General features: G+C 41.4%; 2 protein-coding genes across 7 annotated transcripts; one reads left to right on the top strand and one right to left on the bottom strand.

The window, feature by feature from the left end:
• Positions 1–1536: 1536 nt before the first annotated feature.
• On the top strand, positions 1537–41236 carry LOC117528107 (oxysterol-binding protein-related protein 7-like). Of its 4 annotated transcripts, none has more exons than XM_034190662.1 (23): positions 1537–1693; positions 4426–4572; positions 8502–8645; positions 8791–8844; positions 10773–10886; positions 15994–16158; positions 16621–16762; positions 18568–18686; positions 18897–18986; positions 19124–19280; positions 19874–20007; positions 22220–22312; positions 24111–24285; positions 25353–25427; positions 30338–30552; positions 31010–31147; positions 31273–31336; positions 31411–31489; positions 33140–33284; positions 34182–34332; positions 34419–34545; positions 34633–34755; positions 40232–41236. In XM_034190662.1, exons 2-23 carry the CDS (start codon positions 4435–4437, stop codon positions 40338–40340), a joined length of 2751 nt encoding a protein of 916 aa, XP_034046553.1. In that variant the 5' UTR covers positions 1537–1693; positions 4426–4434; the 3' UTR covers positions 40341–41236. The 4 variants fall into 4 exon arrangements, with proteins under 4 accessions (XP_034046553.1, XP_034046554.1, XP_034046556.1 ...); XM_034190663.1 differs by having other exon boundaries at positions 24114–24285; XM_034190665.1 differs by having other exon boundaries at positions 19223–19280.
• Positions 41237–44650: 3414 nt separating this feature from the next.
• Positions 44651–102893, bottom strand: LOC117528168 (TANK-binding kinase 1-binding protein 1-like). 3 transcript variants are annotated; one of them, XM_034190749.1, is made up of 14 exons: positions 102879–102893; positions 87513–87684; positions 86879–87119; positions 83717–83848; positions 71052–71156; positions 70754–70904; positions 70450–70643; positions 69607–69674; positions 67541–67647; positions 66154–66347; positions 62147–62428; positions 49972–50052; positions 49221–49451; positions 44653–45255 (listed from the first exon to the last, which is right to left on the bottom strand). In XM_034190749.1, exons 3-14 carry the CDS (start codon positions 87110–87112, stop codon positions 45127–45129), a joined length of 1908 nt encoding a protein of 635 aa, XP_034046640.1. In that variant the 5' UTR covers positions 87113–87119; positions 87513–87684; positions 102879–102893; the 3' UTR covers positions 44653–45126. The 3 variants fall into 3 exon arrangements, with proteins under 3 accessions (XP_034046641.1, XP_034046640.1, XP_034046643.1); XM_034190750.1 differs by lacking the exon at positions 102879–102893 and having other exon boundaries at positions 44651–45255; positions 70450–70640; positions 87513–87797; XM_034190752.1 differs by lacking the exon at positions 102879–102893 and having other exon boundaries at positions 44674–45255; positions 86885–87119; positions 87513–87797.
• Between the last annotated feature and the right edge of the window lie 41286 nt (positions 102894–144179).

Here is a 144179-nt window from a genome sequence, read left to right on the forward strand (position 1 = left end):
ATAGTAAAGGATGTACTCTGAGTGCTGCTGCTGTTGTTGTTATGATGATGATAATAAAGGATGCACTCTGAGTGCTGTTGTTGTTATGATGATGATAATAAAGGATCCACTCTGAGTGCTGCTGTTGTTGTTATGATGATGATAATAAAGGATGCACTCTGAGTGCTGTTGTTGTTGTTATGATGATGATAATAAAGGATGCACTCTGAGTGCTGTTGTTGTTGTTATGATGATGATAATAAAGGATGCACTCTGAGTGCTGTTGTTGTTATGATGATGATAATAAAGGATGCACTCTGAGTGCTGTTGTTGTTGTTATGATGATGATAATAAAGGATCCACTCTGAGTGCTGCTGCTGTTGTTATGATGATGATAATAAAGGATGTACTCTGAGTGCTGCTGCTGTTGTTGTTATAATGATGATAATAAAGGATGCACTCTGAGTGCTGCTGTTGTTGTTATGATGATGATAATAAAGGATGCACTCTGAGTGCTGCTGTTGTTGTTATGATGATGATAATAAAGGATGCACTCTGAGTGCTGTTGTTGTTATGATGATGATAATAAAGGATGCACTCTGAGTGCTGCTGTTGTTGTTATGATGATGATAATAAAGGATGCACTCTGAGTGCTGTTGTTGTTATGATGATGATAATAAAGGATCCACTCTGAGTGCTGCTGTTGTTGTTATGATGATGATAATAAAGGATGCACTCTGAGTGCTGTTGTTGTTGTTATGATGATGATAATAAAGGATGCACTCTGAGTGCTGTTGTTGTTGTTATGATGATGATAATAAAGGATGCACTCTGAGTGCTGTTGTTGTTATGATGATGATAATAAAGGATGCACTCTGAGTGCTGTTGTTGTTGTTATGATGATGATAATAAAGGATCCACTCTGAGTGCTGCTGCTGTTGTTGTTATGATGATGATAATAAAGGATGCACTCTGAGTGCTGTTGTTGTTGTTATGATGATGATAATAAAGGATGCACTCTGAGTGCTGTTGTTGTTGTTATGATGATGATAATAAAGGATGCACTCTGAGTGCTGTTGTTGTTGTTATGATGATGATAATAAAGGATGCACTCTGAGTGCTGTTGTTGTTATGATGATGATAATAAAGGATGCACTCTGAGTGCTGTTGTTGTTGTTATGATGATGATAATAAAGGATGCACTCTGAGTGCTGTTGTTGTTATGATGATGATAATAAAGGATGCACTCTGAGTGCTGTTGTTGTTATGATGATGATAATAAAGGATGCACTCTGAGTGCTGCTGCTGTTGTTGTATGGCTGATTACATTTTTTGTTATTCGGAGAGCTTCAAATAAACAAATACCCGCTTCTTTGTTTTTTAGAATAAAATGTCCAACTTGCTGTGATCATGTTTTGTTGTGGTGTCCCTGTGATTGTGGCACGCCTCACACTCACACACACGCACAAAGCAGGCCGGCCTGTTTGGTGACTCGTAGCCCCGCCCACAGATACTTGCTCTTTGATTTCACCTGTCTGACGAGCTCCACGTCTCTTTCGCAGCAGCTTCGTGTTCATACTACAATCTTTGTTTGTGCTGTTGCACTTCATTTTTCTGGGGGGGGATTTTTTTTAGGTGAATTTCGTAAAAACAGGATTTTTTTTTTTTTTTTTTTTTTCCCCCTCTGGACTTCAGAAGGAGTTCGTCAGAATAGGTGAGTTTCATTAGAACCACACAGCACAATTATCCACAGTAAGTAATGAACACTTCTCTCTTTTGAATTGTTAAAAATGGAGTTAAAGTTGTTATTATTATTATTATTATCATTATTATTTATTTGCTGGTTGTGAGAAAATGGGTCGTTTTAATCCTAATTACGACCAATCAGAGTCACTGACTTCAGCTGGTGATCAATCAACTGACAGACAGGAGAAAAAGAATTACTTTGTAACTGTTTAAAAAAAAATAACCATTACTTGGAAAAACACCAGTTTTGGAGGATTACTTGGTTATCAACTGGTTTTAACTTCAAGATTTTCCAAATGAAAGCTTTTAAAAGGCTCCAAAACCACTTAATTATAAACAAATTTATACTAGTATTAAACTGAAGTTTAAAACATGTTAGTAGTTTAAAACTGAATTGCTTTTAAAGATGCTTTCAAAGCAATTTTAAACCTGTTATTTTTGGCATTAAAGGCTTTAAAGCAGCAGTAAGGGCTGTTAATTTGACTTTTAATCTGTTATTAGATGTAATCTGGATTAAAGTGCTGTCATAATTTAAGGATGACTGGTTTGAAATGTGATACTGTGTCTCTGTTTAAAACTGTATTCAGTGGTTTTAATCTCCCCTGTATTAGTCCTGTGTTTCCGTGTGAATAAAATTGATCAAATGTCTGATTATAGTGGATTTAAAGAGGACAGATGTTGGGGTTAAACTGCTGTATTTCATTTGAAATGGGTCTAAATTACTTTGAACTGGAGTCAGTAATTAAATTCACAAAATGGGTTTGTGTTAAATTGCTGCATAAGATGATTTAGTGCAATTTAAACAGTTAATTGGTTTCAACCTAAACTAGATTATTTTGTTCCAGTAGATTTTGGATTTAAAAGGTTACAAAAAAAAAAAAAAATCGAGCTGTTTTTCACTGTGGTTACATTGGAGATAAGATTCTGTCAAGAGCAGTCTTATATTTTATTTAAGTGCTTTTAAGCAAATTTAAATGGTGTTTTAAGTGAGTTTGACAAAGTTGTTCTGTCTGGTTTTTAAAAAGCAACTGAACATCTTTTAAATTTGAAGATTGTGCTGAATTCATTCTGGGTTTTTTTTTTTTTTTCAGATGTTTAGTATAACAATGGAAAGTGCACCAGATTTTAAGTTTTTGTGCTTCTGAAACTGTCTGCTGCTTCTGGAAGGTCCCTGCATAGGCTCCATAATCAGATGTTTCGCTTTTGTGGCAACGTCACAAAATGCATTCATAAGTGATGTTCTGTCTAATATTTCTGAAATGCGTAAATGTCACAAAATTTGAAATACACTTCAGATATGGTCCAGCTTCTGAAATCACATGCAACCACTTCCAGATTTGCACAACATCTTTGTGCACTTGTAGAAATTTTGCACAGAATCACAATTGTGATACTTTACAGAACAGCTGCAACCTTGTCTCACTGTAGTTCATGAGACTGGGTTATGAATAATATGTTAATCTACAGACGCCTTTACGGTGTCAAATCTCACGCGTAATCACGTTCTCGCTGGGGAGGCCGAGACTTCGTTGTCAGTGTAAACAAGCGTTTGCGTGTGGTCGAATGGACAAGCAACAACCAACTTGTTTGCAACATTGCGTCGTTATGGAGGTGAGTTCAACCAAGATATGTATTTAGGTGTTTAATTAAGATAATCATGACTTTTTAATGTGAGTTTTATTTAAAAAAAAAAAAAGCGTGTTGGTGTTAGCGTTGTGTGTCAGGAACGGGTTCCTTTCGGGTATCATTAAGAAATGATTCCATCCATCGACATTAATAGCCTTTTTGCTTCATGATTCCCTTATCGGTCCTTCAGAGTGCCCGTTGTTTTTGGCGGGTGTTTGTCAGGAAAATGATCATTTCTCTACATTGATTACAGACCCTGCAGTGGGTCTGTATAATCAACCGTTTCTGCGTGACTTTGATTTGAACCTTGAACCAATGAAGCAGTGTTTTGATGTGCTGCATCATTGGTTCTTTGTTTATTTCACTTTATCTTAATTTTTCCCAACTAAAACCCTAAGGAGCATATGTCTGTGAGTATTATTTACCATTTTTATGTTAAACTTACCTGTTATGGTCTTCTGAAACAGGTGATATGTATTTTATATTTTAAAAACAGGACTGATGCTAATGTGTTAGCATGTCTATGGCATTTTCAATGTTAAAGTTAGCATTAAGCTGAGCCATTATGAAGCCTCCCTTCCCAGCATGCAAAGGATTTCTGGGAAACCGTGAATGGGTTTGTGGCAGGGTGTCTGGGGGGGGGGGGGGGGGGGGGGGGGGGGGGGTAGGGTTTGTGAAAGGTAGACACTCACGCTATGGGGGGTTAGAGTTAGGAGTAGGGGAATAGCAAAATTTAAAAACCGTGTCACAAAGATGGGGCACTTTTTGTGATGGGGCAAAATAAATTTAAATAACGTGCAACTTCTGAACAAATCGTGCTGTAACTTGTAAACACGACACACCCACTTTGAGTGTCTGAACTGCAATAATTTTCTCCCTAATTAAAAGCAGGTGCAGTAAGTGGTGTTTGAATTAAGACAGGAAAAATTAAATTTACAAAGTGCGTGCTCTTTAATGTTTTCCTGAAAATGTTTAGCAGCAAATGTGTTTTCCAGACTTCTCTGTATTTTGTTAGCCTCAGAGACGCACATCCCGTCCTGATTGTCCCCTAATTTGTCTAATTTTTCTCATCAGTGCACCATCATGGACCCTCAGGTGTGCCCACCTCCTCTGAACAGCAGCCAATCAGTGATCAGCTTTCTTGACAAATCCCCGATCAGCACATTCAAACCAGGTCACTCACGGAACAACAGCACCGGTTCACCCAAACCATCGAAACAGGTGATGACACCAAAACATCGAAAACCAAAACCTTCATCTGCGAGATTCTGCCGTAACGGAAACGGTCTAAACACTTTTAAAGCCTATTAAATGAATGGCCCTGTGGGCCTCGCACTTTGTCCCCCCCAGTTTCTAGTTCTAAATTGCGCCCTTGTTTACAAAGGTCAGCAGGTTTTGGTTCCAGCATCAGCATTTCATTTGAACTCTGAGGGATGAAACCTGCAGTGTGTCAGGTGTTCATGGTGTGCATTTTTAGTTTGTGTTCTCTAAAAATCCCCAGAATGAAATGAAAACAAATTATCTATAATTATCTATCATCAATACCAAAGACAAATCTATATTTGAGAATGAATTGATTCTGTGATATATATAAATATAAAGATGGAACTTGGTAATTCTGAAAGTAACTGAGACAAAATGAAAAAAATAAGCTTACAGACTGGACATAGGACCCCGGAACACACTGTGTAATGTTGTTTTGAGAATGAAGATATGTTTCCAAGTATTGATACTAAAATTGCTGACTAAATGAAGATTAAAAGTACAATAATAATCTAAGGTCTAATGATGAAAGGGGGTCACCCAGGCAACATGTAAAATTACCTGAAGATGTGCAATAAGAATTAAAGCAAAGGCACGGGTTTGACACTGGGGGGGTGGGGGCCATGGTCTCAGTGGGGAGGGGTGTTGCCCCGCTCTCACTTGGGTGGTCTCCCGATTATGTGCTTTGGTGTGGGGGGTGGGGTGGATTGGGGGCTGGGGGAGGAGTTTTGAGGGGTCCTGCTGGCTGTGCTAGGGGATTCTTGGGTGTTACGGGAGCCTCGTGTACTTCCTGGCCCGTGGGGGTGTGTCCCGCCTCTTGTCTGGGTGCTGGACCCCACCCTCACTTGGCTTGGTGGTCCCTGCCCGCACTTTGGGTTCGACTGCAATGGCTCCTTGCCCCCCCCCCCCCCGTCTCCACCACTGGTCGCTCCGCCCTTTGGGGACCGTGGCCCGTGTGGTGTGGCTCTGGGGCCTCCCTTTTGTGGGCCCATGCCGGTGCCCTATGTGCTTTCCTTGGGTATGGGGTTGCTTCCTGCGCCTCCGTGGGGCAAGGGTGCGTTCCGGCACCGCCGGGCCGTTCCCCTGGTGGTTCATCATGCTGCCCTGGTGGCTCTGGTGGCTGCCCTTCCTGGCCCCATGCCCTTCCACTGCCCTGTTTCTCCTGGGGCCCTGTGTCCTGGACCCATTTCCATTGTTGTGTGCACCCGGCTGTATGACCTCTGACATGCCAGAGTGGTCCACGTTATATTTTAAGGTTCTGTAGTTTTGTCTTGGCCCAACACACCAGCCACAGTAGTGATCAAATATTTAGCTGCGATCTGGGTCTCTGTGTGTGGACGGTTGTGTGTTTGTGGCTGTCACCACAGTTCAGTTTTGGGTGCTCTCAAGGGCCTCAAAACTCTGGTGTCCTAGATAAGGGTATGATGCTCACTAATTAGGCAATAGACTGTTGCTGTCACTATTTGTTCATGTGTGGTTGTTTGTCCTGGTAAGTTGTATGGTTGAGGCCCCGTGTCCTTGATGTCTCGCTTCTCATTGCTTCAGTTATTGGCTTCATCACTTGTCTTTCATTCTTGTCTGTCTTTGTATTGTTTTGGTGGTCGGCCCTTCTTGTTAGAAGTTGTCGGTTGGCTTTGAATAGGATGGTGTAGGCTGATTGGGAAGTGCGATGGGGTCACACACGCACACCACGTTCACTCACACACTACACATCTTCTGTCTTGCAAGAATAAATTGCATATATGTGTATTAATGTACATAAATGGTTCTGCCAGTGTGGCATTTACCATTACTATATATGCAGACAAGGGGAAAAAAAGAATTAAAGCAAAGTTGTAACTTTGTGTGTGTGTTAAGATGGTGCTTATATTGCAAAATTTTGAAATTTAATACAGACCCCCTGAATTTGATAAGAAAACATGCCGTGTAAAAAAATAAATGAATTAATTAATTAATTAAATAAAAAAAATAAATTAATTAAATAAAAAAAGTTTGTATAAACTCAATTTTTAGAGGTAGAGCAAAAGCATTGAAATGTAGACATTTTCATTCTGTATAACACTATACTAACTAAAGCTTGAAAGTCACCTGTAGAGCCTGTATTGAATTTCTAATACCCCTGTAACACTTTAATTTAGCCAATTTAGACAATTTAGCCAGCATATGCCAATTGTATTCAAAATGCTGGTGCATGTCTAAAATGTTATGGGTAAGTTAAGAGCTCGCTGATATATATGGTAATATGCGGAGTACATCAAACTTTGGGATTGCACAAAATTTTCAATGTATGCCAGCGTATATGTTCCACATATGTGGGACATAAGTTGTAGGTAAGTTGTGATTGTTGACACATTTCTTGTAAGTTACTCATAAGTCGAAATATGTCCATTAATGCTGTCCATTGACTGGCTGAAAGCTGCAGTCCTCATGCAAACAGACTGTATTTCAAATATTAAAACCATTCACACATGGAGTAAATATAAAGTCTTAATCTTACCTGTTTAAGTAGGATTCATCATCACAGCCTGATGAACATGTATCTAAATAGTGTCCTGATTTTAGAAAACGACATCTGAAAATTCTGTAATTCCTTCTCGTGGCTGAAGAAACAAGTCCCTGTTTTTTTTGTTTGTTTTTTCTCTGTTCTGGATGCATCTCAGCCTGAACCAGAGGAAGACTGCACTTTGTGCCACAAGAAGATAATCAAGTTGAAAAAGTCACAGCGCCTCATTCATTAACATCTGTGTTTATCACAAGCATCAGTCGATTCTGTCTGCACGTGATGAAAATGAATTCCATGATCCATCAAGACAAAAATAAAATGACGTTAAATTCTATTTTGCCTCCGTGTGGAAAAGAGACACCGCAACACCGTACATGCGCTTGATGACATGCTCGTCAATATTTAAGTGTTCCATCTGCCAAACAAAAGGGTTTTGCCAGCAGTGGAAATGCAAACCAAGCCAAACGTAACTGTTCTGACACGTATAACACCGCTCAGTACCGACCTGAACCATTCGGTGGAAACGGGGCTGTCAGTACACGCTGGCAAAATCGTCAAGGTGTAACAGCACCATTAATTTATTAGACGTACGCCTACATATGTCAGCGTTATTAATGTGGTCGGCATACACTGGCTAAATCATTAAGGTGTGACAGGGCCCTCAGTGAGCACCAGGAGGATTCATCAGGACTGTTGATGTGTTGGTGCACCATGAAGCTTTAGTTTGTACAGCGTTCTATAGAAGAAAATAGCAAACTTTTAATGCCTTTGAGCTGCCTCTAAAAAAAAAAAAATTAGCATTTTTTTTTTTTTTTTTTTTCCCCAATTGGAACCTATTCAAGGGGTCAGAATATTAAATGCCAGAACTTTGGAAAATAAGGACCACCCCATGAGATCCCATGACCACCTTGTTGTGAGGGAACAGTGCTAACCACTAAACCGCCACGGCGGCCGCGCTGCTTTATTTCAATTATTCCGTGCTAAAGATTAAGCTCAGCTGTCTTTGTGATGGATATGTGACTGGCCTAAATCTCAAATTTTTCTTCAAACTACACAAAGTGGACGCAGAACCACCTGAATCTCGGCCAATGAAATCTCAACTCATTTTACCAGATCAGATATCACAATTTAGATTTTTGGGTTTTATTTTTATTTTCCTGCTGTGAAGAGAAAAATGTTTTTCTTCACAGCAGTTTAATAAATTCAAAGTTTAGTTAACTTTGAAAGTATTAAAGCAGTTTAAATTGATTTATGTTTGCGGTCTTTAAATGAATGTAAAACAGATAAAATACTATTGTGTGCATCAATTAACAAACTCATTTTTGAAACTGTACTTTTCAGGGGCCAGCTATGCACTTTATTTATTTATTTATTTTGTAATCAGTCTCGTCACTGGGAGGTGCTGGATGACCTGCAGCAGGCAGACTGTGGTCCAGCCGTCGGCTCATCTTCGGACCTCAGCATCCCTGGAATTTGTGAAGGCTACCTGATGAAAAGGAGGAAATATCCACTCAAAGGCTGGCACAAGGTGAGCCAATCAAATGCCCCATCACTGATCATTTATCATGCTTTCTTTTTTCATTGTATTTCATTAATTGTATGTATACGTACAACGACAAATGCTTCATTCATTTATTCATTTTTTAATGCTTGACTCTGATTGGTCCTTTCAGAGATACTTTATGTTGGACAAAGGAATCCTCAGGTACTCAAAGACGCAGCAAGACGTAAGTTTAAATACAGCTTTATCCACTGTTGATCTGCTTGTGTGTGACCTTTTTGAGACAGAAATGTTTTATTGGTGACTTTTTAGTGTCTGTCAATCACTGATCAATGAGGCAAAATATTCAATGTATTAAAATTTTTAATTAGTTTTGAGTCCATGAAAGTTCACATTGTTGGCAGTGATCAAACTGGGATGTGACTTGTACACATTTACCCTGAAAAATAGTTTGTGTAGAGTATAGTATAACACCAATCCTCCATCATAAAAACTATCAGTTTGAATGTGATGATCAGCTACAAAAACAATGTTGTATGTATTACACCACTTGTTTATCATGGTCTGTACTTTAATTACCACAGTTGTTTTTTTTTTTAACTGATTAGTACATAAAAGAACAGTAGCCCAACTTATAGAAAAAGAGAAATTACATATGACGGCAAAACCTTAAAGTTGTCTTGTGCTTTGAAAAGAACAAACAACTCAAGCTGGACTTGTACTTGAGATTAAAAATGAGCAAACAACATAATGGAAATTGCTTTATGTGTTAATGTATCTTGTGATATTTTAATGGAACAGCAAAAAGGAACAAGCATTATGCTCAAGAAACCAGAGTAAAACAAAATTTCAAAACTATTCATAGGACAAATATTAAGGGCGATATGGACGAAAACACTGGTTTCTAGAGACCTGGAACCATGCGACCACAAACCGAAACTTATGAAAAATCTCTTTTTTTAATGACTTGAACTTTAAGTTTTACCAGAATAAAACATACAAATTATACCATGTCGCACCTTAAGCCAGTTATGTATGCGAAAAATCTCATTTTTAACATCTAACACTGAACGAGATGTACTCTTGAACCAGTCATAAAGTCCGCTGCAGAAAACGCGCTGCACTTTGTAGCGGTTCCGACAATGTAGTGGCTCAGAGATTGGATGTGGTTCTGAGATCGACTCCCTACTGCTGGTTCAGAGATCGTGTGGTTCCGAGGTCTCTAAGTTAAAGGTAAAGTAAAGGTCAAACAATGTCAACGTCCATTGGATTCTGTGACATGTTACTCCGTAATATGATCCTTTTTTAAAACCCTATTAACTCAACCAATAATTTGCATCTTTTTTTCTAAAATTAGAGCAACTTTAACTTTTGACATCTTGCAAACTGAAATTGGTCTTTGTCTCCATTCTTTTTGATTTTTACTCTATAACTCCATAACATTCAGTCACAGTCCAGAATATATCTTTTTGGAATCTTTGCGACCAGTCAAATATGGTGTAGTTTTCAATATGAATGGAACATCTTTTAATTTTGACCCCAGTTTTTTCAAATGAGTAATGTTTAAGGAGTGTTTGTGCTGAATTTGGTGCTTCTTTCACCATTTGCAGGATTCCTCTGTAAATATTCTGTTATCTGCTGCACTATTTCACTTCATGCTTGGTTTGTGCTCTGACATGCACTGTCAGCTGTGGCACCTTATATGTAGACAGGTGTGTGTCTTTCCATATCATGTCCAATCTACTGAATTTACCCCAGGTGGGCTCCAATTCAACTGTAGAAACATCTCAAGGATGATCAGTGGAAACAGGATGCACCTGAGCTCAATTTTGTGCTTCATGGGAAAGGCTGTGAATACTGCTGTACATGTGATTTCTTAGTTCTTATTTTTAATAAATTTACAAAAATCAAATTTTTTTTCTCATTATTATGGGGTATTGTGTGTAAAATTGAGGAAAAAATTTCATCCATTTTGGAATAAGGTTTTAACAGAAGAAAATGTGGATAAAGTGAAGCGCTGTGAATACTTTCTGGATGTACGGTAACCTGGAAAATACTGTAACTGCTACCTTCACCCGAGCTAACTTGCCTAGCTCAGAAACTAGACTAGTTCACAAATCCTTAGCTAGCTACATCATTATTTTGCCATTTTAGATTCAGAGAGGGAAGCTCCACGGTACTATGGACGTAAGCCTGGCTGTCATGTCCATCAACAAGAAGTCCAAACGAATCGACCTGGATGGCGGTGACAACCTCTACCATCTCAAGGTACCTTAGAGTCTTTAGCTGGTCCACACAATAGTATTGACACCAATCGAAAAATGTTATAGAATCGAGATCTGTTCGGGTCTGTGTTCATTGAAAACGGATGAAGTCTGTGTATAAACAGAGGGGTCAAATCCTGCAATGGGACAGCTGTGCAGTCTTGGTCAGATTGGTAAAATACTCTCTCAGTAGACTGACCTGATCCCCCCCCCCCCCCCCCCCCAAAAAAAAAGAAAAACGAAAAATTTCCAAACATCCTTGAGTATTTTTCTTTGATACTTTCTGTGAGAACCAGCTGTTGTGTTCCATTCTTAATTGTAAGCCCCCAAATTGGCATGTAGTCCAAACTGGAAGTTCTTGCATTTGTAAAATTGACAGTGACTTTTGGAAGGGCGCCTCACCTATGTAGTGATCTTGCAGGTCACTGTCTCAAATGGTTGAATTTAGGGTTTAATTTCTCTGAATCTTAATTTGAACAATATTCTGGCAACTTGTGCAGACACTTCCATATTTGGACAGTGGCTTTGTGCACTCCTGGATGTCATGCACAGTGTCAGAACTCTGATTTATGCAATGGCCAAATAAGTGGACCAGCTCCATTATTGTATGGAATATATCCACAGATCCTGTGAAATATGACGCCACCTTCAGGTTCAACATTTTCCAAGATTTATTAGTCTGCTGAGTCTCAAATAGTCCAAGAGAATCACATCAAGAATGATCAAATACGGGACATTTTTCCAAACAAGTGCAAATTGTCATGATGAATCCAGATAAATATATCTTTGCTTCTGGAAAGGTTGGGAACCTTTTAAGTGTCTAGAAATGTTTTATGGCATGGTTATGTAGATGTTGTAGATATAAATGTGAGATGTGCAGTAAAACTTAAATGAAGTCACACAAGCCATTAAATCAACAATTTTAGTTGAATTTTCCACTTGCATATAATTTCCTCAGAGGATGTCTTCTTTGCTTCAGATTTGTGTGTGTGTGTGTGTGTGTATGTGTGTGTGTGTGTGTGTGTGTGTGTGTATACAGTAAAACTCACATATAATGGATTCAGGTGGGCCAGTGAATTTTGACTTATCGAAATCCACTATACGAGGTCTGTCAATAAAGTTACGGTCCTTTTTATTTTTTTCAAAAACTATATGGATTTCATTCATATGTTTTTACGTCAGACATGCTTGAACCCTCGTGCGCATGCGTGAGTTTTTCCACGCCTGTCGGTGACGTCATTCGCCTGTGAGCACTCCTTGTGGGAGGAGTCGTCCAGCCCCTCGTCGGAATTCCTTTGTCTGAGAAGTTGCTGAGAGACTGGCGCGTTGTTTGATCAAAATTTTTTCTAAACCTGTGAGACACATCGAAGTGGACACGGTTCGAAAAATTAAGCTGGTTTTCAGTGAAAATTTTAACGGCTGATGAGAGATTTTGAGGTGATACTGTCGCTTTAAGGACTTTTCACGGTGCGAGACGTCGCGCTGCGCTCTCAGGTGGCGTCATCAGCCTGTTCAAGCTGAAAACCTCCACATTTCAGGCTCTATTGATCCAGGACGTCGTGAGAGAACAGAGAAGTTTCAGAAGAAGTCGGTTTCAGCATTTTATCCGGATATTCCACTGTTAAAGGAGATTTTTTTAATGAAAGACGTGCGGACGGGTCCGCGCGTCGGGACGCAGCCGCCGCGGCGCTCCGCCACAGGAAAAACACCTCTGTTGAAAGCCTTAAGGACAAGTTGGAACATGTCCTGCCTGTTAAACAATTTCTCATATACTCACTCCACTGAAAGCCATCAAAAGCCGCCTGGATTTTACAAATGGTTATCAACACAGAGGTGTTTTTCCTGTGCCGCCGCACCGCGTCGGCTGCGTCCCGACGCGCGGATCCGTCCGCACGTCTTTCATTAAAAAAATCTCCTTTAACAGTGGAATATCCGGATAAAATGCTGAAACCGACTTCTTCTGAAACTTCTCTGTTCTCTCACGACGTCCTGGATCAACAGAGCCTGAAATGTGGAGGTTTTCAGCTTGAACAGGCTGATGACGCCGCCTGAGAGCGCTGAGTGACGTCTCGCACCGTGAAAAGTCCTTAAAGCGACAGAATCACCTCAAAATCTCTCATCAGCTGTTAAAATTTTCACTGAAAACCAGCTTAATTTTTCGAACCATGTCCACTTCGATGTGTCTCACAGGTTTAGAAAAAATTTTGATCAAACAACGCGCCAGTCTCTCAGCAACTTCTCAGACAAAGGAATTCCGACAAGGGTCTGGACGACTCCTCCCACAAGGAGTGCTCACAGGCGAATGACGTCACCGACAGGCGTGGAAAAACTCACGCATGCGCACGAGGGTTCAAGCATGTCTGACGTAAAAACATATGAATGAAATCCATATAGTTTTTGAAAAAAATAAAAAGGACTGTTACTTTATTGACAGCCCTCGTATGTATAAAATGGACAAAAGCTATATGTAAAATGGACAAAAGCCGTTATGTGTGAAAGATTTGTTAGTCAGGAGGTGCCGAATGATCTACGGGGAATTCCCAGTACCAAGTAGGCTTACATATTTCCTTGATTAAATGCCTGACCTTGAATAGGGGCCTGCCTCATTTAATTTAAAAAAAAAATAAACGCTTCCCAGAAATAAGCACTGGACATTATGTGGATTAAAAGGATTACATTTGGGCGAGTCACTCCCCCCCCCCCCCCCCCCAAGTCCACTGCAGAGTGGTACCTTAAAATCCTAAAGCCTGATTTATCCTTCTCCAACTCTCTAATTCTGGCCATGCAATGACGTTGACATGCGCATGACCCTTTTTAAAGTTCTTCATTGCATTGGTGGATTTTCTGGATTAATTTGTTCTTTAACAAGCTCCACTTCTTGATACAATCATCAACCTCCAAACCAAAGATACGTGTAATTTCTCTCCATGAATTGTGGGTCATTTGAGCATCTTTTTCTAACTGTGTTGTGAAGTTGCTCATATTTGCGGAGTTTAACGTATCTGATCCATGATCGAAATGTAATCAGCAGGCACACTGCAAAAACTATTAAAATATGATGGGAGAGGAAGGAGTGAAAATGGAAAAGTGACAAATCACAGCCCTTTGTGGTCCCTGTCATTTAGCAGGTGCATGGGTTCACAGCCATGCAAAGGGCTCTGATCTAAAGTGGTCTGGTTCGTCACACCAAGGGAAATGTGAAACTTAACACCATAATACCAAATGTGAACCTTAACACCAGTGCAGGTAGCAAGCAGCATTTTTTTTTAATCACCAGCCTTGAATAAAGGCCTGCGTCATTTAGGTGTTGGCACAGTTTGAAAAAAATAAATGCCTGGGCTCGTATCCTTGATTCATCTCAAAGAGCTCCTAACTTTGCCTAAAATATCCTGGCAAGGACTCCCAGCCTCAGAGAGACCCAAGAGGTGTCCGAGAGCAACTGTCGGCAAGGAGTTGACAAAAACTCCTATCTTAGTGAGGAGGCGGGGGTTGACCCTGCTGCAAGGTATGATGTGGTCCTGTAAGAGCTGTGATGGGCCGTCACAGAAAGGGAAGGGGAAATAAAAAAAAATAAATGTGCTCTGCAGTCCTACATAGGAATGAACAGTAGAATCAACCAATCATGTAACCTGAACTGCATTAAGAAAAGCGTAATTGTGAAAATAATTTAATGTCATGATGATGATACGCAGCAAAATTAAATTGGAGCGATCGTCGGGCTGGTTGCTAAACCTGTAAATTGTTGTGCTGCAATGCATTATGGGAGTTCTGGGTTTTGGGGTTTTAAATGCTGTTGTGGTTCATGTTAGTGTTATTGATTTGTTTTTGTAGTTCAGTTGGTTTAGTGAGTTAAGTGTCACTATAAGTGCAAAAAGTGTATCATGTTTGATGCCGTCTGTGTTTTATCTGAAGAAATGAGGGCGCCTCCTAGCGGTAGAGTGCCAAAAAGACAAAAGCTCTCGCTTGTCTTTCATTATTTCATGCAGTTCACCACAAAAGGAATTGTTACACACCTTGAAGATGTTTGACCATATCTCATTCACGTATCGTGCCGATTGTCTACATATTAAAAGTGTGCATGAGTTTATTAATAAGTTCAATGTAAGTACATATTGTAAATACATTAAAATTACATACATGACACACATGCAAGGGGCATTTTAATGGAAATGCATTGCGATCAGATGGGGTGTGTGTGTGTCTATGCACACTTTGTAGAGTTAATGAGAATAGATGGTTTATAGAAAGTCCTTTGGGGTTTTCTTCATCCTGCCCATGAGTAAATGCTTTGGCCTGTAGTAATGATTATGCATATGGTGACGTAAGTATATCCATAAGAAGGTCTGTGGTATCTGGCTCTAACATGTTGAAATTTAAAATGGTTAAGAAATGATGGCCATTTTGGACACCATCTTGCCACAACAGTGAACTTTAGTGTGCGATTCTCCACATATTAATGGATCTATCCTGAAATTGACTGACATGCTACTGCTCCTGATGTGCCTGTTCAGAACGTGCATCATTTCGTTAAGCAGAGCAGCTTGCTAAATGTTTGCCTGCATTGATTTAACTAAAACAGTGAAATGTATAAATCCAGAGTTTTCTTAAGAAATATGAGCTAATATGGGGAGAAAAGTGAGCCAGCTTATAAACTATGGACATAGTAGCTTCTTTCGACCTGTCTGAGCTTTTTTCTTTTCTTATTTTTTGGTGCGGTCTGAGGCAGCCTGTTGTCTTTCTCCACTCGCTGTTTGTGAAAAGTTTCTGCAGCTGTGTGAATGGAACCATTTTATGTAAAGACGAGGTGGGGCTGGTTCATTGAGGAATGTTTCCAACACCAAGTGTGATTGTAAGTTTAGTACTAAGTTTAGTACTGTCACATTATAAATGTATTAGGGATCCTTAGAATTATTCTCCCCTTTTGGGCGCCCCTGGTCGTAAGATCCTTAATCATCCTTTGATTCAGTTGAATGAAACTTGATGGGTAAGCGATCTTAAACTGTCTGTAAAATCTCCAGAAGTCTTACTCTTTTTTTTTTCCTTGTTCTCTTTTCCAGTAACTTGTTTGTCCTCTTTTTTTTTTTTTTTTTTTTTCTTGTCTTCCTCTTTAGGCAAAGAGCCACGAGATGTTTTACATCTGGTTGACGAAGCTTTGCGCCCATCGTGTGTTCAGGAAGAATGAGGCCATGAGCATCCATCGTGGCGTTCTACACGCGCTGTCTTTGGGCCAAAATACGAACGCCATGGGTACATTCAGCCAAACCAGCAGAGTGATGGTTGGTACTTTTTTTATTATTATTAAAAAAAAATCCTAATTTTTATAGAATAAATGAATGTGTTGTTGAAATGACATGTTATTTTATTGATGGAGAAACATGGGGTGACATTTAAATTCATGATCAAAGGATCGTACTGTTTGCGGAGAGACAGGGTTGATCACATGACCTCTGTCCTCTCTGTCGATAGGACGGTTCATAGCTTTGACTGAGCGCGTGTCCTAGTTTAGGTTGAAGCGCACAAACGTGCATGTCATTTGAAGTTTAAAGTATTGATCAGTCTATGTAGTGTGTTATATGTAAATCCGTTGTTTTCCACCACTCACATAGATTGCTTTAAATCTGTCAGAAATATTTGTTCTGCACACTCAAACTGATTCTTATTGCTGGAAGTAAAAACTGGCACTTATAAAGTGACCATAGGTTAATGTGAGAAATTTAACTGATGTTGTGACCTTTCAGCCATCGCACTATGCCAGCACGGCATCTATGTACCAGCCAGAGATGGGAAGCCCCGCCCAGGAACACTCCTCCCACCCAGGGGTGACCAGTAAGGTGTCGGCGTGGCTTCAACAGACTCATGACATCGATGCCACCTCAAACGGTGAGACATCACAATCCTGATATTCAGAGAGAAGCCCAGCTTGTATTTCACAAACTGAAGCACACTGTACTCTTGATGTGCTGCAAAATGCCCCATTTCTCAATCTGCATCATTTTCCCTGTGGTTTTGTTTTTATTACACTGAACACATGAATCTCATCTTCTAAGATTACAGCTGCAAAGTGCCACCCCCACATCTCTGAAGTCCCCTAGACCTTCTCCAATTACTGGGGTCCCCAACACTCAGCATCTGCTTGCTGGATCATGCACAGAGTAATACACCACATGGCCAAAATGTCAAAGCTGACTGTGCAAGTGATCTTAGTCTAGTAAGTGCTCATTTGACAGTCATTCCAGCAATACCCAAGGATCACCCAAAAAAACGACTCACCACCTTAGGTCACTGATTAGCATCCGAGCTTTGGAACCATAGAGTAAGATGGGTAGCACCAGGACCCTAAAGACTTGGACCGTTATTCTCTTGCAAAGATGTCTACATCACCAAACACCTCATGATTGTAAGCTTTTTCCAGGTGCCTCTCAATTTCAAAGGCTAAGGACCCAGAGACATGCATGTGACTGTCTTTAAATTCAACACTTTCACCACATACAGATACACTTCTGATAGTTGAGTCCAGGAAGTCATTGAAAGCCCTAAATCTTTGTCTTGATCTTGGACAACTGCAAACCCAAACACTGATTCCTCATTCAGCTTCTCAAATGCTGTGGTCACAGTAGCCTTTGATTGCACAAAGATCACAGCATCTGCCATCTTGAGGACTGTAAACCTTTTCTTGTCAACAAAGGCACCAAAGTTTCTGATTTCCACAACCCTACCAAACACCCAGTCCAGCAAGCATTGAAAAGTGTAGGAGACAAAACACATCCCTGAAGAACACCAGTTTACACTTCTGGACTCAAATGATCTGTGTATAGCCTGGTTATAACATTTAGTAATTTCTTGGCAATCCCATGAATTCTTAGATGTCTGAGAGAGCAGTTTGATCAGCAATTAAATGCTCTGGGAAAATCAACATAGGCTGAAAAGAAACATTGCCAGTATTTATGCTTGCATTCTAGAAGTACTCGCAGGGCTAGAAATGTGGTCAATAGTTGACTTCATGGGTGTGGTTACTTTGTTGACTGTTCTGGTTATAAGCAGCAAGTAGCTGGAACAGAATCCTATTAAGAATTCTTGCAAGCACCTTCCTCAGCACAGAGTAGTTGTTACAATCTATAGCAGGGGTGGCCAAGTTCGGTGAAAGGCTCATTAAAAGTCTAACGAGTCTTTCATTGGATTCAGGTGTGTTGGAGCAGGGAGACACCTAAGAGTGTCAGGAAGGTGGTTCTCGAGGACTGAACTTGGCCACCCCTGAGCTATAGGACTGCCCTTTCCAGAATGAGACAGGTCCTTTCTTCCAATCTGTAGGGGTAATACTAGTCTGACTGAAACAAGATGGGTTGCACTGCCAGAAGAACAGCATCTCTGTCCACCTGGAGGAGCTCCGCTCCAATGCCATAGATCCCTGGAGCTTTCCCTGCCCTTGGCTGTTTCACAGCCTTTGTGATATCACTATGATTTGTTGGTCTGTAATTGACTGGAGGATCAGCCACAAGAACCCTGGTGCCAGAGATGTCTATCATCCCAGCAGGAGGATAAGCCTTATATACACCTGCTGAAAGTAGCCAGCCTAACATGACCGCAGTCATCAGTCAGAAGAGCAGATGTCTTTAATTAAAAAAAAATAAATAAATAAACCCATACTAAATGATCTGCATTGCTTTGTCTCCAACCCTGTGTGACAGACTTGGCTCGCTGTCAGGCTGAACTGACAGAACTTGCCCAACTTATTCAGAGACTCCACTGGCTAGAAGGAGGATTGCCCATCACAAACACAGACCTGGAGATGAGAATCAGCATGCAGGTGAGCCTGTTTATACAAAGAGGATGCTGAATCTGGTTCCATTTGGGTTTTGTGGAACGCTCAGGTCTACCCATTTGGACTGGAATCACTGCAAGGTGTTTTTTGTCAATTTTAAGAATCTGGTTTTTATATTTTGTTTGCGACCATATTTATTTGTGGTTGAAACACTCTTCAGACAACCTATTTTAACACAGATTGTTTTTGTTACAGAATCTCTCTCTGGAAAAACCCAAGAAGAAAGTTGGGAAGGTCTTTGGCCACTCGAGGACTTTGTCCCGTGTTGAAGCTATGGGCAATATGGTAGGAGTGAATTCCATGTGTTTGCTGATGTCATATTGTCAATATGTTGAAAAGCAAAGTGTAATTAATTTGTCTGTTTGACTGATATTCAAGATTTATTTTAAAGGCTCTTCTTAGTTCCTTTTTTTTTTATAAAGTATCCCACCAGCCACCTGAGTACCAACTGTGGTTCTGGTTTAGCGGCATCTGTTCAGTCCATCCCCGACTACGTTTACTCTCAGCTGTCAAACCCTCAGGTCACGTCACCTGAAGCAAAGAAGCTCCATCAGGACATCTGCACGGGTTCTCAGAGGGGTACGACCCCACACACTGACTAGCTCTATCTGAATTTATTCGGTTTTAGATGGTGCTCCTTCAGTCATTAGCGTGGACAGGAACTATGGATGAACTTTCAGATTAGTCCAGTTTTAAATTAATGTATTTATACCTTTTTGTATTCCGTTAATGTTTTAAACAGGTTTACTGTTAAGATTTCAAACAATATTTTAATTCTGTAGCTTTAAATATCTTGAACTGTTTTAAACAAGGTGCTTAAATGTAGTGAATACTTTTGAAACTTGAGCTAGCTAGAAGTTAACTAGCCACATTAAGTTGAGTCAGTGTAAGAATGGGTCATAACTGACAACTAGCTTAGCTGGAACTTTACATTAAGTGGGCTTTTTGTTGGTCTTAGAGACTCTACCATTTACCTAAAACGGGACTAAAATGCTTGCCATCTCCTGACTAGATGACTGAGAAGCGCCACCAGTTAGCTTAGTTTTAGTACAGAACACTTCAGTAGCTTCAAAGGCCAATGCAGTCAGAACAGTCTGGATTTTAAAAGTTTCCATGTGTACCTTCTTGAACATGATTTTGAGTTTTTATGATGTGTATTTGTCTTGTTTCAGTTTATACTTCTCTAAAGTCCATTCATGACGTTCTTACCTTGGAGAGAGAGCGGCTCAGGCAGGCCTGGACTGGACCGGACCTGAGACAGAACACTTCACATCAGCTCGCTACTCTGTGCACGACACTATCGGAGGTAAAATATTGAAGACTGGTCTGTTACCAAACTCAGGATCTGACCGTCTCCTGCATAGCAGTCATGATTTTTAATATCACGTTCGCTGACTTCACAATGACTGAGCCAAAAACACTAACTAGCACCAATTACGGGCATAAAACTGCGACCAAGCCCTTGCCGTCTGTGTGAGCGAAACTGTCGAGCAGGTTTGGGCTGTTTTCAGAATGAGTTAAAACGGCAGCATTTTTCCAGTCACCTGGAACACGCCTTGCTCTTTTCTTTTCACACAAGCTGTTCAAATTGTCGTCGTCATCATAGTGTAGCGTCAGTCGAAGAGGTAGTTAGTGTTGCTACATCCAAAGGACGGCACTCAGCATATGGACTGTCCGCACTAACCGTGACCAGCGCACACATCACTGTGCCGCAAAATAATACCAAGTATTTGTCTAATTTCTAGTTTAAAATGTCTAAATTATTTGCAAGTTGCCTCTACTTTTGTTTAAAAACAATCTGCCATTGGAAGAGGTGGAAAATTCACTTATGATTTCTTGATACAATCTTGAAGTTGAGAGAGAACTTATTTGGGCTTTAATTTACTGGTGTTAAGTGTGACAGCAACTTAAATCTTGTGGAAAGACGAATCTTATTTCTTCTCAGATGAGTCAAACAAGATGTCAAGGGTTGTATTGCTAAATTTAAAACATTAATCTAAAGTTCCTTCATCTTACTGAAATTTGACTTGTGATTGTTACATTAAGTTTAATTGGGTATTTTAATTAGAATGTAGACTAAAGTACTTTTTGTTTTTCTCTGTCTGTGATTTGTCACCTCTGCTCTTCTGGTGGAATTTCCCAATAGAAGAATGCCTTTTGAGGACTTTTCTACAAAGGTCCTCAGAACCTGAAGTAACTGACTGCAGTGATATTCCTCAGTGCACCTGTAGGTGGCGTGGATGTCTGTCTGTTTCAGTTTTCTGACAGCAACTGAATCTGCACCACACCAGTCTGAGATGGTTGTGAATGCATAAACTGAATGAGACGGGCTGATCTGTTGGAGTAGTCATTAGATGAGGGTGTTCCTCAAAGGTATCTCAGAAGTGGTAAAGATGGTGGAGTAAATACTGCGTGTTTGGAAAGACGAATAACATTTCCAGGTCATTGTGAGAAAACATGACACAACTGACATGACTCACCTTAAAGTCACCTGTTGGATATGTTTCAAAATCGTCTGACACAAAGATCCTAAAAGCTGCAACAAATTGAGACGTTAGTCTAAGTCTAGTACCAAGTTGTGTTTGGTGTGTTAAAATTTTCAAAAACGAGGCAGTCGTACTCCTGAACATGAAGACACAAATGGTCACCTGGGCAGTTCCAGAACCACTGCAGTTTTCTTTTTGTGTGAGAATCTCAATAGTTGACCTGGACTGTTGCTGTAGCAAGTTGAAGTCCAGGGTTGACCTTCATCCAAATAGTCAGGTTTGGTGCTAATTGGCCAATTGACATGGGAGGAACAAACACTGCTCAAAGTATAGCCTGTGGATGAACAGAGATGAGAAGCAAATGATGATGATTAACATTTAATGGTTATGTGTCTGGTAATTGTCCTGCGTCGTATGTGCATCAGAATGTTGTGGTCACAGGTCATTCTGTATGAAACATTCACTTCATCGATAATGACAAATCTGAAAGTACAGAAGGATTTGAGCAACAGTCATCAGGCTTAGTTAAAGCTTTTATTTATTCTTTTTAACTGCTAATACACATGCAGATTTATTGACTTCACAATCCAAACAAAATGGGAGCTGATGAGTTACTAAACTGCGGATCAATAACTGAGCAGGAATATAACAGTTAAACATCCCTATGGACTTTGCTCATGGGCACCTCAGAAACAAAAGGTGCTTTTATTAATTATATATATATATATATATATATATATATATATATATATATATATATATATATATATATATATATATATATATATATATATATATATATATATATATATGAGACTCAAATTTATTCAGCAGTTCTGAGCTTGTAAATATTATGCACATTGAAGTTTCTCTTCCATTAATGAGAAAACCCTCTAATTGATCTGTTAGCGGTTCGGTCCACAGCTGATGAAGCTGCATGCATGGCCTGTTTTTGAGATGTTTAAGTTTGGGTTTGTTTTTTTTTTTTTCTGTTTTTCTCTTGCATGCCTCTTCTGTGGCTCGTGGGTTCAGCTTGACATTCAGTCTCACCTGACCAAAGTCCATTCGCTTTCGCTGTCCTCTGATTCTACTGAGGAATCCTTCTGCACCGTCTGCCAGGACCAGGTGTGTACTCACTCCACCTTCTGTTTGTGTGCTAAACAAATGGTGCTTCAGGTGTTGCTGTCAATCATCCACACACACATTCTTTACCGGCCTCTAATCTTCGGGGGGGTGGTGGTTCCCACTTTTGGTCTCTGGCACTATACATGCATCTTCAACCTTTAACAAGCAGTGTTTTTTGAAGAACCACCAAATACAGTGGCTTGCAAAAGTATTCAGCCCATCGGTATTTCACGCATTTTAATTTGTTTATGGCATTTCAAATCCAAAAAATAAATCAGGCTTTTCAGTATAAAAATTTCTAAAATTATCTTCCTCAGACTCGAACTGAAAGTAAATCTCTACAACTTGTTATAAATGAATTTAAAAAATATAAAAGCCAAGATGATGGGTTGCATAAGTAATCAGCCCCTTTGGTATAATACCTGTAAATCAGTTTAATTGCCAGTTTTCTTCAGACAAGTCAGGGGATGGATACATGAACATTTCCAAGTGACTGAATGTCTTGAACTTTATTTACATCAGTTATGAAGAAATACAAACAATATGGCACTCTATGGTAAATCTGTATGGAGTAGACACTGAGTGACTGTGCAAGAAGAAGAGTGAGGAAAGCCACCAAGACACCCACACAACCCAGAAGTTACAGGCTTCTGTGGCTGTGATTGCAGAAATTGTGCATAGTGCATATTTTGCATTTTGTATCTCCAGTTATACAGCTTCATGATGAAGTGGCACAGAGGAGGATTTTATTAAAAAGAAGACCTGAAAGTTGAGCTACAAATTACCAGAAGGTGCATCTGAGATGCAAGCCTAGATTTAATGTTTTGGTGAAAGAAAACCCTCCTCAACCCATCATCTTGGCTTTTATATTTTTAATTAAGTTATATCAAGTTGTAGATATTTACTTCCAGTTTGATTCTAAGGAAGATAATATTTTATTTTTATTGAGAAGCTTGATTTACTTTTTGTATTTGAAATGCCATAAACAAATTAAAATGTGTGGAATACCAAGGGGCTGAATACATTTGCAAATCACTGTAAGCATAAATAAAAATGTTAAGCTTTGTTATATAGACCTAATGTATTTTCTGGAGTATCAGTTGCAGGGTTTTGTTCCCCCCCCCTGCGATTTACTAGATAAAGCATAAAAATCCCAAATTAATTGATATATCTATCTCATATGGCCTCTGATTTTTGTTGTAACATTTCCAACACTGTGGGTCAGCAAACCACGTTCATCTGCATCACATAACATCTAGCACGTTGTCCACTGCATATTTAGTTGTCTCTTGCTTATTTATTGATGTGGTTATTTATTTTTTGTAATTTAAGAGCTTATGTTGAGTGTAACTGCAGGGCAGGGATGGTGGCCAAGCGTTTAACTGCACTTGTTTCCTGGTTCAAGGCCACCCCTGTCCATTCTCCATGTTATGTGGCGCTGTCAGGAAGGGCACTTGTGCCAAATAAACATGCAGATCCACCTCTGATCTGCTGTGGTAACCCCGAGTGAAACGAGAGAAGCCAAAAGGACTGCTAAATGTAACGGCACATGCTGTGGTGTGAACAAGTGCTACGCTGAGCTCCTTTAGACTCAGTCCCAGGGAAATGATATCAAAAAGTTCTACATACAGGACAAACTATTTTTCCTTTTTCAATGCAATTTTTTTTCACCGGAGCAACTTGTACTCTAGAAAATACGGTACTTATCGATGTTCACATTAGAATCTGATCTTTAGTCTGTATCTTGGAGATGATGTTTAAATGTCTTGTGTTGGCTGTGATATTCTCTCCATCCTAGAAGACGCCATCTGAAGGCCATCATCGTTCGCCCTCTGTGGCAGAGTCCGTGGCTGAATATTTTGATGCGAGTGAGGTGATTGTGTGCGAGACCTCGTCGGAGGCGGAGGCATCTGATGAATCAGGTTTGAGTGACATCACCACCACCAGCACTTCTGAGCCTGAGGAAGGACACGGTCAGTGTTCAGTCATGTGACTTAATCTGATGTGATGTTCCAATGATTGGGTGTTTTTAAGACTTTATGGAAAAATGAATTTAATTTGTTTTAAACTGAATATCTTCAGGTTTTGGAGCAAAATGAGTTGATTGGATGAATAAAGTGTAAATTTGTCTCTGACACCCCCACCCCTGCTTTAAATAAGTGACATTATAGAGCACGGTGTCAAATTCGATCAGACTGATAAAGTAAGACTGGTTATTGATCTGTGCTTTTTATAGTAGAATTACATTGTAACATTATCAAAAGCAGCAGTTCTTAAATTAATATACAGAACAGTTTAAGATTCAGGTAGTTTGTGCAACTCCTACATCTAGATTCAGTGTTTTCATTATCCAAAAAATTATCCCTAAATACTGCTTTATTCTTCAAAAATACTCTGGTGGGGGGATCTACATTTAACCAAGGCAAATAGTCTACAAGTTACACTCAACTACAAATTTGAGGTACTTGTCCTTTGACTGTTTCTATTTTCTGATATTTCATACTTTTCCTCCACTACATTTATCTGACAGCCTTTGTAACTGGTTACTTTGTTGATTGATATTGAAAATATAAATTACAATTTTTTTTTCTTTCAAACAGGGTCACCATCAGTTTGTATGTAAAATTTTACATCAAATGGCCAAATGAAAACCTGAGTAATTTAATTCAATAATCTATTATTGTGAAATGAACCATTCTGCACTATGAGTGCTTTAAGTGTATTTTGATGCTTTGGCATTTGTTTTTCTAACAGTGTTACCACTTAAGTAAAAGCTCTGAGCACTTTTTCTGCTCTTGCTTTATTCTGTTTTTTTTTTTTTTTTTTTTTTTTTTTGCTTTTTTTAATAAAGGTTCCAAATTCTCAAATTATCATTCTGCATGTCAGAAAACTGTGGATTTGTTACCCAATATGCACATCACTGTGACATCATCACAAATCATGTCCACAATCTGCTTGCAGATAGAAACAGTGGATCAAAAGCATAATGCTTCTTCTTAGTAACTGATGTGTCTGACTGATGTTACTTTGTCATCCTCAGCTGTCAGCACAATGAACTACAGGACCAGCGTGTCCAGCACTTCGGAGCAACACAGCTTGGTGCCCGCTGATACTGGTAACAAAGTCTACTCAGTTATTGTTCAAATGATGGTGACTCCTGTGTGTGTGTGTGTGTGTGTGTGTGTGTGTGTGTGTGTGTGTGTGTGTGTGTGTGTGTGTGTGTGTGTACCAGTGATGCTAGTAACGCGTTACTCTAATCTAACCACTTTTTTTTAGTAACGAGTAATCTAACGCGTTAATCTTTCCAAATGAGTAATCAGGTTAAAGTTACTTCTCCAAGTCACTGTGTGTTACTATTATTTTTGCATTGTGGGTCGATAGCAGCATTAAACTTGGTCCGTGGGCAGGAGGTTGGGGTTTGACTGAACTGCCCACTTTAAGCGAGCTGTGAGCTTTTCATCAGCTACGACTCGTCCTCACCTTTTAAAGCAAAACAGCACACCTGCACTTACAAAGTCATTTTTATGCTTTATTTTCCTCCTTTATTTTGAATTCTGAGCTGAGCCTCTCCGTATCATCTCGTTAAAAACAGCTGATCCTCCGCGACGCGTCAACAACTAACACTATTTTCCACTCAAATGCACCTAAACTCTCTTTCTGAGGACCACATGATGTGAAAACACAATAAAACTTTCTTACCTGTAAATCTGGTCATGTTTTCTGCATAAATAAATGCTGTTCATTCTTTGTGCTCAAATGCCAAAGCAGGGACGAATCCAGATGGAATGGGGGCGTAGGGCAGGGATGTGCCCCCACAACACCCCTAGATTAAAGGTCCAGTTTTGAAGCCGTTTTTTTTTTTTACTACAACTACTAATACTACTTAAAATAATAATAATTTTGACAAGTAAAATGTTTATAGAGAATTTAAATGTTAGAAAAATGTTAGAATTTAATAGTTACATTTATAAACAATGTAGGTTAGAAATTGCAAGTTTTACTGTTACAGTGCTGTCAACAGTTAAATATGAGGTCAAGAAAGATTATTTTACTTTTTATAAAACAAGTATTTATTTTTATTGAAGTCAAGAAAGGGTGACTATAAAGTGAGTTTTGGCAAAAATCATTGTCATGTTGAGGTGGCAGAGGGTTGTTGTCGGCAGCTGGGGAAAGTAACTAGTAATCTAACTTAGTTACTTTTACAATTGAGTAATCAGTAAAGTAACTAAGTTACTTTTTCAAGGAGTAATCAGTAATTGGATTACTTTATCAAAGTAACTGTGGCAACACTGGTATATACACACAGTACCAGGCAAATGTTTGGACACACTTTTGACTGGTATAGTGTGTGTGTTGATGGAAAGGTTATGGGACATTGACACTCGGGAGCTCTTGACACTCTGAAATGATGCATTCGCAATGGAGGCAGGGTGGACCAATTTTTTTGAGGTGGACCGTTCAGTCTGTGGCACCGAAAGCACACTAACCATTTGGTCAGCAGCCCTGCACTTCAAAAACTAGACTTGTTAAAAATTTTACTTTACCAACTGAACCTTAAAAGAGTGAAAATAAAAACACTGACCTGAACATTGTTGAGGTCTTTATCTCACATACATCCTGAGCCAAGGCGTTGTATCCAGAAATGTGACCATTCTATTTGCTTCCAACCTTGATGAAAATTTACCACATCCGTTGCTCCTTTTAAGGATTTACTGCATTATTTTTTGCAAAACAGTTGATTGCATTGGAGAATTCTAGAGCAAGTGACAAGATTTATGATGCATCTTTGTCACAAAACTATAACTTTTTTTTTTTTTTTTTTTTTTTTAACTAGTTTGAGAGGTTATACCTCTACTACGCCCATTAGGATCTCCGGGCTCTAGATTGGGTAGTGTTTAAAAACTAAGTTGCTGACATTTTTTTCAAGGGTGGTAATAAATTATGCAAAGTTTGTATAATGAGTTGGAATGGCATGTACACAGTTATTTTCTTTATTTTTATTTTATTATTACTTCTATTTTCTCATTTGATTTTTAAATGGCATGTACACCGTTATTTTCTTTATTTTTATTATTACTTCTATTTTCTCATTTGATTTTTAAATGGACCACAAGGGAAATGTTTTCACTTCATCATCCAGTATTTTAATATATTTACAACTATATTAAGTAGTTACATTGAACTTAATAAATGAAATCATGCACACTTTTCAATACTTAGCTGATTCACTGCCTTCTACTGGAATGATGTGAGTCCAGAATGTAATTATCAATGTCCATTGTTCAGTGTTAGCTAATATCCATAGTTTCTCCAAAAATATTAGACCTATCAATGTTGCGTTTTGGCTGTTAATCAATGACCCAAAATACATAAGCATACCAAACGGCAAACGGCAGCTCTCCACAGTCTGTCCATGATCGAAGTTATACGCACACATACATGTACGAAAACTAGCTTTTTGTCTTTTGAGTTTTGCCGCAAGCAGGAGTTTTATTTTTACACACCCACAGACAGACATGGTGGATAAATACGTCAAACACAGTACACTTAGCTCACTCATGGTAACGGCAACATGACACTTAATTAAACTAAATAAACCAATTGAACTACAAAAATACAAATCAATAACACTAACACTGTTAATAACACCAATGCTGTTAAACTAGCATGAACCACAATAACAGTTAAAACCCCAAACACCCATGGTGCACTGCAACACAACGTCAATTGTTCAGTGTTAGCTGATGTCGTTTATTTTTCCAAAAATATTAGTCCCATCAGCTTCCTGTTTTTCACAGCCTTCATCCTTGATCCAAAATACATAAGCATACTAAATGGCAAATGTCAACTCTCTCTAGTTTCTCAGTGATCGAAGCCATACATGCATACACACGGGCCACTTGGCTATTATAATATAGATACTGAAAAATTGTGATTATTATTAATATTTTATATAAAACTCTTCCAGGAATCAATGCACTAAACAAGCAATCAGAGATGTCTGACGTCTGCCAATCCAGATCTGAATCACTTCCAAAATTTAATGGGCTCTTCCATGGCCTAATACGAGTATCTATCTGTGGTGAAAATTTCGTCAAAATTTGTGAAGTAGTTTTGACGTAATCCTACTAACAGACAAATAGGCGAACATGATTAACACAAATTACAAAAATGCATGACAAAAAAACCCAAATTAAAAAACTGATTAAAAAAAGTAAGTCCTTTCACATGTTCCCATTTGGTTGCCACAGCAGATCTGAGGTGGATCTGTATGTTGAATTGACAGGAGTTTTATGCGGGATGCCTTTCCTGATGCAACTCCACATTACATGGAGATATATGGCAGGGGTGGGGTTTGAACCAGGAACCTTCTGCAATGAAACCACTCACACTAACACTTCACCACCCCTCAAAGAGCTGATGTAAAACCAAAAACAACAAAAAAGAAAAGTCAGTGTACTCACATGGTTATTGTTGTTTCCAATGCTGTGGCTCAGCAATTCATGTCCATCTGCATCAAATAACATCAAATATGCCTCACCAAAGCATGTAAATTAGTTATTTTTGTAATTGAACAAGTCCTTTAAGTAACAGCACATGTTGTGGTGTGTGCATGTGCTACAGAGTTGTTGTTCATTGTTAAACTCACTTTCAGGGAAATGCTGTTGAAAATCAAGTTCCAGGAAGAAACATGCAATTTATACTTGATACAGCCTTAATCCAAAATGGAGTAAATTAATTCCCCCCCCTCAAAATTTTGCTTGCAATGCCCTATAATGACGACATGAATTTTTTTTTTCTCTTTATTAACAATTAAAGGGGAAAAAAAAATCATGTGTACATTAGTATTCACATGCACCTTTGGCATCAATTACAGCCTGAAGTCTTCTTGAATATGATGCCACAAGCTTGGTGCATCTATCTTTGGCCAGTTTTGTTCATTCATCTTTGCAGCACCTCTCAAGCTCCATCAGGCTGGATGGGGAGCGTCGGTGCACAGACATTTTCAGGTCTCTGCTCTGGCTGGGCCACTCAAGAACATTCAGAGTTGTCCTGAAGTCACTCCACTGATATCTTGGCTGTGAGCTTAGGGGCATTGTCCTGCTGAAAGATGAACCATCACCTCAGTCTGAGGTCAAGAGTGCTCTGGAGCAGGTTTTCATCCAGGATGTCTCTGTACATTGCTGCATTCAGCTTTCCCTCAATCCTGACTAGTCTCCCTGTTCCTGCTGCTGAAAAACAGCCCCACAGCATGATGCTGCCACCACCATGCTTCACTGTACAGACGGTGCCTGATTTCCTCCAAACATGCCTGACATTCACGCCAAAGAGTTCATTCTTTGCCTCATAGACCAAAGAATTTTCTCATGATCTGAGAGTCCTTCCAGGTGGGCTGCCATGTGCCTTTTACTAAGGAATGGCTTCCATCTGGCCACTCTACCATACAGGCCTGACTGGTGGATTGCTGCAGAGATGGTTGTCCTTCTTGAAGGTTCTCCTCTCTCCACAGAGGAATACTGGCTCTCTGACAGTGACCATCAGGTTCTTGGTCACCTCCCCTGACTAAGGCCCTTCTCCCCAATCACTCAGTTTAGACGGGTGGCCAGCTCTAGGGAGCGTCCTGGTGGATCTGAATCTAATCCATTTACAGATGATGGAGGCCCCTGTGCTCATTGGGACCTTCAAAGCAGGAGAAATGTTTCTGTACCATCCCTAGATTTGTGCCTTGAGACAATCCTGTCTGAGGTCTACAGACAATTCCTTTGACTTCATGCTTGGCTTGTGCTCTGACAGGCACTGTCAACTGTGGGACCTTATATGTAGACAGGTGTGTGTCTTTCCAAATCATGACCAATCAACTGAATTTATCCCAGGTGGACTCCATTTAAGCTGTAGAAACATCTCATGGATGATCAGTGGAAACGGGATGCATAACAAAATGTGGGAAAAGTGAGGTGATGTGAATACTTTCTGGATGCACTGTATAGTGTAAATGTCTTTATTTCTGGTGTTGTTGTGACACAGGTCGTCGAACCAGCCTCCCCGCTAAGTGTACCGACAACAGCCACATCGGCATCATGACCATCCTGTACAACAACATCGGCAAGGACCTGTCCCGTGTTTCCATGCCAGTTGCTCTTAATGAGCCACTGAGTCTCCTGCAGAGACTCAGTGAAGAACTTGAGTACACAGATCTGCTGGACATTGCCAACCACATAGATGACCCATATGAGAGAATGGTGAGCAGGCACAATCTGAATTATTGACTCAACCACCTGGTTTTCCCCAGTTAAGAAACCAGTAGGACGCATTAATGTAGTTCTCCAAATCTAGTGCTGACGTGGTTTTGCCTCAGGCGCCATTGGGTTTCCACACATTTTCCAGAAACCATTCAGCTTTAGTTTATTTCAATGTCAAACCCCTTTTTTTGTCGATATGTTATAGGAAGGCTAAGTTCAATTAGCTTAAGCTAGTCTTTCCTATCTTCTGGTGGGTTACCAAAAGCATTCTGTGACTGATTGGAATCCCTAAAATAAGTCTAAGATAAGATGAACTTTATCCCGAAGGCAGTAATTTTAGTCTGATAGTCCAACTATAGACAAATCAGTCTTGACTGCAAAAGTAGCACCTAAACATCTCTAAATGTTATTAAACTGAAGTATCTGATTGCAAATGTGACCTTTTTGTGTTTTCTAGGTTTACGTTGCTGCATTCTCCATCTCTGGTTACGCCTGGGCCTCTTGGAGGTATCGCTACAAGCCCTTCAACCCTGTTCTTGGAGAAACATATGAGAGTTACAGAGAAGACAGAGGCTTCCGCTATGTCAGTGAGCAGGTAACCTGAATTTGGACATCTGAGTCCTTAACCATTTAAGATGAGGGTGTAGAGCATAAATATGTTGGATACATGTGACATTTAAAGAAACAAAGATGTGCTTGAAAATGTTGCCATATTTTCAGGTGAGCCATCACCCCCCTTTGTCTGCCTGTCATGCAGACTCTGAAAACTTCACTTTCTGGCAAGGTAAGAGCCGTCTGCTGACTGGTCATTATTGATCAGATTACTGCTGTTGAGCCTAAATGTTTTTGTTTTTTCAGATCAGAGATGGAAGAACAAGTTCTGGGGGAAGTCTGTGGAGATCATTTCTTCAGGTCTAGTCAATGTCACTCTGCCACGGTGAGTCACAGCCTTCACTCCATGTCTTCCATCAGTGTGTTATACGCATAACATGGTCCAGATGCTGAGTTAAACACTTTCCACAAGACACCTAAAGAGTGTCACTTGAAGGATTTCAGTGGTTGGGATTTTATTCATTTATTTCTTTTTATGTCCCACCCAAAGACGTTGGACGGCATTACGTTTTTATTACGTCCATCTGTAAGCTTTTTGTTCCTACACAATAACAAAGAACACCTCATCTGATTGAAACCATTTCTTGGTGACTTGTTGGGAGAGATTATAAGAAGGTTTGTTTAAAAAAAATGGCGGTCATCTGTTATCCAATATGGCCGCTACTAGAGGTGGGACAAAGTCACTGTCAAGTCATTTTCCGGTCATGAATCTCAAGTCAGCTTCCAAACAGTTGGTGGTAATTATGATTTGTGACTTGCCAACTCATGACTTGAGTGACTTGCTGGTGACTTTGTCCCACCTCTGGCCACTACAGATGCAATCTTAGGGTTTGGTTTTGCTCAATAACTAAAGAACACATCATGTCATTGAAGACATTTCTTGGTGATGTATTTAGGGGTTAGTACGACGGAGTTTTAGGGCCACATTGCATTACTCTTTTTTTGGGGGGGGGACTTCAAGAAAAGTCGTAATATTATGAGAAAAAAGTGGTAGTATTACGACTTTATTCTCGAAGTCTAAATAAATAAATAAATAAATAAATATTCTATGTGGCCCTAAAACACCGTCGTAGGTTAGAGACGGGTTCCTCTTCAAAATGGGCCATCAAATACACAACATACCGCGGGTAAAGCGTCAGTTTTTTCGCTATACAAATAGAACATATGCAAACCATAAAAGCACAATTTTTTTTCACTATGGAAAATTCTATTCTATTATAAAACCATACACCAATTTAACACGTGGGGGCACCTGAATGTTTGACAAGATGACATCAACAATCTGAGTACATTATATGCCTCAGATTTATGCCTCAGAGTGGGACTGAATATTTACTGAAAAGGCAACAGTGGCCACCAGGATTAGAAACGAAGCTTCATATGCAGCTTGATGCATGTTCAAAGATGTTGATAGGTTCACTGGTACTCTGCTGGGTGCATCAGAACCCAAAAGTTAATGCAGCCGGTTTAACATGTAAAATTTGTAGACCCACTCACCCACACGGTCTCCATTAATCCTGCGCACATGCTTCTAACTGCTGGGAAAAATTACACTAAGGGAATAGTCAGCCAACACTGGCCTCAGAACCACTCAGTTGGTTATTTAATGATGTCTGTATGTAGTGACATCACCAAGCGTCCAGTCCTGCCCGCTGCACCTCACCGCATGGAGAAAATTCAGGTTGATTTTTGCACAAACTGAAGTTCATAACATTTATGGTTCTCCAGCCTGCGTGACTGTTTCTCTGGTTTAAACTTTCAGTTTTGTCTCAGCAGACGTCACTCTGTTGGTGTCCTGGAGTTAGAACTTTTTATGATCTGAATAAATGTTTCAGACTCCCAGTGTTTCAATGAAACAGACATGACTAGAGCTGAATTAATTTAAAATGACTCTGAGAAGAATCTTTATTGTTTTGACACGATTTTGAATAGAAAAGCCATTATGACGGGTTTCAAACCGCTTCATTCGCTGCAGGTACGGCGATCACTACGAGTGGAATAAGGCGGTGACGTGTATCCACAACGTGCTGAGTCAGCAACGCTGGTTGGAACACTATGGCGAGGTGGTGATCAGGAACACGGAGAGCGACGTCTGTACCTGCAAGATCACCTTCGTCAAGGTGAGAACTTTAAAACTGCACATTCTCTCAAGTTTGGCACAAAAATGAAACTAAAATTGTTTAATGTGGACTGTGAACTTTTTTTTTTTTTATGTTCACTGTGCAGACGCAGTGCAGTGTCCAACGATCTACCGTGACCATGTTTCAGATTTGGACATTGCCCTGCAGTGGGGCAACCAATCATAATAATATACATGAGCGCTTTAATAACCAACATTATTAAGGTTCAGAAAAATGTGGGTTTGTGATCCAACATTAGTCAAGAACTTGAAGGAGATAGATAGATATAAAATGCTACACGTGCGCCAATTGGCTGATTTCTGGTCTATTTTCCCATATCAGACCGTTACCATGACAGTCGGTCCAGATTGTGTATCAGATTTGTGACTTTGACATTTTCCCTTGTTGAATTGGAGGAATTAACAGCTAACGAGCTTGAAGTGGACATGCAAAACGAAGACCAACAAGATGAAAACACACTTGCTAACAGTTGAGAACCCAATGAAAACTTTGTTACAAACCAGAAAAAACTATAAACACTATTAGAAAAGCCAAGGATATGATTCCTTCATGTTCTCTAATGCCATATACCAACACAGGGCAGAGTAGCTACCTAAACTCTGTGTGAGATAGATTCTCATCAATAGTTTTATATCCTCATTGAGGACAATTTGGATGCTATGTGTGTGTATATATATATATATATATATATATATATATATATATATATATATATATATATATATATATATATATATATATATATATATATATATGTGTGTATGTGTTCCAGTAATGACAATTACTGTGTTGTAGTAGTTTCCTGCAGACGAGGAGGTGTACCGGGCTCAGGGTTATTGGTTTGATCCTGTTTGACCTCCTATCTTGTTCTTACAGTCTCGATACTGGAGCTCGGATAACAGTAAAAATGAAGTCCAGGGTGTGGTTCTGAACCAGGCTGGAGAGGTAGTTCATCGTTTCGGAGGTCTCTGGCATGAAGGCATCTTCTGCGACACTCTGCCTGTCCCAAAGTGCATCTGGAAGCCCAGTGAGTAAGATCCAGTCCAAATCCCGCTCTGGTGTCTTTGACAGGGATTCGGAACAGCATATTGAACTGTTCGTGTTCTTTTTCAGACGTGCAGCCTGATGACCACTTTGAGTTCTATGGTTTCTCCCGTTACGCTCGGGAGCTAAATGAACTGACGCCTGAACTGAAGGCCGTCCTTCCGCCAACGGACACGCGCTTCAGACCAGACCAGCGGTATGTGCAGACGGTCTCTGAGCACAAACATTTCATCTGTGACTGAGTTAGTTATAATGTCACAGTTTGGTTCTTCTGGCTCTGCAGGCTCCTGGAGGAGGGGCTGGTGGCAGAGGCAGATAAAAAGAAGGATGAGGTGGAGCAGAAGCAGAGGGAGCGGAGGAAGGAGATGGCCAAGAATGGAGAGGAGCACGTGCCCCGGTTTTTCAGGTGAGCAGTTTTTTGTTGTTGTTTTTTCTTTTTTTAATCAAACAAGATGTACCTCAACATCTGAACTAAACCAGCTACAAGTAAATGTTTGTTCAGATAAAAACATTTTTTTTAAAATATTTTAATTAATAAATACAATTTTTACTGGATTTAAATCCATCTGGAGTAATAAAATGCATTGATCCCCTCAGAAGCATGACAACACATTACTGACATCAAACTGACCTTTGACTTCTCCAAATTGATTTTATTTCAGGCTACAAATCTTATTTATTTTAAAGCTTTAAGAACAGCAGTGTAACATATAAATGCAGAACAACACCACCAGGTGCTAACAAATCAATAAGGAAGAAGAAAAAGAGGGGGGAGGTGGGGGTTAGGAAGCTGGGCTACATACTTGAGAGAATTCTGTCTCAAAGTACAAAAGAAATGGCTGCCAGGTCATATTGTATTTCTGAATAGAGCCATCACAGCATATTTCAGATGCTCACGCTAGCTTCAAATGGGACATGGCATCTTCTATCCACTGCTTATGAGACGGAGGAGCAGCTTGTTACCAGTTGAATAGTATTAACCATCTTGCAAGTAATGTAACGAATGCTACTACGTTGGCCTGGTATGTCTTTATTGGTGTAGCAGGAGGAGTGACCCCAAATAGAGCAGTTACAAAACTTGGTTCAATATTCCTCTTACATAGAAATGAAATTGTCTTCAAGATTGACTCCCAGAAGGTGTTAAGTCTGGGGCAAAGCCAAAACATATGACTAAGATCTGCAGGACCACGTTTACACCTGACACAGGATGGGTCTGCACCACCGTACATTTTTGCTAATTTATTTGGAGATAAGTGCAATCTGTGCAGCACCTTAAACTGTAGTAGGTCATGTCTAATGCAAATTGAGGAATGAATTCTTGCAATTGCAGCCTGCCAGACTGCATCTGTAAAGGGCTCCCCTATTTGTTGTTCCCATAGGTTTTTCAGATGACTAAGTGATGGGGACGCAGCATTCTGAATTCTGCCGTGTATATAGCTGACAAAATGCCCTTATCGTTTGGATTCATGTCCAAACATTCATCAATCTACATCATTTGAGGCAATGTTAGAGAAAAATTTTTTTTTTTGCATAACTAGGCACTTGGAGATACCTGAGAGTCAGTTTGGGGGACACCAAAGTTCTTTTCAGCTGTTTCAAAGAAATGAATTTGCCTCTTTAAAAAGGTCCCTTGCAGAAGTTATTCCTCTCCTGTGCCACTCCTGAAAAGAAGGATCTACCAAAAACGGAGAGAATTGAACATTGCATTGTATAGGAGATGCATTTAAAGTGAGTCCTAAATTGAAACCAAATCTTTCAAGAGCCTTGAATAATTGAATTGTTTGTCCAATGACATTTGCTCAATGATAAATGGCTACATATCAAAGAGCTAAGCAAAGCTGGATTGCTGCTGTGTTGTTCCAGGTGGACCCAAACTGGAGATTCAGCATCCTACAGGTCTGGAAACCAATACAACAACTTATGGATAATGGTTGCCCAGTAATTGTAAAGGAAGTTGGGTAAAGATAGCCCACCATCCTCTTTCTGACTCTCTAAACACTCATTTCTAATTCTAGGGTTGTTTTTATTTCAGATGAACATAGATATATATTTGTTTAATTCTTTAAAAAAAAAACTTCCTAGAAATAAGACTGGTATAGTTTGAAACAAATATAAAAATCTAGGCGTAATTGTCAACTTGACTGCGTTAATTCTTCCTACAAGAGAGGGAGAGTTTCATCCCCACTTTTCCATATCTGATTTTAGCCTGGTCCAGTGCCTTAGTGAAACAAACAGTTGCAATCATATTACACAAACACCTAAATAATTAAGATTGTCTTTACTGACTGTAAAGGGCAGAGTATGAAACGTCATTTGACGTGCTTTCTCATTGATTAGGAATAGAACAGATTTGGTCAAATTTATACAACCCCTGGCAAAAATTATGGAATCACCGGCCTCGGAGGATGTTCATTCAGTTGTTTAATTTTGTAGAAAAAAAGCAGATCATAGACATGACACAAAACTAAAGTCATTTCAAATGGCAACTTTCTGGCTTTAAGAAACACTATAAGAAATCAAGAAAAAAAATTGGCAGTCAGTAACGGTTACTTTTTTAGACCAAGCAGAGGGAAAAAAATATGGACTCACTCAATTCTGAGGAATAAATTATGGAATCACCCTGTAAATTTTCATCCCAAAAACTAACACCTGCATCAAATCAGATCTGCTCGTTAGTCTGCATCTAAAAAGGAGTGATCACACCTTGGAGAGCTGTTGCACCAAGTGGACTGACATGAATCATGGCTCCAACATGAGAGATGTCAACTGAAACAAAGGAGAGGATTATCAAACTCTTAAAAGAGGGTAAATCATCACGCAATGTTGCAAAAGATGTTGGCTGTTCACAGTCAGCTGTGTCTAAACTCTGGACCAAATACAAACAACATGGGAAGGTTGTTAAAGGCAAACATACTGGTAGACCAAGGAAGACATCAAAGCGTCAAGACAGAAAACTTAAAGCTATATGTCTCAAAAATCGAAAATGCACAACAAAACAAATGAGGAACGAATGGGAGGAAACTGGAGTCAACGTCTGTGACCGAACTGTAAGAAACCGCCTAAAGGAAATGGGATTTACATACAGAAAAGCTAAACAAAAGCCATCATTAACACCTAAACAGAAAAAAATAAGGTTACAATGGGCTAAGGAAAAGCAATCGTGGACTGTGGATGACTGGATGAGTCATATTCAGTGATGAATCTCAAATCTGCATTGGGCAAGGTGATGATGCTGGAACTTTTGTTTGGTGCCGTTCCAATGAGATTTATAAAGATGACTGCCTGAAGAGAACATGTAAATTTCCACAGTCATTGATGATATGGGGCTGCATGTCAGGTAAAGGCACTGGGGAGATGGCTGTCATTACATCATCAATAAATGCACAAGTTTACGTTGATATTTTGGATGCTTTTCTTATCCCATCAATTGAAAGGATGTTTGGGGATGATATCATTTTTCAAGATAATGCATCTTGCCATAGAGCAAAAACTGTGAAAACATTCCTTGCAAAAAGACATATAGGGTCAATGTCATGGCCTGATTTTAATCCAACTGAAAATCTTTGGTGGAAGTTGAAGAAAATGGTCCATGACAAGGCTCCAACCTGCAAAGCTGATCTGGCAACAGCAATCAGAGAAAGTTGGAGCCAGACTGATGAAGAGTACTGTTTGTCACTCATTAAGTCCATGCCTCAGAGACTGCAAGCTTTTATAAAAGCCAGAGGTGGTGCAACAAAATACTAGTGATGTGTTGGAGCGTTCTTTTGTTTTTCATGATTCCATAATTTTTTCCTCAGAATTGAGTGATTCCATAGTTTTTTCCCTCTGTTTGGTCTAAAAAAGTAACTGTTACTGACTACCACAATTTTTTTTTTCCTGATTTCTTATAGTGTTTCTTAAAGCCAGGAAGTTGCCATTTGAAATGACTTTAGTTTTGTGTCATGTCTGTGATCTGCTTTTTTTTTTCTACAAAATTAAACAACTGAATGCACATCCTCCGAGGCTGGTGATTCCATAATTTTTGCCAGGGGTTGTACCATACCTACCCAAACTTTTGAATGAGATTTAAAACAATAGGTATTGTGGTACTGGGTTTAGAGAGAAAAAGGTCATCGGCGTAAAGGGACAATTTGTTTACTTACCCACCTCTTTGCACACCAATTAAATGAGCTTTCCTAATCATGATTGCCAAAGGTTCAATAACGATATCAAATAAAAGGGGACTAAGAGGACACCCTTGCCGAGTACCACACGAAAGAGGAAAGAAGCTAAATGTGATCCTATTTGTTCCTACTGATGCATGTGGGGCTGCATACAGGATAGTGATCCAAGAAGACTCGGCCAAATCTAAACTTTTGCATTGTAGTAAACAATTCTGTCAAACGCTTTTTGTGCATCAAGAGAAATCACTACTTCAGGTTCGACATTATTGTGTTGATATATTAAAAAGACGTAAATTACTGGATATGTTTGCCTGCAATGAAGCCTGTCTGGTATGGGTGAATAAATTTGGGAAGGACACCTTCGAGCCTGCCAGTGAGGACCTTTGCCAAAAATCTCATAAGCACAAGCACAGCAAGCCAATTGGGCGGTATGACTCGCAAAGCAAGGGGTCTTTAGATTTTTTGAGTACCAGTGAAATAGCCATGTGTGTTATAGTTGCAGGTGGGGCTTTTTTGTCTACCTCCCTGAAGACTTCTAACAGCAAAGGGACTAATTTAGGTGCAAATGTAAAAACAAATGAAACTCTATGGGAAACCCATCTGGGCCACGCGCTTTATCAGATTTCATTTTCTTGATAGCTTCATTTATTTCTGAGAGTAATATTGTTATTTAGCATAGATTTATCTGAGTCATCTAGTATGGGCATAGCCAAATTAATAATAATAATAATAAAAAAATCTTCCACTAAGGCAGCATCACCAGCTTCAGAAGTGTGGTTGTGTTTTTATCTGTATTGTTTTTCTCTTTTCTTGTAAGGCACCTAGCATGAGTCCAAGACAAATTTCCCTGAGGGGACAATAAAGTGTATCGTATCGTACCAAGTTCTCATAGAAAGACTTTTGTTGTAATAAAACCTGCAGTGGTTCACTATCTAATTTGATTGGACAACATTTTGCTGGCGCGGTCACCACCTTCATAATAGGTGAGACGTGACCTCAAGTGCATGTCTGACTTTGACATTAGCAACTGAATCAAACTCTGTTTGAAGTAGGATTATTTCTCCGTATAAATCATCTGAGGGTGAGGTCAAATGTATAAGATACAGAAAGCTTGTTAAACCTTGATAGGAGATAATGTGGCGATGTTGGATATTTAAAAAAGCACAAAGGCAATATTTGGCAGGAATTGCTGATCCATTGCTGTGACTGTTCTTGTGAGAAACTCGGCAGAATGACGCTTATCCCGAGGACAAAGCTGTCGTCGCGTTCCATCAGTTAATGGAAGTTTCTTTTTGCTGTAGAGTTTTGATATTGTGAAAATGTTGCTCAACTTCTATAAAAATCAGCTTGATGATTTGGCTTTTCTACACAATATGAAAATGCATAGCTGACCTTAAACAGTTGTAACTGATCCGCTATTTGAGTTGGTGTCCTTTACAACTCAACATTGACCTGACACAAAAGGTCATATTTGAAGAAAAACTTGACTCCTAATGGTGTTAAAGCATTGGCAAAACTGATCCCCAGGTGAGTTTGACACATCAATGAAATTGGAGATTTCATACAAGTTGATGGTCAAGTTGGCCATAACAATGGACGATGCCTTCCAGTACTTACCACAGCAGACGATTAACATTTACAAACGTAACACCGTGTCAAGGTCATCTGCAGCAGACCAACTGTTGACCACTAACCCAGTTTCTTCTGGTCTGGTTTTAGGAAAACTGTGGACGAGGCTGGTCGGGAAGTGTGGTTGTACAACGGAACCTATTGGAATCTCCGCAATGATCCAGGCTTTGCCAACACTGAAAACCTGGACCTGTGGTAGAACTGTGCACCTTAAAGGCTGAGGTCAAAGTGCTGCAGTCACATGACGAGGGATGAAGAGGAAATATGCAACAGAAATCAAACTGCATCTCGCTTATCCAGTCTGAAGTCTGCGGTCTACTTCACACGACGAATAAACGACCTCACACGGACAGTTTTAATCACTAAGGAACCAGAACCTGGCAAACTGATCCTGGACTGAATTTGGAATGATTCTGCATGTCTGTTAGTCAGATGACCTGTGCACGAGTCCACTTTGTGTCCTCATCAGTGAGTGCGCACATGAGCCTCTTGCTGGAGTTCTAGACCATGCAGAGGTGAAACGCCACCACAGAACAAATGAAGACTGATTCAGGTGAAGCCGTGTGTTCTTTGTCCTGTTCTTCGTGTGCCTCTGATTTCAAAGGAAAACTTGAAATCCAGTTTTAGACCTTTTTTAAAAAAAAAATCTGGATTTTGGCCAAACATATTTGTAAAATGTCTTGTTTGTGGGATGAATGATTGTTTGTGTACGTATTATTCAGCTGCACTGTTCGGCTCACGTACGTGGTTATCCAGACGCTGTTCGTGGGTGTTGTAGACTGTTCGGTGCTGTTCTGCTCTTTTTCAGTGGGTCTTGTTGTATAAATTTGCTATAGTTTAATTTTCCACTTTAACACATTACGCATCTGTAAGCTAAGATCCAACACTGGCCCTGTTGGCCCCGCCCACTTCATCAGCACCAAGCTGTTGAAATGTTGCGCTGAGTGAAATCGACACCTGAACACTCATTATTTCTTTGGATTCTGTAAATTTTATAAATTCATATTTCAGTGAGGGGTTTTAGTGAGGAAAAATTTCTGTTAATATGAAATGTTTTCTTCATGCATCATCTTCAAATAAAATTATGGATAATCAGTTGTGTTGTTTTATTGAGATCTTAAAGTTGACCTTTAAGAATCTGTTTCTCCAGATATGAACAGAAACTCTTCAGTACTTCAAAAGAACTTGTGAAATAATCCTGCTCTAAAAAAAAAAGTGCATAAATATGTAATAATCCTAGTTGAATTGTGTATTAAGACAGAGCAGCTCACCACAATGGATCAAAACCAAAATGACTGATAACTGCAAACGACAAACACTCTTATAATCTGCTTTACTTAATTTTCCTAGTAAGTGAGGGGTTATAATTTGATTATTTCATAAGTAGCACTGTAACTGTTATATAGCCCCAACAGTGAAATGAACATATGCATTTTGTTTTTGAGGAGCACAAATACACCCCCTCACTCATCCCACACACAAAAATGACAAAGTATAAAAAAAATTCATCAATTCTGGTTTTTCATGAGTGTGAAGTTTTCCTTCACAGGTTTGCAGTCTTGTAGTTCTTTCTGTGGCCAGCAGGTGGTGTATTGCTGGTGACTGACAGATGACAGGTTCAGAGATGCAATTATCTGCAGTAAAGTTAAAATTATGAGCTCCTTCACTGTAGTCACAATGTTCCTGCTCCACAGTGAAAGTGTGCATGAGAAACTGACACTTCTGTCGAGCAAAACTGCAAGTTTTCATCCTGATGAATGCAGGTACCTACATGACTCTCCTCACCAGTTCTTTCAATACACTTTTTTTTAAACTGTGCTTAAACAAATGGAGATGGATTGTACCAAGACCTGATTGACTCAGAATGGAACAGGTGCCATTTAAAAATATATATATTTAGGTCATAAACCTAATCTGGAATTCTACTTGAACAATAAGTGATGCACAATTAGAAAATAGTCAAGTAACTGGAACTTCCACCAGAACACCCACAGAGGGCAGCAGGTTCATACTGAAAAGGTTCAACCTGACCTGGAACAGAATTAAAACTACCATAATGACAGCCAATAGATTGACTGAACTTGCATGAGAGAAGCTTCATGAGTACAGGTGGAAAGCTCCATGGAATTGCACAGTTATGTTTTTTCCTCCAAATAAGTGAGAATTTAAGAAAGGGAGCTTCTCTTCATTAAGCTTAGAAATTTAGTTTTTGTAATTGATCACCAAAACCAGGGGTACAGGTGATCCAGAAAGTATTCATAGCACTTCACTTTTTACATTTTATGTTACAGCCTTTTTTTTTCCTTTTCTTTTTATTACTTATGCACCAATGACATCAGATCAAATTCCTTGTATGTGAAAACTTAATTGGCAATTAATTCAATTCTGACTGTGATTATTCCAAAATGGATGTTCATTTTTCCCTCAAATGTCTACACACAATACCCCATAATGACTGTGAAAGGTTTTTGCAAATTATATATATATATATATATATATATATATATATATATATATATATATATATATATAAATAAATAAATAAAATAAACAAAAAACTAAGAAATCACATGTACAAATATTCACAGCCTTTGCCATGAAGCTCAAAATTGAACTCAGGTGCATCCTGTTTCCTTGAGATGTTTCTACAGCTTAACTGGAGTCCACTTGGAGTAAATACCATTGACTGGACATGATTTGGAAAGACACACACCTGTCTACATATAAGGTCCCACAGCAGCGCAGGTCAGAACACAAACCAAGCATGAAGTCAAAGGACTTGTCAGTAGATCTCTGAGACAGGATTGTCTCAAGGCACCAATCTAGGGAAGGGTACAGAAACATTTCTGCTGTTTTGAAGGTCCCAGTAACCACAGTGGCCTCCATCGTCCATAAATAGAAGATGTTTGGATTCACCAGGACTCTTCCTAGAGCTGGCCGCCCATCTAAACTGATCAGGGGAGAAGGACCTTAGTCAGGGAGGTGACCAAGAACCTGATAATCACACTGTCAGAGCTCCAGCACTGTGGAGAGAGAACCTTACAGAAGGACAACGATCTCTGACAGCAATCCACCAATCAGGCCTGTATGGTTGAGTGACCAGAAAGAAGCCACTCTTTAGTAAAAGGCACATGGCAGCCCGCCTGGAGTTTGGCAAAAGGCAACTGAAGGACTCTTAGACCACGAGAAACAAAATTCTCTGGTCTGATGAGACAAAGATTGAACTCTTTGGTGTGAATGCCAAGCATCATGTTTGGAGGAAGCCAGGCACCATCCCTACAGTGAAGCATGGTGGTGGCAGCATCATGCTGTGAGGATGTTTTTCAGCAGCAGGAACTGGGAGACTAGTTAGGATTGATGGAAAGATGAATGTGGCAATGTACAGAGCCATCCTGGATGAAAACCTGCTCCAGAGCGCTCTTGACCTCTTGACTGTTAATCATCAGTTATCAAAGGAGTGGCTTCAGGACAACTCTATGAATGTTCTTGAGTGGTCCAGCCAGAGCCCAGATCTTAATGTGATTGAACATCTCTGGAGAGATCTGACATAACATAACAAAAGTGAAGCATTGTGAATACTTTCTGGATGACTGTATTTGTCCTTACTCCCCTCACAGTGAATAGTTGGTTACATCTGAATAAATTGTGTAGAAAAGCAGGTAAAAACTGAAACCTGAGACTGTTATATTTCATTTTAACATGTTAATGGAAATCTACATGTGCAATTAGCCAACACGTAGCAACTGATGTTTAAAAGTAAAGATGCCTGATGACGTCGCTCTTGCTACAGTTGAGATTCCAGCAATCAAACCCTCACAGGAGTTTACACTTTAAAAGTCCCTTTATTCATTAAAACCTTTTTTAAATATTGTTTCACCTTAAACTACCTAAACTTGTCACTTGTGATTTCTAACTTGCTACAGAAACTGCAACCAGAAGGTCACTGGTTTGATTTTCTTCTCTCCACTAAAGGGCACAGGGAAATGAGGACTGCCATGGTACCCTTGAGCACCGCATGCTGGAGTCAAATGATTCATACAGCAGTGAGTACGGTGTATTACAGCGTGCAGGCGTGTAAAACCCAAGGGAAATACTTGAGCTCCTATTTTGACCAAATTGCAGAAGCCATTTTTCATGTAGTTCCTTGACTGGCCACTTGGGGCTGGCTCCAAAACGGAGCATTTTTCCATTGAAGTCCATTTTAAAATAACCAACTACAGAGCAGAAATAAATGTTTCCAGCCTAGTACAAAACAAAAAAAAATAGTTTTGGTCTCTATAGATACTTTCCTCCTCCATTACAACTGCATGGGGTGATTTTTTGCTAAATTCTTAGTTTAAGACATTTTAATTAATAAAAGTCTGTATAATTGTGGGCGTGGTTGCTTTGAGTGATAGCAACTGTGTCCATCGACTCTTCCCCTTGTAGCATCAGACCAAAATGGAGCCACTCGCGTTTGTGTCTGGAGTATTTTATTACAAATACCTGGAATAACGTGGCTTCTTGTCCGGTGAAATGTCCTAACGGATCATCTACGACGTCCGTTGCAATATTGATGCCGAGTCAAACTGTCATTTTATTTAATACTGTATGCTAATGGTGTTAGCACTTTGAGCAGCTGTTGGTAGGTGCACTTAATGCATGATTAATAACGAAGTATGCGGCAGATAACTTTCACTGTCCACACCAAAGTAAACCGTTATGAGAACCACTGCACAGTCCCCAAAAGTATGAATTAATAAACACCCAAACCGAGGTTAGCTGCTGGTTTGGACTCGGAGAGAGGGGCGTGTTTGGGCTTTCTATGCTCCACCCCTTTATGCATTAATGAGTTCATCGTGAATCAGTGAAGGCCGGGGCTCTCAACATGGCCATGCCCAGAAAAGGGGTCATTTTGGCTCTTGTGGGTCTCTATAGAAAACCAATGGATGATGTCAAGCAGGCTCTGTCCAGTATATATACAGTCTATGGTCAAACCACAACAGTCAAATCTTGCTGTTCTCCAGGTGGGAGTCTATGTGTTTGATGAGGGCGTCGTCAGGGTAACCGGTGGGGAAGGTCAGCTGACATAACGGACAGTTGCGCGCGGCGCTCTCTTCTGACTCCATCCATAGCTACAAACACAAAATCAGACATCAGTCCTTTGACCCTCAGTGTTACAAGTCTTCATACATCCACCAGGTCTCTGGATCCAAACTGTCCTCTGTCAGGTCCAAAATTCAGTGTCTGACCAGGTCTAGGTGTCTCAAGTTTCAAGTACCTATGATTTGAAACTTGAGACTTAACTCGCAATCAGCTCTGATGATGAGCAGATTATGAATCATCTTTTGGTCTTTGTTGGTATTCAAACTCTCTTTAATTCTCATTAGTCACATTTTAGATCAGAACTCATTACTTTTGGATGTACTTTAAGCCAAATAGTTCCTTTCGGGTCTATAGGCAGGAATTATTTTTCTTTAATTTATATAAGTAGATTTTGTGTCAGTGTGGGTCCAAAAGGTTTTGGACTGAAGACCTGGGTCCTGTTAGTCCATGAGCCTGAAGCCAATTTTGACCTAATCTGTACCACATAAAGGGACTAACCAACATTTACAATCCTGGAGGTTATGACTGAATGTAATTGGGGTGGGCAACATAAATTGTGACATACAGTTGCCTTCAAACTAATAGCAGTATATTTTAAAAAGTGACAAATCCTTATAATAGCTTTTATTTCGATACACACAACTTCTGGGCGGCTTTGCTTGAGCTGCTGCCCCCGCGACCCGACTCCGGATAAAGCGGAAGAAAATGAATGGATGGATGGATGGACAACTTCATTGGGAACATTGCGCATTCTATTCCAAATCAGAAAATTAAGAAAAATGTATCAAATTTGTCATTATTTTACAGAAAGTTTTTTTTTTTTTACAAAAGTTGAGCTAATAGGATTAATAAATGAAATAGTTTTGAATGTGCTGAACGCTTGCTTGGTCTCCAAAATAATGGAGAAACAAGGTCAATATCACGTATGACCAGTGGTGGGCACAGTTTTGATAATCCGATAACAGATAATTATCGAAGATAACGTTTTCATTATCGGATTATCTTTTAAGATAACTTTAAAGACCATCATCGGACTAATTATCTTCAGATGAATTTTTGTCCAATAACTTTTAAACCGATAAACAAAATAAACAAAGCTGAACAGCAACAAGCATTTTTAAAATTAGTTCAGCACCCACCTGTTAAAAGTTTTGTAACAGATGCACAGTTATAACCTTTGCAAACAGAAGAGAACTGCTTGTATAAAAAGCATCTCAATTCTCTACAGACAAAGGAAAAACAGTCCCAAAAAGAAAAATAATAATAATAAATAAAAAAAAAACTTTAACGCCATACTGATATGCTGGCAATATGACCCAAGTCATCCAGAGGCATACATCTTTAACTTATGGTTCAAATTTTAACCAAACTAATTTTGGACAAGTTATTTAAAATTACTATCATGTCTGAAGTTGTATAAAGTAAAAATATCAGATATATGTTTTAGTTTTAAAGTAATGTGTTAATTTTTAAGGTTTTGTGAGCACATGCTCTGCCCCGCAGTGCATTATGGGTAGGATGATGTAATCTCAGTACGTCACGACAGGACAAATGCATTTCAGACACTCTGTTCAGGCTCCAAGGACAACAGCATTAAACTCTAGTGCCTAAAACTCTCTTGTATATATTCTCTGCATTTATAGACGTTGATTTTTTAATTGCGTTTGTTAAATTCCATGCATTTTAAATGTGAACAGACAGGGATTATCTAGAATTTGTTTTGAAAGCTTCTACTGCCATCTAGCATCTACTGGCCAGTAGTGTTCATGGCAGTGTCTGGGAACCAGTAGATGGCAGTGTTCTATTTATTTTGACCCCGGTTATGTCAGATATAAGACTTGTTCTTCTCTCTGCTCCTTTTCATTCTGGTGATTGTGATGGTTTATTTCTGTTTTTTCCGTTTTTTTTTTTTCTTTTAAATGAATGAAATAAATATTAAAGAAAGAAAGAAAGATGATTGTCAAATCAAATTTTTGCTTTGCAAATGTTTTTTTTTTTTTTTTTACAAATGAACTTTAAAAACAAAACAACTGCATAATAATAATAATAATAATAATAATAATAATAATAATAACATTATTACAAGACAGCTCTGCAGTGTTTGCACAGGCACAGTGCGAACGGTTGGATGCTGCTTGTAGCTTTCAGCAGCAGGATAACCTCACGACGGCCGACCACAATAATATATCAAGGTTTGATTCTCATTCGACCATACAATCAGCGATCAGGAGGTGGTCGTCAGATGTTGACCGCAGCTTGATACTCCATGAACACTACACGATGCAGGACGCACGATTAACCTGAAACTTGGTCCAAAAAATTCCTGCATGAAAAATCATCTCACACAGTGTAAAGTATGTTTTACAACATCAAATGAATGTTGTAAAGAGAGAATGTGGAGAGAATGTGCGCAAACATGCGCACATTCTCTCCACATGCAAAAAAATTTGCGATGACACTTCCAGAGCTCCGTAAAAATGCCTGTTATTACAAATAAAAAAATGGAATATTTTACAAAAGCACATTTAAACACCAACACACAACAAACGTCACATTAACGTGTTGGTTTACATAATGAATGACTGAACCAATCAGTGTTTAGCAGGCACCTTTACCCAGAATCCTTTGCGATCTGTCTCTTTGTTACAAAACCCCAGAATTAGTGCATTATTCAACATTAAAAGATATATGTTATATTTTAACTTTGTACAAATGACAGAATTGACATTAATGGAGTTATTCTATCGGTATTAATGTTATTTATAAATCAAAACCATAAGTCAATATGACTTTATTTTTCAAGACCTTCGCATGACAGGACCTTTAAAATTGATACAGGGCTGGCTTTACGGCTGCTCTCAGACTGTCTCTGTGCTGGGAGGGCTGTAATAAACAAAAGCTTCCAGCAGGGGCCGAATGTTGAATGAAAAAAGTGTGGTCTCATTGTTTGGGTCACGGGGTGTCTCGGTTTGTGCTCAGAGCGCTGTAGAGTTTCCAGCAGGGGCAGACTGTTGAAAGAAAAAAGTATGGCCTTATTGTTTGGGTCTGTTGTTATTTTTAATATTATTAGAAGCTATTAAATGTTTTACTAGTAGTTGTAAATGTGCCAGAGATAATATTGGAATTTATCTATTATCAGTTATCTGTTATCAGTTATCAGCCAAGTGCTTGCTCACAGGGGGTCGTTTTGACCGTTGGGGTTTTACATAATTATTGTATGGCCTTGCCTTACAATATAAAGCGCCTTGGGGCAACTGTTTGTTGTGATTTGGCGCTATATAAAAAAAAATTGATTGATTGATTGATCTGTAACTTCCGATAAATTTTTGGGTGGTTTATTGTTTTATCTTTATCGAAGATAACTTTTCAGTTATCTGATTATCTGTTATCGAAGTTAATTTTTGGGTTATCTGTGCCCACCACTGCGTATGACATATTTTACCCTGTAATGTGATAACTAAGAAAGACAGATAGTTCAAACTATTAATTTTTAAAACCGTATTTGCTCAACCAATAATTTTAATCTTTTTTAACCAAAATTGGAGCAACTTCAATTTTTGACAGTTGTACAAGCTGAAACTGACCTTTGTCACCATTTTTGCAGTTTTTACCTCATAACATTCAGTCATAGATACTCCAAACTATACCTCTTTGGAATCTTTATGATCAGACAAAAAGTTTGGTATACCTTTCAATATGATTGGAGCATTTCTACATATTGACCCCTATCTACTGTAGCTGCCACCCTGGGATGGCTAGCATACATTTTTGGGTAGGCCGTGGTACACTGAAGTTGGATTGTGGTAGGTGGTACCGAAAATGTGCTTGGCCCATGGACTTATGTTTCAGAAATCAGGTTTTAGTAAAAACTTAGTGAATCCAGAGTTCAGGTTTACACTCAGGGTTTGTTGAATCTGTTTTCTGAAACAGGGACCAGAACTGCTAACTTTCTCAACCTACTTTTGTTTTATTGGACCATCTTTTTCCTACTCACATTAATTGAGGGCCAGGACTGAGCGTGGGTAGCATTCAGATAGGCGGGCAGATGGCAGGACAGCGTGGTCGGGCCCTCAGGGGCAGAGAACGAGGGATGGTTGGGTTGTTTCCTTGGTGACGGGAACGAGGGGTGCAGTGCTGGCTTTTCCCGTGGTGACGACGAGCTAATGCCAGTTGCACCTAACGTCTGAGGTGGGCTAGCAGCAGGCGATAGATATGTACACACATCCTGTAAATTTAAACACACTGTAAGAAAAAATTTAAAACACAAAATTCAGCTGTATACATTCTGTCATTCAGAGTTGAAATGTTCCTTCACGTAATTTCACGTAATTTCTGCTGACATTTTACTTTTTGTAATTAGCATTTTGATGATAGTTCACACGAAAGCTGGATCTCAAGACATCTTGATTCTGCCAACCTTCGACATTCAATGTGACAGAAGCTATCAGTAAGGCGGCCATCACTGTTCATAATTAAATTACAATAAATCCTGTTTTATTGAAGTATAAAGTGTACCAAAATACAAATATATGACCTTCAAATAAGTTATTTGGGACACAAAGATGCCTAGCTAGTTTGGCCCGATAGTGTGGCTAACTTGAAAACAAGCTTGTTGAGCTCATTTGCATGAAAATAATCAATTCTGCTAATTTGTAACATTAGAATTCAGCCCAATTACAGAACTCAGTTCATCTGGTCTTAACTTGGTGTGGCTGCTGGGCTGAGAGAAACATTGTCATCCTCACCTCTTCATCATCAGATGACTGCGGTGGTGTCACCAACGGCGTGGGCTCAGGTGGGCTGTCATGGTGATGGAAATGACATACCTGGATAAGGGCAGTACAAAGAAGCAAGTGGTGAGTAAAAAGATAGAAATTAGTGGACCAGAGATGACAAGACGGGAGAACTTTTCATCTGTTGCTTCTCCAGTCAGAGTTTCATGGTTGAGCAGTGCAGAGAAAGATAAAAAGAAAACTCGTGAGCTCTCGACTGTATGACTGGAGGTATAAACTACCGTATCTTGTTTAAAAGCTGGATGCAGAGGAAAAAAGTGTTTAATTATCAGAAGTGGACAGACTGATTAATAAAAAAATGTGCCAGGAGTGGGCACAGTTCCACTAATCCGCTAATTACCGAAGCTATCTTTTTCGTTAGCAGATTAGCATTTCAGATAACTCTGAAAACCATCAGTGGATCAATTAGCTTCTGCTAAATGCAGTTCTGCTAACTTTCAGTTCACTAACATTTTTTACTGGTATAGAGAGCAAAGCTTAACGGTAAAAAATATTTGTAAACCCTAAAAATCATACATATATTAGTGCCTATCTGTTGCGTGTTTTGCAACAGTCAGGCCGCTGTGTGGAGCTCAGCCGTTCCCCAACAGAAGGGGGCAGGCCGGCTGCTGCCTGCTGCAGAAAAGTGTCATTAACTTTTCACATGCGACAACACAGGCAGTGACATGAGTGATCAAATGCAAGGTACTTTTCACTCATGGTCACAACATAACTCTTCACCAAACTAACCACACAATTTGAACTATCAAAACACAACAAATCTATAACACTAACAACAATGCTAAACCAACATATACGACAATAATAATTAAAAAAAGACAAACCCCGAACTCCCATAATGCATTGCAGCAGCAGTGTCTGCTTTAAAGACAGCGTGTACATGCAAATCTTTAAGTGAAAAGACACTTGCTTATGGAGATAAATTTGTCTCATTAATACCTGCAAATGCACAGAGGTAGTGCATTTATGCATTAGTGCATAAATAGTCCTTGATTTGCATGTGTTGCGATCCACAAAAACAAATTTCCCATTTGTAACTTGTGTGTTGGTTTTTACAAATAAATGTGTATTTGTAAATATATCATTTTTCTTTTCATTTGTGAAAAAAAGGCATTTGCAAAACTGAAAATTCTGTTTGTGATGTGTGAATCACCGATCACACGCATTCATCGCTTTGCTGTTTGCAGTGTTCTATGCATTTTGATGGGGGGTTATGAGAGGCGACTCATTTCCCATAATGCCTTTGTGTGCGTGTGTCGGTTAACGCTTAAGCCTTTAGCATTAGCGCATTACTTTTAAAGATATTGCAATATTTTCACTTTGTAAAAATGACAGAGTTGCCATTAATGTTGATATACTGTCCAGAATTAGATTTGTTTATAAATGAAACCATGAGTGAAAAGTGCCTTGCATTTGATCTCTCCTGCCACCCTGTGTTGCGTGTGAAAAGTGAGATTTTTTTTTTGTTTTGTTTTTTGTTGTTGCTGTTTTTTTTACAGCAGTGGGCAGGGTGCATAAAGACAAAAGCTCTGCTTCGTTGCTTGTTTGAGGCTTGTGATTGCTTCTGAATTTACTCAGAAGCCCCTGTAGTGCTTAAACTTGAAGTTGGCTAATCAGTAGCCGACAGTGTACCGAGTCAATACTAAACTTTAGCGGTTAGATATAACTTCGCAAAAGTTTTTAGCGGTTTATCAGTTTAAGGTTATAAAAGTAAATTTTTCAGTTTGTTGATTAGCGCTTATCGAAGTTAACTTTTCGGTTAGCTGTGTCCACCACTGCACATGCAAAAATACCCTTGGCCTTATGAGCATTGTCTTCTTTATAATTTGTGTACATACATACATATTATATATATATATATATATATATATATATATATATATATATATATATATATATATATATATATATATATATAAATTAGAAATGTATTGTTATTTGACAGTTCTGTTACTGTTACTATACTGTTTTGACGCTCTTGCTTGCCTCTACTGGTGGTTGGCTCTCACTGCGGTATTGTATCACTTCCTGTTCCGGAGCACAGCAGTGTTTTGCTGTATCTGTTAGCTGTTTAATCTGCGCAGTTAGATTGATCTAGTTATCTAGATTACGATTTGTTTCCCAGTGTAATCTTTACGTGCCTTAACTAAAGCACTCCTTCTGCTGAATCACCTCTAAATTATTTACACATTATTCACTTTGCGTGTTTTTAGGAATCCGCTAGCTTAGCGTAGCTACTAGCTCTTAGCCGATTTAGCATGGCGGCTTCTCCTGTCTCTCCCGCACTTTTCTGCTCTGGGTGTGAAATGTTTAGTTATTCCTCGGCCTCCTTTAGCAGTAACGGTACTTGTAATAAGTGTAGCTTATGAATGAATGAATGAATGAATGAATGAAAATGAAAACTGTTTATTTCGAACATTTGATACAACAATTACAAGATAGATCAGTAAAGACAACAACAAAAAAGTTCCTACTGTGTACCCAACATGTCCGAAAAGGGGTAGGGTGAAGCATCAGCTTATTTATCCCTACCCCTTCTTCCCCACAACCAGTAATACCCTTTGCCACATATACACATAGATTCCTACACACCTAAACCGATATCAATATATATATATATACATATATATACACATACACATACATATATACATACACACATCAACATACATACACATATACATACACATATATACACATGTACATATATACACATATATATACACAAACATAAATATACACCTACACATACCTACTTACATACAAAATACTATATATTTACAAGCCGAAGCAAAAAACAAAAACACCCTAACCCTCATTACCCTTCCTCCTCCCTATACCCAGAAAAAAACATATTTTTGTACCGCTGTTTGAACTGGTTCATGCTTGGACATTGCTTGAGCCCCACTCCCAATCTGTTCCACATCCTCACCCCACAGACAGAAATACAGAAACCTTTTAATGTTGTTCGTGCCCACTGATGCTTTAAATTAAATTTCCCCCTCAGACTGTAATCCCTGATCTGTTAAAAAACATATTTTTAATATTTGCTGGAAGTAAATTGTTTATTGCTTTATACACAATTTGTACTGTTTGAAAATGAACCAAGTCTGTGAATTTTAAGAATTTGGATTGTAAAAATAGTGGATTTGTATGATCTCTATAGCCAGTATTATGAATAATTCTTATAGCTCTTTTCTGCATTACTGATAGTGATTGTGTTGTACCTTTATAAGTATTACCCCATACCTCTGCACAGTACTGTAAATATGGTAAAACCAGTGAGCAGTAAAGAATGCGGAGTGAGTTGTGGTCCAGAATATGTTTCGCTTTGTTTAGAACTGAAATGCTTCTTGACAGTTTACTTTGTATATGTTTTATATGAGTCTTCCAGTTTATCTTATCATCTATTATCACCCCCAGAAACTTATTTTCATGTACCTTTCAATATCTACCCCCTCGACTTGTAACTGAACCTGTATGTCTGTATTACAATAGCCAAATAACATGTATTTTGTTTTACTTAAGTTTAATGATAATTTGTTTCTGTCAAACCATATTTTCAATTTTCCCATTTCTATACTGATCCTCCTCAGTAACTCCTGCAAATCCCCCCCTGAACAAAAAATGCTTGTGTCATCTGCAAATAATACTAATTTTAATATTTTGGAAACATTGACAATATCATTTATATAAATTAGAAACCGTTTTGGACCCAATACTGACCCCTGTGGGACGCCACAAGCATTGTCCAAGCATGATGATGTATATTCCCCCAACTTCACAAACTGTTTTCTGTTACTTAAGTAGCTTCTCACCCAGTGCAACACCAACCCCCTAATCCCATACTGTTCAAGTTTATTGATTAATATGTCATGATTAATTGTATCAAAAGCCCTTTTAAGGTCTATAAATATTCCAACTGAATGTAATTTGTGGTCTATGGCGTTTGTAATCTCCTCAACTGATTCTATTAATGCAAGTGATGTTGAACTATGTGCTCTGAATCCATATTGACTATCAGTAAGTAATTTATGTTTATTTATGAATTTGTCTAATCTATTATTGAATAACTTTTCTAATAATTTGGAAAATTGTGGAAGCAAAGAAACAGGTCTATAATTTGTGAAGTGGTGTCTATCCCCAGTCTTATACAGCGGCACAACCTTAGCTATTTTCATTTGATTGGGAAATTTACCGGTTTGAAATGATAAGTTACAGATGTATGTTAATGGTTCTACAATCCATTCAATGACCTGTTTTACCACCCCCATATCAATTTCATTTAAATCGGTAGATGTTTTATATTTACAATTATTCACAATGTCTATAATTTCATTTCCATCCACTGCTGTGAGGAACATTGAACAGGGATTTCTTTCTATGAGATTATTATCCCAATCCTCAGGTTGGGAATCGGGAATTTTTTCTGCCAAGCTTGGTCCAATATTTACAAAAAAATATTAAAACCGTTGACTACCTCATCCTTATTTCCTTCTTGACATTATTATCAATGAAATACTGAGGGTAACTCTGTTTTTTATTACCATTTTTGATAATGCTATTTAATATATCCCATATTCCTTTAATATTGTTTTTGTTATTATATAATATGTTACTATAATATTCCTTCCTACATACCCGTATAATATTAGTTAATCTATTTTTGTATTTCTTATATCTATTTTCTGCCTCTTTAGTCTTTAGTTTTATGAATTCTCTATACAGTGTATTTTTCTTATTACATGCATTTCGTAACCCTTTCGTCATCCATGGTCGAGCTTGGATTTTTTGTTTTCTGTAGTCTTGTTTAATTGGACAATTTTTATCATATAATGATGTAAATATTTGTAAAAAAGTTTCATATGCACTATCAACATCACTTTCACTGTATACCTTTTCCCAGTTTTGCTCCTGTAAATCCTTCTTTAGTGTGTTCATGTTTTCCTCTGTCCGCACTCGCCTGTATTTTATTTTCTCCTCTGGCTGATTCCGCCGATGGTTTCTATATAAACGATGAAAACTGGTAGATGATCACTAATGTCATTGATTAATAATCCACTCACAGTGTTATTCTCAATATCATTGCTGAATTATTATCAATTAAGGTAAGCACTATGGGATGTAATTCTGCTTGGCCTGGTGATTTTTGGATATAAACTCATACTGTACATTATACTGATAAATTCATCTGTTATTTTATGCTTATTTGGATTGAGCAGATCAATATTTAAGTCACCACAAATGAACACAGTTTTTTGAAAACTCAGGTACAAACTTTTTGCAGCTCGCTCTGACGACACGCAGGTCTGACTGACTGTGACTGACGCAGCTCTATTCGTAGCTTTGGAGGCCAGGCTGGGCGAATTGGAGACTCGGCTCCGCACCGTGGAAAATTCTACAGCTAGCCAGGCCCCTGTAGTCGGTGCGGACCAAGGTAGCTTAGCCGCCGTTAGTTACCCCCTGGCAGATCCCGAGCAGCCGGGAAAGCAGGTTGACTGGGTGACTGTGAGGAGGAAGCGTAGTTCTAAACAGAAGCCCTGTGTACACCGCCAACCCGTTCACATCTCTAACCGTTTTTCCCCCACTCGACGCCACACCCGCCGAGGATTCAAACTCTGGTTATTGGCGACTCTGTTTTGCGAAATGTGAAGTTAGCGACACCAGCAACCATAGTCAATTGTCTTCCGGGGGCCAGAGCAGGTGACATTGAAGGAAATTTGAAACTGCTGGCTAAGGCTAAGCGTAAATTTGGTAAGATTGTAATTCACGTCGGCAGTAATGACACCCGGTTACGCCAATCGGAGGTCACTAAAATTAACATTAAATCGGTGTGTAACTTTGCAAAAACAATGTCGGACTCTGTAGTTTTCTCTGGCCCCTCCCCAATCAGACCGGGAGTGACATGTTTAGCCGCATGTTCTCCTTGAATTGCTGGCTGTCTGAGTGGTGTCCAAAAAATGAGGTGGGCTTCATAGATAATTGGCAAAGCTTCTGGGGAAAACCTGGTCTTGTTAGGAGAGACGGCATCCATCCCACTTTGGATGGAGCAGCTCTCATTTCTAGAAATCTGGCCAATTTTCTTAAATCCTCCAAACCGTGACTATCCAGGGTTGGGACCAGGAAGCAGAGTTGTAGTCTTACACACCTCTCTGCAGCTTCTCTCCCCCTGCCATCCCCTCATTACCCCATCCCCGTAGAGACGGTGCCTGCTCCCAGACTACCAATAACCAGCAAAATCTATTTAAGCATAAAAATTCAAAAAGAAAAAATAATATAGCACCTTCAACTGCACCACAGACTAAAACAGTTAAATGTGGTCTATTAAACATTAGGTCTCTCTCTTCTAAGTCCCTGTGGTAAATGATATAATAATTGATCAACGTATTGATTTATTCTGCCTTACAGAAACCTGGTTACAGCAGGATGAATATGTTAGTTTAAATGAGTCAACACCCCCGAGTCACACTAACTGTCAGAATGCTCGTAGCACGGGCCGGGGCGGAGGATTAGCAGCAATCTTCCATTCCAGCTTATTAATTAATCAAAAACCCAGACAGAGCTTTAATTCATTTGAAAGCTTGACTCTTAGTCTTGTCCATCCAAATTGGAAGTCCCAAAAACCAGTTTTATTTGTTATTATCTATCGTCCACCTGGTCGTTACTGTGAGTTTCTCTGTGAATTTTCAGACCTTTTGTCTGACTTAGTGCTTAGCTCAGATAAGATAATTATAGTGGGCGATTTTAACATCCACACAGATGCTGAGAATGACAGCCTCAACACTGCATTTAATCTATTATTAGACTCTATTGGCTTTGCTCAAAAAGTAAATGAGTCCACCCACCACTTTTTATCATATCTTAGATCTTGTTCTGACTTATGGTATGGAAATAGAAGACTTAACAGTATTCCCTGAAAACTCCCTTCTGTCTGATCATTTCTTAATAACATTTACATTTACTCTGATGGACTACCCAGCAGTGGGGAATAAGTTTCATTACACTAGAAGTCTTTCAGAAAGCTCTGTAACTAGGTTTAGGATATGATTCCTTCTTTATGTTCTCTAATGCCATATACCAACACAGTGCAGAGTAGCTACCTAAACTCTGTAAGTGAGATAGAGTATCTCGTCAATAGTTTTACATCCTCATTGAAGACAACTTTGGATGCTGTAGCTCCTCTAAAAAGAGAGCTTTAAATCAGAAGTGCCTGACTCCGTGGTATAACTCACAACTCGTAGCTTAAAGCAGATAACCCGTAAGTTGGAGAGGAAATGGCGTCTCACTAACTTAGAAGATCTTCACTTAGCCTGGAAAAAGAGTCTGTTGCTCTATAAAAAAGCCCTCCGTAAAGCTAGGACATCTTTCTACTCATCACTAATTGAAGAAAATAAGAACAACCCCAGGTTTCTTTTCAGCACTGTAGCCAGGCTGACAAAGAGTCAGAGCTCTATTGAGCTGAGTATTCCATTAACTTTAACTAGTAATGACTTCATGACTTTCTTTGCTAACAAAATTTAACTATTAGAGAAAAAATTACTCATAACCATCCCAAAGATGTATCGTTATCTTTGGCTGCTTTCAGTGATGCCGGTATTTGGTTAGACTCTTCTCTCCGATTGTTCTGTCTGAGTTATTTTCATTAGTTACTTCATCCAAACCATCAAACATGTTTATTAGACCCCATTCCTACCAGGCTGCTCAAGGAAGCCCTACCATTATTTAATGCTTCGATCTTAAATATGATCAATCTATCTTTGTTAGTTGGCTATGTACCACAGGCTTTTAAGGTGGCAGTAATTAAACCATTACTTAAAAAGCCATCACTTGACCCAGCTATCTTAGCTAATTATAGGCCAATCTCCAACCTTCCTTTTCTCTCAAAAATTCTTGAAAGGGTAGTTGTAAAACAGCTAACTGATCATCTGCAGAGGAATGGTCTATTTGAAGAGTTTTCAGTCAGGTTTTAGAATTTCATCATAGTACAGAAACAGCATTAGTGAAGGTTACAAATGATCTTCTTATGGCCTCGGACAGTGGACTCATCTCTGTGCTTGTTCTGTTAGACCTCAGTGCTGCTTTTGATACTAGTTGACCATAAAATTTTATTACAGAGATTAGAGCATGCCATAGGTATTAAAGGCACTGCGCTGCGGTGGTTTGAATCATATTTGTCTAATAGATTACAATTTGTTCATGTAAATGGGGAATCTTCTTCACAGACTAAAGTTAATTATGGAGTTCCACAAGGTTCTGTGCTAGGACCAATTTTATTCACTTTATACATGCTTCCCTTAGGCAGTATTATTAGACGGTATTGCTTAAATTTTCATTGTTACGCAGATGATACCCAGCTTTATCTATCCATGAAGCCAGAGGACACACACCAATTAGCTAAACTGCAGGATTGTCTTACAGACATAAAGACATGGAATGACCTCTAATTTCCTGCTTTTAAACTCAGATAAAACTGAAGTTATTGTACTTGGCCCCACAAATCTTAGAAACATGGTGTCTAACCAGATCCTTACTCTGGATGGCATTACCCTGACCTCTAGTAATACTGTGAGAAATCTTGGAGTCATTTTTGATCAGGATATGTCATTCAAAGCGCATATTAAACAAATATGTAGGACTGCTTTTTTGCATTTACGCAATATCTCTAAAATCAGAAAGGTCTTGTCTCAGAGTGATGCTGAAAAACTAATTCATGCATTTATTTCCTCTAGGCTGGACTATTGTAATTCATTATTATCAGGTTGTCCTAAAAGTTCCCTAAAAAGCCTTCAGTTAATTCAAATGCTGCAGCTAGAGTACTGACGGGGACTAGAAGGAGAGAGCATATCTCACCCATATTGGCCTCTCTTCATTGGCTTCCTGTTAATTTCTAGAATAGAATTTAAAATTCTTCTTCTTACTTATAAGGTTTTGAATAATCAGGTCCCATCTTATCTTAGGGACCTCGTAGTACCATATCACCCCAATAGAGCGCTTCGCTCTCAGACTGCAGGCTTACTTGTAGTTTCCTAGGGTTTGTAAGAGTAGAATGGGAGGCAGAGCCTTCAGCTTTCAGGCTCCTCTCCTGGGGAACCAGCTCCCAATTCAGATCAGGGAGACAGACACCCTCTCTACTTTTAAGATTAGGCTTAAAACTTTCCTTTTTGCTAAAGCTTATAGTTAGGGCTGGATCAGGTGACCCTGAACCATCCCTTAGTTATGCTGCTATAGACGTAGACTGCTGGGGGGTTCCCATGATGCACTGTTTCTTTCTCTTTTGCTCTGTATGCACCACTCTGCATTTATCATTAGTGATCGATCTCTGCTCCCCTCCACAGCATGTCTTTTTTCCTGGTTCTCTCCCTCAGCCCCAACCAGTCCCAGCAGAAGACTGCCCCTCCCTGAGCCTGGTTCTGCTGGAGGTTTCTTCCTGTTAAAAGGGAGTTTTTCCTTCCCACTGTAGCCAAGTGCTTGCTCACAGGGGGTCGTTTTGACCGTTGGGGTTTTACATAATTATTGTATGGCCTTGCCTTACAATATAAAGCGCCTTGGGGCAACTGTTTGTTGTGATTTGGCGCTATATAAAAAAATGGATTGATTGATTTACATTAATTATTAAGATCCTATTGTCTTACAATTTGCACGTTCAATAAAGCCCTAATATTAATCAATTAATCAATCATAAACAATATTTACGTTTATGAGCTTTTGACAAGAGTGGAAGTTAGCTTTGAGATAGTGGAAGTTAGCGAGGCAAGCTGACGTTCGAAATGCTGGAAATTATTAATCACTCATTAAGTTCTGGGTCTGTTCCAAAATATTTCAAATCTGCAGTGATTAAACCATTACTTAAAAACTCTAATCTTGACCCTAGTGTATAGAAAAACTATCGGCCGATATCAAATCTATCATTTTGCTCTAAAATCCTGGAAAAAGCGGTTTCACAGCAGCTCGTGGACTATCTTACTGAGAATAATCTTTCTGAGCCACTGCAGTCTGCTTTTAGAAAATATCATTCCACAGAGACAGCTCTCACTAAAGTGGTGAATGATCTTCTGCTTGCAATGGATTCAGACAGCACTACAGTTCTGGTGCTGTTAGATCTCAGTGCTGCATTTAATACCGTGGATCATCATATTCTACTGGATAGGCTGGAGAATCATTTTGGGATTACTGGGAGTGTCCTTGCATGGTTGGTGTCATACATGACCAGTCGTTCTCACTGTGTTTTGTGCAATAATACTACCTCTAACCTTAGTGACATGAAATTTGGGGCTCCACAGGGGTCAGTCTTACGCCCCCTGCTTTTCTCCCTTTATATAGCTCCCCTTGGGCACATAATGCAACATTTTGGGATTACCTTTCACTGCTATGCTGCTGATACTCAGTTATACATGCTGTTAACTGCTGGTAATTTCATCCACGTAAAATCCTTCGAAGACTACCTTGCATCAAGTGAGAAGCTGGAGGTCTCGCAACGTCCTACTCTTGAACTCTGATAAGACTGAAATGATGGTTCTTGGTCCAGTGAGACATTGGCATCAATTTGACTAGCTAACGCTTAGCCTAGGCTTGTGTGTCATACATCACACTGACAAAGTGAGGAACCTTGGAGTAATTTTTGATCATACGTTGTCCTTTGACCTCCACATTAGAAATATTACGACGAAATATTTCCACCTGCGAAATATAGCGAAGATTCGTCCCATCCTGTCTATGGCTGATGCTGAGACCCTGATTCATGCATTTGTCTCTTCTAGATTGGACTACTGCAATATTCTATTTTCTGGTATAACGAAGTCCAGCATTAGGGGTCTCCAATTGGTTCAAAATTCTGCTGCCAGACGTTTGACACGAAGCAGAAAGTTTGACCACATTACAATCATTTTGGCATGTCTTCACTGGGTTCCTGTCTCTGTGATATCAGATTTTAATGTTCTGCTACTAGCCTATAAAGTTGTTCATGGACTGGCACCTCCCTACTTAGCTGACCTAATTAAACCCTACGTACCGGCCTGGGCTCTGCATTCTCAAGGTACAGGACTATTTCGTGTTCCTAGGGTGAATAAAAAGTCTGCGGGTCACAGAGCTTTCTCTTATCGTGCCCCTATTTTCTGAAATGATATCTCTGCGTCAATAAAACTGTCAGATTCTGCAGAGACTTTCAAGTCCAGACTTAAGACGCACTTATTTTCCAGTTTGTATGGCTAGCATACTGGCATAGTATGTTACTATACTAGCATAATATGTTACTATGCTTTTTACTCTTTTAATTGATTTTATTAAGAAACGAAGCGGGCCGCGGCCTCAACTTTATCTAAAGTCTGGGTCTTTTAGTGAAGCTTAGGGCTAGTGGCCAGCGATCACCAGTATTTCTTTTGTTTTTCTTGTTTAATGGTGACAAATTACACTATTTGTTGTCTTTCTGATGCCTGATTCTGTTTTTCTCTCTGTTTGAGGTGCGGCTCCATCCAGAGATGGGTTTGGTGTCTGTTTCTGTTTATTTCTCGCTAGCTTTTACAGAATATATGAGAAACGTCTTCAAACACATAAATGAAGCATTTTTAGAGAAACCTGCCACTGATGTCATGGTGACACTCCAGTCTGACTGGCTGGCACCTACCTCGTACGCCACTCAAAACAAAAAAATGGAACAGATTGAAACAGAATGTGACTTTTTAACCTCTTAAAATACCTCTTAATATAGGTCAAGGTTAGCCAACTTGTCCAAGGTCTGTGCCCCAATAATGTTTCCTGTGAATCTGAACACCCTTTGCACTAATAGGACTGGACTTATACTGAGCACAGACGGACAGCCGGATGGCCATTAAGTCTTCGCAATACCCGATGGCCATATTTGATGGTCTTGGGTAATAAAAATAAAATCCTGTTTCAGCTCAGTCTGTGCTCTCAAAAATTACTATTCAGATATTCTGAATGTTATTTAACTTCTTCAGACTCAGCGGCCTGCAGGTCCTCAGCGGCGCTGTGTGCACTCCTCCAGTCCAGGTAATTACTGAACTACTGAATTACTGAATGAAAATTAATATGCATCACTTAAGTACGAGAAAATCATGTGAGGTAAGTAAAAAAACTAATTACCACCTGAGTGAATAAATTAAACATTTACCTCTGTGGGCAGAGGGAAGCCAAGGTCCAGACCTCGATGATGGGGGCTACTGCTGAGACTGCTCCCCCCTCCTCTCTCTCCTCCCCCTCCTCCTCCTCGCTCTCCTCCGGCTCCGTGGGCTGACGCCGGCCGAACCAGACCCACAATGGAGGCACGGAGCTGAGGTTTGTTCTGAGTGTAACCCTGAGTCTCCCCTAGCAGGGGGCGAGGCTTGGGGAGGGTTGATACCAAGTCCCGAATCAGGCGCACGGGGGGCCACTGGACAGCTGACGGGTCTGACACCTAAAGCAAAGTGAAGAGTTCACGAGGTCAGCAACAAGCATCCATTTTATTTTTTATAATGAAAAATTTATGAGGTTGGCAAGAAGTGATCACCTTCTTTACTGGACAAATATGTTGAATTAACGACGTCAATAACAAGCTTTTACATTCTTTATCAGAAAAGTATGGCTGGTTAACGAGGTTGGTGACAAGTCTTTCAAATCTTTATTGGAATAATGACGTTAATGAGTAGGAATGGGACAACTAGTTGTAATAGTCGATTACGGCTAGCTAACATCCAACGAATCAACTATTTTTATTAGTCAACTAGTCAAAAGCCATTTATTAAGTCATTTAATCTGCTGAAGATCTGCTGAAGTGTCATGGAATTTCACCTCGTTTCTGCTTAAAATGGCCTCGTTTCTGCTTATAACTGACTTTAGAATGATTTAAGAGGTTTTACCTTTATAATCTGACAGTTAATAATCCTATTAATCCATTTGATTGCTTTGGGTGAAGAGACTCTGTCTCAGACGTGCTGCTGTGGTCTGAAATGACCAGTGGTGGGCACAGCTAACCAAAAAGTTAGCTTCGATAACCATTAATCAGATAACTGAAAAGTTATCTTTTATGACGATAAACCGATAAACTGCTAAAAAATTTATCTTTAATACAGATAACCGATAACTATTAGTACTGATTTGGACGCGGCCACATCAGATTACACTGTCAGCTTCTGATAAACCAGTTTCACTTTAAGCACCGCAGGGGCTGCTGGGTAAATTGAAGGATCACAAACACAAAAAACACACGAAAAATGAATAAATAAAAAAATAAAACCCCAAAAACTGTCATCATATTTCAAAAGCAGTAAAACACAGTATAAGAAGTCAGAGTTTATCTCGGTATTAGATACACTATCATTTACGAACTAAAAGCGGCCACCTTTTTCGCATGCTTTGAACCCTGCAGCTTAAACAACCACAATACATCCATTAATGCATTGACTGGCAGAGTAAAAGACCCATAGTAAATGTAACTTACCTGTTAGTTTCAGTGGGATTCATCTGAATAAATAATCCACATAAAGCGTCCTTTTTCCTAAAATCCAAAACAGTGTCTAAACGTGAAAAGTCCCTCTGTACACACAGCTGCATCATGAGAGCTCCTCTCCCCCACTGTGTCTTGGTGATTAAATTACAGCCACAAAGAAATAAAATAAAATAATGTTAAAATTAGTCTGTTTTGTTTTTGTGTCGAGTGGACAAATCACTGTAACACCCAAAGTGAACCTGAACTACACTACCCACAATGCTCCCTGTGTCAACTGGCCAATCACGTTTTGCGCTTAATGATGACTTCATCAGCAAGTGACAGGCAGCCAGTCTTCCACAAACACACAACAGATAGAATAAAATGTTTGATTTTAGGGTTTACAAACGTTTTTGACCGTTAAACTTTGCCAGCAAAGAAAATGTTATCGGACTGAAAGTTAGCAGAACTAAATTTATAGCACGATAATTGGTCCAATGATGGTCTTAAAAATTATCTGAAAAACTAATCCGATAGCAAAAACATTAGCTTTGATAATTATATGCTCCCTCCACTGGAAATGACGCATGCGCAAACGCAAAATGCGGACCGATTTTTAGGGGCAGACCATTCGGTCTGCGACACCGGCTCTTTATGTAATTTACTGCCCCTTTCCAAGAACCAAAACATTATACGAGGTCTGTTAGAAAAGTATCCGACCTTATTATTTTTTTCAAAAACCATATGGATTTGAATCACGTGTGATTGCGTCAGACAAGCTTGAACCTTCGTGCGCATGCGTGAGTTTTTTCACGCCTGTGGGTTGCAGGCGAATGACGCCTCTTCGTTTTTTTCATTGTTTAGGAATGGCTCAGAGACTGCCGCTTTGCTTGATCAAACTTTTTTCAGAAACTGTGAGGGACATCAAAGTGGACACCATTTGAGAAATTCAGATGGTTTTTGGTGAAAATTTTATGGGCTTCAAAGAGATTACGGAGTGTTACTGTCGCTTTAAGGACGGCCCCCAGCGGCTGATGGCGCGCCACGCTCCGAAGCCACCATCGACAGGCTGAACGACCATTTCATTTCTAAACGGATGACTGTATGGATCCGTGACCATCGTGTGCAATTTCTCTGGTTATCACAAGAGCTGGACATCAACCATTTTCCGGCAGATTTCACTTTTAACAAGAGATTTTGTCATGGAAAGCCGAGCGGAGGCTTCGCGCGTCACGATGAATTTGCTGCTGGAGCGAGACAAAACCACCTCCGTTTTGGTCTCACAGGCTTTGAGATGGCATCCGAGACAGCTGTCGGTGGTTTTTCCATCGAGTGATTATCCGAGAAATTGTGGATGTGCCTGGACATGCCAGAACATGTCCTGTGAGGCTTCATCATGGCGTTGCTTTGCGCCATGCGGCACCGCCGCGACGCGCGAAGCCTCTGTTCCTCTTTCCATGACAAAAACTCCTGTAACAGTGTAATGTACCGTTCATTTCCAAACTGGACACTGTGTTTTATCCGGGATGTCATCTGGCTAGCACAGGAATTGTGAAAAGACGTGGACATCAGCACTTTTCGGCATCGCGGCGGTGCCGCATAGCGCAAAGCAACGCCGTGATGAAGCCTCACAGGACATGTTCTGGCATGTCCAGGCACATCCACAATTTCTCGGATAATCACTCGACTGAAAAACCACCGACAGCTGTCTGAACGCCATCTCAAAGCCGTCCTGTGCGACCAAAACGGAGGTGGTTTTGTCTCGCTCCAGCAGTGAATCCATTGTGACATGCGAAGCCTCCGCTCAGCTTTCCATGACAAAATTTCCTGTTAAAAGTGAAATCTGCCGGAAAATGGTTGATGTCCAGCTCTTGTGATAACCAGAGAAATTGCACACAATGGTCACGGATCCATACAGTCATCCGTTTAGAAATGAAATGGTCGCTCAGCCTGTCGATGGCGGCTTCGGAGCATGGCGCGCCATCAGCCGCTGGGGGCTGTCCTTAAAGCGACAATAACACTCCGTAATCTCTTTGAAGCCCATAAAATTTTCACCAAAAACCATCTGAATTTCTCGAATGGTGTCCACTTGGATGTGCTTCACAGTTTCTGAAAAAAATTTGATCAAGCAAAGCGGCAGTCTCTGAGCCATTCCTAAACAATGAAAAAAACGACAAGAGAGGTGGACCACTCCTCACTCAAAGCCTGCTCAAAGGTAAATGACGCAACCGACAGGCGTGAAAAAACTCAAGCATGCGCACGAAGGTTCAAGCTTGGCTGACGTAATCACACGTGATTCAAATCCATATGGTTTTTGAAAAAATAATAAGGTCAGATACTTTTCTAACAGACTTCGTATTCCTTATTTTTATTTTATTGAAAGTCACACTGAAACCAGACCGGGGTACCCATAGACAGCATCCATCTTGTGAAGGGACCACGAACGTAGCTTGTACAACACTTTTATACTAGGTGGGCGTTACAGTGGGTGTGGTTTAGTCTCACATTTCTAATGTTACTGGCTCTCACCAACAGGGGGAGCTCTCCCTGTATCTCAAACTTGCACATGTGATGGAAGTGATGCTTAACTCATATTTAAGCTTTAAACCAGATTTCAGAGACTTCCAATCACATATCAAAAACAAATACTTGATCACTAACATAAAATAAGGAATTAGCACAGATATTATCTAACAAAACCAAACAAAACTCACCTCAGAGTAACTTCTCCGACCCTGGAATTTTGCTCGAAGGCGGCTGCTAGTTGGCTGATGGGAGTAGGAAGCGGGTCCATTACTTGGAGATACTGGAGGCGAGGCAGTAGGAAGAAGTCTATCGGGGGAGAGGGACGGGTGGCGCTGGGGTGAGGTGGGTGAGAGACGCTGAGGAGCTGAGAGGGGACGAGTGACTAGAATAAGGAGAGAAAAGGATGGCATATGGTAAAGACAGAGCACTCCCCATCAATTCTGCATCAGTGGTAAGATGATGATGAAAAGCTGTGGTGGGGCACCAAACAAAATTTGTACTTTTCTGTCTTGGGATACTTGAACCACTTTGGCAGTCTCACAAATGACTGGTCAGGCATACTGTGATGTCAAGAAAATTTGAATGCAGATTCTGACTAACATTTTTTAATTTCTTCTTTGACACAAGAGCCACCAATGCACAAACATTCATAAGATAAGATAAATTTTATTGATCCCTGTTGTCCTGTAGTCCATCCCAGCCTTGTGCAGGTCTACAGTTTTGTCCCTGGTGTCCTTAGACAGCTCTTTGGTCTTGCTATGGTGGACAGGTTGGAGTGTGATTGATTGAGTGTGTGAACAGGTGTCTTTTATACAGGTAACAAGTTCAAACAGGTACAATTAATACAGGAAAAGAGTGCAGAATAAGAGGGCTTCTTAAAGAAAAATTAACAGGTCTGTCTGAGCCAGAATTCTTGCTGGTTGGTAGGTGTTCAAATACTTATTTGCACCAGTAACATACAAATAAATTATTAAAAAAAAATCATACATTGTGATTTCTGGATTTTTTTTTTTAGATTATGTCTCTCACAGTGGACATGCACCTAAGATGAAACTTTCAGACCCCTCCATGATTTCTAAGTGGGAGAACTTGAAAAACTGCAGGGTGTTCAAATACTTATTTTCCTCACTGTATATATATATATATATATATATATATATATATATATATATATATATAAATGTGGTAATATTATTGCACAGGATACATTGCACAGTTGTGCATGTAATAAAGCACAAAAGGTGGAAAAAGCCATAGTTAATATTGCAAAATCAGCAGGTGGTTATAGTGCTAAAAATATTTTGAGGTACTGTGCAGTCTGACAGCAGCTGGAATAAATGACCTGTGGAGGCGTTCTGTTTTGCACCGAAGGTGCAGCAGTCTATTACTGAAGGAGCTGTTTAAGGCTCCCATAGACTCATGTAAGGCGTGAGAGGGGTTGTCCATAATTGACGTCAGTTTAGCTAACATCCTCTTCTCACCTACCACCTCTATGGGGTCCAGAGTACATTCCAGGACAGAGACAATGTCTAACATTTTGCGTTATAATGTCCAAGCCCAAGTTAGTCCACCTACCAGACTCTTGTGAGGTTTGTCGCAGAAGGTCAGTCTGCTTGGCTGCCAGATCACGAAGACGACCTAACTCCTCTGTTAGCTCCGTGTAGGCCAATGCCAAGTTTACCCTGCAAGGCACAAAAAGAACACATCTATAAATCCATCTGAAGACCTTCATTCATTTAAAGCTTAATAAATAAAGCAGTTTGTTGTGTTTTGTTAGTTTGAAGATTGTGAAAAGGACTGATTTATCGATCCAGAAGAGCCAGAACTGGTCCAGCAAGACCACGTCTGTAAAGACAAACACAGTGATATTTGATAAATGAAATGAAGTTTATAGGATTTACAGAAAGTGTGCAATAATTCTTTCAAAAAATTAGGCAGGTGCAGAAATTTGGGCACCCTTGTCATTTTATTGATCTGAATACATTTAGTACTAATTATTGGAACACAAAATTGGTTTGGTAAGCTCACTGACCCTTGACCTCCTTACACTGGTGAAGCCAATCATGAGAAAGGATATTTAAGGTAGCCATTTACAAATGTTTCCCCTCTTTGCATCTCTTCTAATGGGTGGCAACATGGGAGCCTTTAAACAACTCTCAAATAACCTGAAAACAAAGATCGTGGTTTAAGGGAAGGATACAAAAAGGCATCTCAGAGATTTCAGCTGTCAGTTTCCACTGTGAGGAACATAGTGAGGAAATGGAAGACCGCAGGCACAGTACTAGTTAAGACATTATATATAATGTAAAATAAATGTTGGCACTCAAAAAGCTGCAGGTTAATCACAAAACATTATACTTACTACAAACTGAGGGCTTCACAATTTGATGAAAAAGTCATATATTGTGATTATTGTGGGGAACGACTCCGACTTGTGACTGTCTTAAGGTAAAAGTGTGGTCTTGTAATGTTAGTCAGGTCGCGAAGTATTGAGACGGTGACCAGTTTCATAATTTTGCTCTATACAACACAATAATGGCACCGAATTGAAACAAGTGCACCCTCTCAGCTTTAATTCAAGGGTTTTATAAAGTATGAAATTAATCATTTAGTCACTTTTATTTTTATTTATTTTCTTTGACCTTTAATTAACCAGGTAAAATCAACTGAGGACCAGTTCTCATTTTCAGTGGTGATATGTCAGCAAAAGCAGAAAAATAACAGTCCCTTTATTTTCTGTCCCAATCATCACTTTTCTGACCAGTTTTCTTGAAACAACTCAGGATATGAACACATGAACATTTCCAAGGCACTGAATGGGTCTGGGACTTCATTTAGAGTTATAGGCTGAAGTGGATATTTTCCAGAGTATAAACCAAACCAGATTATGTCACACCTTTTTTATTCTCCTTGTATGTACACTTTTTAACACTGTTTCCCTGGAGGCAAGTTTAACAACAGACAGGAGCTCAGTGTAGCACATGTGCACACCACAGCCCATGCTGTTACTTAACATAAGAACTTTTAAATTCCAAACATAAACAAGATGGACAAATAAATGTGAGATGGACAACATAGTGAACGTTATTTGATGCAGTTTGGACAACAGAAAATGCCAGATGGATGTGGATGGAGGGCGTCAGCTTGTGGTGTTTGCTAAAAGGACTTTTAAATTCCAGAAATAAACAAGATGGATAAATAAACATGCAATGGACAACATATTGGATGTTATTTGATGCACATGAACACTGATTGCCAACTCACAGCACTGGAAACACTTCAACAGTCTTTAGTAAGTAAGTCCCTTCGGCTTCTCTCTTGTTTTTTCACTCAGGGTCACCACAGCAGACCCGTGGTGGATTTGCATGTTGAATTGACACAAGATTTACGCTGGAACTCCACATTACATGGAGAATGGGCAGGGCTGTTGTTTGAATCAGGAACCTTCCACAATGGAAACAAGTGCACTAACCGCTTGGCCACCACCATTGGGATTTTTGTGTGTTGTTGTAGGGTACATATATTATTGGAGGGTTTTTTTTTTTTTTTTTTCTTAGTGCACTGATTCCTGGGGAATAGTTATTATTATTAATAATGAACATGTAAAGTTGCAGGTCTTCTAAAACTAGTAAAAAACTTACTGTTCATCTCCGGCTTTCTTTATCCACTCCACGTCGCAGTGCTCACAGTGTGACATCACTTCCTGTGCCTGAAACAAGGACTCACTGTCAGTGCTGCATGAACAACATCCAACACATTTCATAAATCTCTTTCTCTGCATGCAACCAAAGTTTATTTGCTCCACAACAAGCAATGAACTGTGTCCTTTATGACAAAATTCTACCCTAAACAAAGTGACTACATCCTTATTGGTGCTATACTTAGTTACTTATGCTGCCTAACTACCACTGGTCTTAGTGTTGTCATGACAATGGTAACAACTGTCCAATTTAATTACCCCGTTCTCTCATCAGAGGGCCCAGGGTCCTCCATGTGAAATTCTGCCTTAAGAGGGGGTGGGCCAATGCATGGGCATGGCCAATATCATCGGAATGCCAATTTCAATAAAATGTCTAATTTAATCACAAATAAAAAAAATGTAAAAAATAACTCATTAAATGTAAGGGGGTGGGCTGAAGCTTGGCTCCGGCCCTCTGACAGGCAAATATGGTAATTTTAGGAGCAAATAATTTTTATCAAGATGATAAACATGGAATATTTTATTTCCTTCAGTGCTTTGATTATTCTGATGGTTTGTATTTCTACAGCCATGATGTTTTATGCCAAACCTTTAAAGCTAAGATAAGCTAAACATTGTTCTTATCATTCAACAAAAACATGGTAAGGTTGGTGCGACTCATGTTGTGATTTATTTGATTTGGTCATTTTTAAACTTCAGTCGTGCAAAACTTTATGTGCTTTCTGTCTCTAAACACTCATAATTTGGACCAGGTCCAGAACAGTCATTTCAGTTTCGGGCCAACCTGTCTCCGTTTTTCCCGGAACTGTCCAACTTCAAGCTGCAGCCTCTGAAGCTCCGCCCTCAATTCCTTCTCCCTGTGACACGCCCCCTCTGCCTGGTGACGCGCCCCCTCTAGCTCCGCCTCCAGTCGCTGTAGCTTCAAATCTGACAGGGCGTCCAGACTCCGGGAGCTCTGTAGCGTCGGCCCACGGCCTTCTGACCGAGGAAAACGCATAAAACATTTTCACGTCATAAAGAAACATTTGTGTCACGTGTTGTTATGAATGAAAACACTGTATATGTCCACACACGTGGCGAGAACTCACCTCTGGGCACGTTGAGGTTGGCATAGCTTTGAGGCCGATGTGCATCTTTGCTGCGGAGCTGAGCACTGAGCTTTTGCAAAGAATTTTCTCTTTGTCTCAGAACAGATTCCAGACTGTGGATCCGCTCCACGTGCTGCTCCGCCAGAGTCGTCTAGTGTAAAACCAACAGCGAAACAGCATCCTGTTAATAAATGCCTTCATGCAACCAGCAGGGGGCAGCAACTCTCCAAAATACAATCAGTTAAAATCTCAGTAATAAAATAATATCATGACGAAAGTTTTTTGTTTTGTTTTTCACCATTTTGTCGAGCTCTCGCTGGACATTACTTTTCTCCAGATGAATCTTTTCATAAGCCTCAATGACTTCAGCCAACCTCTCCTCTCGCTCCTTACTCTTCTGCAGCTGAAAGACAGACAGATCATCAAATCAAATCAAATCAATTTTATTTATATAGCGCCAAATCACAACAAACAGTTGCCCCAAGGCGCTTTATATTGTAAGGCAAAGCCATACAATAATTACAGAAAAACACCAACGGTCAAAACGACCCCCTGTGAGCAAGCACTTGGCAACAGTGGGAAGGAAAAACTCCCTTTTAACAGGAAGAAACCTCCAGCAGAACCAGGCTCAAGGAGGGGCAGTCTTCTGCTGGGACTGGTTGGGGCTGAGGGAGAGAACCAGGAAAAAGACATGCTGTGGAGGGGAGCAGAGATCAATCACCAATGATTAAATGCAGAGTGGTGCATACAGAGCAAAAAGAGAAAGAAACACTCAGTCCATCATGGGAACCCCCCAGCAGTCTAAGTCTATAGCAGCATAACTAAGGGATGGTTCAGGGTCACCTGATCCAGCCCTAACTATAAGCTTTAGCAAAAAGGAAAGTTTTAAGCCTAATCTTAAAAGTAGAGAGGGTGTCTGTCTCCCTGATCCGAATTGGGAGCTGGTTCCACAGGAGAGGAGCCTGAAAGCTGACGGCTCTGCCTCCCAATCTACTCTTACAAACCCTAGGAACTACAAGTAAGCCTGCAGTCTGAGAGCGAAGCGCTCTATTGGGGTGATATGGTACTATGAGGTCCCTAAGATAAGATGGGACCTGATTATTCAAAACCTTATAAGTAAGAAGAAGAATTTTAAATTCTATTCTAGAATTAACAGGAAGCCAATGAAGAGAGGCCAATATGGGTGAGATATGCTCTCTCCTTCTAGTCCCTGTCAGTACTCTAGCTGCAGCATTTTGAATTAACTGAAGGCTTTTCAGGGAACTTTTAGGACAACCTGATAATAATGATTTACAATAGTCCAGCCTAGAGGAAATAAATGCATGAATTAGTTTTTCAGCATCACTCAGAGACAAGACCTTTCTAATTTTAGAGATATTGCGCAAATGCAAAAAAGCAGTCTTACATATTTGATTAATATGCGCATTGAATGACATATCCTGATCAAAAATGACTCCAAGATTTCTCACAGTATTACTAGAGGTCAGGGTAATGCCATCCAGAGTAAGGATCTGGTTAGACACCATGTTTCTAAGATTTGTGGGGCCAAGTACAATAACTTCAGTTTTATCTGAGTTTAAAAGCAGGAAATTAGAGGTCATCCATGTCTTTATGTCTGTAAGACAATCCTGCAGTTTAGCTAATTGGTGTGTGTCCTCTGGCTTCATGGATAGATAAAGCTGGGTATCATCTGCGTAACAATGAACATTTAAGCAATGCTGTCTAATAATACTGCCTAAGGGAAACATGTATAAAGTGAATAAAATTGGTCCTAGCACAGAACCCTGTGGAACTCCATAATTAACCTTAGTCTGTGAAGAAGATTCCCCATTTACATGAACAAACTGTAATCTATTAGATCAGTGATTCTCAACCGGGGTGCCGCGGCACCCTAGGGTGCCGTGATCGATCGTCAGGGGTGTGTGTCCGGTGAGTATGCAAGAACTGGGACATTTTCAGCTTCCAAGAATTGTGTACAGATCCTTGCAACATGGGGCCGTGCATTATCCTGCTGCAACATGAGGTGATGTTCTTGGATGTATGGCACAACAATGGGCCTCAGGATCTCGTCACGGTATCTCTGTGCATTCAAAATGCCATCAATAAAATGCACCTGTGTTCTTCGTCCATAACAGACGCCTGCCCATACCATAACCCAGTGATTCTCAACCGGGGTGCCGCGGCACCCTAGGGTGCCGTGATCGATCGTCAGGGGTGCCGTGGGTATTTTTCATATTTGCGATTATTTTTCATATTCGCGATTACCGTGAATTATTTATTTTATCCATAAAGCATAAAATGACTCAGAATCTGACGTCAAACGTGCTGCAGCCTCGCTCTCGTCTTAAGGCGGGACAATAAGAAGGAGGCTGACGGCCGATTAAAACAGTGCCGTCTCCTTCAAAAGCCGTCTAAAATGCGGAGCTGTCGGTGTGTGTGTCTGTGCCTGTGTGCGCGCGCGCGAAGTTAACAGGTTGCAGACTGCGAGGGAGGGGGTGGGTGAGGGAGATTCCTGAATGCAGGCGCGACACGTTCAGTGCGCAGCGAGCGCGGAGCAGAGAGAGGATTTTAACCCGAGTGAATGTTAACAAAACGGAAACGTGAAGCTGCCTTTACTTCTCTCTGAACTTTCTCTAAAGGTGTGATTCTGCCGTTACCGTCCTGTTCACACCATGTGCGCGTCGTATGCTGAATTTATGAGATCATGAGATGAAATAAACGGTCAAATATCTTTAAAAACATATATAAAAAATGAGAATATATGAATGAACTGAGCCACAAAAAAAAAAACAATGTTCAGACGCAGAGATCACAAAAAGCAGGTGAGAACTCTGAACTTTAACAGCTGTTATTTTCCAAAGGTATTTATTTGTTCAATCTTGAGCTTAATGCAGTGTTTAAGCACAAAACGTGACTGATGAGGAGAAACAATTTCAGAAATGCAACAGAAACAACCACAAATCAGAAAAAGTTGGGACTGTATGTAAAATGAAGATAAAAATAAAAATGTTGCACCATTCCCAGTTTCTCCACTCACAGAAGCCAAACGTTCTTCCAGAGTTGTGTAATTATACTACAATAGTAGAATATAAAGAAGGGGAAAAAAAGAAAAAAAATAGACAATATATTCGTCAATCGCAATTATTTGTCTGACAATTAATCGTCTCCAGAAATTCCTAATCGTGACAGCCCTACTTGAGATCAGAGCTCAAAATGCTTGAGGATTTTCGAAATGCGTGTTTTCTGTATCGATTTTCTATTGCGATAATTGGGTTTTGCGCAAAACCAGAGGTAATAGCATTATTATATTATTTTGGTTGGTGGTGTGCCGCAGGATTTTGTAAATATAAAAAGGGTGCCGCGGCTCAAAAAAGGTTGAAAATCACTATATTAGATAAATATGATTCAAACCACCGCAGTGCAGTGCCTTTAATACCTATGGCATGCTCTAATCTCTGTAATAAAATTTTATGGTCAACAGTATCAAAAGCAGCACTGAGGTCTAACAGAACAAGCACAGAGATGAGTCCACTGTCTGAGGCCATAAGAAGATCATTTGTAACCTTCACTAATGCTGTTTCTGTACTATGATGAATTCTAAAACCTGACTGAAACTCTTCAAATAGACACTTCCTCTGCAGATGATCAGTTAGCTGTTTTACAACTACCCTTTCAAGAATTTTTGAGAGAAAAGGAAGGTTGGAGATTGGCCTATAATTAGCTAAGATAGCTGGGTCAAGTGATGGCTTTTTAAGTAATGGTTTAATTACTGCCACCTTAAAAGCCTGTGGTACATAGCCAACTAATAAAGATAGATTGATCATATTTAAGATCAAAGCATTAATTAATGGTAGGGCTTCCTTGAGCAGCCTGGTAGGAATGGGGTCTAATAGACATGTTGATGGTTTGGAGGAAGTAACTAATGAAAATAACTCAGAACAATCGGAGAGAAAGAGTCTAACCAAATACCGGCATCACTGAAAGCAGCCAAAGATAACGATATGTCTTTGGGATGGTTATGAGTAATTTTTTTCTCTAATAGTTAGAATTTTATTAGCAAAGAAAGTCATGAAGTCATTACTAGTTAAAGTTAAAGGAATACTGGGCTCAATAGAGCTCTGACTCTTTGTCAGCCTGGCTACAGTGCTGAAAAGAAACCTGGGGTTGTTCTTATTTTCTTCAATTAGTGATGAGTAGTAAGATGTCCTAGCTTTACGGAGGGCTTTTTTATAGAGCAACAGACTCTTTTTCTAGGCTAAGTGAAGATCTTCTAAATTAGTGAGACACCATTTCCTCTCCAACTTATGGGTTATCTGCTTTAAGCTGCGAGTTTGTGAGTTATACCACGGAGTCAGGCACTTCTGATTTAAGGCTCTCTTTTTCAGAGGAGCTACAGCATCCAAAGTTGTCTTCAATGAGCATGTAAAACTACTGACGAGATACTCTATCTCACTCACAGAGTTTAGGTAGCTACTCTGCACTGTGTTAGTATATGGTATTAGAGAACATAAAGAAGGAATCATATCCTTAAACCTAGTTACAGCGCTCAATTGATCTTTCACCTCTGCAACATAAAGGTTTTTTTTTAAGCAGCATATTCCTTGTCTTGATTGATTGATTGTTGTTGTGATGAGCAGAGCTGCAACAACTACAGAGGCATAAAGATGATCAGCCACAGCATGAAGTTATGGGAAAAAAAAGATCTGTGAGCAGCAATATGGCGAGAAAGAGCACTACAGATGCAATGTTTGCTCTGAGAATACTGATGAAGTATAGAGAAAGCCAGAAGGAGTTACATTGTGTGTGGATTTAGAGAATGTTTATGACAGGGAGCCAAGTATGAGGAAGTATGAGGAAGTCTAGAGCAGCAGAGAAGTATGTGAGGGTAGTGCAGAACATGTACAGTAGTGTTCAGAATAATAGTAGTGCTAACTGACTAAAAAGATTAATCCAGGTTTTGAGTATATTTCTTATTGTTACATGGGAAACAAGGTACCAGTAGATTCAGTAGATTCTCACAAATCCAACAAGACCAAGCATTCATGATATGCACACTCTTAAGGTTAAGAAATTGGGCTATTGGTAAAAAAAAAAGTAGAAAAGGGGGTATTCACAATAATAGTAGTGTGGCATTCAGTCAGTGAGTTTGTCAATTTTGTGGAACAAACAGGTGTGAATCAGGTGTCTCCTATTTAAGGATGAAGCCAGCACCTGTTGAACATGCTTTTCTTTTTGGAAGCCTGAGGAAAATGGGATGTTCTAAGACATTGTTCAGAAGATCAGCGTAGTTTGATTAAAAAATTGGAGAGGGGAAAACTTATACACAGGTGCAAAAGATTATAGGCTGTTCATGTACAATGATCTCCAATGCTTTAGAATGGACAAAAAAACCAGAGACGTGTGGAAGGAAACAGAAAACAACCATCAAAATGGATAGAAGAATAACCAGAATGGCAAAGGCTCACCCATTGATCAGCTCCAGGATGATCAAAGACAGTCTGGAGTTACCTGTAAGTGCTGTGACAGTTAGAACACGCCTGTGTGAAGCTAATTTATTTGCAAGAATCCCCCGCAAAGTGACTTTGTTAAATAAAAGACGTGCAGAAGAGGTTACAATTTGCCAAAGAACACATCAACTGGCCTAAAGAGAAATGGAGGAATATTTTGTGGACTGATGGGAGTAAAATTGTTCTTTTTGGGTCCAAGGGCTGCAGACAGTTTGTGAGACGACCCCAAACTCTGAATTCAAGCCACAGTTCACAGTGAAGACAGTGAAGCATGGTGGTGCAAGCAGCATGATATGGGCATGTTTCTCCTACTATGGTGTTGGGCCTATATATCGCATACCAGGTATCATGGATCAGTTTGGATATGTCAAAATACTTGAAGAGGTCATGTTGCCTTATGCTGAAGAGGACATGCCCTTGAAATGGGTGTTTCAACAAGACAATGACCCCAAGCACACTAGTAAACGAGCAAAATCTTGGTTCCAAACCAAAAAAATAATGCCTCGCAGATGTGAATAAATCATGAACAACTGTGGTTATACAACTAAATACTAGTTTGGTGATTCACAGGATTGTTACAAAAGCAGTTTGAACATAATAGTTTTGAGTTTGTAGCGTCAACAGCAGATGCTACTATTATTGTGAACACCCCCTTTTCTACTTTTTTTTTTACTAATAGCCCAATTTCATAGCCTTAAGAGTGTGCATATCATGAATGCTTGATCTTGTTGGATTTGTGAGAATCTACTGAATCTACTGGTACCTTGTTTCCCATGTAACAATAAGAAATATACTCAAAACCTGGATTAATCTTTTTAGTCACATAACACTACTATTATTCTGAACACTACTGTATAGTGGGGCAAAAAGTATTTAGTCAGCCCCTGATTGTGCAAGTTCTCCTACTTAGAAAAAAATGAGAGGTCTGTAATTTTCATCATAGGTACACTTCAATTATGAGAGACAAAATGAAGAAAAATCCAGGAAATCACACTGTAGGATTTTTAAAGAATTTATTTGTAAATTATGGTGGAAAATAAGTATTTGGTCAATAACAAAAGTTAAACTCAATACTTTGTAACACAATCTTTGTTGGCAATGACAGAGGTCAAACATTTCCTGTAAGTCTTCACCAGGTTTGCACACACTGTAGCTGGTATTTTGGCCCATTCCTCCATGCAGATCTCCTCTAGAGCTGTGATGTTTTGGGGCTGTCTCTGGGCAACATGGACTTTCAACTCCCTCAACAAATTTTCTATGGGGTTGAGGTCAGGAGGACCTTGAAATGCTTTTAACAGAGTCACTCCTACAGTGCCTGAATGGTGTGTTTGGGATCATTGTCATGCTGGAAGACCCAGCCACGTTGCATCTTTAATGCTCCCACTGATGGAAGGAAGTTATGGCTTAAAATCTCATGATACATGGCCACGTTCATTCTTCCCTTAACACGGATCAGTCATCCTGTTCCCTTTGCAGAAAAAACAGCCCCAAAGCATGATGCTTCCACCCCATGCTTCACAGTAGATATGGTGTTCTTGGAATGAAACTCAGCATTCTTCTTCCTCCATTCCTTCATAGCCTTAAGAGTGTGCATATCATGAATGCTTGGTCTTGTTGGATTTGTGAGAATCTACTGAATCTACTGGTACCTTGTTTCCCATGTAACAATAAGAAATATACTCAAAACCTGGATTAATCTTTTTAGTCACATAGCACTACTATTATTCTGAACACTACTGTACATGGACAGTGTGACAGCGGTGATGCATAGTAGGAATGACAGTCATTCAAGGTGGAGGTGGAATTACACCAAAGATCAGCTCTGAGTCCTTTCTTGTTCACAATGGTGATGGACAGGTTGACAGATGACATCAGACAGGAGTTTCCATGGACTATGATGTTTGCAGATGACATTGTGGTCTGTAGTGAGAGTAGAGGGGTTGAGACTAGCCAGGAGAGGTGGAGATATGCTCTGGAGAGAAGGGGAATGAAAGTCAGTAGGAGCAAGACTGAGTACATATGTGTGAATGAGAGAGAGCCCAGTGGAATAGTGCAGTTACAAGGGTTAGAAGTGGTGAAAGTAAATGGGTTTAAATACTTGGGGTCAGCTGTCCAAAGTAATGGACAGTGTGGTAGAGAGGTGAAGAACAGAGTGCAGACAGGGTGGAGTGGGTGGAGAAAGGTGGCAGGAGTGATTTGTGACTGAAGAATATCAGCAAGAGTGAAGGGAAAAGTCTACAAGACAGTAGTGAGACCAACCATGTTGTACGGCTTAGAGACGGTGGCGCTAACAAAAAGACAGGAGGCAGATTTGGAAGTGGCAGAGCTGAAGATGTTGTGATTGTCTTTGGCACAGATTTGGAATGAACATATCAGAGGGACATCTCAGGTGGGACGGTTTGGAGACAAAGTCAGAGAGGCAAGACTGAGATGGTTTGGGCTTGTGCAGAGGAGGGGCCAAGGGTATATAGGGAGAAGAATGCTGAGGATGGAGCCATCAGACAGGAAAAGAAAAGGGAGGCCAAAAAGGAGGCTTATGGATGTGGGGAGGGAGGACAAGTAGGTGGTTGGTGTGACAGAGGAAGATGCAGAAGACAGGGTGAGAAGGAAATGATCTGCTGTGTTGACCCCTAATGGGAGCAGCTGAAAGAAGAAAATTCCTTGTTTTGATTGTCAATGTTTACAGGCAAACAAGTTAGCCAGGCTAACAAAGCCCATGTTAACGTAGATAGGCTAATCAAGGCTACATTATCCTATATAGCATAATCAAGGCTATGTTAGCCTAGCTATGCTAATCAAGACCATGGTTGGCTAATTAGGCTAATCAAGACTGTTAAGACTGATTAGACTATTCAAAACCGTGTTTGGGTACCATAGGCTGTTCAAGACCAAGTTAAGCGAATCAGGCTAATCAAGACATGTAAAGCTAATTAGGCTAATCAAGACTAGGGTTGGGTATCGAGAACCGGTTGTTTTTGAGGATCGTTAAGAAGTGATTCATTCCAGCGCTATCAATAGCCTTTTTGCTTAACAATTCCATTATTGGTCCTTCAGATCGGCCGTTGCTTTTGAGTGTGTTTGTTGGGAAAATGATCATTTCTCTACGTTGATTCCAGACCCTGCAGCAGGTCTGGAATCAACCACTTCTGTAACGGCTCCGCTTTGAAGCTTGAACCAACGAAGCAGTGCTCCAACCCGCTGCTTCATTGGTTCTCCACTTCGCTGCTTTGCAGAAGCAGCAAATCCGCTTCTTAACCCTTCTCAAAGCCATTTAAAGATGTCAATCATGAGTCACTTTTGTGCAGATTAAAGTCACTAACTGAGATTCATGTCTGGATGCAGGCAAGAAATGCGAATCGTTCTCCCTTTCTGTTTGCACAACTCCAAATGCTGTGTCGCTCTCTGCCGAGTCAAGTTAGAGTCTGGTCGGAATTAATAACTTCAAAACAAACCGCTGTGTTAAAATAAAACATTGTAATACAAACAACAAACTACAGTCGACCAAAATGTTTTTTACCTCCCAAAATGAGATGTCCTGCGTTCTTTATGAATTACATTGATGTTGACGTGCAGCGTCACCGGCTGACATTCATGACTGACATTCATACCATTAATGTCTAAAAAGAAATGCTTTGGACAAAAACTACAGATTTTGTTTATTTCTATTTAAGCCTGGGTCCCACCGAATAATGAAGGATGATGAAGGAGCCACGCAGCATGTTTTCTTTGCTACGAGAGGGTTTCTTCAACTATCATGGGAGTTTCGTGGCTCTGAGTGGCTCTTAGAGGCATTGTCTTCAGATAACGAGGCTCCTCTCTGTGCGTGGCGCTAATTTCAAGAAGTTCAAAATTTAGCAAAAACAGCGTGGCGCAGTTTGTGTACGAGTTACTGCGATGGCTTAGAGGCATTTGCGTGGTGCTTACGAGTCTGCTAAAAGCCCATTATCCGTGTGCCTGGCAGTTACGCAGGACCTGAGAGGCTATTTTTGGAGCGGCTCTCCCCGTGAACACACAATTCCACTTGCTCTGTGCGCTGGACTCTATATACACTCAACAAAAATATATAAACGCAACACTTTTGGTTTTGCTCCCATTTTGTATGAGATGAACTCAAAGATCTAAAACTTTTTCCACATACACAATATCACCATTTCCCTCACATATTGTTCACAAACCAGTCTAAATTTGTGATAGTGAGCACGTCTCCTTTGCTGAGATAATCCATCCCACCTCACAGGTGTGCCATATCAAGATGCTGATTAGACACCATGATTAGTGCACAGGTGTGCCTTAGACTGCCCACAATAAAAGGCCACTCTGAAAGGTGCAGTTTTATCACACAGCACAATGCCACAGATGTCGCAAGATTTGAGGGAGCGTGCAATTGGCATGCTGACAGCAGGAATGTCAACCAGAGCTGTTGCTCGTGTATTGAATGTTCATGTCTCTACCATAAGCCGTCTCCAAAGGCGTTTCAGAGAATTTGGCAGTACATCCAACCAGCCTCACAACCGCAGACCACGTGTAACCACACCAGCCCAGGACCTCCACATCCAGCATGTTCACCTCCAAGATCGTCTGTGACCAGACACTCGGACAGCTGCTGAAACAATCGGTTTGCATAACCAAAGAATTTCTGCACAAACTGTCAGAAACCGTCTCAGGGAAGCTCATCTGCATGCTCGTCGTCCTCATCGGGGTCTCGACCTGACTCCAGTTCGTCGTCGTAACCGACTTGAGTGGGCAAATGCTCACATTCACTGGTGTTTGGCACGTTGGAGAGGTGTTCTCTTCACAGATGAATCCCGGTTCACACTGTCCAGGGCAGATGGCAGACAGCGTGTGTGGCGTCGTGTGGGTGAGCGGTTTTCTGATGTCAATGTTGTCGATCGAGTGGCCCATGGTGGCGGTGGGGTTATGGTATGGGCAGGCGTCTGTTATGGACGAAGAACACAGGTGCATTTTATTGATGGCATTTTGAATGCACAGAGATACCGTGACGAGATCCTGAGGCCCATTGTTGTGCCATACATCCAAGAACATCACCTCATGTTGCAGCAGGATAATGCACGGCCCCATGTTGCAAGGATCTGTACACAATTCTTGGAAGCTGAAAATGTCTCAGTTCTTGCATGGCCGGCATACTCACTGGACATATCACCCATTGAGCATGTTTGGCATGCTCTGGACCGGCGTATACGACAGCGTGTACCAGTTCCTGCCAATATCCAGCAACTTCGCACAGCCATTGAAGAGGAGTGGACCAACATTCTACAGGCCACAATTGACAACCTGATCAACTCTATGCGAAGGAGATGTGTTGCACTGCATGAGGCAAATGGTGATCACACCAGATACTGACTGGTATCCCCCCCAATAAAACAAAACTGCACCTTTCAGAGTGGCCTTTTATTGTGGGCAGTCTAAGGCACACCTGTGCACTAATCATGGTGTCTAATCAGCATCTTGATATGGCACACCTGTGAGGTGTGATGGATTATCTTAGCAAAGGAGAAGTGCTCACTATCACAGATTTAGACTGGTTTGTGAACAATATTTGAGGGAAATGGTGATATTGTGTATGTGGAAAAAGTTTTAGATCTTTGAGTACATCTCATACAAAATGGGAGCAAAACCAAAAGTGTTGCGTTTATATTTTTGTTGAGTGTAAAATAATTATTTTGTAGCAGATTAATCATTTTCTGTCAAACCTTGGATGCTGAAAACACCTCTAATCACTTCTGGAATTAATGGATCACATGAGCTCCGCTGTGTGTGCGCATTGACGCACTAAGGCAGTGACTCACCATCACGCTTCAAACGAGCATTTAGGCAGAACGCCAGCTCACAAAAGAGTGATTTTTCAGTCAATATTGGACGAACACAAGTTAAAATTTGGGTGAATGCCTGAAATTGGATGTGTGTTTAAAGCCATGGAAGATAATAACTCCAGTAGAGCAGCTAAGAGCAGAAGCTGTGTGGCAACACAGAAGGAGAGCACGCAAAAAGACAGATACTGAAGACATAACACAAAGTTAAAAGTTGTATCATGGTGACTTGTAAGCTGTGGAAGATTATATATATATATATATATATATATATATATATATATATATTTTTTTTTTTTTTTTTTTTTTTTTTTTTTTTTTGAAAATGATCCACAGGTGTATATAATAAAGCGGCCACCTCATTCTGTATGCAGAACGGCACCGCGCGCAAAAGAGCGTTTTTGCAGAAATAAACAGAAGAACACAAAGTTAAAAGTGAGGGAAAAAAAAAAGCCAGCAAGCCACGGATGGAAAGAGCTGCTGTTGTCCTTTCATGCACAACAGCAGTGCTCGCGCAAAAGAGCAAGTTTGCAGAAATAAACGGACAAATATAAAGTTTTGTGTGTTTAAAGCCACAGAAGAAAAGCCAGAGAGCCGCGGAGCCAGTGAGGAGCACAGAGGCGGCTCTCCAGGAACCCGTGGTTCGGGTCTAGCTGGTCTGGTGCATTAGAGGTGGACAGCAGCCTGGCGCACAGCGCACAACTGCTGAACTGTGCTGGAATGTCTATTTTTGGACTGTGGTTAAAAAAGGGACATCTTTAAATGCTGCTGTGAATCTGTGAATTGAAAACCCACACTTTAAAGGGACCAGGTGTGGGAGGGCTGGAGGTTTAGACCAAACTCATGCCTAAACGTGCACCAACATGGCATTATCATGGCGCTATCATGGCACTACGTGGCTTAGTGTGGCTGATGCGAGCCATTCGAGGCTGTAATGACAGGTCAGTCGTGACTCACTAGAGGCTGCTACGTGGCACATGCGGGGTACAGAGAGGCACATAGTGGCACCTTCATAGCAGATACATGATAGATGAAAACGTTGGTCATTCTTTGAATAACCGTGACACACCCATGAAAGGCTCCTTCTTCATCCTTCATTATTCGGTGGGACCCAGGCTTTATGTCCAGAGATCAAGGATCCACCATGTAGAGGTTGTTTAAGTCCAGAAATCAAGGATCCAGTGACCAATTTCATATTTACTTACTTTAAAACTCACCCAAATGTTGTTGACATAGAAAACCTGTAAAGCCTACTTTTAGTACACAGAAAATTCACAAGAGGTATCGATAAGGGAATCGATAAAGAATCGAATCAATAATCAGAATCGATAATGACATCGATAGATAAAATCTTATCAATACCCATCCCTAATCAAGACATGTGATAAGGTAGCACATGTTATTATCACGTTGGGCTGTGGCCCAGTAGTCATCTCCAAAAACACTTAAAACCATATACGTAAATTGCTGCTGTTATATATATTCCAAATAATAATAATACTACTACTAATAAAAATAATATTAATAATAATAAATCAATGGAAAAATATTTCCACTCCACTGTTGAATACGACACATCATCTATGACTACTACACATGCACAGAAAACTTCAAAAAGTACTTCATACTTCCTGAGTGAGCGAGTTTATCCTTTGTTGTAAATTGGTGGTTTCTGACTGGAGGAGACTTTTGTCGTTCAGGAGCGGCTCACAGGAGTGGCACAGAATTTTTTCCCCACCAAAGTCATCAATCACAGGGAACTGAATGATAACATAAAAGAAAAAAAAATTCAGTCAACTGAAAAATTACTGAATCAATCACAAAAACCATAAAGTTACATGTTAATACATTTTTCTTTGATTTACAGAGAAGAACATGTTATTTATGTCAGTGTACATCTTTAATCCATGTTAAAAACTAATCTGAACTCCAAACTGTTAATCTGTGAAGAGGATACTTCAGTTTTTATGAAGGCTTCAAAAGCTACTTTTCTTCATAGTGGACCAAAAAAAAAATACATTGACATCACCAGAAAATGTCACAGAAAGCAACAGAAAACTGATTAATTTGTTGCCATGGTACCAGGCGTAACACACCAAAAACATGTCCACGACAATTTTATTTAAAGTCCACTTTGTGTGTGTGTATGCATTTCTGCATCATTTGCTGCACTGCACCTTGATTTCGTAGTTTGCGTGCTTGTGTGTTGTTTGTTGCACTGCACTGTAGCAAATATAAGTTAAAACACCATTTAATTAAATATAAAAATTTTATTAAATACCTCAAAAGGGGCATAGTGTTTGTGTCCTTGTGTTTGTGCATCATTTGTTGTGCTGCACCAGGGGCCTGTACTACGAAGCGGGGTTACTGGCTTATCAGGGTAACTTCGGGAGTAAGTTGCTGACGTGTGGAGTAACTTCCCGGTTAACCCGTACTACGAAAGGTGGATAGGTTTTGATCGAGGTATGCTGCCATGGCAATTTATGCTGTGTGCCAAACCTGCTCCGAGCAGGTTATGTTCTAGGTTAGCTTGAGGTTTTCGCTTAACAACTCCCTTTATAAGTACTGTCCATCCACCTTCAATCACTCCGAAGACAATGCCGGCCTACCTGGATGATCCGTTTGATATTGGAGCACAAATTGTGAGGGGCTCTCTTCACAGGGCGAGGGTTTTTAAAGGCCGCCAGAATCCGCTGACATACCCGGACGATATTCTCTATGAAAGATATAGATTCTCAGCCGAGGGAATTCGTTATCTTTGTCAGCTGATCGGGCCAGAAGTCTGTAACATCACCCATTGTACACTGTAAAAAAAGACTGTTGTTTTTACAGGAAAACACTGGCAGCTGTGGTTACCAGGGAATTCCTGTAAAAAATACAGCTGTTAAATGTACAAAAAAAGAGAGCTCCTGTTTGTAGATTTAACAGTTCTTTTAATGTGAGTCAGCCGTGGTTCATTCACTGTAAATCCATATACATATTATGTCTGTAATGTTATCTACTGTGCTGCTGTATGTTTTACAGGAATTCCCTGGTAACCACAGCTGCCAGCGTTTTCCTGTACAAAAAAGTCATTTTTTACAGTGTAGCAATGCCCCGACAATCGAGCAGATAATGTGCCTTGCGCCTATTTTGCCAGTGGACAATTTATGTATTCCATCGGTGATGCTGAACATCTGAGCAAGAAAACTGTATGTCGTATGATTCACAAGGTAGTACTTGCTCTATCTAAACTGTTGGATGCATTTGTCGTTTTCCCTGGCCATTTATCCGCAATGCAAATCAAAGAAGGGTTTTATGCAATCGCGGGTAATTACTAATATCAAAATAGGTCTAATGCATGTTCATTAATTAGGCGAAGTGGGGCTTATCAAGCTATGAATATAAACCTACCGTTCTGAAGGATGTTTTTATATTTCATCTTCACCTGCTGCCAGGTGCGTTTGGCACTGCTATTACATCTGAAATATTGACAGGATTAGGAATAGCAATCATACAGTCAAGGTAGCCTATTTAGGAAACATTAAATTAACCTAACTTTTATTAGTAGGCCTATGCCCACTTCTGAATCGTGTTGCATCTGGGCGTAATTAATGAAAGGTCTTTTTTTTTTTTACACATATTAGACATTCTACAGGTTAATCATCTGTAACAGATTTGGGGAACAATTGAATTGTACGTACGCATTTACCCGATCAGCAATACGTTACCAACAAGCCTGTCTTGCTTTATTGGCAGACAATGTGTTCGATTTCCCCCTTAACATAAATTTAAATTCCTCGTAGCTCCGCATAATAATCGTGCATTCTTCTTCGGTAAAGTAAGGTGACCGCGCCATCACTGAAAAATGGTGACGTGCTGCAAAACGCCCCTTTTATGTGAACGCGCACAAACTCCACTTAGGTTAACACAGGTTCAACAAATCAACATCTTATTCAACGTCGTAGTACCGATTAACATCACTTGAGGAAACCAGGTTTTGTCAACCCCGGTTTAAGAGGCTGACCCTGGGTTACATCTGAGTAAGTTAACCCCGCTTCGTAGTACAGGCCCATGGACTTCATAGTGTTTGTGTCCTTGTGTTTGTGCATCATTTGTTGTTGCTATACATTGTCTTCATAGTGTTTGTGTCCCTGTGTTTGTGTATCATTTGTTGTGCTACACCTGGACTTCATAGTGTTTGTGTCCTCGTGTTTGTGCATCTTTTGTTGTGCTATACATTGTCTTCATAGTGTTTGTGTCCCTGTGTTTGTGTTTGTGCATCATTTGTTGTGCTACACCTGGACTTCATAGTGTTTGTGTCCTCGTGTTTGTGCATCTTTTGTTGTGCTATACATTGTCTTCATAGTGTTTGCGTCCCTGTGTTTGTGTTTGTGCATCATTTGTTGTGCTACACCTGGACTTCATAGTGTTTGTGTCCTCGTGTTTGTGCATCTTTTGTTGTGCTATACATTGTCTTCATAGTGTTTGTGTCCCTGTGTTTGTGTATCATTTGTTGTGCTACACCTGGACGTCATAGTGTTTGTGTCCTCGTGTTTGTGCATCATTTGTTGTGCTATACATTGTCTTCATAGTGTTTGTGTCCCTGTGTTTGTGTTTGTGCATCATTTGTTGTGCTACACCTGGACTTCATAGTGTTTGTGTCCTCGTGTTTGTGCATCTTTTGTTGTGCTATACATTGTCTTCATAGTGTTTGTGTCCCTGTGTTTGTGTCTGTGCATCATTTGTTGCGCTACACTTTGACTTCATAGGTGTGTCCTTGTGTTTGTGTATCGTTTGTTGTGCTGCACCTTGACCTCGTAGTGTTTCAGCTTCCTCTTGATGCTGCTGTTCTCTCTCTCCAAACTGGCCAGTCGGGTTTTGATGTCATGATAAGCAGCAGCCAGAGCCAATCCTGAGGCTGGATACATATCATCCAGCAGATGATTGGCTGACCAGCTGATTCCGGGAACTCCCACATCATCTTTCAGCCCTTCCCCTCCTCCCAGCAGCCCCAGTTCTCCTCTGCCGAATAAATCCATCATCGGTTGGCTGTAAGAACAAAGGGGGGAGATGGTGCTGAAGTGAGACCAAAACAGATGGACACTGACTGTCACACTGTGTCCCAAAAGTCTAACAGAGAGTCACGGGTCTACATAAATCCAGCAGGACTCCATAACACAACCAGTCTGATACTTCGCTCTATTCATTTTTTCACTACATCTTTTAAGATTGATAAGATTTGGAGTTGTGTGCCTTGCTATAGGGTACATCGTCACTGTGTCCCCCAAAGCATTTAGAGTCTAGGAACTCTTATTGGAAATTTGAGCCCCTGTCCCCTTGCACCAAAGACCATCGACACCTGCCCTTAATCCTGAACTCTGGGATGTGCCGTCTACAAACAGTGCAGCATCAAACGTCCAAGTTGATCTTCAAAATCCTCACCTGTAGGAGGCGCTAACAAGGCTCAAAGTCCTGGGAGAGGTCTCACATCTTCAATCAGACCGAAGATGATTGTTTGCCGTTTTCCCATCTGCTTCCATAAAGTACCCCGTCTTTTCCCTGCCACCTACTTCCCACGAGTGGTTTCTATGGTTACAGGAAAACTGATCCCTTCCTGGCAAGAAAACAAGAGATAATCCATCCGCTCAGTTGCACTTGCAGAAAAGACTTCCTTAAGTTCTGTTGTGATTCTGTGTTCTGTGATAAATGAAGCGAGGTTGCTTTTATTCCGCCCCGCCTCCATCTCTGATATCCACCTGTAGTCTGTGACTGCAGGTGGGTGTTGTCACTCCTCAAACACCTTCCTTCTCCTCATGTGTGTGCTGCAGGGACTGAAAAATTATTCTCCATACGTGACCGGACAAACTCAAGGTCAAAATAAAGTCTGTGTTCCACTCCACCGTGTAGCTGTGACTGGAGACACAAGAGATAAAAGCAGTTTCTCCAATCACACCACTGAAGCTTCTGTCTATCTTCAGAGTTGCCACAGGTGTCGTTGGCTTCCCTCACTCATCGTCTTCATGCACACTTACTCAGTTTCAGAGGATGGGCTGCTCTAGACACTTACCAGACTGTGTGAAAGTCTTTGCAGTTCTTATACCCCCATCACACTAGAGGCCGAATGAGCCCAAATGCTCATGAAAATTCGACCTCAATTCGGGAAAAGTCGAAGTTCTTATCAAATTGTCACCACAGATACATATTAGGCCATGGAAGACTCCATTAACATTTGGAGGTGATCCGGATCTGAATTTGGATTCTGAATCAAGATTTCACTTTACATACACTTTGAAGTATTACAGTTGTATGTAAAGGTTTGGGCACCCCTGATGATTTCCATGATTTTCCTTTATAAATCATTGGTTGTTTGGATCAGCAATTTCAGTTAAATATATCATATAACAGACAAACACAGTGATATTTGAGAAGTGAAATTAAATTTATAGGCTTTACAGAAAGTATGCAATAATTTTTTTAAACAAAATTAGGCAGGTGCCTAAATTTGGGCACCCCAACAGAAAAAAATACACCAATATTTAGTAGATCCTCCTTTTGCAGAAATAACAGCCTCTAAACGCTTCCTATAGCTTCCAATGAGAGTCTGGATTCTGGTTGAAGGTATTTTGGACCATTCTTCTTTACAAAACATCTCAGGTTTGTTGGTTTCAGAGCATGGACAGCCCGCTTAAAATCACACCACAGATTTTCAATAATATTCAGGTCTGGGGACTGAGATGGCCATTCCAGAATGTTGTACTTGTTCCTCTGCATGAATGCCTTAGTAGATTTTGAGTCGTGTTTAGGTTTGTTGTCTTGTTGAAAGATCCAGCCCCAACGCAACTTCAACTTTGTCACTGATTCATGAACATTGTTCTCAAGAATCTGCTGATATTGACTGAAATCCATGAGACCCTCAACTTTAACAAGATTCCCAGTACCTGCACTGGCCACACAGCCACATATCATGATGGAACCACCTCCAAATTTTACTGTAGGTAGCAAGCATTTTTCTTGGAATGGTGTGTTCTTTTTCAGCCACACATACGCGCCTTGTTATGTCCAAATAACTCAATTGTAGTTTCATCAGTCCACTGCACCTTATTCCAAAATGAAGCTGGCTTGACCAAATTTGCCTTAGCATACCTCAAGCGACTGTTTGTGGTGTGTACGCAGAAAAGGCTTCCTCTGCATTTCAGCATCATACAGCATCTCTTTGTGCAAAGTGCCCTGTAAAGTTGAACGATGCACAGAGACACCATCTGCAGCAAGATCATGTTGTAGGTCTTTGGAGCAGGTCTGCGGGTTGACTGTGACTGTTCTCACCATCCTTCGCTTCAGCTTATCTGAGTTTTTTTTGGCCTGCCACTTTGGGCCTTAACTAGTACTGTGCCCAGGGCTGGACTGGGGCCAAAAAATGGCCCGGGCATTTTTGGCCATGGCGGCCCACCATGATTATTTATACAATACACGAAAACACACAACATACCAGAGGATATATGCACACATTGTGTTATTTCAAACATTAAAATAAACCACAGTAGAATGTGCCACAAATTACTGCATTTACAGTTTTTTTTGACAGGAAGGTGATCACAGAACCTCTGCCTTGGGTTCCTGAAGCATGGATCTGCTTACTTTTTTCAATTATGTTGCTGAGGTGCTCTTTTAAGCAGACATCATATTTCCCCAGCAATATTATCAATTCCAAAAAATTTCCATGATCGTGGCTGTCAATGTCCAAGTTGTACGTAGCCTCATTGTGCTCCTGCCTGTAGCTTAAGCCTCTCTTCCCTATGACCTTCACAACCTCCACTACACGTTCCAACACCTGACGTCTCTTCTTAACCTGCTCACGGTGTCCTGTCAGCTGTCTTCCCTCAAGGAGGTGGTCAATACTTGCTCTGGAGCAGTTTAAAAATATGCCTCAGCACACTGTCTATGTGCCATGCCTCACTCATGCTCTTCTATTCTTTGGTGCACATGTCTGTCATGCCTCTAATAAAAGCACTTGGATCACTGGGCTTACTAAAAGCAAGGCAAACAAAACAAAATAAAGCATGACGTTGACTACAATACGTCAGCCATTTCCATGCTATGTCTTCCATTCTGTTAAAGAGCCTCTGGATGACTGGGTTTGTGGCATCCTGTTGTGGATGAAACTTAAAAAATTCCTGCTGCTTTGTGGGATGAGGGTGGCTAAAATAGTCAACTGCCTGATCTCCCTGTGACTCCTCCAATCCTTCGTCTCTCTTGACTAAACACAGAGAAACAGAAAGAGGCAGGAATGTTAATTTCACTAGTGTTATTTCTCTGGTTACCTACCAATAACCATCCATATTTCAGCAAAGCAATGTTTCACTAATATTACATGATCAACTGTAAGCTATAACACCTGCAAACAACAAATTTATAACAAGCTGAAATAACACTGAACACTTAGGCTAATACGTAGGTGTTTACATTGGAGTGACATGAGCCTGTCATAAACATGACATAAGACGTGATGAACATTAATGACATGTCATTCAGTTTTTGTAATATCTGCACACCAGTGTCAACTTTACATTAGCCTACAAAAATCAAGTGACACTTTATAACAGTATAGCCTGCATTAATATTCATGATTTAAGTCAAATAAAGTAGCCAAGGCCTGTTATCTAATATGGTAAGTTGGACAACAAATCTACTCATAGCATTATTCAAAAACAAAGGCTATTTTCTCTCTCTGTCACACCCACACACACACACACCCACACCCACACACGGGTGACCATCTCCAAACCAACAAGGTTGTGCATAAAATTCTATAGGCTAATTCATGTTTTAGTCTGACTGAATAAAATGAGTACTGTAATAATTTCCTAAATTTACACTTTTGGCACATAATAATTCTGCCCATGCTGATTTAGTGAAGATACAGCCCAGCCAGTCGTTCAAGAGCCTTCTGTCCTCCCTTTAAGAATGTTGTCATTCTGCTAACATTTCGCGAGCTTCTTACCGGGTTGTCACTCAGTAGCTATTCTGACCTCCTCCTGGGTCACGTCTCTCTCCTCCTCCTCCTCCTCGACCTCCGTATCCACCTGGATTGCTAATTCTTCCTCTGTGTTTTGCCTACGACTCTGTGCCACCTCGACAGCCTGTGCACTCGAGGCTGCTTTTGATGTTGACGGCGCTGCACTCGTTGATGGCCCTGCATCCGCTGCTGTGGCTGAAGCACTGGCAAACATATCTGTAATTTTTGCACATTTTGCTGCGTCAACTTGTAGGCTTTTGAGCCTTTCTCTCGCAGCTTCTCTGCGCCTCCTTTGCGTTTCTGTTGTTTATCCATTTCGAAAGCCGGATATTCACTGAAATCTCTCCAACTCCATTCAGCTCAAATGGCAGAAATTGATCACCTGGGTCAATGTGAGGGGGAGTGCAGGCCGAGGAAGGCTGAGAGATTTCATTGGATTCGCCCAGTGTCCTTCGAGAGATTCTACCAATGGCTGTTTCATATATCGTCACGGCCATTTTTTTTTTTTTTATATATGAAATTATGACAGCCCGGCCCAAAATATGCGTCGGCCCACCGGGCATTGCCCACTGGCATTGCCCAGTGGGCCCTAAGCCAGTCCATGCCTGGCTGTGCCTGCGGTGTTCCATTTCCTCACTATGTTCCTCACAGTGGAAACTGACAACTGAAATCTCTGAGATAGCTTTTTGTATCCTTCCCCTAAACCATGATGTTGAACAATCTTTGTTTTCAGGTCATTTGAGAGTTGTTTAGAGGCTCCCATGTTGCCACTCATTAGAAGAGATGCAAAGAGGGGAAACATTTGTAAATGGCCACCTTAAATACCCTTTCTCATGATTAGATTCACCTGTGTAAGGAGGTCAAGGGTCAATGAGCTTACCAAACCAATTTTGTGTTCCAATAATTAGTGCTAAATGTATTCAAGTGAATAAAATGACAAGGGTGCTCAAATTTATGTACTTGCCCAATTTTGTTTAAATAATTATTGCACACTTTCTGTAAATCCTATAAACTTCATTTCACTTCTCAAATATCAGTGTGTTTGTATACTATACGATATATTTAACTGAAATTTCTGATCCAGACAACCAATGATTTATAAAGGAAAATCATGAAAATGATCAGGGGTGCCCAAACGTTTGCATACAACTGTACGTCAAAACTACTTCACGGATTCTCGCCAAATTTGCACTGCAGATAGATATTAGGGCATGGAAGACCCCACTTGATTTTGGAGGTGATCCGGATCTGGATTCTGGATCAAGATTTCACTTTGTATAGGCTTTAAAGGATTACGTCAAAATGACTTCATGGATTCTCACTAAATTTGCACCACAGATAGATATTAGGGCATGGAAGACTCCACTGCATTTTTGAGGTAATCTGGATCTGGATTGGCGGACGTCAGAAATCTATGATTTCTCTTGTTCTTACTGCAATCTGACAGCAGTCTAAGTATTCATACTATGTTCAAACTACATTTGGACTGCATTCGTGGCAAGCACACAGACTGGGCACGACTCAGTCAAGGCGGGTTCTGCCCACATACTATGTATTCGTCCTACATTTGTACACGGCTGTTGGAATAACTGTCCTTCCCGGCAGCGTCTTGATGTTTGGCTTTTGGTCCCCATTCGGCCTGATTCAGCTGTCACGGAGCCCTTAATGATTCACTGAATTTAGACTAGTGTTCATTTTGTCAGACGAGATGAAATGTATTTGTCAGTGACCATTTTGTTTTCATGACTAAGACCAGACAATGACGAGACAGCATCAGTGTTCTAAAACACTGACAAAGATGATATTAACATGCATTAATGTTGACAAAAAAGATGAGATTAAAATGTTTTGCATGAAATGAAAACTGAAAATTCCAACTAAATCAAATTTGTTGTCACACAATAAATTTGATTTCGTTGGATCAAAGAGAGGTAAACTAGAGCCTAACCAATACAGATTTTTGGGTGGCCAAAACAGATATTAGGAAAATATTTACGATGCTTATATATCTGCCTATATATAGTATGTAAAAATGCAATGAATCCTAAAATTTTGTCATCAAACCCTTATGGCAAAGAAATCTGAGGCTTAATGTTTTATAGTTTAAACATGAACGTTAATATAAAGAACTATAACCAACAACAAACTACAGTAAGTCACACTGCCTTCACTCAGATTGGCAGTCGGCGTGTCACATCACTCAGCATTTGCATAAAATAGACTTTGTGTCTATTTTGGTTGGGCATAGTGGGCGGCATAGAGACCATTTGTCTCTTGTTGATGTAAAACACCCACTCTGATTGAAAATGAATGGCAGCTGGTTGCTTTGCCTATTTCCTTACATAGCAAATGTGACCAAGGGGAGATTTTTTTTTTGGGGGGGGGGAGCTTTTTTTTTTTTAACAATGCCGACAGTATTATAAAAAAATACCATCTGAGCACCCTCTGCTGGACAAACTACATAACGCCACCATTTCCAACAGCCAAAGTATTTTCTGCATTGTTTCTGAATAAAACAAAGCATGTAATGTCAACAAGAACAATCCGAAATTTCTGATTCTATTTTCTGACGAGGACTCAAAATAAAAGATATGTGATTCACATCATCACCGGGACTTTACCTGCATCTGGATTCCACAACACAATGCAATAATTGCATACTGATCCAGAATGGTCCAATCTGATATGTAATTCACAAGCTGAAACAAAATAGTGTCTTCCTGATCTTGGTTTTACGTCATGATGTTGTATCCATTAAGTAGTTTTGAAAAGTGAAATTGTGATCCAGAATCTGGATCCGGATCTAGATCACCTCCTAACTTTAATGGAGTCTTTTAAGACCTAACACCAATGTGTGGTGAAAATCTGTTAAGTAGTTTTGATGTACTCCTCAAAATCCAACAAAGTGAAATGTACAAATTGAAATCCTGATCCAGAATCCAGGTCCAGATCACCTCCAAAATTCAGTGGAGTCTTCCATGGTCTAATATCTATCTGTGGTGCAGATCTGGTGAGAATCCGTGAAGTTATTTTGACGTAATCCTTAAAATCTTATATAAAGTGAAATCTTGATCCAGAATCCAGATCCTGATCCAGATCACCTCCAAAATTTAATTGAGTCTTCCATGCCCTAATATCTATTTGTGGTGAAAATTTCATCAAAATCAGTGCAGTAGTTTTGCCCTAATCCTGCTAACAGACAGACAGACAAATAAATAAACGCTGATGATTTTATTACGTCTTTGGTGGACGTAAAAATAACACTGGTACCGATGTATTCATGAAAGGCTAACCGATATATCAGTCAGGCTCTAAACATTTAATTATTCATTCATTTATTTACTTCTATTTAATTTAGGTCAATCTTGTGCAGATTCATTCTGAGACTAAACTGCATTTTTTCCACATTTTTTGGATAAACAAAACCATTTTTATCCCTTTAAAAGTATACCACCACTAAGCTTTTTAAGATTTAAGTCATAAAGTGCAAAACCAAAAAGACTGAAGAACTCCTTTGTCCCTCAGGCCATCAGACTGTACAACTCCTAACAGGAGTAACAGGAAGACAGAGGACGTGAATGAGAGGAACAGTAGTAGCCAGTAGGGGTGTTGGAAAAAATCGATTCACGTCTGAATCGCGTTTCTTATTTATTATGATTCTGAATCGATCTAAAATGTCCAAGAATCCATTTTTAAAAAGCATTTTATTAAACATTTCCTTGCTTACTTGCTGCATGTACTGTTTGTCAGGCAACGGCTTCCGTACTACAGCATCTCCGCGAGGGGCGGGGGGGGTCCGGCATGCTTCAAACATTTGTGAGCTGAAGCTTAGCATGGCGGATGAAGAGCTAATTCAGCCAGCACCGTCTTTGCTGAAGGCAAATGTTTGGGCCCATTTGGATTTTATTATTTGCTGCGTAAGAAGGAGCTTGACACGACTTATGCAGTGTGCAAAATCTGCAAAATGAAAGTTAAGTACTTCGGAAACACTTCAAATCCGCAAGCCCACATGCTACGTCATCACCCGGAGCTAAAAGGAGCGGAGCAGCGGTATCTGCCGACTACTGACCAGCGCTTCACTAAACTGCCAGTCAACTCAGAACGAGCAAAGCAGATAAGTAAATTCACATCTTTAGAATCACTTGATTAACCTTGTAAAGCTGCATTTTCTTAAACATAAACATTTTTTAAGTAATATAACTATTTCACAGAGCTCTTTGAATCGAAAATCGATTCTGAATCGAATCGTCACCCCAAGAATCGGAATCGAATTGAATCATGAGTTGTTGTACGATTCACATCCCTAGTAGCCAGTATTGATCAGTATGTCTGGTATACATTTGTGTATTTAAATTTATATTTGCAAACTGTTTTTTTTTTTTTACTTTCACTTTTGACACTGTGTGCTTCTTACCCTGTGTGCTGCTATACAATGCTGCTGGAACCTCAATTTCCCAGAGGACATCTTCCCAAGGGATCAATGAAGTTCTATCAAATCTAATCTAATCTAAAAGAAATTCTTTGGCACCACTGTAATTTAGTAAATAAATTAGTCTTCAAATAGGGGATTCCTAATATGACATTACCAATATGATAAAAATTCATAAATAGTTCCGCTAAAGGGAAAAATTTCAAAAGAACGGACAGCCTTCAACTGCTTACGGCAGCGACCCATACACTCTATTATGTGGGGGAGCTTCCCCCAACTTGTGCAAAGGATACTGGGAAGCACATGGCAACAGCCAATCAGAGTACAGAAAGGCACGGCATCATTTGGTTGTTCCCTTGAACAAAAATCTAGCATGGCAGAAAACACTGCAAAATGCCTTATTCCTATATAAATCTAATATGTTTTTCATATATTTTTAAAAGTTAGCAAGAAATAAACACTTCTAAATCTAAAAACGCTGTTTTTTTTAAACTAGATAATGCCCCTGAAGACATCTCACAGATATCAGCCCGTACGCTACATACACGCGCATCACCTGAGGACAAAGGTAACTTACAGTCATTTCAAAATCTCAGGGATGCAAGAAATCCTGCAAACGGCGTAAGAAGGAAAATAAAATATTCATTATGAAATTCCCCCAGGTAAATATGTTCTCTTCATTAAAATGACCTGTAATATTGAAACAAGTTTCAAAGATAATCCAATATTATAATGCTTGTATATCAGCAGACATTAAATATTTTGAGTTTAGCGAAATTTGATTGGCTGGATAGCTTTAAATGATAAAACCTTCATTAAAAAAAACAACAACAGCAACAACAGTGAGTCCCTGATGGTTATATTTCATTTATGTAATTGAAGAAATTCAGATTTTCTGGCCCCAGATAACAGATATGTGTGTAACAAACAGAAGGTCAAAGGTCAGCAATTCCTCCCACTCACAGCCCACGTACTCACCCAGCTCCCACTCCGATTCAGGCTCTTACATGGTCACTGCTGTGTTTGGAGTCCATGCACGCCAAAGGCGGATCAGGACCATCTGTCTCCATCACACGGCTTGTTCATTTATTCATGAGCTGAAGGACCTCGTTACCCATAATTCCTTGCAGACGAACACTAACCCAGCAGTCTAGCTCATCAGCAGAACACGTTCTGATCGCCACAACCTAAGAGGGCCCTGATGAGAGTATATGGCCCAAAAATAGAGCACAGCGCCACCATGTGGAGAAAAAAAGTCTCACCTTGTGTTTGAATCTGCTGAAAATCTGATGATTTATGTTTCAGGTCAAACACTTTTCTCCTTGTTTCTGAGTCGACGCATGGACGTCTGTGGTGTGATGTGATGACCTGGGAGGAATTTTCTAGTTTTGTTTTAGCAGTGAGGTCTCAGAGAAAAGGCTTCGTTGCTCTACTTTCCTCCCACTCGGAGTGAAATGCTTCATCACTCGTTATCCAGCTGCTGCACACAGTGAGAGAACAAACCGCCCGCACACGGTGAATTCTCTGTCCCACGCCGTGCGGCTCCAACACATTTTCTATAAATGTTCTCTGAACTTAGGTGTAGTTCTGACTCTCCTCTGGTTTCGTTTGGGTCTCTGACTGATGATTTATTTAAACATGTCGACTTTGAGTGGATTTGGCCTCTTTCAAATTAAGAATAAACTTTGCTCATACAGAAGTGAAAACTGTGATTTTTATTCCCGCAAGCAGAAGCTCATAGTGCAGCTTTTATACCTTCATTTTATGTACAGTGGGGTAAAAAAGTATTTAATCAGCCCCTGATTGTGCAAGTTCTCCTACTTAGAAAGATGAGAGAGGTCTGTAAGTTTCATCATAGGTACACTTCAACTATGAGAGACACAATGAGAAAAAAAAAAAAATCCAGGAAATCACATTGTAGGATTTTAAAGATTTTAATTGTAAACCATGATGGAAAATAAGTATTTGGTCAACCACAAACAAGCAAGATTTGTGGCTCTCACAGACCTGTAACTTCTTCTTTAAGAAGCTCTTCTGTCCTCCACCTGTTACCTGTATTAATGGCACCTGTTGGAACTCGTTATCTGTATAAAAGACACCTGTCCACAGCCTCAAACAGTCAGACTCCAAACTCAACCATGGCCAAGACCAAAGAGCTGTTGAAGGACACCAGGAAGAAAATTGTAGATGTGCACCAGGCTGGGAAGAGTGAATCTACAATAGTCAAGCAGGTTGGTGTGAATAAATCAACTGTGGGAGCAACTGTAAGAAAATGGAAGACATACAAGACCATTGATAATCTCCCTCAATCTGGGGCTCCACGCAAGATGTCATCCTGTGGGGTCAGAATGATCATGAGAACAGTGAACAAAAATCCCAGAACTACACAGAAGGACCTGATGAATTGCCTGCAGAGAGCTGGGACCAAAGTAACAAAGGCTACACACTACGCAGAGAGGGACTCAAATCCTGCAGTGCCAGGCGTGTCCCCCTGCTTAAGCCAGTACATGTCCAGGCCCGTCTGAAGTTTGCCAGAGAGCATATGGATGATCCAGAAGAGGATTGGGAGAATATCATGTTGTCAGATGAAACCAAAATAGAACATTTTGGTAAAAACTCAACTCATCATGTTTGAAGGAAGAAGAATGCTGAGTTGCATTCCAAGAACACCATATCTACTGTGAAGCATGGGGGTGGAAACATCATGCTTTGGGGCTGTTTTCTGCAAAGAGGACAGGACGACTGATCCGTGTTAAGGGAAGCATGAACGTAGCCATGTATCATGAGATTTTAAGACAAAACCTCCTTCCATCATTGACAGCATTGAAGATGCAACGTGGCTGGGTCTTCCAGCATGACAATGATCCCAAACACACCGCTCGGGCAACGAAGGAATGGCTCCGTAAAAAGCATTTCAAGGTCCTGGAGTGGCCAAGCCAGTCTCCAGACCTCAACCCCATAGAAAATTTGTTGAGGGAGTTGAAAGTCCATGTTGCCCAGCGACAGCCCCAAAACATCACTGCTCTAGAGGAGATCTGCATGAAGGAATGGGCCAAAATACCAGCCACAATGTGTGCAACCCTGGTGAAGACTTACAGGAAACATTTGACCTCTGTCATTGCCAACAAAGGTTATGTTAAAAAGTATTGAGATGAACTTTTATTACTGCCCAAAACTTATTTTCCACCATAATTTACAAATAAATTCTTTAAAAATCGTACAATGTGATTTCCTGGATTTTTTTTCTCATTTTGTCTCTCGCAGTTGAAGTGTACCTATGATGAAAATTAGAGACCTCTCTCATCTTTCTAAGTAGGAGAACTTACACAATCAGGGACTGATTAAATACTTTTTTGCTCCACTGAACCTGCTTATTCTAATTAAGGATCACAGGGGGCTAGAGCCTAACCCAGCAGTCTTAGGGGGAGAAGTGTTTCTCACCTCACATGATCACACCTATGGCCAATTTAAAGTTTCCAGTTCACCAAACCTGCATGTTTTTGGTCTAGTGGTTAAGACGTTGGGCTTGAGACCAGAAGATCCTCGGTTCAAATCCCACCCTGACTGGAAAATCACTAAGGGCCCTTGGGCAAGGTCCTTAATCCCCTATTGCTCCCGGTGCGTAGTGAGCGCCTTGTACGGCAGCAGCCTCACATCAGGGTGAATGTGAGGCATTATTTGTAAAGCGCTGATGTCTGATGCAGATGGAAAAGTGCTATATAAATGCAGTCCATATATATATATATATATATATATATATATATATATATATATATTTTTTTTTTTTTTTTTTTTTTTTTTTTTTTAAACAGACACATAGGTATACCTCCATTTTTTTGCAGTACTCCATACAGTATATACTGCGTATCACCCACGCAGCAGAGAAGGCGACTGACTGCAATCTCCCATCCCTACAGTACCTGTACACCTCCAGGACCCTGAGGGAAGAAAGAAAGATCATAGCCGATACCTCTCACCCAGGACAAAAACTTTTTGTTACCCTCCCCTCTGGCAGACGGCTGAGTTCCATCAGGACTAAAACCTCAAGACACAAAAACAGGTTCTTTCCATCCACATCTAGACTTATAAATAATGCCAGAGACCCCCATTCACCCCCCCCACAAAGTACAGAATGGTCATCCCTGCACTGAAAGGTATTGTGCATCTGCATGCCTTTACACAGCCCCATTCCACTATATTATATTTATTTGATAGTGAACATAGTTTTGCCTATTTTTCTATTTGACTCATTTACTTCTTACAGAAGTATTTTTTTTCCTTTCTTCTATTGTTGTTTATGCCCCAATCAAATCAATTTTATTTATATAGCACCAAATCACAACAAACAGTTGCCCCAAGGCGCTTTATATTGTAAGGCAAAGCCATACAATAATGACACCAGATGAAATTCCTTTTATGTGAGAACTTACTTGGCAATAAATCTGATGCTGATACATGACAGAATAGGACACATTTCATATTTAAACAATTTTTTTGTGGTGTATAAGACCCCATTTTTCTTTTTTGGTGTACAGTAGCTCTGTGGGAGCACTCCCAATTTCATTGTACCCCCTGTACAATGACAATAAAGACTATTCTATTCTGTTCTGAGGCAACAGTACTAAGCACTAAGCCAGGAATCAAACCAACAACCCTTTGGTTAAGGAAACCATACTCAACCAGCATGCACTAACCCCCAGATTCCCCCATGTGTCTTCTGATAAATTGAAGCCTCAATGTCAATGTCAAATCTTTCAAGAATGTGACCAAAACGATAACAGAGATCCAAGACATCGACAAGTTTGGATTCTCAAAGGAGATGTCTGTGTCGTGATGATGTTTACACCTCCCCAGGTCTTCACGAGTCCCCCAGGATCTGAAGACTAGACCCAGAACAGGCCAATCCAGCTCATTTATTACAGCAGGTGTCAGATGTGCACATAACTGACTGACTCCAGAGATCAGAGCGCACGTGCTGTCAGCAGTGATCACGTCTGTGTCACAGAGCAGAGCGCACGGACAGCCGAGAGCGCGAGTCCTGAAAACAGAGACACATCACTTCCTGTCACACTGCTTTGCTGCATATCCAGAGCATTAGTGACAATCCTGAAAGCACTTTGTCCACCAAAACATAAAAATAAAAATTGTGTAAGTCAGGTCTGGCAGTGTGTGTTGGTGCTGTGCATTGCCACATCCAAGACAAAACAGAACTGCCTTGAGTACTGGATGACAGCCACCCAGGCAGACAACCGATCCAACCCCAGGTCTCTAAAGCAACCATCTATCTGCTGCAGCCACGAGAAATGTGGGTGTGTCCCTGCTACAGCTGCTGGGATCCTGAACAATGAGGCACCTGTGCACTGGATCATACACAAAGAAACGCACCACACGGCCAAAATGATGACGCTGATGTTCCCTCACAGTGTAAGTGATCCTCCTCTTCTGAGTCTCAGTAAATATCTGTTAATTTCACACAAAGTCATTCCAGCAGTACCCAAGCAGACCTGGCACCAAAGGCATCCAGTGGTCACCTTAAGTCACTGACTAGAGTCCAAGTCTCACAACCATACAGTCAGACAAGAAATACTTGGACCTTCTTTTTCTGCAAAGACATCAGCATCACCAAACACCTCTGAGCAAAGACCTCATGACTCCATAAGAGCTTCTCAGATGTCACTGGATTTCAAAGAACCAGAGGCATCAACATCACTGCTGAGGTAACTGAATATCTGTACAAGTTCAACACTTTCACTGCCTAGAGACAGTCTTCTGATGACTGGTTCAGGAAGTCGTTTAAAAACATGGATCTTAGTCTTGATCCAGAACAATCACAAACCCAGACACTCTGATCCCTCACTCAGCTTTTCAAGCTCTGCAGAGGATTCCATGAAGATCAGAGCATTAGCATCAGCATCATCATCCATACAGTCAAGGTCCAAATCTGCTGGTTTCCACAACCCGACCCATCATCCAGTCAATGCAATCACTGAGCCAATAAAATAAACTTTCAAATAATAACAATAAAATACGTGATATAAAATATTAATCTGATCTTTCCCCCTGTTCTTACAGAACAAGCAGACATTGTGCACCTTTACGCCTCAAACAGAGAATAACCTCAAACTGTACAAGTGTGTGTGTCTGATTGGCTCAGTTTGCCCTCTTTGCCAACAGTGGTTCAAGTGATAACTCTGCCCACTATAGCATTTGGACAATATGAACTCGCAAGGCTAGGTAACTTGGTTAGTTAGTGTGTAGCTGGTTTGGAAGTTAATGTTTTCAGGTAACGCGTTTAAGCTTCAGCCTCGACTGTTTTTGATTTAACCAGATCATTTATAGGCAGTGGATATTTTGCCGGACCCGGCAAACTTACAACTAGCAATGTTTTGCCGGATCTCCTATCTGATTGGCTAATTCAAATGACGTCATCGGTACCAGAACCTGTGATGAAATCAGCTCCTGCAAAGTTGAACTGGACGATATTTCGCCGTACGAGGCTTGCGCCGTTTTGCCGGCCGTCTAAATTTATTTACGATGGAACGGCCGTGGTCGGACAGGAACTTAAAGATATTTCACCCTACCTGGGTTGTGCTGTTTTGTCAGCCATCTAAATTTATTCACGACGGAATGACTTCATGGCACCCAAAATGGCACAGAATCCCTCCGCCAGTAGGTGATTTTCTGTTCCGAAACGACTTTATGGCACCCAAAACAGCATTTAAAGATGAAAAATTAGCACCAACACTCAATGCCGAGGGCGCCGCCATGTTGAAATACCCTCTACAATGATGTCATTTGAACTAGTCAATCAGCGAGGGGATCCGGTCAAATATCGCTAGGTGCGTGTTTGCCATATCCGGCAAAATATCCACTACCTAATTTATATTTCTACATTACCAAAAGGAAAATATTTGCTTTGCTAAAACTTGATGTGACAAAAATCTGACACACAATTTTAACAAGTTTTGTGAAAATCCATTTTTTAGTATTTAGAAAAGTCCCTCCAAATGAAATCCTTGTCAGATGTTCCAAAAATCCCACTGTCTCTAAAGGTGGCACAGAGGTGACAGAAGACTGAAAACACCTGAACGCAACACTATTATACCACTGATGCGTTGCCTTTTAAAACGATGAAATAAATCTTCTTGTTAAGGCGCACATGTTGAAACAGCGCCACGTAGCGGCTCTGCGGAGCAGAAACTCTTGAACGCAGGAGCGGTTTGTGTTTCCGCGATTTGGATTTTTCAAACATCGGTCGGATCCGGATTTTCGCGTAAAACGGCGCTTTGAACGCGAACACGCGGATACCGCGCGTGTTCCTGCTGCAGACGCATGCGTGAAGAAACGGTGCAGAATCCGGTTTTACTTACGTGTGTCCACCGGCAGCCAAACCTGCGGAGGTGATGAAGATGATGGCGGTGATGATGAAGGTCGACAACACGCTGACATCAGCGCGAGCGCCTGCGTAGGCTCCGCCCATCCCCCCCTCCCCCATGGAGGTAAAACAGTGAGCCGAAATTAAAAAAAAAAAAAAAAAAGGTGCCTATATGTAAAAATTAATTCATGTTATTGGAAATTAATTAATAAAATTCAGACTGGACCAAAAAAAAGTTTGATCAAATAAACCTGTCTATAAAAAAGTTGCTGTCTAGGATGGGCTAAGACAAATTATTATTATTATTATCATTATTATTATTATTATTATTATTACTTTGAACTTTAACCCTCAAGCAATCAAGCTGTTTTAGCAACTAATGACTGGAGTAATAATAGTGACCCTCATTACAGTTTATACTTTTTTTAATGGCTCTGTCGTTGTTTGTCTGTTGGCTGCCCCCATGTGTTCACTGTCACCAGAGCAGATCCAGCACAGTTCCGCATTGTGATTTGACAATAGACTGTCCACAATAAAAGGCCACTCTGAAAGGTGCAGTTTTGTTTTATTGGGGGGATACCAGTCAGTATCTGGTGTGACCACCATTTGCCTCATACAGTGCAACACATCTCCTTTGCATAGAGTTGATCAGGTTGTCAATTGTGGCCTGTGGAATGTTGGTCCACTCCTCTTCAATGGCTGTGCGAAGTTGCTGGATATTGGCAGGAACTGGTACACGCTGTCGTATACGCCGGTCCAGAGCATCCCAAACATGCTCAATGGGTGACATGTCCGGTGAGTATGCCGGCCATGCAAGAACTGGGACATTTTCAGCTTCCAAGAATTGTGTACAGATCCTTGCAACATGGGGCCGTGCATTATCCTGCTGCAACATGAGGTGATGTTCTTGGATGTATGGCACAACAATGGGCCTCAGGATCTCGTCACGGTATCTCTGTGCATTCAAAATGCCATCAATAAAATGCACCTGTGTTCTTCGTCCATAACAGACGCCTGCCCATACCATAACCCAGTGATTCTCAACCGGGGTGCCGTGATCGATCGTCAGGGGTGCCGTGGGTATTTTTCATATTCGCGATTATTTTTCATATTCGCGATTACCGTGAATTATTTATTTTATCCACAAAGCATAAAACGACTCAGAATCTGACGTCATTGTGCTGCAGCCTCGCTCTCGTCTTAAGGCGGGACAATAACAAGGAGGCTGACGGCCGATTAAAACAGTGCCGTCTCCTTCAAAAGCCGTCTAAAATGCGGAGCTGTCGGTGTGTGTGTCTGTGCCTGTGTGTGCACGCGCGCGGAGTTAACAGGCTGCAGACTGCGAGGGAGGGGAGGGGGTGAGGGAGGGGAGGGGGTGGGTGAGGGAGATTCCTGAATGCAGGCGCGACACGTTCAGTGCGCAGCGAGCGCGGAGCAGAGAGAGACTTTTAAATGGAGTGAACATGTTAACAAAACGAAAACGTGAAGCTTTTACTTCTCTCTGAACTTTCTCTAAAGGTGTGATTCTGCCGTTACCGTCCTGTTCACACCATGTGCGCGTCGTATGCTGAATTTATGAGATCATGAGATGAAATAAACGGTCAAATATCTTTAAAAACATATTTAAAAAATGAGAATATATGAATGAACTGAGATACACAAAAAAAATGTTCAGACGCACAGATCACAAAAAGCAGGTGAGAACTCTGAACTTTAACAGCTGTTATTTTCCAAAGGTATTTATTTGTTCAGTCTTGAGCTTAATGTAGTGTTTAAGCACAAAACGTGACTGATGAGGAGAAACAATTTCAGAAATGCAACAGAAACAACCACAAATCAGAAAAAGTTGGGACTGTATGTAAAATGAAGATAAAAATAAAAATGTTGCACCATTCCCAGTTTCTCCACTCACAGAAGCCAAACGTTCTTCCAGAGTTGTGTAATTATACTACAAAAGTAGAATATAAAGAAGGGGAAAAAAAGAAAAAAAAAATAGACAATATATTCGTCAATCGCAATTATTTGTCTGACAATTAATCGTCTCCAGAAATTTCTAATCATGACAGCCCTACTTGAGATCAGAGCGCAAAATGCTTGAGGATTTTCGAAATACGATGTTTTCTGTATCGATTTTCTATTGCGATAATTGGGTTTTGCGCAAAACCAGAGGTAATAGCATTATAATATTATTTTAGTTGGTGGTGTGCCGCAGGATTTTGTAAATATAAAAAGGGTGCCGCGACTCAAAAAAGGTTGAAAAACACTGCCATAACCCCACCGCCACCATGGGCCACTCGATCCACAACACTGACATCAGAAAACCGCTCACCCACACGACGCCACACACGCTGTCTGCCATCTGCCCTGGACAGTGTGAACCGGGATTCATCCGTGAAGAGAACACCTCTCCAACGTGCCAAATGCCAGCGAATGTGAGCATTTGCCCACTCCAGTCGGTTACAACGACGAACTGGAGTCAGGTCGAGACCCCGATGAGGATGACGAGCATGCAGATGAGCTTCCCTGAGATGGTTTCTGACAGTTTGTGCAGAAATTCTTTGGTTATGCAAACCGATTGTTTCAGCAGCTGTCCGAGTGGCTGGAGTTGCGTCAGGAAGTGCATCCGGCGTAAAACCTGTGCTAATTCAACATGCAGATCCACATTGGATTTGCTGTGGCGTGTATATATATATATACGAGGTCTGTTCTAAAACTATCCGACCTTTTTATTTTTTGCAAAAACTATATGGATTTGAATCATGTGTGCTTGCATCAGCCAAGCTTGAACCGTCGTGCGCATGCATGAGTTTTTTCACGCCTGTCGGTTGCGTCATTCGCCTGTGAGCACACTTTGAGTGAGCAGTGGTCCACCCCCCTCGTCGGATTTTCATTGTGAGGAAAGTGTCTGAACGATTTGGAGCTTTGCTGCATCAAATTTTTCCAGAAACTGTGAGAGACAGCCAGGTGGAAACCATTCGGAAGATTCAGACGGCTTTCAGGGACGATTCTTTGGGGATCACACAGATTAAGGAGTGTTACAACCGGTTTAAAGACAGCACACAATGGCGGAGGGAGCGCCGCGCTCCGAGCGGCGATCGACAGGCTGAAACGACCAGATCATTTCCAAACTGAACGCTGTGTTGATCCGGAATGTCGTCTGACTACTACAGAAATGGCAGAAGAGGTGGACATACCACTTTTTCGGCACATTCCACTGTTACAGGAGTTTTTGTCATGGAAAGAGGAGCGGAGGAATTCGCCATGGAGCCACTAATGGTGCGGGACAAAAGCACCTCCGTGTTTGTCTCACAGGACATGTTGGTAACATGCCCAGCTCTTACACCATTCGGAAGATTCAGACGGCTTTCGGTGGCTTTTCAGTCGTGTGACTATCCAAGAAATTGTGGATGAGCTGGACATGCTACAACATGTCCTGTGAGGCTTCATCATGGCGTTGCTTTTTGTTCTCCGCCATTAGCGGCTCCGTCCCGACGCGCAAATTCCTCCGCACGTCTTTTCATGACAAAAACTCCTGTAACAGTGGAATGTGCCAAAAAAGTGGTATGTCCACATCTTCTGCCATTTCTGTAGTAGTCAGACGACGTCCCGGATCAACACAGCGTTCAGTTTGGAAATGATCTGGTCGTTTCAGCCTGTCGATCGCTGCTCGGAGCGCAGTGCGCCCTCCGCCATTGTGCACCGTCTTTAAACCGGTTGTAACACTCCTTAATCTGTGTGATCCCCATAGAATCGTCCCTGAAAGCCGTCTGAATCTTCCGAATGGTTTCCACCTGGCTGTTTCTCACAGTTTCTGGAAAAATTTGATGCAGCAAAGCTCCAAATCGTTCAGACATTTTCCTCACAATGAAAATCCGAAATATATATATATATATATATATATATATATATATATATATATATATATATATATATATATATATCGGATTTTCATTGTATATATATATATATATATATATATATATATATATATATATGCAAACATTTGGGCACACCTGATAATTCTGATGATTTTCCTTTATAAATCACTGGTTGTCTGGATCAGAAATTTCAGTTAAATATATATCATGTAGCAGAGGGACACATTCATATTTGAGAAGTGAAATGAAGTTTCTAGTATTTACAGAAAGTGTGAAATAATTATTTAAAAAAATAGGCAGGTGCATAAATTTGGGACCCTTGTCATTTTATTGATTTGAATACACTTAGCAGTAATTAATGAAACACAAAATTGGTTTGGTAAGCTCAGTGACCCCTGATCTCCTTACACAGGTGAATCCAATCATGAGAAAGAGTATTTAAAGGGGCCATTTGCAAATGTTTCTCCTCTTTGCATCTCTTCTAATGAGTGGCAACATGGGAGCCTCTAAACAACTCTCAAATGACCTGAAAACAAAGATTGTTCAACATCATGGTTTAGGGGAAGGATACAAAAAGCTATCTCAGAGATTTCAGTTGTCAGTTTCCACTATGAGGAACATAGTGAGGAAATGGAAGACCACAGGCACAGGACTAATTAAGGCCTGAAGTGGCAGGCCAAGAAAAATCTCAGATTAGCTGAAGCAAAGGATGGTGAGAACAGTCATAGTCAAACCACAGACCTGCTCCAAAGACCTACAACATGATCTTGCTGCAGATAGTGTCTCTGTGCATCGTTCAACTTTACAGCACACTTTGCACAAAGAGATGCTGTATGATGCTGTAATGCAGAGGAAGCCTTTTCTGCGTACACGCCACAAACAGAGTCACTTGAGGTATGCTAAAGCACATATGGACAAGCCAGCTTCATTTTGGAATAAGGTGCTGTGGACTGATGAAACTAAAATTGAGTTATTTGGACATAACAAGGGGCGGTATGTGTGGCTGAAAAAGAACACAGCATTTCAAGAAAAAAACTTGCTACCTACCATAAAATGTGGAGGTGATTCCATCATGTTGTGGGGCTGTGTGGCCAGTGCAGGTACTGGGAATCTTGTTAAAGTTGAGGGTCACATGGATTCCAGTCAATATCAGCAGATTCTTGAGAACAATGTTCATGAATCATTCACAAAGTTGAAGTTGGCCGGGGCTGAATCTTTCAACAAGACAGCGAGCCTAAACACTGCTCAAAATCTACTAAAGCATTCATGCATGTACAATGTTCTGGAATGGCCATCTCAGTCCCCAGACCTGAATATTATTGAAAATATGTGGTGTGATTTTAAGCGGGCTGTCCATGCTCGGAAACCAACAAACCTGAGATGTTTTGTAAAGAGGAGTGGTCCAAAATACCTTCATCCAGAATCCAGATTCTCGTTGGAAGCTATAGGAAGCATTTAGAGGCTGTTATTTCTGCAAAAGGAGGATCTACTAAATACTGATGTAGTTTTTCTGTTGGGGTGCCCAAATCTATGTTTAAAGAATTATTGCACACTTTCTGTAAATCCTATAAACTTCATTTCACTTCACAAATATCACTGTGTTTGTTTGCTATATGATAGGTTTAATTGAAATTGCTGATCCAAACAACCAATGAGTTATAAGGGAAAATCATGGAAATCATCAGGGGTGCCCAAAGTTTTACATACAACTGTACGTATACAAAAGGGAATATCATTGTCTGTTGTGAATACTGTAGAAATTGTGATGAATGAAGGAGCCAAAATGTCCCCATTTTATTAATGCAATGGTGTGTCACTTTATTTCTCTCATTACAATAAAACTCACCTAAACTGTCATTGTATGAACCGGATATTTGTAGTCACCAGATAAAGACAAAAGTCCCAATGCTTTTCTATGGTTTTCCATGTAATAAACACCGTATATAATGGATAATGGATTTTTGCTGACATCGGACAAAATGTCCCGTCCGACCGCAATGTATTCCCATTAAAACCCCCCTGCATATACCAGACAGATCAGTCTGAATGTGCACAGTAATAGAGGTATGAAATGAAGTTCAGCACTGACACTCACTGATTGTTTGATTAAAAGCCCGGTGGTTTATTTTTTCCAAACCGTGCTCAAACTCGGACCTCCAGCCTGACATGTACCTGTTAAATCAGACACCCCAAAAGGCTGTGATTTGACACTTTTCTGGTTTCACTCTTTCCTCTCATATTTGTTACATTTTTGCAGTGCGTACACACGCACAAAGCTCATACAGTGAGGAAAATAAGTATTTGAACACCCTGCGATTTTGCAAGTTCTCCCACTTAGAAATCATGGAGAGGTCTGAATTTTTCATCTCAGGTGCATGTCCACTGTGAGAGACATAATCTAAAAAAAAAAAAAAAAAATCCGGAAATCACAATGTATGATTTTTTAATAATTTATTTGTATGTTACTGCTGCAAATAAGTATTTGAACACCTACCAACCAGCAAGAATTCTGGCTCTCACAGTCCTGTTAATTTTTTTTTAAGAAGCCCTCTTATTCTGCACTCTTTACCTGTATTAATTACACCTGTTTGAACTTGTTACCTGTATAAAAGACACCTGTTCACACACTCAATCAATCACACTCCAACCTGTCCACCATAGCCAAGACCAAAGAGCTGTCTAAGGACACCAGGGACAAAACTGTAGACCTGCACAAGGCTGGGATGGACTACAGGACAACAGGCAAGCAGCTTGGTAGAAGACAACTGTTACGATTATTTACTAGAAAGTGTAAGAAACCCAAGATGACTGTCAATCTCCCTCGATCTGGGATTCCATGCAAGATCTCACTTTGTGGGGTAAGGATGATTCTGAGAAAGCTCAGCACTACACAGGAGGACCTGGTCAATGACCTGAAGAGAGCTGGGACCACAGTCACAAAGATTACATTAGTAACACATGATGCTGTCATGGTTTAAAATCCTGCAGGGCAGCAAGGTCCCCCTGCTCAAGCCAGCATATGTCCAGGCCCGTTTGAAGTTCAACAATGACAATCTGGATGATCCAGAGGAGGCATGGGAGTAGGTCATGTGATCAGATGAGACCAGAATAGAGCTTTTTGGAATCAACTCCACTTACCATGTTTAGAGGATGAGAACAACCCCAAGAAAACCATCCCAACCGTGAAGCATGAGGGTGGAAACATCATACTCTGGGGGTGCTCTTCTGCAAAGGGGACAGGACGACTGCACCGTATTGAAGGGAGGATGGATGGGGTCATGTATTGTGAGATTTTGGCAAACAACCTCCTTTCCTCAGTAAGAGCATTGAAGATGGGTCATGGCTGGGTCTTCCAGCATGACAATGACCCCAAACACATAGCCAGAGCAACTAAGGAGGGGCTCCGTAAGAAGCATTTCAAGGCCTGGCCAGTCTCCAGACCTGAACTCAATAGAAAATCTTTGGAGGGAGCTGAAACTCCAAACCTGAAAGATTTGGAGAAGATCTGTATGGAGGAGTGGACCAAAATCCCTGCTGCAGTGTGTGAAAACCTGGTGAAAAACAACAGGAAACATTTGACCTCTGTAATTGCAAACAGAGGCTACTGTGCCAAATATTAACATTGATTTTCACAGATGTTCAAATACTTATTTGCAGCAGTAACATACAAATAAATTATTACAAAATCATTCATTGTGATTTCCGGATTTTTTTTATATTATGTCTTTCACAGTGGACATGCACCTAAGATGAAAATTTCAGACCCCTCCATGATTTGTAAGTGGGACAACTTGCAAAATCGCAGGGTGTTCAAATACTTATTTTCCTCACTGTAAATATGAACAATTTTACAACATGAGTCGAAAAAACAGGAAATTGCACACCTTACCTTTGATTTGGAAGTTGATGACTGTAGCAGGAAAAGCTTGTTGAGGGTCAAATCAATCCAGAATAAAGCATAATTCAGTGACAAACAACTTTAAAACTGTCATGCACGTCAATGTCACATCATTGCATGGCCACAGAGCTAAGAGAGCTGCAGAAGCATAAATCAGGATTTAGGATTTTAGGATTTAGGACTAGAAGGAGAGAGCATATTTCACCGATATTGGCCTCTCTTCATTGGCTTCCTGTTAATTCTAGAATAGAATTTAAAATTCTTCTTCTTACTTATAAGGTTTTGAATAATCAGGTCCCATCTTATCTTAGGGACCTCTTAGTACCATATCACCCCAATAGAGCGCTTTGCTCTCAGTCTGCAGGCTTACTTGTAGTTTCTAGGGTTTTTAAGAGTAGAATGGGGAGCAGAGCCTTCAGCTTTCAGGCTCCTCTCCTCTGGAACCAGCTCCCAACTCGGATCAGGGAGACAGACACCCTCTCTACTTTTAAGATTAGGCTTAAAACTTTCCTTTTTGCTAAAGCTTATAGTTAGGGCTGGATCAGGTGACCCTGAACCATCCCTTAGTTATGCTGCTATAGACGTAGACTGCTGGGGGGTTCCCATGAACCCAGCGCTAAAATAACCAGAAAGCGGTTCCAATAACAAAAACAATTTATTTTTTCACCCTCTGGTGCATAATAAAGTGTAGAAACTAAAACAGCATCATTCTGGTGGAGTGAAGGCTGGCACGCTCTCCAGCGGCCAAAAGGATCGAAGCCCGGTGCTTCTGGACTCACTTTACCGCCAAACACCCCCCAGGTGGACACGACAAACCGACTCTCTGCGAAGGATAGAAGAGGTGAGGTAAGTCAGCAGTTACAACCAATATCCTTCAAAAGACACACACCATCAGCAACACATTCAGGTCTGTATTTTAAGCTTTATGTAAATGAGCAGCTTCTCACAACAGGTGGAGGATCACCGGTCCGCACGCCACGGCAGTGAGAAGCGAGCTGCACAATTCTCATCACAATTCAAATATACTGCGTAACAAAATACCAAGTTACTATCAACAATTAGTCAAATAATTAATCACCTCTGATGTGTGCTGACAGCATGTGTCCCTCACCCTTCCTGCTTCACAGGCACGATGTGTCAAACCCAGGCGCGGTCCTCAGCGTCTCACAAACGAACATCACAAGGTCGAGTTCCCGGCAATTCTGCTTGAATCACACATGGCTTAAATGCAGAACGCCATCTAATTATCTGCTTCAGCTGAAAGTCTTTAAGGTTGCATGTGAGCACCATCCACAGGTGCTGCACATACTGTTGATGAGGGTGAAGGACTCTTCTGCCAGCACCTTCTCCACAGACAAATCAGTTTTCATACCACCTGGAGAGCAAAGAAAAGAAAAGAACACCTAAATGTCCAGCCACACCCCCCCCCAACACACAACATTATGTCCACAACATGCCTTGTATGTTGAATGTCCACTACAATACACTAGTTTTTGATATTCCCAAATTTCTGCATGCAAAGCAGTATGGAATATTCCAGCCATGACCAAGAAACTTGTTTTTGCTGTTCCATGTCTTTAATTGTGGCTGCACTGCTGAATCACCTTTGCATTTTGGTATATCTAAGAAAGAAAAAAAGATAGAGGAGGGTAGCAACTAGAATTACCTAATGGACTTTTACAGTATTTCACAATCATAGCATTCATTTTACACTTAGTTTGATCATAACTGCTGATAAAATAAGACACATTTGTAAATCTTTAATATGTAACCCTGTAACATTTACACCAGAAAATAGCCATTAACTGAAAAATGTTATTTCACTGAGTGACATGTTCCTGCACTGAAATGATATGGAAGGAGAATAAAAAACACACCATGAGGTCCATCTGAAATTACAGCAGGACACTCTGTCTCTCTGACATCATGATCTCCTCCATCATCATCTGCCTCCTTATTTGATTCCTCCTCATCTTCATCCCTCACATGCACTACTTTTTCCTCTTATTTCTTCATCTGTTTTTCTTTCTGGTCTCTCCAGCATGTCTTCTCTTTTTTATACATTTCTCTCCCTGTCCTCCTATTTAGTCCTCACTTTCTTTTAAAAAGCAAATAACTGACAATATCCCCACTTTTATATTTTCTTTTCTTTTCTGTAGCCATGGTACAGACACAAATTACAGAACAATTCACAAAACTAATATACAGGAAATGCTGTTGGTGCAAAAGACAGGAGGGTCACCAGCACAAATACAGCTCCCATCTCTGGATGGAGCTGCACCTTAAACATAGAGAAAAAACAGAATCAGGCATCAGAAAGACAAGAAATACTGTATAAATTGTCAGCATTAAACAACAAGAAAAATAGGAAATACTAAGGTGATCGCCGGCCACTAGCCCTGACCTTCACTAAAAGACCCAGAATTTAGGTAAAGTTGAGGCTGCGACATGCTCTGTTTCCTAATAAAATTAATTAAAAGAGTAAAAAGTGTAAAACAAAACTATACCAGTATGCTAGCCATACGAAAGGGAAAATAAGTGTGTCTTAAGTCTGGACTTGAAAGTCTCCACAGAATCTGACTGTTTAATTGATGCAGGGAATCATTCCACAGAACAGGGGCACGATAAAAGAAAACTCTGATATGCAGACTTCTTATTCACCCTAGGGACACAAAGTAGTCCTGCACCCTGAGAACGCAAAGCCCGGGCCGGTACGTAGGGTTTAATTAGGTCAGCAAAAAGTAGTTCCCCTCCACAGCATGTCTTTTTCCTGGTTCTCTCCCTCAGCCCCAACCAGTCCCAGCAGAAGACTGCCCCTCCCTGAGCCTGGTTCTGCTGGAGGTTTCTTCCTGTTAAAAGGGAGTTTTTCCTTCCCACTGTAGCCAAGTACTTGCTCACAGGGGGTCGTTTTGACCGTTGGGGTTTTACATAATTATTGTATGGCCTTGCCTTACAATATAAAGCGCCTTGGGGCAACTGTTTGTTGTGATTTGGCGCTATATAAAAAAATTGATTGATTGATTGATTGATAATTGGGATATATTCCTGTGAGATGAGTATATCTCATCTAAATCAATTCTAACGTTTGCCAGTAATAAAATTATAAAGACAACTGAAGTTTTAAGAGTGACCATAATAAATATTTAAGAAACTTAAAGTTCATGAGCATTGTAAACATTGACACGATGGAGTTTGATGTGGAAGCGTTCAGAAAGATACGACTGGAATGTTTTAATTACCATTTACAGTTGGCAATGAAAGACTTGGGTGTTAACTTCGTGTTAAAGTCAGAACAAGAAGCTGCACTGAAAGAGATCTATCTGGCAAGAGACACATTCTGTGTGTTGTCGCACCAATGAGACTGGCACGCTGAGCAGTTTCGAGAAAGTAGTCCGGCAAGCTCAATCTGTGGGCGCGAGCTATCCCACAATGCCAAAATAGCAGAGATGTCGGTCCAGTGAGAGCGGCACTCTGAGTAGGGTGTCTCACGAGCGCCACTAGCTTAGCTTATGACAAGCTAAAAGTGGACGCTCTCATTTTGGCCAGTTTCTGGGTATTCTGTGTTAGTACACGCCCGCGGCCAACGTGTAGACGTGCTCTGATTGGCTGATTTCTGGTCTGATATTTCCCCATATTAGACTGTTACCATGACAGTCAGTCCAGATCGCGTATCAGATTTGCGACTTTGTTTACAATTTTCACGGTGTGAAATAAAACAAAAAGCGAACAAAGAAAATGGAGGAATTAACAGCAAATGAGCTCGAAGTGGACGTGCAAAATGAAATGAAGACCAAGAAGATGAAAACATAGCTCTGAACGGTCAAGAACAGATTGAAAACTTCGTTACAAAGAAGAAAGCTATAAAACCATGATTAGAAAAACCAAGTCGGACATGAACATACTCCATAAATATCTCAACAGCATCAGAAAAACGACCGTACCATCTGTTAGCAAGTTGTTCGTGGAGGTGAAGAAAGCATTCGGGTCTGGCAATGAGCCCAACACCGTCAGCGATACTGTAAGTTTGTGTATTTACTAGAGGTGGGTGATACCGGGAATTTTGGTATTGATCCGATACCAAGTAAATACAGGCCTAGTATCGCCGATATTGATACTGATACTTTTTCATATTTAAGCTTCGTAGATCCAAAGGATCCAAAAGACCAAGGATAGAATTTCGCCAAACATTGTACGTGACAACAAAATACTTTATTATCACAATCAACATTTTTGTTTAATACAGGGGTGGCTAAGTTTGGTCCTCGAGAGCTACCTTCCTGACACTCTTAGTTGTCTCCCTGCTCCAACACACCTGAATCCAATGAAAGACTTGTTAGCAGACTTTTAATGAGCCTTTCATTGGATTCAGGTGTGTTGGAGCAGGGAGACAACTAAGAGTGTCAGGAAGGTGGCTCTTGAGGACCAAACATGGCCACCCCTGGTTTAATAAATATCACTCAACACAACTGAGTGGGCGGGCCAGGCTGAGCCTACCTGCATGGCTGTTGGCTGGCACCGCTGAGCCACGTGACAGCGCAGCAACAAAAGATCAGAGGGGGGAGGGTGCGCTGCTCCGTGTTGTGTGACAGTGCAGCGCTGCTCTTACAGACAGAGAGTAGACTTTGATGAATCTGCGTGCGCAGCAGTCAATGCGTGCGGGAGAGAAAAAAAAGTTTGAGTATCGATCTTTTTACACGAGGATCGTTCAATATCAATACCAACGTTGGTATCGACATTATGATCGATCCGCCCACCTCTAGTATTTACATATATATATAATCGCCATATAAATAGATTATTAACCTCACTTGGTCAGTTAATAATCCTTTATTATAGAGCTGATAATACAGCAAAAGGATGCAACTTGACTTATATACAGGTTTTTCCACTGCGACTTGTACTCCGGGAAATACATCAATTACATTTGTTGGACCTTTATCAAAGTTTTTCTTTTTATTTCTTTATTTAATGTGTGAGAAAGGAATTCTTTGAGCTTTGCCTTGTGATGTCATAAACATCTCTAATGTCCATCCACACATTTTGGTTGTTCATGGTGGATCCAGCAGAGATCTGCATTCATCCATCAATCACAGCGCTGCAGCCAATCAGAGCCAAGCAGCTCAACACTTAATCAGTGAATAGAAAATGTCTATGCTGCTCACTGATTGGCCAAATTCGTAACACATTATTAGGACTTGGTTACAGGCCCAAAACCCTGAACCCAAGTCCAAAACTCACACGTGCTCGCCTGTCTGTGGTACGTACATAGTTATTTAGCACCACCTGCTGGACAAAACCTTTTTGCATAATTTGTCACAGTGAGTGTGATCAGGAAGATCTGATCACGCTCGTATTTTTTTTTTTTTATTTATTTATTTTTTATTTCAGGTTATTTATTTACAGTATTTTAAAAATTCTATAAATGCTTTTCATTTCTAAAATCTGCCACAGGGCGGAGCTATTACGCCATGTCATTACATCATCAAAGTACTGAAAGTACTAAAGGGGGAAAAAACGGTTTCAGGTTTGTGTTCTTTTCTAAAAAACAAACAAAACAAAACAAACGAATGAAATATGTTTCTGTCATGTTAGAGGATTAAATGGCATGCGCCTGACAGTCTCTGACCTTTTATCTTCATTTGCCTTTTATGTATTTTATTCTGAGTGTGAAATATATTTTTTCCACATGTGACTATACTGAACATTGATAATCAATAAAGCACAACACAGTTTCATGTCAGCAAAGTCTTATTGTTGCATTGATAAAAAAAAAGTAACATAAAATGATCAAATGCTTTGCCAAAAATCAAAGGATTGTTTGCTAAACATCTGCTAATGGTAGTCTGAAGTAAAATTAACTTCAAAGAATGTTGATTCAGAAATGTCATTATTGAAGGACTTTGATCAGGATCAGGAAAAAAAAATAACAAGCGTGTTTGGCCTCAGGGTCCAGAGAGGATGCCGAGGATCCTCCTCCTCTCTCATTTGCTCATCCTTCCCTCACTCCTCCATCACTTCTCAGATAATGGTTTGGTGCGTGAGGATGGATGAAGGTGCTCAAACAGTTAGCTGACCTGTTTCATGATGACGAGACACGAACGAACACTTTCTGTTCCCTCCATCACTGCTCTTTCGGCTGTACGTCTCATTGGTTCATTTTTTGTCCTCCAGTGATCTAAAAAAAAAAAAAAAAAACCAGCATCCTCATAAGTTACATAAGCAGACACTCAGGTCCATAAGTATTTGGCTGTTGGTTTATGATTACACATTTTTATTCGAACTGTCAGTTTTAATTTGGGGGTAGTTGTACTGTTACAGTGCTGTCAACATTTAAAAATGAGGTCAAGAAAGATATTTTTATTTTAGTTTTTATAAAACAAGTATTTTTGTTTATTGAAGTCAAGAAAGGGTGACCATAAAGTGAGGATTGGCAAAACGGGTTATCATTTTCATGTTGAGGTAGCGGGGGATGGGGGGTGGGGAGTGTTGTCAGCAGCTGCTGAAAGTAACTAATAAAGTAACTAGTAATCTAAATTAGTTCATTTTAAAACTGAGTAATCAATAACTAAGTTACTTTTTCAAGGAGTAATCAGTAATGGGATTACTTTTTCAAAGTAACTGTGGCAACACTGTCCAGGGGGCATCTCTATCAGATCCCTGAACCACCTCAGCTGGCTCCTTTCAGTGCGTAGGAGGAGCGGCTCTACTCCGAGTTCCCACGGATAACCGAACTTCTCACCTTATCTCTAAGGAAGACACAGCCACCCTCCTGAGGAAACCAATTTTGGCTGCTTGTACCCGCGATCTAGTTCTTTCAGTCATGACCAAACTCTCATGACCCAACTCTCATGACCATAGGTGAGGGTAGGAACGAAGCTTTACCGGTAGATCGAGAGCTTTGCCTTTTGGCTCAGCTCCCTTTTCATCAAAACAGTGTGAAAGAAAGAATGCAATATCATCCCTGCTGTGCCGATTCTCCGGCCAGTCTCATGCTCCACTGTACCCTCACTCATGAACAAGACCCTGAGGTACTTGAACTAATTTACTTGGGGCAAGACCTTATTCCTTACCCAGAGTAGGCAATCCATCAGTTTCCTGCTGAGAACCATGACCTCAGATTTAGAGGTCATCCCAGCCGCTCACACTTGACTACAAACCGACCCAGTGAGTGTTGGAGGTCACAGGCCGATGAAGCCAACAGGACCACAACATCTGCAAAAAGCAGTGATGAGGCCCTGAGCCCACCAAACCGAAGACCCCCCTCCCTCGACTACGCCTCGATATCTTGTCCATGAATATCACAAACAGGATTGGTGTCAAAGTGCAGTCCTGGTGGAGGCCAACCCCCACTAAAATGAGTCCAACTTACTCCTGAGAACCCAAACACAGCTCTCACTTTGTGAGTAGAGAGATTGGATGGCCCTGAGAAGGAACCCCCTCATGCCATATTCCCGCAGCACCTCCCACAGTATCTCCCAGGCACCCTTCAGGATCCTTGTGAGAGTGAAGAGCTGGTCAGTTGTTCCACAGCCAGGATGGAACCCGCATTGTTCCTCTTCAATCAGAGGTTCGACTATCTGTGAACCCTCCTTTCCAGCACCCTGGAGTAGACTTTACCAGAGAGGCTGAGTAATGTGATGCCCCTGTAATTGGCACACACTCTCTGGTCCCCTTTTTAAATATGGGGACCACTACCCCAGTTTGCCACTCCTTTGGCACTGTCCCAGACCTCCATGCAATATTGAAGAGACATCTTGTCCAACGCAGTCTCACCACACCCAGAGCCTTCTGTATTTTTGGATGGATCTCATCAACCCCATGGGGCTCTGCCACTGCAGAGTTTTTGACTTCCACCAGGGACATTGATGATGATCCCCCATTAGCTTCCAGCTCTGCCTCTACTATAGAGGGTGCTCCCTTCAGATGCAGGAGTTCCTCAAAGTGTTCCTTCCAGCACCTGATTATGTTGTTGTATGGCTGGGGGGGCCTGGCTGCCTTTTTGTTTCTGTCTTTTGTCCTGTCTTTTGTTTTTCCTTCCAGGTGGCTTGCATTTGGGACTGAGTGGCTGTGTAGCTGAGTTTATCAGGACCTCACCCTGATCACCTGAGGCTGATCACCTGCGGCTCGTCAGGACTCACAGCTGTGGTGCATCTACATGGATTGGAACATGGTGGCATTTAAGACTGGAGTACACAGTGTGTATTTGCCAGAGACTCGACCTTGTGACCAGACGGGTGAGATCGTCGTCTCGGGAGCCATCTCATCATCAGTGGATGCAGAGAACGTCCAGGTTTGATGCATGGTCTGTGAAAGAGGAGAGGGTGAGGTCTCACGCTCGTCAGCACACTTCCTGAGGTACGTTAGATTTTGTGACTAACATTTATACAGTCAGTAAATGTGGTGTCCCTCACACCTTATTATATTGAGCTGTATGTTGGTCGTTTAAATCGGCTTCCACTGCAGTGGAGTTTTGTGAACAGGGTGTTCTATGCCTGCAGGGTGGGAAGCTGATTTGCAATTGAGCCAGGAAGTGTTTGCTGTTTGTACACCTTTGAGCGTTCTCTCTGTGTGTTGAGTGTGGACTCACATAATGATTCCTTCTTTCACAGACTCGGTTTGTCGCGGCCACCTGGGGGGTGTCGGCGGGGTCCTTGGGTCCGAACCAGTTCTGGCTCCGGACCGTTAGCGCTGCTGGGAGCGCACCGCAATCCACCACGCCAGACCGCGCACTTTTATATTTTTCACAGCACTGTTATGTTCATTAAACTCTGTTATCCTTTGTACCGTGCTCTGCTTATTTTATACTGGGTCCTTCAAACGCTGGTCGGTTCTCCGGGCTGCGTCCGACACATAACATATGTCCTCAGTTGAGCTCATCGGAGTCTCATCCCTACTGTATACAGCTTGGATGGTTCCCAATTTTCCTCTCCTGAGATGCCTCCCGGTCCTCCAGAAGCACCTTGGTGCAGACCGGAAGTCCTTCTCCATGGGTACTCCGAACTCCTCCCACACTCACTGCTTTGCCTCCCTCACAGCAGAGGCTGCTGCTCTTTGGGCTTCCCTGATCATCGGTGTCTTCAGCTTCAACAATGGAAGCTTTGAACATTGCCCATTCTGGTTCAATGCCCCCAACCTCCACAGAGTTGCCAGAAAAGCTTCGCTGGAGGTGTCAGCTGCAGGTCTCTCGGACAATGGTTCCTCCAGATATTTTCATTACACCCACACTATCTGTTTGGGCTTACCAGGTCTGTCCAAAAACGTCTCCCATCCTCTGATCCAATTCACCACCAGATGGTGATCAGTTGACAGCTCTGCCCCTGTCTTCACCTGAGTGTCCAGAACATGTGAGCTCAGATCAGATGATACAATCACAAAATCAATTATCGACCTTCTGCCTAGGGCGCTCTGGTACCATATACCCTTATAAGCATCCTTATGTTCGAACATGGTGTTTGTTATGGACAGTCCGTGGCTATTAGGGAGGCTATACTTCCAATCACGCCTCTCCGGGTGTTTTTGTTATTGCCCATGTGTGTGTTGAAGTCCCCCAGCAGAACAATGGAGTCCCCCACTGGAGCCCCATGCAGAACTCCAGTCAGGGACTCCAAGAAGGCCGAATGCTTCAAACTGCTGTTCCGTGCATATGCACGAACAACAGTCAGAGGTACACCCCCCCCCCCCCCCACACACACACACAACTTGAAGGTGCAGGGAGGGGGCCATCTTGTCTACCAGGGTAAACCCCAACGTAGCAGGGCTCAGCCAGGGACTCATGAGTATCCTCACACCCTCTGCAACTCCAGCAAAGATTAAGGTCCAACCCCTACCAAGGAGAGTGGTTCCAGAAACAAGGCTGTGCATGGAGGTGAGGTCCTCCAGAACTAACTGGTAGCGCTCCACCTCCCGCACAAGCTCCGGCTCCTTCCCCCATAGTGTGATGACGTTCCACGCCCTCAGAGCTATCTTGTGCCGCCTGGGTCTGGTCTGTCGAGGCCCTCAACTTTCACTGCCACCCATGGGACAGCATTCCCGACCCCAGCGGTTCCCCCTGTGGGTGATGAGCCCACAGGGTGGAGATGGAAAATCCACATTGCCTCTTCGGGCTGAGCCCAGCCAGGCTCTGTGGCAAGCCTGGCCTCCAGGCACTTGGTGACAGGCCCTCTGTCCAGGGCTGGCTCCAGATGTGAGCACTGGCTTCCTCCAGGCTAGGTCACGTTCCTTCTGCCTCATTTGTCCATGGAGTCTTTGTGAACCATTCTTAATCTGGCATCTCGCCTGAGACCAATTTGTCATGGAAGACCCTACCAGGAGCACAAAGACTCCAGACAACACAGCTCTCAGAATCATAGGAGCACACAAACCTCTCCACCATGATAAGGTGATGGTTCCTGTAAAGGCTATGGAACCCCCCCCCAGATAAATATGTTGTTCTTGGATTTCAGTAGAAACTAAATTTTGTCAGTTTTGTGACACTTGAAAGGCTGTACAACTTCAGTTTGGCCAATCTGTCAAAGTCTCCGTGTTTGTTTATTCCGTCATTGCTTGATTGACACCTCAGCAGGTAGAAGGTCAACAGTTGATTTCAGTTGCTGCCTATCTCTGAGTTCAGTCAAATTATTCATTTGTAAAAGAGTCTGAAACAGTACGGTAACCTCCTCAAAAACCTGAGTGAGCGTGCATGAAGGGGACAAGTGAGGGAAGCCACCAAGACTCTCATGACAACTCTGAAGGTAATTTCAGGGGCTGTGATTGGGAGAGACTTGTCTGTTGCTTCTCTAATCACAGCTTCATACACAGACTTTGTTAAACAGCAGACATCTGTGGTGTTGATGGAATGACACATTTCTCTGCTCTTTATCTCGCTCAAACTCGGCAGTTCTGCTGCATCATTTATTTCTTTCATCAAACAAGTTTTTGTATCTGACTGAAGTGGTAAATTATGCCAAGCTTGACTCAACCTCACATCACTGATCACAGGCAGGAATTCTGCTGGAACATGTGCTTCTGATCTCAATTACAGCAAAAACTTTTTGTCCTGATGACTTTGGATTTAAAACCAATGTGAAAGTCAAACTATAAAGACATCTGGGAAATATGTACATTTACCACAACTAATCAGAAGCAGGGCAGCATGGTGGCTTAGTGGTTAGCACTGTTGCCTTACAGCAAGAAGGTCATGGGAATTATTCCCACCTGTGGCCTTTCTATCTGGAGTTTACATGTTCTCCCCATGTTTGCTGGATGCTCTGGTTTCCTCCCACATTCAAAGACGTGCAGGTTAGGTGAACTGGAAACTTTAAATTGTCTGTGTGTGTGTGAATGTGTTTGTGTTGTTTGCCTTGCGACAGACTGGCGTCGTGTCCAGGGTCATGCCCTATGACTGCTGGGATATACTGCATCTGCAAAGAATTCACAGCGCTCCACTTTTCCACATTTTATGTTCCAGCCTTATTCCAAAATGGAGTCAATAACATTTTTTTCCCTCAAAATTCCACTCACAACACCCCATAATGACAACTTGAATAATGCATCCTTAATAGATGCCCGAACCACCTCAGCTGGCTCCTTTCGACGTGAAGGAGCAGCACCTGTACTCTGAGCTCCCCACAGATGAATATCACAAAGATTAGTGACAAGGTGCAGCCCTGGTAGAGGCCAACCCCCACTGGAAACAAGTCTGACTTACTGCCGAGCACCCGAACACAGCTCTCACATTGAGTACAGAGATTGGATGGCCCTGAAAAGAGACCCCCTCACTCCCCACTCCCGTAGCACCTCCCACAGTATCTCCCGGGGTACCCGATCATATGCCTTCTCCAAATCCACAAAACACATGTAGACTAGAAAGCATACTCCCAGGCAGCCTCCAGGATCCTTGTAAGAGTGAAGAGCTGGTCGGTTGTTCCACGACCAGGACGGAGCCCGCATTGTTCTTCTTCAATCAGAGGTTCATGTTGTGTGGGCCGCCAGAAGAGGAGGTACTGCTGGCCCACCACCAGAGGGCGCCCTGCCTGAAGTGCGGGCTTCAGGCACGAGAGGGCGCTGCCGCCACGGACACAGCCGGGAGTGACAGCTGTCACTCATTATTTCCTGACAGCTGTCAGTCATTCTTCATCATCTCACTCCATAAAACCCAGATGTCATCTCCACCTCATCGCCGAGATATCGTACTTCTATGGAGGTAACTTTCTCTGCCTGTATTGATTGATTCCAAGAGCTATTGTGTTGCAGCTGTGTAACCAGAGGACCGGCGTGGGTTGCGACTGTTTCGTCCTAGTTCCCGTCAGATAAGTGGTTACACAGACGCTGCACGAGTGTGTATTAGAGGTGGAGGTGGCATTCCCACCGTTGTTGTTACGGGGTGTACACACACCCACACTTGACTGTCTTTGCTCTTCGTCAGCAGTACCAGATCCGACAGTCGGGGACGGTGATCACCTGGGAATTCGGGACTTGGCGGCTCCAGTATTCACCAGGTTTGGTGGCGGGGGAAATCGTGTGGTTCCGGCTCTTCTCAGGACAGACGTCTTCTATCCTCGAGCCTGCCCACACGTCACCTTTGTGGATTGACTGTTATCAGATTCTGAGATTGTCTGTATATTCGTTGTGCACCTTCACAACATTAAATTGTTACTTTTTTGGCTCATCTATTGACCGTTCATTTGCGCCCCCTGTTGTGGGTCCGTGTCACTACACTTTCACAACAGGATATCTCGGCCAGCGTCATGGATCCCGAGGGGCGTCACCCATCTGTTGGACAGCCAATGGAAGAGCAGGGTGCACAGGCATCTGCAGGAGGCGTGCTCGGTGAGTTGCAGCAAATCCTCACCGCCTTTACCGCTCGGCTGGATTTGATGTCCGAGCAAAACGTCATCCTTAATCGCAGGATGGAGGCTCTCACCGCACAGGTGGAAGCGCGCGATCAGAGCGCTGCTGCGGCTCCTCCTCCTGCCGACCCGGTGCCGGATATTAACATTCCACTGGTCATTCAACAAACCCCCCCACCATCCCCTGAAGCATACATAAGTCCCCCAGAGCCGTACTGGGGTTGTGTGGAGACGTGCACGGACTTTCTGATGCAGTGTTCGCTCGTCTTTGCACAACGACCCGTGATGTACGCGTCTGACGCCAGCAAGGTGGCTTATGTTATTAACTTGCTTCGGGGTAAGGCACGCGCCTGGGCTACGGCGCTCTGGGAACAGAACTCACGGTTGTTATCAGCATACACTGGGTTTGTGGGGGAGTTCAGAACAGTGTTTGATCACCCTAACAGAGGAGAGACCGCTTCAACAATGCTGCTGTCAATGCGACAGGGGCGCCGGTGCGCAGCCGAATATGCAGTCGACTTCCGCATCGCGGCTGCGAGATCCGGCTGGAATAACGTTGCGCTCCGCGCCGCCTTCATAAACGGACTGTCATCGGTCCTAAAGGAGCATCTGGTAGCTAAGGAAGAACCGCGGGATTTAGATGGGCTTATCGATCTTGTTATACGGTTAGACAGTCGGTTGGAGGAACGCCGTCGGGAGCGAGGCGAAGGACGTGGCTGGGTACGCGCCGTCCCTCTCCCTTCCGGGTTCGAAAAGGGGCCGCCCTCCCCATGCTCCACAGCCGCAGCGCTCCGTGGGGCAACAGCTCCCCCTGCTGACGTTGCTAGGGAAACGCACAGGGCCAAACCAAGAACAGATGACAGAATGAGGAGGCTGGTCCGCGGGGAGTGTTTTCTCTGCAGCTCAAAGGAGCACATACAGAAAAACTGCCCCAAACGGCCACAACGACAACAACCGCCCTTAGAGACTGGGCTAAGGGGGGGTCATAACATTCACGTGGGACACACACAGATTGCCACATGACTCCCAGTTACAATCCTGAGCGGGGATTTAACCCTTCAAGCCTGGTGGACACGGGGTCAGAAGGGAATTTGCTAGACAGCAGATGGGCAAGGGAGGTAGGGTTCCCTCTGGTGGCGCTTCCTTCGCCATTGCAGGTGCGGGCACTAGATGGCACCCTCCTCCCTTTAATCACACACAAGACACAACCAGTAACTCTGGTGGTGTCTGGAAACCATCGGGAGGAGACTGAATTTTTTGTAACTCCTTCTACCTGCCGCGTGATTTTGGGCTTCCCATGGATGTTGAAACACAATCCCCGGATTGATTGGCCATCTGGGGTAGTGGTTCAGTGGAGCGAAACCTGCCATCGGGTGTGTTTAGGATCCTCGGTTCCTCCCGGTTTACATGCTAAGGAGGAGGTCAAAGTCCCTCCCAATCTGACGGCAGTGCCAGTTGAGTACCACGATCTTGCTGACGTCTTCAGCAAGGATCTGGCACTCACCCTTCCCCCGCACCGTCCGTACGATTGTGCCATTGATTTGGTTCCAGGCATTGAGTTCCTGTCCAGCAGGCTGTACAATCTCTCACGACCTGAGCGCGAATCGATGGAGACCTACATCCGGGACTCATTAGCTGCCGGGCTGATCCGGAACTCCACCTCCCCGATGGGTGCAGGTTTCTTTTTTGTGGGCAAGAAAGATGGCGGACTCCGTCCATGCATTGATTACAGGGGGCTGAATGAGATTACGGTTCGCAACCGATACCCGTTGCCATTGTTGGATTCCGTGTTCACCCCCCTGCATGGAGCCAAAATCTTTACTAAGCTGGATCTTAGAAATGCGTATCACCTGGTTCGGATCCGGAAGGGAGACGAATGGAAGATGGCATTTAACACCCCGTTAGGTCACTTTGAGTACCTGGTCATGCCGTTCGGCCTCACCAACGCCCCCACGACGTTCCAAGCCTTGGTTAATGACGTCTTGCGGGACTTCCTGCACCGATTCGTCTTCATATATCTGGACGATATTCTCATCTTTTCTCCGGATCCTGAGACCCATGTCCAGCATGTACGTCAGGTCCTGCAGCGGTTGTTAGAGAACCGACTGTTTGTGAAGGGCGAGAAGTGCGAGTTTCACCGCACGTCTTTGTCCTTCCTGGGGTTTATCATCTCCTCTAACTCCGTCGCCCCTAACTAACTCCGTTGCGGCGGTGAGAGATTGGCCCCAACCAACAAGCCGTAGGAAGCTGCAACAGTTCCTCGGCTTCGCTAATTTCTATAGGAGGTTCATTAAGGGCTACAGTCAGGTAGTTAGCCTCCTGACAGCCCTGACCTCTCCAAAAGTCCCCTTCACCTGGTCGGATCGGTGCGAAGCCGCGTTCAAGGAGTTGAAACAACGGTTCTCTACTGCGCCAGTTTTGGTGCAGCCCGACCCTAGCCGCCAGTTCGTGGTTGAAGTGGACGCCTCTGACTCAGGGATAGGAGCCGTGCTATCCCAGAGCGGAGAGACCGATAAGGTTCTTCACCCATGTGCCTACTTTTCTCGCAGGTTGACCCCGGCTGAACAGAACTATGACGTCGGCAATCGAGAACTCCTTGCGGTGGAAGAGGCTCTTGAGGAGTGGAGACACCTGTTGGAGGGAGCGTCTGTGCCGTTCACGGTTTTCACTGACCATCGGAACCTGGAGTATATCAGGACTGCCAAGTGGCTGAACCCCAGGCAAGCCCGCTGGTCACTGTTCTTCTGGCGTTTTGACTTCCGGATCACCTATCGCCCCGGGACCAAGAACCAGAGGTCGGATGCCTTATCCCGGGTACACGAAGAGGAGGTCAAAACTGCACTGTCGGATCCACCGGAGCCCATCCTGCCTGAGTCCACTATCTTGGCCACCCTCACCTGGGACGTGGAGAAGATCGTCCGGGAGGCCCTGGCACGAAGCCCGGACCCGGGAACTGGACCAAGAAACAAACTATACGTCCCACCAGAGGCCAGGGCTGCGGTCCTTGACTTCTGTCACGGTTCCAAGCTTGCCTGTCATCCGGGGGTGCGAAGGACCGTGGCAGTTGTCCGGCAGCGCTTCTGGTGGGCGTCTATGGAGGCCGATATCCGGGAGTACATCCAGGCCTGCACCACCTGTGCCAGGGGCAAGGCTGACCACAGGAAGTCCCAAGGTCTGCTTCAACCGCTTCCTGTGCCTCATCGCCCCTGGTCCCACATCGGCCTGGATTTTGTCACGGGTCTCCCACCGTCCCAGGGCAACACCACCATCCTCACGATAGTGGACCGATTCTCCAAGGCGGCCCACTTCGTGGCCCTCCCGAAGCTCCCTACGGCCCAGGAGACAGCGGACCTCCTGGTCCACCACGTCGTCCGTCTGCATGGGATCCCCACTGACGTAGTCTTGGATCGTGGTCCCCAGTTTTCCTCTCACATCTGGAGGAGTTTCTGCAGGGAACTGGGGGCCACCGTGAGCCTCTCGTCCGGGTACCATCCACAGACGAACGGACAGGCAGAGCGGGCCAACCAAGAGCTGGAACAGACTCTCCGCTGTGTGACATCCGCGCACCCGACGGCCTGGAGCAACCACCTGGCCTGGATCGAGTACGCGCATAACAGCCAGGTGTCTTCTCCTACCGGCCTCTCCCCATTTGAGGTGTGTTTGGGGTACCAGCCCCCATTATTTCCCGTGGTGGAGGGAGAGGTCGGTGTGCCCTCGGTCCGGGCCCACCTTCGGAGGTGCCGTCGGGTGTGGCGCACCGCCCGTTCTGCCTTGTTGAAGGCCCGGACGAGGGCCAAGACCCATGCAGACCGCCGGCGGTCCCCGGCCCCTGCATACCAGCCCGGGCAGGAGGTGTGGTTGTCAATGAAGGACATCCCACTTCAGGTACAGTCACTGAAACTGATGGACAGGTTCATCGGACCATTTCGCATCCTCAAGGTCCTTAGCCCTGCCGCAGTGAAGCTCCAGCTCCCAGCTTCACTGCGGATCCACCCGGTGTTCCACATCTCCAAAATCAAACCGTACCACACCTCACCCCTCTGTGCTCCCGGTCCGGCGCCGCCTCCTGCCCGGATCATTGACGGGGAGCCGGCTTGGACGTCCGTCGAATGGGCCGGGGGTTCCAATATCTGGTGGACTGGGAGGGGTATGGACCCGAAGAACGCTCCTGGGTGAAGAGGAGCTTCATCCTGGATCCGGCCCTCCTGGCCGATTTCTACCGTCGACACCCCGACAAGCCTGGTCGGGCGCCAGGAGGCGCCCGTTGAGGGGGGGGGTCCTGTTGTGTGGGCCGCCAGAAGAGGAGGTACTGCTGGCCCACCACCAGAGGGCGCCCTGCCTGAAGTGCGGGCTTCAGGCACAAGAGGGCGCTGCCGCCACGGACACAGCCGGGAGTGACAGCTGTCACTCATTATTTCCTGACAGCTGTCACTCATTCTTCATCATCTCACTCCATAAAACCCAGACGTCATCTCCATCTCATCGCCGAGATATCGTACTTCTATGGAGGTAACTTTCTCTGCCTGTATTGATTGATTCCAAGAGCTATTGTGTTGCAGCTGTCTAACCAGAGGACCGGCATGGGTCGCGACTGTTTCGTCCTACTTCCCGTCAGATAAGTGGTTACACAGACGCTGCACGAGTGTGTATTAGAGGTGGAGGTGGCATTCCCACCGTTGTTGTTACGGGGTGTACACACACCCACACTTGACTGTCTTTGCTCTTCGCCAGCAGTACTAGATCCGACAGTCGGGGACGGTGATCACCTGGGAATTCGGGACTTGGCGGCTCCAGTATTCACCAGGTTCGGTGGCGGCGGAAATCGTGTGGTTCCGGCTCTTCTCAGGACAGACGTCTTCTATCCTCGAGCCTGCCCACACGTCACCTTTGTGGATTGACTGTTATCAGATTCTGAGATTGTCTGTATATTCGTTGTGCACCTTCACAACATTAAATTGTTACTTTTTTGGCTCATCTATTGACCGTTCATTTGCGCCCCCTGTTGTGGGTCTGTGTCACTACACTTTCACAACAGGTCAACTATGAACTCTCCTTTCCAACACCCTGGAGTAGACTTTACCAGGGAGGCTGAGTAGTGTGATGCCCCTGTAATTGGCACACACTCTCTGGTCCCCTTTTTTAAATATGAGGACCATCACCCCGGTTTGCCACTCCTTAGGCACTGTCCCAGACCTCACACACCCACTGTCCCTCCACACCCAGTGCCTTCAGCATTTCTGGATGGATCTCATCAACCCCCGGGGCCTGGCCACTGCGGAGTTGTTTGACTACCTCAGTGACTTCCACCAAGGAAATTGATGAAAATCCTCCCTCAGCTTCCAGCTCTGCCCCTACTATAGAGGGTGTTCCGGTCTGATGCAGGAGTTCCTCAAAGTGTTCCTTCCAGCATCGGATTACGTCCTCATTTGAGGTCAACAGAGTCCCATCCTTACTGTAGACAGCTTGGATGGTTCTACATTTCCCCTCCCGAGGTGCATCATGGTCTGCCAGAAGCACCTTGGTGCAGATCGAAGGTCCTTCTCCATGGTTGCTCCGAACTCCTCCCACACCCGCTGCTTTGCCTCCCCCACAGCAGAGGCTGCCGCTCTTCGGGCCTTGCAACTGCCTCTGGAGTCCTCCAAGATAACATATCCAGGAAGAGATAACATATCCTTCTTCAGTGGGACAGCTTCCCTGACCACCGGTGTCCACCACGGTGTGCAAATGTTGCCGCCCCTTGAGGCATCCAAGACCTTCAAGCCACAGCTCCCAGCTGTAGCTTCAGCAATAAAAGCTTTGAACATTGCCCACTCTGATTCAGTGCCCCCAACCTCTACAGGGATGCTAGAAAAGCTCAGCTGGAGGTGTGAGTTGAAGATCTGTCAGACAGTGGGCTCTTCCAGATGTTCCCAGTTCATCCACACTATCCGTTTGGGCTTATCGGGTCTGTCCAAAGTCCTCCCCCACCCCCTGATCCAACTCACCACCAGATGGTGATCAGTTGACAGCTCTGCCCCTCTCATCACACGAGTGACCGAGTTGCAAGATCACACAAATCAAATAAATAACAACATATTTTTGAGGCAAAAAAAAAAAAAAAAAAAAGATGTTGGGTGTCGATTTGGTGGCCATCATGAAATCAGGCACCATTTTGGATTTCACTAATGCTGTAAAACAGATCCATTGATATAGGAGTATTTCAATGCAAAACATAATTGTTCGGTAGGTCATTTTGGTGGCCATCTTGGAAAATGGCCATCATTTTGGATTTTCAAGTGGTCAATCAACCATATTTGTTAAGTACTATCTTGGGAATCATCATGCCAAATTTGTTGCTTGTCACAGAAAAATCACCAGTGTTAAATTCAGACTGTCAGTGTACATATGGTCCCAGGACCATATGTACACTGACAGTCTGAATTTAACAGTCAGTGTTAATTTAACACTGGTGATTTTTGCAAAATTTACTGTGTCAGCATTTGCATGACTTTGCTGTAAAATTGATATTATCTCCTCCATGACAGCACTTGAAAACCTGAGTGAGGAGTCGGAGAGTCTGGGTTTGTGACTCTCCTGGATCAACAGTAAGGTCCAGGCTCTGACCTTCAACCAAGCTTTAAGATTTTTCTCCTTGGAAATCTCAACCAGAGTGTGTGACCATGTAAAGGACCCAACAGTTCCTGTCCCACCCTAAAGAGATACTCTGTGGGATGTGGTTTGGCAAGCTCAGCTTGAAGTTAACGCTAAACGAAGCTCCAGATCTCCTCTGTGAAAAGTGCAAATTGTAACACAGTAAGTGTGCAGATCCGGGTCAGTATCCCTTATGTTAGTTCCAGGTGTAAATTATTATACTGTGACAATACTGTGAATTTAGGAGTTCACATACATGCAAAACATTCTCCAACGACATATATGTGCACACTCACGAGGTGCTGAGTGGACGTGGGCAGACGTTACAGTCGAACCATGAAAGTCCCTCTTTTAGTTTAATTGGAGCCAATTTTGTGCACGCATGCCGCTCTGAATGCTGACCAACTACAAAATTAAAACTCACTTCAAGGCCTCCATGTCAAAGGTCTAACCGCCTTAAGCCAAGCGTGTTATTACGAGGGCGGAGCGGATGTGTTTGGCCAGCAAAGACACAAAGTGACAACAGCGAGTGTAAGCCAGCTTCACTGGCTCGCTCTCATGTGGGATCTTTTGAGGTCATGTCCAAGTGGTTCAAGTGGTTCTTTTGTTCATTGTGGATGAGAATCTGGAGTCCACTGAGCCCATGAGTGATTAAGACACAAACCAACTATTCTGAAACAATTCTAAGTTTATATCTTAGGTACTTCCAGAATGAAAAGACCCCCCCCCCCCCCGCCAACATAATAATAATAATAATAATAATAATAATAATAATAATAGGTTTATGCATAGGCGGCTCCAGGGTGGGGCTTGATGGGGTTGTAGTGCCTCAAACACTTCAGTAGCCTTGCAATATAATAGTATATAATGTAATATAATAGTTATATTATTGTTTCCATAGCAACTAGGACATAGGACACAATTTAAATTAAATTAAATTAAATACATTTATTTCAAATTCTGTTGCCCCATCTTTAAAGATGCCCCCACCAAGAAAATCCTCTGGAACCATTCCATTAAGGTCCAAACTTTAGTGGGAAAGTAAAAGTACGCTAAATGGAAACTCGTGAATTAAAAAAACTCAACTTTTCCAAAAAGGTTTGTATGGTTGCATGAGGTGGATTTCCGGGTGACTAGAAAAAGCCTTATTTTGATAAAAAAAAAAAAGTGGAATGGAAACAGTTTTTCTACTATTGCAGATCAGCTGATGTACAGAAAGAGTCACACGATCTTCTAAAGTAGACAAGGTACATATGGACAAAATGAGAGAGAGAGCTCATGAACAGTTATAAGACGTGATGTTACGGCATTTTTGTAAACAACAAAATTGCAATATTTAATGAGACTTAACCATGACTTGGATTCAGAGTTATCACAGGAGCCTTGCTACAATAACATTTCTCGCGATTACGTTTGGTAGCATTCAATAACTGGACAATAATCGACAGTCTCAAAATGTAGCTTAACTTTTGCACAAATCTTTAAACCTCAAGTAATGTTGCAAGAAGACTTAACAAGGCTGAAGAGGAGAGAGTGAAATCAGTGAAATTAGAAACAGATGTGAGGGAACAGGAAGAAAGTAACAGAAACAGACACAAAAAGAGACCATCAAAATAAAATAGGAAGTGAGAAAAGAGTGGAACTTTAAACTAGGGCAGTTAAATGAAGAATGAAGTCCCATGGCTTTGTTTTACAACTTATCATTACATTTTTAAAATAACCAAAAACCAAATTTTGTTAGGAGATAATTAAAAAAAAAAAAAAATTAAAAATGAAAGGTGTGTGCGTGTGTGTGTGTGTGTTAATAACCTTTCATGGCCCACCTGCAGTACCTTCATGGCCCACCAGGTGGCCACAAATGAACTGCAGTCACTGACCACCAGTGTTGCCACAGTTACTTTGAAAAAGTAATCCAATTACTGATTACTCCTTGAAAAAGTAACTTAGTTACTTTACTGATTACTCAATTGTAAAAGTAACTAAGTTAGATTACTAGTTCCTTTTTTAGTTACTTTCCCCAGCTGCTGACAACAACCCTCTGCCACCTCAACATGACAATGATACTTGTTTTGCGAAAAGTCACTTTATAGTCACCCTTTCTTGACTTCAATGAACATAAATACTTGCTTTATAAAAAGTAAAATGAAGACCTCTTTCTTGACCTCATATTTAACTGTTGACAGCATTGTAACAGTAAAACATGCAATTTCTAACCTACATTGTTTATAAATGTAACTGTTAAATTCTTTCTAACATTTTTGTAACATTTAAATTCTCTCTAAACATTTTACTTGTAAAAATTATTATTATTATAAGTAGTATTAGTAGTTGTAGTAAATAAAAGGCTTCAAAACTGGACCTTTAATCTAGGGGTGTTGTGGGGGGGGGGGCATCCTTGCCCCACTTGCTCCCATTCCATCTGGATTCGCCCCTGCTTTGGCGTTTGAGCACAAAGAATGAATAACATTTATTTATGCAGAAAACGTGACCAGATTTATAGGTAAGATGTTGTGTGGGCCGCCAGAAGAGGAGGTACTGCTGGCCCACCACCACCAGAGGGCACCCTGCCTGGAGTGCGGGCTCCAGGCACCAGAGGGCGCTGCCGCCTAACAGGAGTAGCCGGGGGACAGCTGACGCTCATCACCCATGACAGCTGTCACCACTCATCTGATCAGCATCAGTATATCAGCAGGACGACATCTCCACCTCTTTGCTGAGATATCGCTCTACCAAAGAGGTAACGTACTCAGCCAAGTGTATTATCGTCTGCTGGAGACTATATTGGACTTTATTGGATAAGTGCTCACATTCCTACACTACAGTATTTTTCTGACGAGAGGTGGAGGTGGTGTTTCCACCCTACGTGCTGTTGGGTGCAGACGCACCCACATCTGACTGTTTCTGTTCCTCGCCAGCAGTACCGGATCCGACGAGCGGAGGCAGTGGCCACCTGGGAGTTCGGGACTTGGCGGCTCCAGTATTCCCGGGGTTCGGTGGCGGAGGAAATCGGGTGGTTCCGGTTCGACTTGGACAGACGTCTCCTATCTTCGAGCCTGCCCACACGACACCGTTGGAATTCGGCTTATACTTGGACATTGTAATCAGTTGTGTTTGTTGTGCGTGTTTCACAACAGTAAAGCGTTGTTATTTGACTTCCTCCATTGTCCGTTTATTTGCGCCCCCTGTTGTGGGTCCGTGTTCCCACACTTTCCCAACATAAGAAAGTTTTATTGTGTTTTCATATCATGTGGTCCTCAGAGAGTTTAGGTGCATTTGAGTGGAAAATAGTGTTAGTTGTTGATGCGTCGCAGAGGATCAGCTGTTTTTAGCAGCAGATATGGAGCGGCTCAGCTCAGAATTCAAAATAAAGGAGAAAAAAGCATAAAAATGTCTTTGTAAAGTTCAGTGCAGGTGTGCTGTTGTCACCGCGCTTTAAGAGGTGAGGACGAGCTGCTGCAGAAAACCGTGGATGAAAAGCTCACAGCTCGCTTAAAGTGGACAGTTCAGTCGAACCCCGACCCCCTGCCCACGAACCAAGTTTAATGCTGCTGTCGACCCACAATGCAAAAATAATAGTAACGCACAGTGACTTGGAGAAGTAACTTTAATCTGATTACTGATTTGGAAAGATTAACGCGTTAGATTACTCGTTACTAAAAAAAGTGGTCAGATTAGAGTAACACGTTACCGGCATCAATGCTGACCAGTGGTTCTCAAGGTAATCAACTTGTAGCGGAGCAAATACAGATGGAAAATATGGAGGTTAGGTGGTCTTTGAGGACCGGTTTGAGCACCACTGTTCTAGACCAGTGGTGTTCTAGATTATGGCTGCCCAAATTTGTTCCTGGAGGGAACCTGTCCTGCATGTTTTCATGTGTACTTCCAATACTTGCCTGTGATTATTTAATTCTGGTGTTTTCAAGCTCATCATTAGCTGGGCACACCTGTCAGTTAATTAGCTGTGGGTGGAGCAGGGAGATTAAAAAACATGGGGGCAAGTGTCCACCAGGAGCAGATTTGGGCAACCCCTTTCCAGACCGTACCCAATCTATGAACGAGGACATTTATGACAAAAGGCAAGGAAAATACTTGTTTCCTTTCCCCCTGTGGCTTTAGGAAGAAACCTAAAGCAGACCAAACTCAGTGGGATGATCTTCTCTTGACCTTACTGTCCTTCTTGGTCTGTTGTACACACAGCATAGTTGACAACAGGCTCTACATAATTTCCGCTCTTACAACAGCTCACTTGGTAGCAACCAGCCTTGAAGGGCTTCAAACTAATATGGCAAGATGGCGCCCACTACCCTGTCTGCAGTTGCATTGTTTTTTCAGAGGAGCTTAAGCTGATCAGAAGAGGAGAAGATGCAGTGATGTTGGGTTATATGCGTTCAGTACAGTACCTCTGAGAAATCTCAAATGCAAGTAAACATGAGAAGAGAAAATAAAATAACTGCCTTATGCCCCATGTCAAACTTTCTATCAGTCAGCTCTCTCCCTGTGCCCGTCATACTGACAACACTCATATTTCTGACTCTCACCTCTACACCTCAGTCGTACAGCACAAATAGTCTCCACTGGTACTCTGCTAGGCAGCTGGTAATGGTCAACCCAGAGCCCAACCGATCCAGTATGGAAATATGATTTATAATGTGCATATTTGATTGGGTGCAGGTTTTAATGGAATCCACCATTTCAGAGTTTGGGACCAAGAGTAGGGGAAACTGGGGCACGGTGAATCACAGGGCACAGTGAATCAGTAGCTATATCTGCAAAACTACATATATATTTGCAGAAGTTATGCCATATTTTTATGCATAAAGACATCCCCCTTATAAATTAGTGCTTTGTTTTTGGATACATTAAGGGTAAAACTAAGTGTCAAGTGAAGTCAGTTTTTCCTATCAAAAGTAAATTTTGCGGATGTCAGTGTCTTTGTATTTATTTCTCACAACAGAGGAAAGGTGGCTCAAAACACTGTTAATAGTATGAAGACTCCCCCGTCCAACTGATGAATATGTGTTATGTTTTCTCCAGACTATTAGCTATTTGATAACATGACTCGTGTGTCACATGCATCCGGGGCACAGTGAATCAGTCTAGAAAGTGATTTACTAAGCCCCAGTATCAAGTGGATGACAAATATTACTTGTTGAAACTTATACATTTATTTTTCCATGAATTAGTTCTATAATTTGTGTATATAACTGTTTTCATGTTTGAACAGAAATTATGACAGTTGTATTTATCATAGTTTCTAAAGGACTTATATCACTATATAAGACACTCACACATTACATATCTGGTTTGCTGGATTACAGTTTGTATATTAATTTGGAAGAAATCTTTATAATCATATGTTTTTTCATTATATTTTAAGTTGTGCCCCGGACACTAATTCACGGGGCACAGTGAATCAGTGTCCAGGGCACAGTGAATCAAAAATTTTAAAATAAATTTTAAACACCTGTAAGAGACATAAATAACACAGCCTTATAAACAATAACTTGCTCTATTAAATCCAGAATAGAATGACCTAAACCTATGCGTAATGCTGCCACAAAACAACATTTCTGATCCACTGTGCCCCGGTTTCCCCTACATTGGTTGCCATCACTGACTGCTTAGTTAGTTTACTATTATAATACAAAATAAATAATTCCTGAAAAAAATGCACATATTTCAGCTTGTCTTATCCTGCAGTGCACTAATGAACCTGGATTGGTGTTAAAGCACTTTTGGTACTGTGATGTGAAGGTTTAGAAGCTTCTGGTCCATGACCATGGAAGCCTTGTAAAAACTAATTAGTTCTTTTAAAATCACAGCAGCGGCGCCAACACATGCAGCTGGGAGGCAGATGTGCTTTTACAGACGTCTTCAAAACACCAAAAAAGTCACTGTGAGGAAAGAGAAGGACATCAGCTCATGCAGTCTGGAAACTTTAATGACATTTCAGAGTTTTAACACCAACTCGGTCAAAGACACAAAGTGGGTTTTTCATCAAGCAACAAAAGCGTCTGATTTTAAGTTCTTCTTTGAGGCAGTTTACAGAGATGACAGCAAAAAAAATGGTCAATCACTTTGACGAGCGACTACCACAGAGGCGCCATAAAGTGGATACGATTTTATCTTCTACTTCCAAGTGGTTTTGGAAACTTGTTTGTCCTGCAGCACCAACAAAGGATCAGGAGCTGAGTGGCAGTTTTTTTTTTTTTTCTTTCACAGTTCTGATACAGGGTACTGCTGGAATGACTTAGAGAGACTCAGAGAAGGAGTATCACTTGAGCTGTGAGGAAACATCAGCTACAAAATATAACAAGAACAATCAAAGATTTCTGATACCCGCCAATTTGGATCCAGATCACCTCCAAAATTTAGTGGAGTCTTCCATGCCTTAAAGTGTAGGTGACACTATACGTAATGTTTTTTCTGAGTATTTAAAACTAAAATTAAACAACACTTTGAAATTGATCATTTCCTGGTGTGCAGTTACTGAAGAGATAAATATTCAGATTTTGAACTGCGCCACTAAAAACCAGGAACTTCTGAGGAGTCCAGACATTGGGGAAGAAGGAGGAAGTGACATCAGCACGAGAACCATGATCTTAATAGCCCCATTAATTTATGGATTTTTACAGGCTACTGACAGCCCCGTTTCCACTAACTGGTTCGGGTTGGAGTTGCACAGTGTTGTCGGTGTCAGAACGGTTAATTCTCGCCTGCAGAATCCTTTTTATTGGCAGGTGGAACACTTACATTGATGAGCGCACACGCACGGTGTCTACGGCTTCTTCACTTGACACGAAGGCAAAACTGAGCATTTTCACATTATTTTATTTTATTGTTTTATGGATCATGGGGTAATTTTGTCACACGCAGACTGAGACGTTATGAGCAGATGAGGGACTGTGAGTCTTTCAACTTGCAGCACAAAGCGGCCCGCTGTGGAACAAGAGGAGGATTTGTCCACAGCGGAGACTCGATCCATCAGCCGCAATTAACCAATTACAGCCGGCGCTGTACCCTGGCACCAAATGTGTGACAAATGGACTTTTCTTCAGCCAGGACATAAGGAATTAAATAATTTTCAGATGTCGTTTTGTAAAGGTGGATACGTTTTCATTAGAGTGAAGATAATCTCACTGACACGGACAGGCAAGACTATATTATTTACTCCTTGTGTGAATGCTGTTAATATTTAATAATAGCAAGTTTATCACGCTACTGATGTACAGTACACTAACTGTATTCAAGAAGGAAAGAAGATTTATTTTAAAAATAGCTGATATGTTCCCGTTCCCCCCAAGCTGGCGGTGGTGCGACTCCAGTTGCAGTGGGTACCACACACTCACATCGCCTCAATTTGGATAACGGACTGTTTCAAGTTTTGTGCACATAAATAATGTCAAATGTATATGTGTTGTCTTAATTCTGATGTGTGCCATTATTACGGTAAACAAGGAATAATTGTGGATAAATTGTTGTTTGTCTGTGGAAATGTGTGTGGACGTAATCTCGTTATTGTTGCACTTGTAATGACAATGACAATAAATCTCATCCATCTCATTCATCATCCATATATTCAGTCCCTCATGTCATTTTTCAGATTTGAATTGTATGTGCCTGTTCCTGTTTCTTTTTGTTTGTTTTTTTAATTATCAGTCAATTATGACCACAGAGCTGGGGAAAAAGTTTTATCATCTCCTGCATGCTGAAATCGCCTGAATTATTTATTGAATTTTTTTGTAATCATCATTCTGTGTTCTGAACTCTGCCAATATTGTCACTATTGTCAGATTGCCCCTCATTGTCATCCGGAGTGAAGGGCAGTGACATTTAAATAGTTCATCATGACACAGTTAACTAGGACATGAGTGTGCTCATGAAAACGGTAACCTGAGTACCCAGGAAGTAAAGCCAGCAACATGCACTAGGAGCAGAACTGTCAAAATAAAGTACGAGACAATTTCACTTGGACCACAAGACACAATGTAAACGCTATATAACACACAGGTGATAATACTGGACCCTGGCGGACCCAGTGCATGCTCCCAGACCTGACCCTGAGCCAAGAACCATGCAGATGTTGGATCAGGACTATGATGGATGCATCCTTCATCCACCAGGTTGTTAAAATTTTCGAAAATACAAAGTTGTCCTGGTGAGTGGATGCAGTCGATAAATCTCTGCACTGTCCAACTCCAACAATCCTGCAGCTGCACCAGCTGTGCTGTCACATCTGCAGCATTGTTTTTACAATACAGGCTCAAAGTGAAGCTTCACTTCCTAATGTGTGTGTTTGTGTCGTGCTGGTGGAACTAAATTTCATTAGGAATTCTTGGGAATGTGATTAATCCTTTTAGTTTCCTGAGCAGAGGAGCGTGTGGATAATGATGCTCTGCAGTTTGATGTATATTTAATCTGGTTTTTCACAAGAAGGATTGGGTTCTTTGGGACTAAAGCTAATTACCTGCTTAATGTCCAGCTGCAGCTCCAATAATTCTGTACAGAACAGGAAATGGATTTGAACTTTGATGAGTTCTGATTGCATTTGTCTGGTTTACAGCTGAAATGATTATTTCAATGAATAATTTTAATAATCACATTTTACTAAAAGAAAAAAGAAGACTGTAGATTTCCTCTTTTTCAGTTTGATCAGAAACAAACTGGTTTTGATTGTTTGTTTGTTTGTTTGTTTACAACACAAAACACAAATGCTCACTCTTTTAAGTATCCTTAAACCAACAATAAAATGTATAAAAATTACTTTAAACCTTTTAGTACAATTAAGTGATAATATGGTTTATAGTAAGTAAATCTCTTCCGCTTTTCCATTTTTTTCCACTAGAGGTCGCTATAGCAAATCCGAGATGGACTTGTATGTTGAATTGGCACAAGTTTTACACCGGGTGTCCTTCCTGATGCAAGTCCACATTACATGGAAAAGATGCAGGGGTGGTCTTGAACCCGCAACCTTCTCGTCTGTAAATAAGCACACAAACCACTTGCCCAACACACTGCAATATAATAGTAAAAATAAAGGCTTATTAACTGAGCGCGAGGTCTCTACGGGAAAATATCAGACCGAGGTGTAAGTACAGGCCGAGCGTTTAGCGTGGTCCGTACGAAAAACGCAGAGGTCTGATATTCTCGTACAAACCGAGCAAGTGAGGGTAATAATTTATTATATGGCTATTGTATATATAAACACACAAACTTACCGTATCGCTTGAATATGAAAGCTCCTAACGGTTTTGGGCTCGTAGTCAGACCCATTCGCTTCACCTCCATGAAGAATTTGTTAAAACATGGTCAGGTTAGTTGGCAAGGTTTCAATATGTAAATTTTTTTCCGATGCTGTTTAGATATTTATGGAGTATGTTCATGTCCAACTTGATTTTCGTCATCGTACATTTTTAGCTTCCTGGTTTGTAAAGAATGTGATATGGGTCACGTAGCATTGCAGCCATATAACAATATGGTTTATAATGTAGTTTAAACTGATTATCATGAAAATTAATTAAAATTTGTGTCATTATGTAAATGGTAAATGGACTGCATTTATATAGCGCTTTTCCATCTGCATCAGACGCTCAAAGCGCTTTACAGTTATGCCTCACATTCACCCCGATGTCAGGGTGCTGCCATACAAGGCACTCGCTACACACCGGGAGCAATAGGGGATTAAAGGCCTTGCCCAAGGGCCCCTAGTGATTTTCCAGTCAGGCGGGATTTGAACCCATGATCTTCTGGACTCAAGCCGAACAACTTAACCACTAGACCATCACCTCCCCTATAAAGATGAAATAAAAATAAATGAGGTAGAATAAAATAACCCAACTGTCTGATTTGAACGTATTCTCGTTATCTCATTTTGCAGCGCTGCCAACCGAACCGCATTTGGCGGGACCGTCCCGGTATTCACCTGCACGGATGTGTGCAGGACGCCCATTAGTCCCGCATTTGTGTGGGTCAGGGCATGCCCCCGGGCGACCCTAGTTACGCGTCGTGCCCTTGACACTCGTGGTTGTACATGGGTGTAGGAACATTGCTAAATTCAAATGTTGGCAGGTATGTGTCTTGATGTTGTCCGCTGCTTCTCTCCCCCCAACACACACACACGTGCACAATCTTCCTTTGCCTATGTTTGAACAGGTATAAAAAGTGATGTCTTGCATATCCTGTCACACCGGATATGCAAGATATATTACACAGGATATTTCAATGTCTGTTTGGAGGAAAATCACTAAGGGCACTTGGACAACGTCCTTAATCCCCACGTTGCTCCTGGTGTGTAGTGAGCACCGTACCACTTATGTCAGTCCCCATATGTCAAAATATATGTGTACGGAATACACCGATAAGGCGTCATGACAACAGATCAGTCAGCCACTCCGTGAGGCGTCATGACAACGGATCAGTTAGCTGCTCCGTGAGATGTCATAACAACGGATCGGTTAGCCGCTCCGTGAGGCGTTATGACAATGGATCGGTCAGCCGCTCTGTGAGGCGTCATAACGTCTGCTCAGTTAGACGCTCTGTGAGGCGTCGAGACAACGGATCGGTTAGCCGCTCTGTGAGGCTTCATAACATCCAATCGGTTAGCTGCTCTGTGAGGCGTCATAACATCCGATCAGTTAGCCGCTCTGTGAGGTGTCATGACAATGGATTGGTTAGCTGCTCCGTGACCCAGCGGCCGAGCACCCACAGTCGAAGTTTGCTCTCTGGCTGGTGTGAGCGGTTCAGTACTCCCATCACACGAGGACCACACTGACAAACAGCCTCTGAAAGAAGCTCCTCAGCAGAAGTCCATCACTCTTCTGTTTTTTGCTCAGACTCGCAGACTTGAGTGTTTTGCTTTTTAATTTTCCCTTTTTTGGAGAACACACAACACTTCACAAACACGGTAACTGGCCCATAACAACTGATCGGTTAGCTGTGAGGCATCATAACAAGCTGTTGTTTCTAATGACACTAAACACACGAGCGAGAGGCTCACTAACCGGAAGTCTTGGCAGCGCAACTTGAAAATTGTCCATTCCAGGGTGCAGTTTGGACAGGAGACACACACACACACACACACACACACACACACACACACACACACACACACACACACACACACACACACACACACACACACACACACACACACACACACACACACACACACACACACACACACACACACACACACCTTTATCTCCTAGTATAAAGGTGTATACAGTATATATTACAACAAAAACACAAACCTCTTAAAGCTCAAATGACTGGAAACCTTCAAGAATCTACATCATATTCATTTGATGAGTTCCAGTTAGACAAAAATGTTAAAAATTCAGCAGTGTAGGTTATATGTAAATTTAAAAAATCTATCATCTGGATTGTGATATAGATTTGCTGTATCATGGAGGAGGATCATCTATAAAACCTCTGAGTCTCTATGTGAGGAACAGTTTGGATGTTCTCAGTAAAACGTCAGTGTTCAGAACAGTTACATCAAATAGCTGCTGTTTATTCGTGTGTCCTCATTGTGTAGCTGTTTGTGTATTTTTAGGTCCATTTGAATGTGGTTTTGGTGGAAATCCTGTGGACAGTCGTCTGAGCTAAAGATAGAGCATCTGTTTAACACGTCCATCGCTTTGTCTTCCTGCTGAGAAAAACAAGCTGTGGACACTTTGTCACTCCGCTCATGTTTTTCTAAACTAATTTTTGCTGAGTAGAAGTTCTACTTTTGCCTTTGGCTGTTTGTTAACAGGGTTAATCACAAAGAGTCCCAACACAAGACGACTCATCATTTTGTGAATATTATTCACTGACAGCCTAATCTCAGGAAAACAAGTCATACTATCAAGATAACATGAGGTCAAATCCCACCTGTTAAAAGCAGACACGCCACGCATTTCTATTGTTTTCTGACATCAAATTAAATACAACAATTATAATATTATAATTACAGAATAATATTAAATGATTATTTATTTATAAATATATATTCATTCAGTCATCAACTGTAGCCCTGATTATGCTGATTAGGGGTCATGGGGTGGGGAGGGTCAGTCCATTGCATGGCCTAATTATATATATATATATATATATATATATTTATTTTTTTTTTTTTTTTTTTTTTTTTGAAAATCTCTCATCTGTCAACAAGACGTCTGTCATTATCTGTGTGTGGAACACTTTAATTTGGGTTTTTTGTGCATTGTTGTAGTGTACTTTTATTATTGATGTGTACTCTTTTATTATTTTGTTTAGTGCGTTTAGTGCATTAGTATTATTATTAATAATAATAATAATAAATAATAAAGATGATGATAATAACAACAAGAAGCATGTAGTTTATGCAGGGCCTCCAAAAGTAGTATAAGAAACTGTGCCTTATGCTCTGGAAAATATGGTAATAATCCTGTAAACTGGATGGAAAATAATATTTCCGTGTCAGAGGTCATAATTATGGATACAGTTACTGATAAGGTAGCTGTGCATTCTGAATCCAGTACAGAGCGAAAACTAAGAAAGAAGCCGACATGGATTCAATTGTCTGTGGGTTTGATGGGATTTAAAGAAGACTTGCTGCGGGTTTCAAACAACACAGGTGTGTTTTCACTGTGAAGGAAATAAAAGGGCAGAGCATCGAGCAGCATGTACAGACCAAACAGGGGCCATATGGGGATGGAAATCCAAGGAGACCTGTGAGTGGAAAGGGCAGCACAGCGGGGGTCTGTGAGACTGTGTGATGGAGGTCACTGGTGCATTTCAGAGAGGAAGAACAGAAGGTTGGTGTAGGAGGCGGGTGAGATGACAGGGTTGTACTTTAATTAGAAGCTCAACTTGAAAACAACCGAGGATGAAGGCGTGACCCTGAGACTAAATTAGTTTTCTCTTTGACTCACTGATAATGTTTTCCACTGGTGCTCAAATCATTAGCCAGTTAATCAATTAGTTGATCCTTGTACTAGTCTGCCAGTGGTTGCACCTCCAGTCTACATGATTTGATGGCACTGACAAACTTTACTACGGTTTAACCATCAGTGAACTTAATGAAGTTGTTCTTACCAGAGGTGGAGGTGAAATTATTAGTCAACGGTGTGAACAGCAGTGGACTCAACAGACACCCCTGAGGGACACCAACACTTAGCGTGATGGCATTCAAACTATCTTGGGTTCTCACTGAGGAAGTCCAGAATCAGTTGTAGATGAAAGTTTTGAGCTTTTAAGAAAATATTACATACGAGGGTAGGCTGAAAAGTTCTAAGGCTCACTGTAATGCAGTTAATGCATTACTCCTTCATGGGGAGCCTTAGAACTTTTCAGCCTACCCTCGTATATAGAGGTGGTGTAGAGAAGGAGAAGACCTAAAAGTTCAGCTACAATTTGCCAGAAGGTAAATCTGAGATGCAAGCTTAGATTTGATGTTTTGGTGAGAGAAAATCCTCCTCTATACCACTTCATCATGAAGCTGTATGTATGAAGGTGATGCAAAATGAAAAACATGCACTATGCACAATTTCTTTTTTTTCTTATTTTTAATGAAACTTAGGGGTAGTGGCCAACTATCACCTTAGTATTTTTCTTTTTCTTGTTACTTAATGCTGGCAAATTATACTCTATTTGTTGTCTTTCTGATGCTTAATTCTGTTTTTTTTTCCTCTCTGTTTGAGGTGCAGCTCCATCCAGAGGTGGGTGTGGTGTCTGCTTTGGAAACCTTCCTGTCCTGTGCACCGGCAACATTTCCTCTATATTGTTTTGTGAATTGTTTTGTAATTTCTGTCTGTAGCATGGTCCAAGCAGAGGGTCACCCCTTTGAGTCTGGTCTGCTTGAAGTTTCTTCCTCAGAGGGAGTTTTTCCTTACCTCTGTCACCTGTGTGTTTGCTCTGGAGGTTGGTAAGGTTAGACCTTACTTGTGTGAAGTGCCTTAGGCAACTTTGTTGTGATTTGGCGCTAGATAAATGAAAATAAATTGAAATTGAAATTGAAATTGAAAATTGAATTCTCCAGGCACAGCCACAGAAGCCGATAATTTTTTCTGGGTTGTCTGGGTGTCTTTGTTGTGTG

This window comes from Thalassophryne amazonica, chromosome 16 (assembly GCF_902500255.1).
Source record: "Thalassophryne amazonica chromosome 16, fThaAma1.1, whole genome shotgun sequence".
Classification (NCBI taxonomy): domain Eukaryota; kingdom Metazoa; phylum Chordata; class Actinopteri; order Batrachoidiformes; family Batrachoididae; genus Thalassophryne; species Thalassophryne amazonica.

Bases quoted from the DNA above. Each gene is read 5' to 3' on its own strand.
- LOC117528107 (XM_034190662.1), top strand. From the start codon at position 4,435: ATGGACCCTCAGGTGTGCCCACCTCCTCTGAACAGCAGCCAATCAGTG. The intron at 18,687-18,896 runs GTGAGCCTGTTT...TTTTTGTTACAG, and splicing joins AGATGAGAATCAGCATGCAG to AATCTCTCTCTGGAAAAACC. The intron at 33,285-34,181 runs GTGAGAACTTTA...TTGTTCTTACAG, and splicing joins GCAAGATCACCTTCGTCAAG to TCTCGATACTGGAGCTCGGA.
- LOC117528168 (XM_034190749.1), bottom strand. From the start codon at position 87,112: ATGATGGATTTATTCGGCAGAGGAGAACTGGGGCTGCTGGGAGGAGGG. The intron at 71,157-83,716 runs GTATGAAGTACT...TCTGTCTTTCAG, and splicing joins TAAACTCGCTCACTCAGGAA to CTGCAGAAGAGTAAGGAGCG. The intron at 66,348-67,540 runs GTAGGTGGACTA...TCCTTATTCTAG, and splicing joins ACAAACCTCACAAGAGTCTG to TCACTCGTCCCCTCTCAGCT.